Source organism: Myzus persicae, unplaced genomic scaffold (genome assembly GCF_001856785.1).
Source record: "Myzus persicae strain clone G006 unplaced genomic scaffold, MPER_G0061.0, whole genome shotgun sequence".
Classification (NCBI taxonomy): Eukaryota; Metazoa; Arthropoda; class Insecta; order Hemiptera; family Aphididae; genus Myzus; species Myzus persicae.
This window is the reverse complement of record NW_019103877.1, coordinates 258-144436: the sequence shown is the minus strand read 5'-3', so window position 1 is coordinate 144436 and position 144179 is coordinate 258. Positions and strand designations below refer to the sequence as shown.

General features: G+C 27.0%; 8 protein-coding genes across 15 annotated transcripts in view; 2 read left to right on the top strand and 6 right to left on the bottom strand.

The window, feature by feature from the left end:
- Positions 1–8615, top strand: part of LOC111035779 (adenylate cyclase type 3) — a 104698-nt gene extending 96083 nt beyond the window's left edge. Inside the window, exons 12-20 of the mRNA XM_022317548.1 lie at positions 726–842; positions 918–1177; positions 3554–3629; positions 3709–3934; positions 4055–4137; positions 4238–4336; positions 4444–4567; positions 5582–5706; positions 6195–8615. Of these exons, the coding sequence (XP_022173240.1) occupies positions 726–842; positions 918–1177; positions 3554–3629; positions 3709–3934; positions 4055–4137; positions 4238–4336; positions 4444–4567; positions 5582–5706; positions 6195–6452 (1368 nt within the window). The 3' untranslated portion in view covers positions 6453–8615. The remainder of the gene's footprint in view (positions 1–725; positions 843–917; positions 1178–3553; positions 3630–3708; positions 3935–4054; positions 4138–4237; positions 4337–4443; positions 4568–5581; positions 5707–6194) is intronic.
- Positions 8616–10051: 1436 nt separating this feature from the next.
- Positions 10052–16783, bottom strand: LOC111035780 (kynurenine--oxoglutarate transaminase 3-like). Of its 2 annotated transcripts, none has more exons than XM_022317551.1 (8): positions 16696–16783; positions 16357–16518; positions 12114–12264; positions 11805–12041; positions 11479–11725; positions 10676–11029; positions 10445–10608; positions 10052–10379 (listed from the first exon to the last, which is right to left on the bottom strand). In XM_022317551.1, exons 2-8 carry the CDS (start codon positions 16407–16409, stop codon positions 10317–10319), a joined length of 1269 nt encoding a protein of 422 aa, XP_022173243.1. In that variant the 5' UTR covers positions 16410–16518; positions 16696–16783; the 3' UTR covers positions 10052–10316. The 2 variants fall into 2 exon arrangements, with proteins under 2 accessions (XP_022173243.1, XP_022173244.1); XM_022317552.1 differs by having other exon boundaries at positions 16588–16718.
- A 4271-nt stretch (positions 16784–21054) lies between these two features.
- Positions 21055–25007, bottom strand: LOC111035778 (kynurenine--oxoglutarate transaminase 3-like). 2 transcript variants are annotated; one of them, XM_022317546.1, is made up of 8 exons: positions 24881–25007; positions 24049–24210; positions 23081–23231; positions 22773–23009; positions 22448–22694; positions 21526–21879; positions 21265–21428; positions 21055–21198 (listed from the first exon to the last, which is right to left on the bottom strand). In XM_022317546.1, coding segments are annotated over exons 1-8 (1398 nt in total). In that variant the 5' UTR covers positions 24883–25007; the 3' UTR covers positions 21055–21117. The 2 variants fall into 2 exon arrangements, with proteins under 2 accessions (XP_022173238.1, XP_022173239.1); XM_022317547.1 differs by having other exon boundaries at positions 24049–24141; positions 24881–25006.
- Positions 25008–30202: 5195 nt separating this feature from the next.
- Positions 30203–49168, bottom strand: LOC111035777 (hemicentin-1-like). 2 transcript variants are annotated; one of them, XM_022317544.1, is made up of 14 exons: positions 48992–49168; positions 46613–46846; positions 45393–45622; positions 41674–42039; positions 41312–41462; positions 40332–40504; positions 37744–37816; positions 37487–37628; positions 37279–37400; positions 35316–35462; positions 35080–35214; positions 34838–34944; positions 32070–32333; positions 30506–30694 (listed from the first exon to the last, which is right to left on the bottom strand). In XM_022317544.1, exons 2-14 carry the CDS (start codon positions 46842–46844, stop codon positions 30506–30508), a joined length of 2331 nt encoding a protein of 776 aa, XP_022173236.1. In that variant the 5' UTR covers positions 46845–46846; positions 48992–49168. The 2 variants fall into 2 exon arrangements, with proteins under 2 accessions (XP_022173237.1, XP_022173236.1); XM_022317545.1 differs by lacking the exon at positions 48992–49168 and having other exon boundaries at positions 30203–30694; positions 46613–46844.
- Positions 49169–56008: 6840 nt separating this feature from the next.
- LOC111035776 lies at positions 56009–57933 on the bottom strand. Its single transcript, XM_022317543.1, has one exon. It carries the CDS (start codon positions 57254–57256, stop codon positions 56195–56197), a length of 1062 nt encoding a protein of 353 aa, XP_022173235.1. The 5' UTR covers positions 57257–57933; the 3' UTR covers positions 56009–56194.
- Positions 57934–71807: 13874 nt separating this feature from the next.
- LOC111035775 lies at positions 71808–129690 on the bottom strand. 2 transcript variants are annotated; one of them, XM_022317541.1, is made up of 6 exons: positions 129469–129690; positions 125895–126053; positions 124344–124529; positions 92094–92336; positions 91276–91452; positions 71808–75328 (listed from the first exon to the last, which is right to left on the bottom strand). In XM_022317541.1, exons 3-6 carry the CDS (start codon positions 124512–124514, stop codon positions 74879–74881), a joined length of 1041 nt encoding a protein of 346 aa, XP_022173233.1. In that variant the 5' UTR covers positions 124515–124529; positions 125895–126053; positions 129469–129690; the 3' UTR covers positions 71808–74878. The 2 variants fall into 2 exon arrangements, with proteins under 2 accessions (XP_022173233.1, XP_022173234.1); XM_022317542.1 differs by lacking the exons at positions 125895–126053; positions 129469–129690 and adding an exon at positions 117118–117243 and having other exon boundaries at positions 124344–124418.
- Positions 129691–129816: 126 nt separating this feature from the next.
- Positions 129817–136555, top strand: LOC111035774 (dnaJ homolog shv). The gene is made up of 6 exons (XM_022317539.1): positions 129817–130104; positions 133508–133892; positions 133972–134114; positions 134307–134508; positions 134944–135154; positions 136365–136555. The coding sequence occupies exons 1-6, from the start codon at positions 130037–130039 to the stop codon at positions 136427–136429; spliced, it is 1074 nt and encodes a 357-aa protein (XP_022173231.1). The 5' UTR covers positions 129817–130036; the 3' UTR covers positions 136430–136555.
- On the bottom strand, positions 136371–141754 carry LOC111035773 (mannose-1-phosphate guanyltransferase alpha-A). 4 transcript variants are annotated; one of them, XM_022317536.1, is made up of 9 exons: positions 141270–141754; positions 140945–141209; positions 140610–140865; positions 140226–140494; positions 139937–140135; positions 139431–139860; positions 139162–139266; positions 138170–138341; positions 136371–138109 (listed from the first exon to the last, which is right to left on the bottom strand). In XM_022317536.1, the coding sequence occupies exons 2-9, from the start codon at positions 140988–140990 to the stop codon at positions 138009–138011; spliced, it is 1578 nt and encodes a 525-aa protein (XP_022173228.1). In that variant the 5' UTR covers positions 140991–141209; positions 141270–141754; the 3' UTR covers positions 136371–138008. The 4 variants fall into 4 exon arrangements, with proteins under 4 accessions (XP_022173228.1, XP_022173229.1, XP_022173230.1 ...); XM_022317537.1 differs by having other exon boundaries at positions 139431–139863; positions 139949–140135; XM_022317538.1 differs by having other exon boundaries at positions 139949–140135.
- Positions 141755–144179: the final 2425 nt, after the last annotated feature.

Below are 144179 nucleotides of genomic sequence, written 5' to 3'. Positions count from 1 at the left end.
GATTTGAGATACGCATTGGTAATTCGCCGAGCATACTCATCCCTATATATGTTTTCTTTTAACAATGAATTTATTGATTTTTGGAATATTTAAGTACCTATTCTTAAAATGATATTTTCAAAAAGGTACTTAGATTGTTTTTTTCACCATTTAAGGAGTGTTAGAGAGTGGTACTGTGGCGATACTAACTTTTTTCGTTAAAATAAGAATCATCTTTTTTCCCGAAAATCGTCAAGAAGATGACTTGAATAAGAAAATGTTCATGTATACTTTTCCAATTCGAAATCCGAATTAGTGGTCTTTGTCTCTTTGAGTTATTTAACTTTGTGCACTTATTATGGTATAGTATTATTATGGTTTTGTGAAACTACTCGTTCGAATTTTGATTAAGATGCATCAACATTTTCAAAATCATCATCTGCTCTATGATTTATGTTTTACAGTAAAAAAGGGTTGGTTCTTGTTGAATAAAAAATCAACAGCTAACAGGATACTCTTAAATAGTGTAAAAACTCAAATACATTTTTTGAAAATGCAGTTCTTATGTACCTATAGGTAGATAAAAAATTTAAGAATCATAAATTGATTCACTTCATTATTAAAGTCATATATAGGGGTGACCATACATGGTTGATTACCTCTAATAATTGTAATAACATCTAAATTGACTAACCTAGGTTTGTTATTCAAATTAAATTTTACGCTTACAATTTCATTGTTATTAGATTCTACCATCGAAAATTGTATGGTTCAGTGAGACTATAAATGACTCTTTATGGATTCGACGTATACTTGGCATCACGGCTGCGTCATTGCTAGCGTCTACTAATCTCGTGGGACTAGTAAGTTAAACCAGTTAAAGAATCATAATATTATTGATTCGATCAAAAATGATGAGTTTTGAATTATTTTCAAAGGTATCATGTTGGTCAGACAAACAAATACTTACCAACTGCACGCATGGCCAAAGCGACCCATCGACTTATTGTATGTATCCATCATACTTCACTTACTTCATGGTGTTGGCGCTAATAGCCACGTCCATGTTGACTCAATTATCTCATTTCACCAAAGCAACTATACTGTTCGTCATCACTCTGATGCATTGCGTTGTCAACATAGTTACAGTAGGCACCGCCATAGACTGCGAGGACTCAATCATTTACAAACCGTTCAAGTATATATAATATATATATACCTATAATAATAATATATCTAATTATACGTTCCTTGGTGCACTAGATTTATTTTAATACTATGTATGTAGGTACTCCATTTATTAGTCCGTATTTCCAAAATAATATGTTGTTATAATGTTCAGATTAGACACGGGTATTAAGGTATTATAAATAATAATAATATATAACTCATATGCGTACAACTACCAACTAGAACACAAGGTATATTATATATTGTTGCCCGAAAATCAAAATACTAATATCTATAACACCACCTTCAATTTATTCCAAAATATTTATTATTTATTTCTTATAATATTGTAAACTTAATAGAGTATCTGAATACAGAGTATAACAAAACAATGACTATATCACTGGGAGTGGAAATATTGAGCCGTACTGACGTATGTGAAGCCGTGGAGGTGCATTTCCCTGACAACCCCACTTCCGAATTTTGGACTCAAACCAAGAACTTTTTTAAGTGCTGTTTGTTCTGGTTTGTGTTGTAACTCTTCAGGAGTTACAAGGGATAATAACGGGAGGTGCCAACGTAACGACTGCACTGCCACCTTTGAATTTTCAAATTTAAATTATGTCATTCGTTTGCGCTGGTTTGAGCTCGAGTTTCAACGTTTGTGATGCAACCCCTTATATGAACGACGAGGGATAATTATTGAGGGAGGGTAGTATGGAGCCATAACGCAACCCTAACTCAAAATGTTGGAATTCCAAATGAACCATTATTTAGTAGTTTGCTACTGATATTCTGTATCATTTTACGACGTTAGTACTCTACTACTTCCGGAGATATCCTTAAACTTTTATTAGGGGGTAGTAAAGACATGCTGACATCCCCCTCCACCCATAACAAATTGTTGATCCAAATTAGTCCCACTGAATTGTATTTCGTTATAGCTTGTTTGTAATCTTTGTCTCGTCGTTATTGTTTTACTTGTAAACAAGTTATTAGCCTTTCTTAATAATAAATAAATAAAAACAGAGGAAATAGGTAGGAAACAGCTCTTCTGCATTGCAGTTGTGAGTGTCGAGTGTACACCTCGTCATTAAATAATTCACTGCAATGTGTATTGCGTTCAATTTTATTTCGATGAGAAATTATTGCATTCCAAAAACGATTCAGGAATCTTATACTAAATTGTTCAGCTTAACTATAAAAATTGATTATTTTATAAGTTGTTTACAACAAGATAATTGGCAACTTTTGTAAATTTAACGTATTTAATCAAAGTTTAAACTTAAATTCTTATAGATTTTTTCTTGATTTTTTTGTTTTGTCCAGTTGTTTTAAAAAGAACTATGAATTATACTTATTTTCCCTCCCCCAAAGTTTCAACTAGATACAATTTGTAATCAGAAACAAACTTTCAAATTGAAAATCATAGTATTTTTACTGCCCCGAAAGATGATGGCAGACATAAAAAAAAACATTGTGGAAACTACAAATCATAGTAAGAACAATACAATCATAACTCCGCTCAGAATCTAAAATATTAAAGAAGTTATTTATTATATAATATACAGTGAGAATATTTATACAGACACAAAGTAAACAGTAAAACAAATTATAAATACTATGTACCGTTTATTCGGAAAATCATATTGGGGTAAAATGGCGCAGTAATTAATTCATACCCATAGCTGAATAATATTTACTAGTTGAGTTATTTTTAAGTTGATATTTTTCTGTTACTTATATTTAAAGGTTGATACTGATTTAATTTTTTTTTGTTTTACAATAAAAGTTTTTTTTTTAAATGTATATTTTTATTTTTATTTTTATTAGTGATATTTTGTTGTGCGTTTAAAAAGCTGATATTGTTTTAATTTTATTTATTTTACAGTTATTTTATTTAAAAATATACAATTAAATCATAACCGATTTTCAAGTTATATTGTAAGTACAATGTTCTTTTAATAAAATATTTTTTTATGAATTAATTTAGTATGAGCCCCTTTACCCCAATCATGGGGTAAGAAGACGCATTTGCTAAAACTTCTGATTATTTCAATTTTTTGGTATTTTCTTTAATAAAATCAACTTTTGACTATAAATTGAAATCTACGTTATATGTATAATAGGAAAACAACATAAAAATATTTACTACCACATAACAGCTGTTAAATGTTAGGTGTGCTTAATACCCGAGGTTACTCTTTGCAGCTGATTTCGAGTATAGTTCAAAGTACATACCTACTACATATTGCTTAATTTATTGTTATCCCCTAACCCCTAAGAATTCAATGATTATAAGGGTGTCAGGCTCAGGGCACTATCTGAAACGTAAAAACAATTATAATGTAACTAAATATTATTATAAACATAGTTATAATTTAAAAATTATAATCGTTTTCAGAGTTTTGCCATCGAAGTATGCATTGTCGTTTCTACTCATAGCCGTCACAATGGCACTAGTGTTTTTGGCCAGAAATGTAAGCCTCTAAACTTTGTAAAAATAAAATCAAAATAATTTTATCTACTTACTCTACTAAATGTTTGATGTTTAATCAGATGGACAAATCGTCGAGAGTTCTATATCTATGGCGAACGGAAGTCGAAGAACAGAGAGAAAGAGCTTCAGACATCCGAAGGAGAAACGAAGCATTGGTATACAATATTTTACCTCCGCACGTTGCCAAACATTTCTTAGGTAGTTACAAACGTCAGCACGAAGAACTATACAGTCAGAGTTATGCCGAAGTTGGAGTTTTGTTTGCATCAATGCCAAACTTTTCAGGTAATTTCCAAGTCAAATGTTTACTATATATTATATAATATTACCGCAATACCGCATGTATTAACTATTAAGTACTTAGCTGTATAATCATGTGTTTACAAACAAAATTAATTGTTTAAGATTTCTACTCGGAGGAGACGGTTAACAATCAAGGCCTCGAGTGCTTGAGATTTCTCAACGAAGTTATATCTGATTTTGATGCGGTAAGTAAACACATCATATTATACTTACACCAGATTACTGTTATAACTATATAGGTACCTTGCATACAAACTAATTCATAACTTGCTTTATTATTTACAGCTTCTGGAACAACCACGCTACCAGGATATTATTAAGATTAAAACAATCGGTTCAACTTATATGGCTGCAAGTGGACTAAACCCTTCGCGTGTCGTAAAGGTAATATTGATTTATTTTTTTTTAGTTCTTATTTGTAATATGATACCTACTCACAATTTGACACATTTTATTCAATATTTTGTTGGTTTATAAATCCGATATTTTAGCCTGAAGATCCAATTGAAGTTAGATGGGCACATCTCGCTTTGCTGGTGGACTTTGCTTTCGATCTAAAAAAAGCACTTCAGGGGATAAATGAACAAAGCTTTAACCACTTTGTATTGAAAATGGGTACGTCCGACTTAATTTATTTGGTAGCCACATACATAGTTTGGAAACGAATTCTTGCCTTCCACAACTCATCTTATAAATACCTATACTTACCTTCTTACCTAACCTACATATTTATTACGTCTTGTAGCACGATAACCATATTACAATAATGCAGCTTACATGTTACAATAAATACAGTAACTCTATGGCATTTCGTAATAGGTAGGACGAGAATAATTGTATTGTTTGTCAGATTAGGGAAACATTTTGAAGTTTGCCTACTTATTTCGAGATATATTTGTGTGCATGGTTATTATTTTTAGAAAATACCATACTGTTCAATATTGTTCTCGTAGACTCGTAAAATGGTAAGAGAACAATTTTTTATTGATTAATTATTTTATTTTATTCGTATACCATCTTTAATATACATTCATTTTGAAAAGCAGTGTGTAGATATATATGGAATGTTAGACTAATCAAAAAAAAATACAGACAGTAACAAAATTGTTCTATGAAATAAAAATACTTAGATTTTTGATTATTTTGAGAACCACTACCTTTACTAACAGAATACGACAAAATATGTTGTTAAACTTATACAAGCTAGTGTACCTAGTAGATATACTAAAAATGAAAAAGTTGCCAACACTTAAAAAAATATAATGAAACAAAGTCCTAAATGTATCCAATATTTCAATTTTCATTATTTTAGGTGTCTTGACAAAATACACTACTTATGTTCTCTAATCTAAAATATAGATATATAAGTTAACGCTGAATGATAGGGACCATTTTGTACGCTATTTTAAATTTTAACCACCTGTACTATAATAACTGTTAAATCAATATACATATTAGGTTTATTTAATCAACAGTTTTTACTGTATTTTAGTGTCGAGTTAGGCGAAACCAATTTAAAAGCGAAAACATAGGTAAACCCAATTTACCCGATATTTGTGTCTTTTATCTAAACATGTATTTTTGTTTTATGTATGGAAAAACTTAAATTAAAATCTGATTTTGTTTTAGGAATCAACCATGGTCCGATAACCGCCGGAGTTATTGGTGCGAGAAAACCTCATTACGATATTTGGGGAAATTCTGTGAATGTGGCGTCAAGGATGGAGAGTACTGGGAAGGCTGGATGCATACAAGTATGTTCAGTCTTTATGAAAATTAATTTAGTTATTAAATATTAATTATTAATATTCTACGACTATCTATGGGTATTTTGTCGATATAAAATTCATATCGAACATGTTTGCTAGTTTATACTCACACGAGCGATACAACAAGAGTTCATATATTGTATTTGTATTTTTCCTATTTATGTATACCGTAGCTCATTACAATAATACATTCAGCTAGTACATGTCACATATTTTTGACATCTACGTGTTATCACATTATAAGAAAGTTTAGAAACTTAACGCACTACTATAGTTATTACCAACTTCAATCGAAGGATGTTGTGGATTGTCATTATATAATAGGCACCTTGGTAAACGATACAGGACTGGGCGGCAATATTTTGGCAAATAGTTCCCACACCCTTTAATTTTTTCTAAAAAACAAAAATAATTACTTTCATTAATACAATAACACAATACTAATAACATTTGTACCTATACGTTTGTGACAGGTGACAGAAGAAACGTGCAATATTCTGCAACATTTCGGGTTCAAGTTCGAACAGCGTGGCCTAGTGGCGGTCAAGGGCAAGGGGCAGCTGATGACCTATTACTTGGTGGGCAAAGGGCTCCAACCCAGCCAGGTGCCGCCGCCGATCATGGAAACGCTGCCGGAAGTGGAGGAAGAAGACACGGATGAGTGCACGGTGGTCAGACAGGCGCTGTTGCCTCGGACCGATCACAGCGGGTCCGCAACCGCTTCCGGTTGATGAACAACGACAACGACTTTAATTATTTTATTATAACGATGACGAGGACAACATGACATCGATCAATATACAACAATACATATTATTATGATATATTATATTTAAATTACCCATTTCCGTCGCATAGGCCATACGAGACGTCACGCGAAAACTTCAGCTATTTCATATAATATACGTCATGTGCCGAAAAATAATAATTTAAGAATAGCTGATACCTATGTCATATTATTATTATTATTATTATTACCTACTATAACCTTACGAAATAAGTGTAATTTATTGTTATGTTTGCTAACTATGTGTTACGGTCGTGCACTTACTGATCTATGCGCTAAACGAGCTTTTTATAATTTTATTATTATTTATTAGATAGTTTTATTCGATGGTTTCAGTTTACTTACATTTTCTTTCTTTCTTTCTTTTTTTTTTATCGATCATACCACCGTTAATGTTAAACATACCGAGGGATCGTTTGATTGTAAAACCCTCCGCCTTGATTGTATTTGTTCATATTGAACACGAAAACAAATTTACATAAAAACTCAGCAGAAATGTTGTGATTTTGTTCAAACTTTGTTTTTTGTATTAAGATATAAGTAATGCGTGTATTATTACTGTTACTATTACTATTATTTTATTATTATTATTATTATTATTATTATTATTATGATTATTATTGCTATCATCATCATTGAGCTTAGATTTATTCTGAGTCAATTTTTTTTTTTTTACTTAATAATAATTATTATTAACTACCTACTATTTACTACCAATATATAGTTATTGTTACCGCAACTAATATAATGAGTGCGATTCACATACATATAGATTATAGTATTATACCTATAGGACATAATAGCTAATTTATAATCATAATAATAGAGTTGTTATTTTTTTTTCACCGGTAGATATATTTACTATTATTTTATAACAAAGAATGAGAATTGAACTGCTTAATTAAAAAATTAAAACCTGCCCTTCAATTTTGTAATTTGTTGTCAATTTAACTAAATAACACGTTAAACAATAAAGTTTTCAATTTTGTTTGTTTTAAATTACCCAAACAATCTAACATACCGCGTCCAATGTATTATGTAGGGACATAGGCAAAATCCTACAAATTATTACAACTAGGTACCTATTTAATAATTTCACAAATTTAGTTATTGAGTACAACATAATACCAATGCATTTTAAAGTTATAAAAATTAACGTTCATCATAATATCGGTATTATACCTATTTTTGTCATTCACCGATGTTGTTTTTTTCTTTTCAATTATTATTATATTCACTAGTGTTAGGCTCAACAGTTTATACTTAGTATTTATACCTTCATCTGACCTGAATGATTTATCATTCATAAATACTCTTTATGGATAGTTTTGTATGCATTGTGTTATTAAAATTTAAATACAATAGACTTCACTTCACAAATTATTCTATTCAATTTTTAAACACTTAATAATGTACAACTTCAATGATTAATATGGTCAACTGCTGAAATAGGAATACTTACTGTTGTTATTAGAATACCTATTCTAAAGTCAATGGTGGTTTATATATTTTATTATTTCTTTTGAATTTTACTAATACCTACGTTGAAAAATAATTCAAAATAAAAATAATGTTGCACTCATTTAAAAAATTTCATTTTTTTTTTTATCTTGTCTAGCGAATAGTTAAATTTGTCCACAAATTGCCTATTATCGGTATAGTGTAATTTTAATTAAACTTTTAGACAACTAATTACCTAGTCTTATAGTATGTGGCTTTTAAAATCTTAATGACTATTAAGAAACATGTATTTTAATTTTTGATACATGATATTTTGTTTTTATTCTTTTTGTTTTTTGTTTTTAATAGTTGTGTATAATACATCATTATAGCCAATATAACATAATTTATAAGAAAACCAAAATCAAATTTTATATGGTTATTAAGATGGTTTTAATGTTACCTTATAAATATTATTATTATTATTATTATTATTATTATTATTAGTGTATCCTTATTTATGATAAGATAATGCATTTTAGACAATGATTGAGATTCTTGGTGTACAAAATCTATATAGGTTCAATATATTATATTATTATGTACCTACATTGTACACTTACTTTTTTTTTTATCTCAATAAAATAAATATTAATAGTTTGATGAATTTGCATTCGATTTTATTTCATCGCCTATCCTTGTCTCAAAGTATAAATCTCAAGGCTCGGGGCTAAAAAGAACAAAGGTTTCAATTCAGAGTAGGCTAGAGTTCTAACCAAAATGTTTACGATATATGTTTATCTATAAGTAGGATAAAAAAGACCTTAGCTGCTCATCCACTCATCATAGCTCGCCCACTCACCGATAGGATAAAATTAAGAACATGTCACATTCAATTCATTTAACTTGCACCTTCCTCTGTTACCCATCAAGAATAAAAATGTATGTAATAATTATATCTCTAATCTACAGACTATGTATTTTTGATTATTTTTGTAATAATTATTGTATTATATGATTACTGGTTTTCATCCACATATAACTTTCATCCTATTAAATCCATGAAACACCGACAGACATATTCACAACGACGGAACATATAGGCATACAACCAATTTAAATAAGTCGAAAAAAATAGTTAAATTGTGTATTTTGGTATTAATATAATATATCTATAATAGACAAAGAGGCAATGCATTGTTTAACTGTTGGTATTTTATCCACATTTTTAAGTTTTAAAAACCAACAATTAATTTTTCCAGAGAATGTTAATTTTTTATAAAAAAGTGTTAAATTAAGGTCTTATTATTTATTATTAAAAATAAAATTTAATTTAATAAATTTCTTAATTTTTGGAGGCCTTGTAGGGCAATCATGATACTGATTTGGCACCTCTGTCCCATACCTGATGATGCGCAACTCACAGTCTTATTTTTAAATTGCGTATTTATTTATTTTATCAAAATATAATGCTTTGGCACAGCGAAATTGAAACGTATAAAATAGGAAATAAAATAGTAGAAACAATACAATTATTCTAAATATTATTTTTCAAACGTACTGATATTAAATTTTAAGTCTTTTAAAAATTTGGTTTCTCCATTTTTAAGAGTTAGCTACTTACTAAAAATATGTAGTATAAAAACCATATTATGTTGTTTAATTTTAATGTATTTGAATCACACAGGGATATATTGGCTCATGAAAAACAATTAATTTTTTTATTTTATATAGGGTTATTATTGGTTACATAAAATAAAATAGTTATTATAATTGTATATAATTTTAGACCTGTATTTTATATTTTGTCCAAACAGCCCAAATGAATATGTTTAAAATATGTATAGTTTACATTTAATAGAGTTTAAGACAGCAAAAATGCAGTGTCTTTATTTAATTTGTCATGGGCAGCACCATGCAGGATTAGGAGGATACAGTAAATTTTATTATTATTTTTAAGTGATTTTAAATCATTAATTTGTTGTATTTATGAGTCGTGAATCGACAATCATTAATCCGTGTGGCGGTCTCTCTACCTTACACACTTGGAGAAAATAACAGCGGCATTATATTATAATGCCACAGCTGTAAATATTAAATCTATTTACTACTATTTTTCATATCATATATTATAGTTTACCATCAAAACCCTAAAATGAACATATTGCATAATTTTAATTAATTTATGAAAAAACATTTTCATTAATTATGTTTATTATTATATTTAATAAAATGAAATTTAAAAATAAAAATTTTATGAAATTAAAAAATTTCTAGGCTTATTAATTTTATGGAAGAATAATTCCTATACTAAAATTAATTGATTATTGCCATAAACAATTTTAAAGCTTAGTAAGCTATCAGGTGTTCAAGATAATTTGCTTGTCCATGTAGTTAAAATTTTTTCAGCTTCCTTTAAAGTTTCATCTTTCTGTAAATTAAAAAAGTTTAAGCTTAATAGTATACTTAAATGAAGGAATTATTTAAAAACATTACTTTAAAGAAACAAAGTCGCATATAGTCTTCAGCCATTGGTTTACTCTTTTCAGAGAAAAAGATTGAAAATGGTATACTTTGAAGTTTGACATTTTTGGAAAGCCATTTTGTAAACTGCAAGTCTTTGTATTTATCAGTCTCCAGACTTAAATCTATTTTATTTTCTGAATAAACAAATATAAACAATTGTTTATTATAAGATTTTATTATTAAAAATATGTCTTTACAAACCAAACATTGCCCAATTTGAAATTATAAAATATCCGCCATCCGGGATAATAGGTTTGAACCCAGTTTCTTTTAATACATTGGACAGAAAATGCATTTTTGGTTTTAACTCTTTAGATATATTTTGAAAATAACTCTCCGGTGTATTTAGGACACTGATTTCGTGTTCAAATCCTCTTGCAGTAGCTTCCTGAACTGGTGTTGCGCATGTATAAATTGCAGTCTGATGAACAACAACTAAATTTTTTATAAGATTAGCCGGACCATATGCCCATCCAAGTTTCCAGCCAGTCATACTAAATGTTTTTCCAGCAGACCCAATTGTAATTGTTCTTTCCCACATGTCAGGAAGTGTAGCTGAAAACAAAAATTATTTGGATTATTTAAAATCTAAAAAAAATTATTTTACAAAATAAAGCATATAATTGATAAGTCACCAAACCAGACATTTCATGGAATGGTGTGTAGATAATAAAAAAGATTAAAACAATTTTAATTGTAAAAATGCAAGTGGATGTCCCTCTGCTGTACAATAGGTCACAAGTGGGTCATTGTAATGGAAGGTGTTAAATTTTAATTCAAAAACGATTCTGAGTGAAAATGGTGGGTCCGCCTAAAATATTACTTAGTAATTTAGTATATTTGATGATGTTATTGTGATTAAAGTAATTTACTGGTCCTACAGTTGGTTAAATTGATAACAAGAATTAATATTCTAAATTGATATTATAGGTATTTTCATTTATATTCTTAAATATTAATGACTTTATGACTGCTCAAAGAATAATACTAAAAAAATTAATCACCCATTCTTATGTGCTTTGCTGGCTCGTACACCAACCACTCATATACCTCGTCAGAAATAACGAGAACATTATGTTTTTTGGCTAAATCTGCAATCATCATTAACTCGTCATAATCAAATACTTTTCCCAGTGGATTATGTGGTGTGTTTATGATAATTAGTTTGGTTTTAGAGTTGAATAGTGATGCAAGTTCCTCAGGGTCAAGTTTCCAATCACTCGAATGTGATTCCGAACTGTTAGGCTTAGTCTTCAAAAGTAACAACATGTTATTATTGTTTTTGTAACTTATTGTGATGTATAATAAATTGTTATACAAATATTCTTACATTCTTTAATGCTATGAATCTGGGAGTTCCTCCAGCTATACGTATTAATGGTTCGTAGCAATCAAAAAATGGTTCAATAACAATTGCTTCATCGCCTACCTCTATGTTACTCTGTATAGTACAAAAAAGAGCTTCATATGCTCCAACAGTAATCAATATTTCATTCAGTGGATCAATTTTTCGGTTAATTAGGTTTGAATATAGTTTTGACAATGCATTCACCAAGCGTACATGACCCTAGTAATTGAAAAAATATATAAAAATGTTTGCTTTGAAAAATTACTATATTTTTTTTTACTGTTGTATTACCAAACCACGTGTATATTGATGAGAATATAAATTCTTTTCGGAAGCCACTTCTGCTAAGAAATTTGAAAACCTTGATGGCGGTTCATAATCTGGAAATCCTTGACCCAAATTCAAAGGCTTGGTAATCATAGCCAAATTGTTATATTCAATCCTATACAACAAAAATAGATTAAATAAAACTCATTATTTAATCAATATAATCTAATTATAATAATATTAGTGAGTGATACTGGTACTTATGTACTACTGCACTCAGCTTATTTAAACTTTAAATAATTAAATATTTCCAAAAAATGTAATTGTTTTTGAAATAACAAGAATTTGTTAATACTTAGTTAAATTAGATTTTATGGATCACCTGGTTGAGGTGATAATCTTTCAGAAAGAATATCATTAATATGCTAGTATAAATATTTCCTACATTTTTGGATAAAAATCAAAAATCTGAATTAGGTAAAAAAATTTGATGTTTTAAATTAGAATATTAAATTATAATAACATAGTATAGGAGAAGCAAATCAAAAGCATGGACCAAATTATTCATTATGTTACGATATAAGTTTATGGGTGTATATTATATAATATACTTCCTAAATTAATATTTAAATTTAAAAAAAAAAAAACAATTATCAATTTGAACACAATTTGTTACATAAAGAGATCAACAAATATATTATATCTATCAGCTATGTTCCAAATAACTTTTATGGTTGTAGGTTTATGAATAACAACAAGACTGTAAGAGATTACAATAAAGTGAAATGTGAATACTATTATGATGTTTAAATTTGATAGCTTTTTTCATATAGAAATATGAGAATTATGAGTCCTAAACAGATAGTCAGTGTTTCTGATGGCACTCACAACTGGTATATATATTTCAATCAATTTATAAACAAAGTGTTTATACTTCTATACATCCACTTTAAGAGAAAATACTTCATTGTGAACAACTGTATTATTTTTAAGAATGAAAGTCAACATTTATTTGTACACGTTTAAACTATATATTATAAACGTATCCTATTAACTCAACATTTTCTGTAGAATTAAGTAACATGATAAAAAATTTAAGTTTTTAAAATCCCCTATCACAATATAGTTGCTATGTTCAGTTGACCATATACAGTGATGAGTGAAGTCATTTGAGTTTTTGAGAAGAAGGACAAAAGTTTTAACCGGACCATAATAATAAACAATCCATTCGGCAAACTTATTAGCCCCAATTATATTTTTATTTCAATTCCAATTGTCCTTTTACAAAATGTTATATTTACTATCATAAACATAAATAACAAATTTTTTTTTTTTTGGGGGGGGGGGTGGCAATGTTAAAAAATTAACAGTAGAACTCTGATTATCCGGACTAATTAATATTAAGGGTGGTCCAAATAAGGAAAAAACCAGATGATTGACATATGACACATCACAATTTGTATTGTAATTGTATGAACATATTGTATGTATTTATTATTTATTTGTATGAAATATAATTGTTAATTTGTAACAATAAACAGATAATTTCATTATAATATTTAACTGATAACGGAATGGCAAAATACAATTACGATTCATGGCAACGATTAATTATGATTTATGAATTATTAAAAGACCATATTTTTTTTTGCCCAGTTGATTGGCGTTCGGATAATCGGAGTTTTACTAGTGGAAAGATATTTAATATAATATTACCTATTACCCAGATACTCTATGAAAACTTGGTTTGAGAGAATTTCAACCCAAGCTCATATATTTGAGTAAATATGCATGGAAAAAAAATGTATTTACATAAAATAATGCAATAAATATTATTAAAGAAAACAATCAACATATCATATTATATTAAATAAAACAAATATATATATATATATATGTAATATGTGGGCTCGTAAGTTCATGCACCAAAAAAGCGCAAATAAGCATGCATTCATGCACTAAAAATTGGAAAAATATGCAATAAAAAGTTCGAAAATATGCATTTAAATGCCCTTACATTTTTAAATTATGCACTCAAAATATGCATTATGTAAAATATTTATGAGCAAATTTTAAATTAATAAGAATATATCCATTAATTTTAAAAGTATTTTATTCCTTTTAATTTTTATATATTTAACAATCAAAATTAATAAAATGAATACTTGTGAAGTTCATATAATCATATGGATTTGTCATCTTTATTTATTTTTATTAGGTAGTCATTTTTTGTCTAATTTTTGTACACCATTATCCTGCACCTACAATGAAAATATTTGGAATGAAATATTAATTATTTGACATTTTCAAGACTCGTACAGTTAAACAACTCAGCAACTGGCGTGTGCAAGAAAACTATACTGTACCAGTGTACAAAATTGTAAATGCGGATTGGTAAGAAACATTGTAAAGGTCTACATGCTTGTACACTTGTACAGGTATCGTTTTGACGAGGGACTATACACGGCGGAGGATGGTAGTGGTAGCTATAAAATTGTTTCCGCGGTACTTAGTAAAACGCATAAAATCTAAATAGGGAAATACTAGAAAAGTAAGTAGTCACACGAAAATAAAAATAAATCAAAACACTATCATTCAGTAAACGGGAAAGTAAATAAGAAACAAGAAACATTTCAAATATTTTTCTAAACAATTTTTTTATGAAATAATATAATGGGCTATAAACTCTAAAAAAACGATTATATGCCAAATATGCCTTTACACCTAAAACATGCAAAAACATGCATTATTAAACTTCATATTATTATTACTATTGTTATGAAACGGATTTGTATCTCAGTTAGCATATTTTTCTGTGTAGCAAAAAAAACATGCAAATGCATGAACTTACGAGCCCTGGTTATAAGAGTTGCCTAGATCAGCGTTTCCTAAAGTGTGTTCCGCGGAACCTTAGGGTTCTGTGGGACTATGTTAAGGGTTCCGCCAGATGTATGAGATTATTGAGAAAATTATGTTTTTTCAATGTTTGTTATTTAGAATATTTTTGAATGAAAATTTTTTTTTAAACTAAGTTTAATAAAGAAAAGTCATTAACAGCATCATAAAAGTATCATTTAGACTTGAGAGTTTAGAGAATTGATTTTCCTTTTTGTATTTAGAAAATTTGTAGTCTAGTTGGATTAGACATTAGGGTTCCACGAAACACAAACAATTTTTCACACACCATAGAGTATATTACTCAATTTGTCAACCTTTTATTACCTATTTCAGTGGCTAGACCGTGTCACCGTGAATGATGGGTAATTAAAAAACGAACAGGACCTGCCTTTTTATGATAAAAATATTAATTAAAAACACAATATTATACTATGACAACAGCTGTTATCTAAACTTAAGGTATTATAACCATGAAAGATTTTTATGTATCAATTTTAATGTTATTTTACATAATTTATAAAATAATAATAATAATAATATCGAATACAATTATACTAGTATTACATATCTGTTGTACAGTTTATATTATACACTGATACATTATGCAACATGCAACATGTCACTCTAAGTTGGATTAAGATACATTAAAATTATTTACGTATCAGCACAAATCATGGCTAAATTGTAATTTTTAATGGCACATATTATGTTGGAGGAACAAAACTAACCCGACAACATTCCATACTCGGCCACTGATGATAAGGGGGAAGGGGAAAATGTCTAACTATATGCGATTAAGAATTTATACTTAGTATCCTAATTTAAAAGTTCAAAATCAATAACATAACTCAGATTTTTGATATTTGATATCAGAAAGTAGTAAATATTTATACCAAAACATAAATCATGTATCATTCCATATTATTTGTTAATATTAGATAAGCTCCCTAAATTATAACTAAATAACAGTGACTACAATTCTAAGCAACTTTATTTATGTTAAATATGGGTTTGTTTTTTTTTTTTCTGTAGTAGTTAATTTAATTTAAATGTTTTTAGAATTTTGGTTAAAATTAATATTTTAACTTAAAGTAGAAAAATAAGGGTACTAACAATAAAATAGAAAATACCTTTAGTTTTGATTAAAAATAAAAATTCTCACATTAAATAAATGTATTAAATACAAAACCAAACAAATTACAAACATTTTAATATAGTTGGATAATTTTGTGCAAATACTCAGAATTTGAGATGTACCCAACTAACTACATTATATAATTTCAAACATTGAAAACGTATTAATATAATTTAAAAATAATCTCATCTCATCATGATTTAATTTTTAGTGGGTAACAAATAAAACACTTACCAAACATTGAATTGGCCAGATTCATATCTAGATGCCAACTTGAACTTTTCCATTTTCTTTTGATTATTATTGACTGATGAGATGTATAAATTTCTTTTTGAAAAAAAATTTGAACTTATTCGTATAAACTCAGTTCTTCTTATATTATTGTACAATATTATCCTAAACAAAAAACAACAGTATATATTATAAGCTAAAACTAGGTATTTCAAGACTGTAATATGTAACTACCATAAGTATAGGAATACAAATACTTTAGGCAGTAGGTATCTTTGTGTTAACTACAAAAAATTGTTCATTGGTTATAATATAAGTATATAGTAGATGGGTGGTACCTACTCAATAAATAGTTAAGAACTATGCAACTTTTTTTTTTTTTCCTGTTTTAACCCACGACCGCCGCGGAATAAGAACTATGCAACTTTTTTTTTTTTTCCTGTTTTAACCGACGACGCCGCGGAATAAGAACTATGCAACTTAAATAAATTAGTATTAACCACTAGTTATATGTGACTGAACGCCCGTTATTCTTGCATTATGACTGAGATAGTCTGTAGTTAATTAAATCCATAACAATAATTGTAACTGATAATATGAAAACAGCTATAAATATCAAATTTAATATGTTTGGTTTAATAAAATATTGACCTATTTTTTTTCTAATGTAATTTAAACACCATGTTTATTAAGACAACTATATGTTTAATGAACTTACATATTAACACTAGATACTGAAATATTTTTTTTTAATTCAAGTGGCTTGTAATTATAGTAATAGATAATGCACAAATAAATTTAATATTAATTATAGTTGTAATTATCATGAAAAAATATTATGAAGCCGAAGTACGAGACGTTAAGTGTGGATAATAAAATGTTATAATTTCATTAGGAAAAAATAATAATAATGACGGTTGTTTTGTTTCAGATAAAATAAATACGATATAGAAAAAGGACGACAGCGAGATTATTAATAATAATTATTATTTATTACCGGCAAATGTCAATTCGTTATATGAGTTTTAACAATAATGTTATCATATTGTCGTGTTGATAACGCATTCGCAACTAGACTTGGTTCATAGTTAATAGCTGATGCAACGAATTAATATGGTCTTGTGATCCTAACGAACAAATTATTACCCGTTAATGATTATACTTCGAACGGCGTTCAATTAAGTTATAAAATGATGAGGCACTAAATTCGTTTAAACATAATTACACTCAAATATTCTTAAAGAATTTTTTAACTTGTTTACATCGCAAACAAAAATTGTGTAATTACCAAATCACATCTGAGGGTCACGAGCTAAACATGCAACTACTCCGCTGGTAGCTTAAAGCTTTAAATCAAATCAACATAACACATACTACTCGGTTAAAATATATTCATAAATAGATAATATTACATATACACATTTTTTTTTTTTATTAGATACCTAGGTACTGAAAATAAATAATGAAACGGCACATAACATAACGTTCAACAGATAACTACCAACTACTTAGGGTTATCACTATGTTATCAATTGTCGTAATTATTAATAAAAGGTCAAAAAAAAGTGTTTTTCGGGATTTGGATGAATTTTTTCAAAATTTGAACTTAAATGAACATATAAGTAATTGGCCTATATGTCGTTAATACTTTTGAACTGCTTTTAAAGCATATTATGAGCACCCTTGTATTAAATATTTAAGCTTTTTTCGTAAGTGAAAAAGTTTTTATCGACAATAATTTTTAAAAAATTTACTAAATTTCAAAACTGTCTCAATGCTATAAATAGCTCAATAATAATCAAAATATGTATGGAAAATGCTATTATAAACATAAGGGGAAAGTTTCAAGTATTTATGAACATTTGTTTTTGAATTACAACAAGATATAAAAAATTGATTAATTGGAATTCGTTATTTACCGCTGAATATCAAATATCATTAATATTTTTAATCCAAATGCTCATAAAAAATTAATGTTGCTTTACGGTAAACTTTTTTTGGTTCAGGGTAGAAAAAAATATATACAGATCGTTGAAAATAAGATACATTCATCGCTACGCACAAATTCTAAAATATAATTAAAACTATAATGAGAAAAGCTCCATGAATTTTTTTGTGGAAAATCATAGTCAAGTGAAAAACCAAGCCAATTTCAAACATTTGGAAAATTCAGAAAGATTAAAAGCACTATCAACTACAAAATTAGAAATATCATGCAATTAATGCTGTTATATTATATGAGAAGCATCAATTCAAAATTCTATACAGTAGAAGTAGTAATCTGAACAATTAAAAATTAAGCATTGTTATCATTAAATATAATAATTTTAATTGTTATTTTCAATCTCTAACAATGAGAAAAAACTCTTATAATTATAAGTATTGTCGATTTCAAAAGTTGGAAATAAAGTTGTTAAGTAGCATATTAAATATTAAATATTAAGTAGTTAATAGTTTAAATCATAAAGAGTTACTTACTACAATATTTTCTTATTTTAGATAAAGGTAGATAGATACTAATTCAATGACTGTTCAATCTCAGATAAAACATTTTCATCGCACGAGTATTGATATTTTGCTTGAACAATGTAAGATTTAACCATTTTTCAATCTCCGTAGCTTTTTGTTTATATAAAATACAGTTGATAAATATTACAAAAATGGATATTATAATTTTATTTCAAGTTGAACATACAAAATTTAGTTTTTGTTTTTTCAAGCAATTGAAAATGGAAAACAATTGGTTTTTTTCTGTCATGGTTTCACGATAGTTAATTTTTAGTTGTACTTAGAATTTTACATTACTAACATAGGTAGTAGGTAATTTATTTTAATGATTGGTTTGTTAGACGAGAGAGACAGTGAGAGACTAGATATTAACATTGATTGGTAAATTCAAAAGTGTATTTGTAAATAAGCTCTTGATTCGGTTTTAGTATGATGGCCAACCAGCAAACTCCATAGTCCATACCATACACACTGCAGTAGTCTGGATACAAATAATATATCTGTGATTCCACATGTGTAACACACCATATTATATTAATTACCTACATATTAATATATACCATCATAGATACTGTTAAGACATCTATTTTTGGTCCCGGGTGTAAAATTAATTAAGAGGGGCCTGTATATATTTTGTTTTTTGCTTATTATATTTAGTAAAGAGTTAATAACAATAAGAGTTAAATGTAAGAAAGTGATTGACATTGGTACTTGGGGCCCAGGGTGCTGCTAATGGTTTATAGCACTAGGTACATTACAAGTAAAGTATAGTGTAAGTAGTTGGTTGGAGAGGGGATCTCTCCCCCCATGCCTACACAATTAAATATGTACAAACACCATAATATTTTAGATCATTCTTCATATTAATCAAATAAATAAATTTAATATGATAAACCCAATTTCATTTTCATTTTAAATTCAAAAATACAATTCAATGTAACCCATTTTTGCCTATTTATTATACAAACCTTGGATTAACATGAATTGTACAACAAAAATAATTAAAGATAACTAATATTTCTTTATACATTTATGATAACGATTTATGAAATTTTTAAAATAAATAATGTATAATCATGGTTGTTATGAGGTCTGGCTATTAAATAATGAGACTGCTTATGAAAACCGGTTTTATTTTAAAAAATATTTCACGACCGTTTTCTTTATTCATGTAAGGTTAGTAACCTTTACATCGGTAACTATTGACATTTTTATTTTTGTTCTGAAGTAGATCATTTTTAACTTGAACTAAATTTAATTTGAATTTTACATAAATTAGTGATACCATTAGGAAATTATTACTATTATTATTGTTATTATTAACACCTAATAATCTTGTTAGTAAATAATCCATCACAAGTTATTGTGTTTTTTAACTCAAAGTATAACAATAATTGTACCTACTAACCATAAAATAAATTAAAATATATATGTAGATAGTTTTGATTCAAAAATAAAAATACACTCACATTAAATAAATATTAGATTTGATAAACAAAATTATGAAAATATAAATTTTATAATTAGGTACTTCCCAAGTTAGTACCTAACCTACTATTAAATTAGAAAACAAGGGGGCTGAAAAAAAAATATAAATTTTTATTTACAAAACAGTTACCATACTGTATTTTGATAAATCGAATTATTTAAAAGTGGAAAGGTATAGGTAGCCACCCAGAACATTTATGTACTACCTACTCATGTAGGTAGCCAGTAGGTGTCAAATGTACCTTGTCATTGAGTTAGTAACTGTAGTGGCTGTATTAAATTTTAATTTAATGATAAAAGTCAGTCTATGTATATAGAAGTAGATACCTACACGGCTACACGGCTATACCTAACCTAGAGTTCATATAACCCAACAATTTAAAGTTTACAGCTATTTATTTAGACCATTAAATGTTATTATCATTCAGGTTTAGTTAAATGTATTTAATTATACAAACTATAAATAATTGTTATTGCAACTAAAAATATGATTATATGAACAAACATTACTATGACAGTTGCCAAAACTATGTAAATAAGATATCCTTGATTTTTGCTTAGTTATTGTAATTAAATACTATGCTTAAGTTATAAGAATAAAATAATAAAAACCCTAATAAAAATGAATAGGTACTTATTCTACCCATTCATTTTAACAGATGTACTCTGCAAATAGGATAATTTACTAGTGTATGAAATTAAGAATTTTTCTCAAGTATAAAATGTGATAGTTAATCTTTTTTATTATAATAATTTTAACAAAATATTTTAGAGTTTAGACTTTTGTTCTGATAGATCGTGCGTCCATGTTGTTAAAATGCCTTCTGCTTTGTTCAAAGTTTCATCTTTCTGTTGAATAAAATAGATTTGTTTTAAATTTTACAAAAACAAAGAAAAACCAAGCTTAAAAATTACTTTAAAAAAACAAAATCGGAGATAATTTTCAGCCATAGTTTTATGAGGTTCTGAGTAAAATGCTGAAAACGGTATTCCTTGAAGTTTGACATTCTTAGAGAGCCACTTTACAAATCTAAAGTCCTTGTATTTATCAGTTTCCGAACTTAAATCTAATTTATTTTCTAAAAAATAAAAGGTAAATTAGATAAAAATAAATAGTTAACATAATATACATAAGGTAGACCATTATCATAAATTACTATATATCTATATACCAACCAAAGTTTGTCCAGTTTGAAATCATAAAATATCCTCCATCAGGCATAATTGGTTGAAGGCCATTGTCTTGTAACATTTTAAAGAGATATTGCATTTTTGGTTTTAACTCTTTTGACAAACTTTGAAAATAACTCTCTGGTGTATCGAGGGCATTGATTTCGTGTTCAAATCCTCTTGCAGTAGCTTCCTGGACTGTTGTTGCACATGTATATATTGCAGTCTGATGAACAACACATAGATTTTTTATAAAATTAGCCGGGCCATATGCCCATCCAAGTTTCCAACCAGTCATACTGAATGTTTTGCCAGCAGATCCAATTGTAATTGTTCTTTCCCACATGTCAGGTAATGTAGCTGATAACAAAAATTAATTTGCATTATTTTTTAATTTAAAAAAATGGTGTGTTGCAAAATGTTACCTACAATATACGTAATTCATAAGTCACCTAATTAGAAATTTCATGAAATAGTATGTAGATAATGAAGAAAAGATTAAAACAATTTTAATTGTAAAAAAACCAGTTAAGTGGATGTCTCTCTGCTGTACAGTAGGTTAGAGGTGGGTCACTGTAATGGATGGTGTTAAATTTGAATTCAATGATATAAAATCATTGTAGACAAAAAATGAATCTGAGTGAAGATGATGTGTCTGCCTATAATATTACTTAGTACCTATTTAGTAATTTAGTATAGGTATTTAATGATGTTATTGTGATTAAAGTACCTAATTTACTAGTACTACAGTAGATTAAATTCATTTTAACTAAAAACATTACATTTGAAAAGTCTTTGTGTGTATGAAATATAATAATATTCAGCATCTAATATATAGTATATATATTACCTATGTATCATATTATAAGCATAATGAATATTTTTACAATCTTATAAAAAATAGGTTTATTACACAAAATTAAATTACCCATTCTAATGTGTTTAGTTGGTTCATACACCAACCACTCATATACTTCATCAGAAATAACTAGAACATTATGTTTTTTGGCCAAATCTGCAATCATTGTTAACTCGTCGTAATCAAATACTTTTCCCAATGGATTATGTGGTGTATTTATGATGATGAGTTTGGTTTTGGAACTGAATAATGATGCCAGTTCTTCAGGGTCAAGCTTCCAATCACTTGCTTTTGGCAATGATGCATTGGGCCTCGTCTTTAAATATAATACAAAGTGTTCAAATTATTGGTTGTAAATAATCAACTATTTGTAATATGTTTATTATATACTTACATTTCTCAAAGGTATAAATCTAGGAGTGCCTCCAGCAGTACGTACTATGGGCTCATAACAATCGTAAAAAGGTTCTATGATAATTGCTTCATCTCCTTCTTCTATATTACTCTGTATGGCACAATAAAGAGCTTCGTATGCACCAACAGTGACCAATATTTCATTTACGGGATCAATTTTTCGGTTAATCAATTGAGAATATAAGTTAGATAAAGCTCTCACTAAACGTAAATGTCCCTAGAATTTAAAAAAAATGATTCTATTTGTTAAGAATGTATGTTATTTTTTAAAAACGAATATAATATTACAAATCCACGAGTGTATTGATTGAAATATGAATTCTTTTCAGTAGCCACCTCAGCTAAGAAATTTGAAAACCGTGATGGTGGGTCATAATCTGGAAATCCTTGTCCCAAATTTAAACATTTTGTAGTTACAGCTAATTGAGTAAATTCAATCCTTTAAAAAGAAATTTAACTTAATACAATATATTTGATGTATGAAAAATGTAGAGGTTGTATCGGTAATAATCTTTATACATAGTATACCCATCTGCAATTATGATAACGTAACTTAACTGTTATATTATGAATAGAATAAGAAAAAATTAAGTACCTATATAGGTCATTACTTTACTTTAACATAAAACATTAACGTTTTACTATAGATTCTTAAGTATGACATTAAATTTATTGAAATTGATAACTATATAAATAAATGATTCTTTAATTCAATAAAATAATTTATATTAAAAATTATATTTTCAGTATAACTTATTCTCATGTAAAATAAAATTGTTTTTGTTTAGTTAAAATTAGGTACATCTTTAGTGTTTAGTGTGTAACTAAGAATTTATTTATAAAGTTACTAAAATATTACACTGTTTAATTAATTTTCTTTTAAACTCATTATTAGTAGTCACACTGACTTTTGAAAAGTAGGTTTAATTGGTCTGCAAGTTTTTGACAAAACTAACTTGAGTTTGTTATGTTGATGATCAAGTAGTAAATAAAATAGTAAGTAATAAGTAATTAGATAAAATTAAGCAATAAGTAAGAAAATAGTTACTGAATTAAGTTTAAAAGTTTAAAAATAATTTTTTTTTAATTTAGCTTTTACTTTGCAGGCCACTTTTGTTAGTTCTTCATATTATTTATTCCTAATTATATTTAAATGTAGACCAATACACTGTATAATAAGTACAATAAGCAAAAAAAAGCTGATATAAGCACCCAGTGTATTGTTTTCATCACAAACATTGGTCACAAACACTTACCATACATTGTATACACCTGCTTCATGGCGAGACGGTAACTTGAATTTCTCTGTTATTTTTGATGTCATATTAACTGATGTTGATAATTTTTTCCTTAATAAACAATTTGTAATGGTTCGAAAACTATTAGCTCTTATAATAGAACTTGTATACAAAATTACCCTTTGAACAAAACATACACTTAAAACATTTTACACATTAAAATACAAAGATAAGTTCCTCAATTAATAAATTGTAATTCAATTTACAGAAAGATTGATTTAACAGCAAGGAGCCCTTGTTATTTCAATTTTTTTTTTTTTTTGATTCAGGATAAATTAAATTCTAATTTTCATTTTTTTTTTCATTTTCAGCAGAATATTTTTCTAATAATAATATTGAAGTATAGACCTATCAAATATTTAGTTTTTATTTTATGCTTTGTCATTTTTCTTTAACATAATATTCTGCTTCAGGTCGTGAATTAAAAAAATTATGTAACAATTTTAAGACCCAATGTTTGTAGTGTTTTTCACATGATGACACATAAATGATAGGTAATATAAAAGTCCGTACATTTTGAAAAAACCTATTATTTTTAGAAGTATTGAACGCTAACTTTTAAAATAATCACACACAATACTTATTCATAGCCACCTAGAATCTAGATATATTATAGGTATTTAAAATTATAAATCAGGTTACATTATTTTACAAGTTATTATTCATGTAATACCACCTACTTTATAATATTATATTTAATATTTGTATTAATTTATATATTATCCAAGACAACGATATATTGGAAATTATAAACATTTTATTAAGTAATTAAATAATTTAATGAACTTACATATTGTATCACAGAACAAGAAAAACATAGGGACACTGCCTGCTGCTAGTGTGGACGAGTGATTAATATATTTTGTACATAATACATAGGTAGGTCCTCCTAGGCTCCTAGCCTACTATAATAATTTCTATGTAAGTTGATTACATTTCGGTCATTTCATAACAAAGTGATAAGCTATTACGAGTTTATGACCTAAAAAGATAAAGCATACCTAATTATAATATATTATATTATTATCAACGAATAACAAAAAATCAATTATGAGTCAGATTGATTAGGTAGGTACATAAACGCAGTTGTTTAACAATATTTACGATTGTTGAAAATCAGATCACCAATATCAATATGTAATTAATATGGTTAGGTAGGTACCTAAGTCTTTGGACTTGTAAACATAACAATATAACATGATAATTACTAATTAGGTAGGTGTCTACCTAATATCCAAAATGTTGATTAATAAGTATATTAATTTATTTTGATAATGTACAATACATTTATAAATTGTAACTTAACCACTTATCACTAAAGTGCAATAATAGCCGATTGAAAAAATGTAAATAATAAACAGTATTTAATGTGTATACAGAGAACAATTTAGATTTAATATGTAAATCATAAATTAAATAAAGACGTAATATACCAAAATAGGTACCCAATAATTGCTTGTGGATAAAATTCAATTATAGGTGAAGATGTCAAATTTTAGGATGAAATATAAAATTAAATTATACCTAAAGTTATTTGCATAAATAGAACAATTTACTAGAAGTCTAGAACGTTTAATATTTATGAACTTAAATATAGACTATAGACATAATACGTAGGGTATTCTTACAAGTTTGACCGAGATCGAAATTTGGATCAAATCACTAAAATTGGCAAAATGATTTGGTAGTCAGGACTGTTAGGAGGACGTTATACCCGCATGTAATTTATCCGTCTTACAAGAGCCTAAAATATCAAATTTTATGTTCAGCAGATGACGCTTGGCTCTGTTAACTTAAAAATTAGAGTGAATCGACCACTTATTAAAATTAAAGGTAAGATTATTATGGAAGGCGTCTCTTGGGATTTTTATATAAATTTTATTTTAAAGAGAGTTATGAGTATTATAAGTTGTACAAATAATTATACTCTAATACTTCATTAATTTAATAATATAATATAAATTATAAATATTCACTATTCGGGTTTCTTAAAATTTTTGTTGGGGACTTACAGTTTTACCAGGGTTGATCAACATTAATTTAACAATTAACGTTAATATAGTTTAATACTTAATAGTATACTGCTACCTATACTTATTTAATTTTTTAAATATGTTTTTTAATTTGTTTATATATATTTAGACTATTTAGTAGTTATTCAGTATTTACTATTTAGTATTTAATATTATTTACTATTATTGGCTTTTAGTTGTTCATATTTTATTCCCTACTAAATAGTAAATAAAATAAATAATAATAAACCAATATTGAATATAGTAATCTAAAAATCAATTTAATGTAAGAGAGATGTTCACTTGAGATTGGCTACCTACATCGATTTGACTGAATTTTTGTTTTGTTTTGTCCACGTAAGTAGTTGTCAGGGTAAGGTTTGTATTGTAAGCTTAGAATTTAATATCATATTATGAGTTATTAATTATGGCAAGATTGAATCAATTATATTACTGTATGAAAGACAATTTAAAATTTTTAGAAAATTTATTTTTAGTTCAATTTAAAATACTCGAGCAATTCCCAGTACCTACTCGACTCTTTTTTCGAATACCTACTTGGAATTTATTGATTATTCAAATTTTGAACTCGACTAGACTCAAAATTGTAAAAACAATACTCGTCAAACATTATGTAAATGGTATCTAATTTTATATTATTTAAGTAGGTTTATTTTATTTCTTTAATAGGTTATTTTTAATTAAGATAATAAAACCAACTAATTTAATGTCGCACAATAATTTATAATTTCTTGAGTAAATTGTGGTTAAAAATGTCTAAGTAATGGATAATAATAACAACTCTTGTTACATCATTTATATGACTGTTTCAATCGGGTTATTGCCATGTGTAGGCAAACCAATATGTTGGTTAAGATGTCTCCATTTAAACTTTAAATTGAGTCGTACCGAAAGAGAATGGGTATTAACTTGTCGGTATTTAGGTTGGTACCAATAGTCAGTAGATTGTTAAAGGCATGATGTCACATTGATTGAACTTAATTGACAATATAATTATCAAATAAGTACATTTGGAAATCCTTCCAAATTAATTTTCAAATGTCCAAAATGTCACTATAGATAACAGATTCGATGTTACTTACTGTACATTAAATGCTTTTTGTTTAATAAAACCACGACTTTATAAAATAGGCAGTTTGTTACTTAATAGATGATTCTATACCTTGATGTTTATTTTCAGAGGGGTTGGAATTGCCAAATAGAATTGGAACATGGAACATTTTTTTTAAAAAATGTCTAAAAATAACAGCTCTCTGAAGTGTTTTTATAGCAGCATTTTTCTACGTTCTATCGAAAAGCATAAAAACTCAAAACAAAGTTTCATTTAATAACTTTTTAAGGACCTTTCAAGTTCAAATGTTGAAAAAATTGGAGGTTGGCGTTAGACTATTACGAAAATCCTACTTTTCTTTGCGAATATTAGATATTTAAATGTAAAATGACGATTTTAGTGTTTTGTTGTAATTTAAAAAAAATATTTATCATTTTGACTACTCACAATTTTTGACTTTAGATATACTAGTATTTACTGTACATCATGAAATTTCCTAAATATTTAGATTATTTTAAGTTATATAAGTTAATATGTTGTATCATATTATAACATATCAGCAAATATAGCTTATATATAACTTTTGTTATAGCAGCTATGAATACCTAAAATATATTATTTTTTTTATTATTATTGATCTTAAGCCCGGTAACTATGGCTATTAGCTGTTTGTAGGGGGGGTATGGTTGTATGTATAATAAAAGTATTCAACTGTCCCCACTCAGAATTTGCGTATTCAATAATTTCATTCATTCTAATTTAATAGTTACAGTCGGCAGTCGACGTCTATACCTGCAGACTATACGATAGTAGAGTGATTTCTCAGGTTTTTTAAAATATTATACCTATAACCAATCTCAATATATTCTAGTTTACTATTTGAAAAACAATTTTTAAGACTTAATATTATTGCAATTTTTAAAATGTGTTATTTTGTAATATATAAACTATTTTTGTTTCCTATGAATTATGAACATTTTTCTGTATTCAGAAATTATAGCCTATAGATAATATTATGTAACCCAAGTTTTACTTTTACTAATTGTAATCGAGCAGTTACTCACAGCAATCATAAATTCGCGAATTTGTCTCGTTTCATAAAGAGTTTTTGCTTTTAAAGTTTAAGTAGGTAAATTTTAATAAACTCGTATATGATAATAGTATTATGATAACCTTTAAAATTGTCGTCTTCCCAAAAGTGCCATTATTCATTAAATTATAGCTACAGGTAGCATTATATGAAACTAAATATTAATAATTCAAATTTCGGATACTTACGCTCGTTTCATATAAACCTAATTATTTTTTTGAATTTCAACAGCAAATTGTTCAATTATCAAACATTTTGAATAACTTATAAATTAAAATTTTAAACATGTTTACACTTCTATGGTGATTTCATAAATGAAATGTTCCAATGTTCTGCCTTCAATAATATATAAAGTAACAACATCCACCGCAGGTAGACGACTCGTTCCATGTGTATCCAAGTTAGCTATTGTTAAGTTAGATTTCATATCGTTTTAAGGCTAGTGATCAGTTTTTAAATATAAAATTAATTGTATAATGGCTGATGAGCATTTCAATATTAGATATCTAACTATAAACTCATTTTGTAAGTCACATAACATAATATAAGAAATATTTTCATGTTCTATTGATCTATTTGAATAAAAGTACTTTGGAAATTATATAGCTACCCTACTTGATATTGTCACACAACTAAAATAAATATTTTATTCAATGAATCAACAAATAATGATTATTGTTTGTTGGAATAATGAGTCCATAAATTGTTTTTTGCTTTTACTAACTACCAGCTTACTAATTTACTTTTCTTATTGTATCAACCGAACGTTTATTTTCTCAAAGGGTGGAATTTTTCCAGTGCTAAGCCCTCTGAAGAGTGAAAACCCCACCTATAATTGCGCTAATAGGGTGTAGGCCCATGCAATGTATACTCTATATATGAATATATAACTGCGGTAGATATAATGCGATATCGTACACATGGTGGTTTTATATTCTCATTATTATTTTGCGCATGAACGGTAGCTTTTATCGTATAGGTAGACACTACACTGACATAATACACAGTAATATAATAACACATCCATGTTTGTAAAAGGTGTGTATACCTCATGTATAGTTTTACGTAGGTATAGGTATAGTGTTTTTTTATTTATCATAGGTAACTGTCACCGAACGAAAAATGTACTATACATTTCGACATTCGGAGAAAAATAAACACATGAAATTCATATTCATTATGGCCAACCTATTTCAAATGGAACCCTTTATACTTTCTAGAAATGGATCCGGGTGTGTTTATTTTTCGTTTATTTTTTTTATTGAAAATCACACATTCACACACTGATACCATAAGTTTGCTGCAGATGAACAAACAATACGCGCAGTCCACGGATCAATAAGTTTAATAACGATTAATATAATTATAAAAATAAATGCAATAAGAATGACTTATATAGCTTATGCACAGTAGGTACGAACTACAAGGAACTGACCAGTGATTAAACTTTTAAAATTCATTCATTGATTTATTACACTTTGGGTGGCTATAATTATTATTATATAAGTACCTATAGGTTCGTTTATATACCTATGAATATTATCTGAACATTTTTTTTAAAAATTGTAATAATATCAATAAAATTTAAAGAAAATTCGAATGCGTCAAACTTACCTATAATATAGTATATTATGGAATAAAAATTATATTTTAGGTCCTCAGACTTTTTGACTGATTACCCAAGGCATTAGTCCATACAACATTTTTTGGTTCTTTATACTGATGGTTACTAATTAGGTATTACCGTCTACCTCTAATATTATTATTACTTTAACCCAATTTATATAGGTACATAATACATGTGAATACATTAGAAATGCCATCTTAACAACAAGATAATAACTTTTCATTTTAAATTTATAGCTTTAAAATTTCAAAGCCCTTGTGTAAAGGAGTAAAGTAAAATTATATTACTTCTTGATAAAATTGTTACACGGGTTAAGTTAAATCATTTATTTCCCAACAAAACATTTCCAATTTAATATAATTATTGTAAGCGTATTATCTAAATTGTATGGTGTTTAAAGTAATATAGATAAAAGTATTTCGACATATTTAGTTTTAAACATTTTTAAGTTACAACACATTAGTATGAACATTTATTAAATATTTTTTTAATGTTCACTGTCGAATAAAATACGATTTTTTAAAAAGAGGCAATAAGTACCGACTATCCAGCTTAAGTATATATATGAAAATGTAATAAAATACGTTTATACGTATATAGAATGGTAAATTGTATTAGAACACAAATAATTCAAAACGACGTGTTTCGATCCCTAATTTATTTTTAGCCATGCAACTGTAAGTTCCATTATGTATCCAATCGACAGAATGAATTTTAAGTACCTGTTTATTTTCTAAGTATTCTGTATCTTTTAAAGTCCAACGAGTTATAGGTAATGTCGATTCAAGTTTTCTCCAATACATCTAAAACAGAAAATTACAATTTCAAAACTTTATTAGATGTCTTACCTAGGTTTGGTTAGGGTAGCTACTTACTTATTAGTTATTATGTATATATATACAGGGTGATCCAACAAGTATACTCCCCTCCCTTTTCTCTTTAATAATGAAGTTTTTCAAAATCTGATTTTTAGAATCTTTAAATATACTCAAAGACCATATTTTCATATTCTTGAAATTTTTGTGCCACTTAAGGAGTGGTGATACGAACCTTTGTGTTTCAAATGAGAACCCCAATTTTTTTCTTTCAATTATTTAGAGGATAATTTTTTTTGAGAATTTTGATGTATAGAAATCAAAATTCAAACGAGTGATTTCCTAGTTATTGGACAATTTGTACTAAGGACAATAGTCCATGATATGGATATGCTTATACAGTTCTACACATGGAATAAGAAAAATAACTAAATAAATCAAGAAGGATTTTACTTGTTATTTATTTAAGTGTTTGACTAAATAAATATAAAATGACATATTATTTTATATTATGTGTATAAACTATAGATAATAACGTATACTGTATAAGCATATGCTTCTTCCTTATTATAAACTGTATTATCCTTAGCACAAAATGTGTAATAATTAGAAAACTACTCTTTCGAATTTTGATTTCAATATATCGAAATTCTTAATAAAAATATTCGCTAAATAATTTACAGTAAAAAAGTGGGGTTCCCATTTGAAAAACAAAGTTTGTATCTCCACAGGACACTCCTTAAGTGGTACAACAAATCTCAAGAATATGAAAATATGGTCTTTAAGTATATTTAAAGATTCTAAAAATCAGATTTTGAAAAACTTCATTATTAAAGCAAAAAAGTTGATGATCATACTTGTTGGATCATCCTGTATAACTATGTAGATTGTAGGTACCTACATATTATTTTATATTTATTTTCTATTAGCTTAGTTTACATATATATATATATTATATATATATATATATTTTAAAGAAATAACAACACTATTATCACTTATCTTTTTAAACAGCATATTCTTAACTATATCCAAATAACTTAATTGGGACGAACGATTTCCCTATTCACTCAAGAGTGTGACCCACACTTCAATTATAATATATTCATACCCTTTCTTATATTCTAAAACTTGTCTACTATGCACTGTTTGTATGGATTGTAACACTGTTAATAGTAATAAAAATAAAAACTCGAATATATACCTACAATACAAAACACCTACCTACGACCTACCTATAATAATGCATTTACACTATACTCGATAAATGTATATAGGTATGTTTCTAATTAGTATTAATTATGAGTTATTTTCATCCCTGATAATAGTAATAATAATAATATAGACGTATAGTAATGCTTACTTTTGGTGTTGGAAATCCTCCTGCTTTGCAGTCAAACACAACCGTTTCGTTTTTCCCGATCATCATTGTCTCGGGCTGATATCTTATGAAATAAGGAGCGAATGCAATTTGTAAGTGATATGTATAGGCTTCAGTAGAGTTCATACACGTGTATACACCACCATCTAATTCGTCCAGTTCATAGATTTTTAATGCACGGCTTATTTGTTTGAAATGTTGTTCATCTGCTCTTTTGTAAACTAAGTCATTGATATTAACACCGTCCTATAATTTAACAAACAGTCATATAAATAGTAGGTACTATAGAATGTATTTAAACAATAATCACTACTAATTATATGACCTATTTTAGATTCTGAACGGAGAGATGAATGTATTGATTTTACAATGATGTGTGTTTTCATATTTATTTATTTATTTTTGTGTTTGTCATCACGGTTTCTTATAGAAAAAGTGCTTCGATTTTCTTCAACAGTAACTTTTCTGGTAGGAAAGTGAATCTAGTTTGTGCTTTTGGGAGGTCAACATTTAAAATTCCCAATAGTTTTCAAAAACAACAGGAAAAACCAACAAAACATTGAGGAAAAACGGGAATTTATTACACAAAACAAATTTTGGAAAAAATCGAAAATGAATTTTAATGCAACTCTAACAAAAACGACCGTAGATACATGAAAATTTCACTGAATATTTGTGTTAGCATTACATCATACAATTTTCAAAATATTTTGATTTTTTGTTGAACTATTTATAGGCATATGAAATTATCGATTGTTATTTGTTTTTTTAAACTGAAGTTGATAAATGATAAAAGAATGTTCACTCGGTCAAAAAACATGTAAGTGTAACACAAGGTTCCTTGTAAGTTTTTGTTAATGGAAATTTAAAAAAAAGTGGAGAGTAATTGAACAGTAATTTTTGATGAGAGTTTCAATTTAGAATTTTGACAAAATTCTTAAAAATCATGAAAATTAGCAAATTATATTTAGTTAGAAATTGAAATTTTTTTTAATTTTTACATCTAAAATTTAAAAATTTAATATAAAATTCCTGACAGTTCCTTTATCAAAAAAAAAAACTGGAAAGTTTTTACCGGAAAGTCAAATTAAATTTTTATGAGCGTCAAAGTTGAAATTTTTACAACATTCACTCGATTTTCTTATTTTTTGGTAATTCAATGGCGAATTACTGTAGAGACTTGAAATTTACACAAAATATTTATTTAATTAATTCATATACTTGATAAAACTTCCAAAATATTTTGACTCGTTCGAAGTTGTTTATGGACATTTTCAATTTTTTTTTTTTCTATAAATGTTAATACAATTTTATTGGTTAGGTCAAAAAAAAAATGAAAATTTAATATAAGACTTTCGATAAATTGTTACAATATCAGTTGAAAAATATTAAAAATACACTGGAAAGATTTTTTTTTAAGCATTTAAAATTCAAATGTTGACAATATTTATCATATTGAAAATTGAAAATGATTTTGTAGTTAAAAATATATTAAGTTTTCAATTGTTAAAGCTAAGAATTGACAATTTAAAACAAGGTCCCACCTTAGAATTTTTTTTTGCGTAACTAAGAAATCTAAAAAATATACAAACACAGTTATTTTTTACAGACATTTTAAGTTCAAATTGGACAAAATTGCATATAAAACAATACTATAAATAATAATATTAATAATAACATATAAGTATATAACACTAAGAATAACGTTTATCATTCTGTTGTAATTCGGTTTCAAAAAAGCACAATTTTATATTAGTATATTTAATATTTCTTCAGCATCACTGATAATTTAAGAATAATATTAATTCAACTTACAGGCTACCATATATTAATAAGTAATAACAATTTTAAATATCCTACACTGACATACCGTCTCCGCTCAGAATCGTTTTTCGTATACTATGATTTGATATCATTGAATTCAAATTTAAATACCATCCATTACAAGGACCTCCTAGACACCTAATGTACAGCAGAGCGACATCCACTAAATCACTTTTTTTGGATTGTATATACAACTTAAATAGTCAAATGATAGATGATTACTCATGTGGGTAATATTACTCATGACTTTAAATGTTCATACATTTACATTATACTTGTGTCTTGTATGATTTGTGGCAGTCAAACGGGTGTGGGGAGGATGGAAGATTTCAATATTCATAATAACTTATATAGACATAGGAATAAAACGGTATCTATAAATTATATTTGTACGACAAAATAGTATATTATGTTAAAAAATCAGCCACATCCCCGTGGCAAAATCATCTAACCGCTACCACGTATGGTGTACTTGCAGCCTATAGTTTTAATTTAGTTATGTAAAAACTTTAAAGAAAATAATATAATATTTATATTATTATCAAATTTAGTATTATAGGTAGCTCGATGTTAAAAGAAACAATCAAATATTATATAAATGAAATCCATAGTCGTGTATAAAAATTCACGTTTTCACAAAACTGCCTAGAGAAGTTGTTACTTCTAAGAGTCCAAGACTGAATTTTGATGAGATTAACAAACAAATAAAAGTATTTTATTTAAATTAAACAGTTTATATTTTTTAAGCTACAGCTTTTAGGACTATATTATTTGGATTTTATATTGAATTATTATTTTACGTTCTTTCCTTCGTTTATAACTTCTAAGACACATCAAAGAATTCAATATTTAATGTATATTATATTTTATAATGAGTAGAAAATTTCAATTCGCCGAGTTTTTTTTCTTAATTAAATCTGTCTTACCTTTAACCATTTATGGTTCATGTTTGCTAACGGGCAATTCATAAGAACGTCATCGAGTTCATTTATGATCAAAGATTCGTTTGCTATCATCGGAAAAGGCGTTTCAACTATAATTAAATTCAAATACATAGCATATCAGTACTAATAGATTTTCACCAGCATGTACGAAAATATGGTGTAAAAACTTAGTAAAAATAATATCACCTTCATACTAATAGTTAATAAAAAAAAAAATACATCACCTTTAACAACGATATTATAGCTTTTCTCGATTGCTCCTGCTTCATTTGAAGCTCTACAGGTGTACACGTTTGAATCACTCAACGAAGCATCGTAAATAATCAGCCTCAAGATGTCGTTTATTACTACAATATGGTCTAAGACAGAATTATAATTTGTCGTCAGCAACGGTGTTGTGTATCGATTTCAAAAAACTCCATTATATACCACATATTATTAAAATTTGTACTGTACTTGCCATTGTAATGAGAGATAGGAGAACCATCCATGTACCAAATCATTTTGGGGGCGGGTACTCCATGACCCGAACATGTCATCGAATAATCTCCACCTTCTGGTAATACCACAGTTACGTTATCGTTTCCCTCATTAATCGTTGGCTTGGCTAAGAAAAAAAAATAACCCATATTGACATATTTTCAAGGTGAAATTTGGTAATTATAAATTAGGAAAAATGTTAAAAATCATTAATTCGAAATATACAGTTGTCGATTGTCATTTATTAATCGTTTTATTTAATAACATGTGTAAATGGACTTTGTGATTGTTCACTTGAAACAGATAAAAAAACGATTAAGTTATGATTTAAGAAATCTGTGATCTCAAAATGGATGGTCTTTTTTTCTTATATTTCGAACATTTTACCATAAACAATAGCTATATAGGTTAATTAATATATTCCAAAATATTTTAAGTATAATGTTCAAATTTATGTATTAATATTCTTTGCTATCTAAGATATGCTTTCTCGGATAATAATGTTGTTCGATCCATCGAATTTTGTGAGAACATTAACATTTTATCTTAATAAATATATCGAAAGGTTTTTCTTTCAGTTTTTGTTAAAAAAAAATAATCATTAGTCTTCTGAATTTATTATTCAAAAACTTAATAAATAGTTAATGGAGCATAAACAACTTCTATCATTATGTTTATATAATTAATTTACAATTGTCTCACTTCACTCCACTGTCATTTGTCAAAACCGAGCAATTGGAATAAAAACCTAGATTCAAAGAATATTTATTCATAATTTACGCATCTAACAATAATATATAGACTCCGTTATTAAATTATACTGTTATATAAACATAAGTGATACGTAATTTAAAAATAGTATAGGTATTGAGCAAAACAATAATACACTTTATGGATAATTTACTATGAAAAATGTATTATGCATTTGAGTTATGAACGAGTAGGCTCTTAATACTATTTATTAATTTTGAATGCAAACGAACTGTGCAGTTCTGTATTCATACAATTAATGGGTACCTACCGATCGCTCGAGAAAGTTTGGTTATTGTTAAGTTGTAAATTGTATTGTATTGTTCCAAGATGAGTCAACGTTGGTTGTTTAAAGTATGTTAATACTTCATACTTTGTGATTAGGATATTTTTTATAGTATGGTAAACATCGTCGTTACTATGAATGGAAATTTGAAACAAATAAAACAAAAAACATGAATACGTTAACTAGAATAGCATCATAGACATGTTTAGAATAATACAATTTTACAAATCTGGAGATCAGATCTTGAGTAATTTTTCGCTTAGTAGTCCCCCATGACCCCACCAATTACATAAAAACAATTCTAAAAACTAGTTTTAACTTAATTTAAGCTCGAAGGTCCGGCCAGTGTGTGTGTGTGTGTAACATAATATATACCTGTATGCACAGTATAATATTATAATATACATTTCAGTTTTTCTATTAGCCAGTTTAAATTCAATACCTTGTTAGATTATTATTTTTACTGAATTTAACAATTATAGAAAACAATTGGGACAATGCATAATGTATAAAATTAATATACCCAATATAATAAGTGTAAATAATACCTAGTTATGTTATATTTTCAGATTTTTATAAAATTGAACTAAACTAAATATTATATATTCAATTTTATAACACAACATTATATTGATTACGAAATAAAATAATTATAATTATTTAAACTAATAGTGTGCAATGTACAAATTACCAAACTTAGGTCCCTATCTAAATTATTATTATTATGTATTTAATATTTATGTAAAGGTACTCTCATTATTTTACTATCCATAAAGCGTAATTCTACAATCTTGGTTTTGCAAGATACTTCTAATATTAAGTTATTTCTTATTATTGTATCACATATGTAAATAATCACATATAATATATACCTAAATAATATATTAATAACTATGATTCGTTTTACATATTATGGTGACGTTAGTTGTTGATTCGGAATAGCCAGCAATGTTTTGTGCACCACACGTGTAAATGCCAGCATGTTGGAATGTTATGTTGGGTACGACTAATTCAATTTCTGAACTCTGGCTGAAATAAATTAAAACATTAATTTTTTTATTTATACAATTGTTTAATGTCTTACACTATAAATACAATAATATTATATTCAATACCTAAAGTTCCAAGCTTGTTGAGGGTAATTTAGTGACTCCCAGGTAACTGTAAATGGGACCAGTGACTCGACATGACAATTGATACTCAATTCACCACCAACTACTGCGATAGTCTTTTTTGTTGTAGTTATGTAAGGTGCATCTATGTATAATATATATGTTTATATATATGTATGTATACTTTATACGTACGGTTTTAATTTATAATAATTATTAAGATATTCATGCATGCCACATAAAATATAATTCAAATTTACCAGGTTCATTTGGAATAATGCTGGTTTTAGTAATGCGCCTGAAGTAATTACCATTATGGTTCATACCAAATACCTAAATTAAACGACAGAACAATAATAGTTTTAGTGCGCTTAAACTACAAACATTATATTCAAATAATATTTTTTGTAAAACTAAATTAATGACTACCTATATATTATATGATAGTAATTATAACGAGCAAACAATTTTAATTTTAATTATTATTAATATTTTGTCATGTATAGGACATGTAAAACATACACATGCAACATCATTAAAATAAGTTATGAATTGTAAATGTTTCAAAAATGACCATTACAATGGAAATAATAACTGTGTTTTTGATGTATGTAATAGGTTAAACAACAAATCTATTCACCTATTTTTTATTTGATTGTCGACGTCTTTAATGACTTCTAGAAGTTACAGAAGTATAGGCATACATAGATACATTACTGACGTACCTATCTATAACTACCGATAAAAAAATTGTTTTCACTTAACATCTTAAAGTAGTATGAATTTTTCGAATTTTTCAAATCAGATGTACCAGAGTTTATAAAATAATAGTTATAATTTGTAAAATATGAAGAAGTCCTTCTCAAAACAAAATGATAGGAATTCCAACCGGTTTTCCTGAATCCAAGTAGATATTAAGAAGTATCAGTACATCGGAATAAAAAAATCCATTTATCCCGAAAAAGCAACGTTTGAAATCCCTTGAACTATATACTACGGTTAGATTGGCGCATATTAAAAAATTTCCTTTTTTGTTAAACATTCTAAAGTTCCCGATTTTAATTTACGATGTAATTGTATTTGATGTATACATATTAAAACTGAATGGGACACAAGAGTTACAGAAGCTACTGGAAAGTTGGAAAACAATGATGAATCATTTTAATTGAAACAAAAAAAAAAAGGATTCTGAAAGAAGCTTGATTTACTCGAAAAGGACGATAATAGTCTATAAATGGGTATTTACTGAAATTTCTATAGTACTATAATATACTTAACAGTATAATATGTTTTTAACTTTTTTTTTAATGAACTTATTAACTATGTTTAATGTGTAATATTATGTTTTTAATTTTCAATTTAGATATTTTACTGTGTTCTTAAAATAAAATAATTTAAAAAGTTACTTTTTAAGTTATCTTATTTAAAAAACAGTTAAATTTTCATACAGAATATGATATAAGAAATACATTTTTAATATTTATACAAACAAATTGAAACATTCAAAAAATGTTGAATATTATATTAAACAGTTTCTATAGAATTCAGAATATTTTAAAGACACAAATGTATAATATTAAAAAACTGTTATGTAGTAAAAAATATATTGAACAATAGGGTGTATAAAATTAGTGTAAACGAGTGTTAAAATAGTATGATGACCAATTTTCAAGGAATAATATGGATTCGTATATTTAAATGACTTTCATTATCAATAGAAAATATTAAAGAAAAATGAGTAATTAATAATAGTTCTACGTTCATATTAATGTGCAAAGCTCATAGTGCATATTATGTACATCATATTGACAATATTACATCATTATGATAATTTTTTTTTCTTAAAATAATTGTATTTATTATATTTGGAAAAAATTTAATTGCATGTTTTTCATTGAATCCAAGTCATGAATATGATTTAATAAATAAAGTAAGTAATTAAGATTTTCAATAATATGTATATTTAACATCATTATTCGCTTTTCATACAACCAGCTAATAATAATAATAATAATAATAATAATAATTAATAATAATAATTAATAAATATTTAATTTAAAATGATTTTAATAATGACCATAAAATGATTTAAATTATATGTTTCTAAATTTTTTTTTTCATAACTACGTAGGTAGATACTAATTAAAAAAAATATTCCTGGTAGTATAAGCTTTCATTTAGTGATAATAACTTGGTATTTAAATTTATTATAAAAAAATAATGCCAATGAATCTATGTTTCAATTTTTAGTGGAGATACATAATTAATATTTATTGAATACTCGAGGACGTAATAATTCATTGTAGGCAATAGATTTCAAATATGTGAGTTAAAAAGTATATATATTTTTTCGGGGAATAGATAAAACGGCAAGACATCCAGTACACCTACATTAAATTTGATATTTGTTAATTAATAGTATGTTATCCTATCTACTGAAATGTGAATTTAAATATTAATATAATCATGCAAAAAAGTTTATTTAGAACACCGTGAATTACATTCTAGGTATTATACGTTTAAGCTTTAAATAACCATTTTAAGTTAAATAACTACCTAGTTATTAGTCATTTAAACTACTTTTTTTTTATAATATTATTATAGAACATAGAATATATATTATTAAAAATCATGATATACATTTATTATACAATAGATACCTATTGAACACATAATATTTAACGTCTTACCTACATACAGGCCGTCGTACGTGTACGTTTAATCAATAATTACTAGATAAATACCTAAACTACATTTTAAGTTCTCATAATTATTATTTTATCGCCTTGGGTACTAATAGGTACTACAGGCACTATATTCAACATAATAATGAAATATGTATATTTACCTGAACGTAAAAAGGATTGTCATTGGGTATAAATGGACCACATAACAACAAATTTTTTCCAAACTCTGTCATTGGCAGGGCCTCTGTTTTACCGTCACTGCTTAAATCTTGAATTTTACAAGATACAAATTTCTTAACGTCTGGACAGTCAACTAATATATAGTTTTTGGCACCTATAATGTATCATGTCAATTGTTATTTATAATACAAAATGACATCGAGTTATAAATAATTTTGTTAATGTTTCTGTAATATTTTATTTTTATCATATCTATGTAAAATATATAGGTAAGTAATACCTAGTTAATTTAAACATTTTGTAATCAGATTCAATGATACATCGGGATGCATTAAATTGTCGACGATGATTTTTATCATATTATATGATTATGAGAACTCTTAATATTAATTAAAAATGATTGAATTGGAAATTTATCTTATTAAATAATTTCTAATATTTCTTTTAATTTAAAAATTATCTTCCAAATCGTACTGTATATATTATAATGTAAGCAGTATTAATACAAATCCTAAGATAATACTTTTACTACTTTTTCTATTTATATTTTAGAGTTTAATTTTCCATCACAAAATATGTTTTTGTTCTAAGCAACAAAATGGTCATAGTTTAAAATCAAAAGGTGGATTTGCATTGAATAATTTGTGTGTGTACGTATACTGCAGTTTGTCAGGCAGGTACGAGAAGTTTATCGATTATTTAAAAAACGAACATACAAACTAGTTAGTAGGTACGTAATTTCTAAACATCGCACTGAAATTAATACCTACCTACCTACCAAAACAATATTTAAATGAATAAATGTCATAATATTCTGAGTTATAACTTTTACTGATAAAAATGTGTGCCGTACAGGTATGTACTGTGTAAATCAGTTGTAATATTAATTTAATCGTATTTTCGAGCATTATTATTATTTTTGTTCAGTTGATGATTTAGTATGTTTGGATGTACAAAATACCTTTGAGTGGCCTGTGGCTAGTTTGAGTCATATTTTTTGGTTTTGTAATAGCAAATCCAAAATCAAAATTCTTTGTGCTGATTCCGCAAGCACGAATAGTATGTGCAGATTCACTAGTAATGTACAAAGTCCATTCACCGGGTATGGGTTCCTTAGAAATATAAAATACTCATTACTGTTATTTAATATTTCACATTTAATATTATTATACTCCTACGCCATAAATTATTTAAAAAATAATAGGTATAATAATTAACAATCAACATAACCGATAGAAAAATGTATATCTAGTACAACGTTCATTGAAAAGTAAATAAATATATCTAACAAAATAATTATCATTAAACAACTCGAAAACTTACCAGAATGTTGACGATTTTGACATTTTTCAAGTCTAAATCGGTGATCAACCCATGTGCTTCATCCATTATCTTGCCTACGGGATTCACCACACCAATGTTAGAATTGAGTCCCGAGACTGAGACCTGGAGACTCTTTATGCTTTCGTCGATACTCAGCTTTTTTGGAAACGGTATCAATTGTTTTTGTGGGATATTGACAGACATCAAATTTACTCTGTTTATGTCCATTGATGTTTTTACAAATTGTAGTACTTTTGATACATCTTCCTTGTTGACGTCAAACACGTTACCTGATCCCAATGATGCTATATTTTCGTAGCTTTTATCCGTCGATATGCAGTCGTGCACTGTTCTTAAGACGACCACCTAAGCACATTTTTTTTACAATACCATTAAATAATAAGTGTGCTGTGGCTTATTTAATAATATTTTGATTCATTAATTAAAACATATACTTACAAAACCCGTATTATTATTATGGTTGTTTTGTTATAGAAAGCTTTTTAAAGTGTAGGTACATGTATTAAAAATTATTAATTATTTTATTTATTTATTATATATGAAACACGAATAGATTAATTAAAAAAATTGTGAGTTTTTCATCATAAACTAATAGCATATAAAATGTATAACATTTGTTTTGATTTATATACATTCAACGTTGCAAAAAAGAAAAAACAATTCTCACTTCAAACATGTGTAGTTCATAGGGCCATCTAGTGTAGTTAATTTAAGTACCTATATACATTTTGTTAAGTATGGTTTTAATTTCTATCAATATAACATAATATTATATACTATAAGTAATGTTCCTAAAACGAGGGTACATTGATTTTTTTTCTAAGATTCTATAAGTTAGTTTTTAGATAAAACACATTTTTACTTAAATGGTTAGGTATGTGATTCGACAAAAATTCAGAATATGAGCTTGAGAAAATCCTTGTAAATACGAAATAGCACTTGCACGGCTGTACATTCTTCTAGGTATAAAGTGTGTTGTGCTTTTACAAAAAAGGGAATAAATGCAAATTTTCGTTCTTTTCAAGAATTTGGTCAAAATATGTAGGTACCTACTTCAAATGTTTATAAAAAATTGTTAATATGTAGTTTTGATACTTTTGAGTGGATGAGAAATCACTTTATGTATAGTATCTCGTAATAAATTGTCAAGCTTTTTAACTAAGAAAGAAAAATGTTAATAACATACCTAAATCGAAAAAAAATTTTTTAAAAATTTTCAGAGTTAAAATATTACAAAAATTATACATCTTCTATAAAATGTTATAAAAATATTTTGTAAAATATTAAATTCCACCTAGGTATCTAAAGTTATTTATAAGTTTTAAAATTACAAAAATAAAACACATTTAATCGATTTTTTCGATAACTGCAAGTGTTATGTGAATACCTCAGTTTTCAGTAATTTTCTATAGTGTTACCGATTATTTTTTATATGTCTGAAATGTTCTGATTTTTTTAACAACTAGATTTAATTTTCTATCCGGAAAAACTCCCGGAGTTGAAAATTATAGCTTTTTTACTGCTCCCGATTCCGTAAACGGTGATGGAAAAGCTCCACTCAGAATCCAAAATTAATAAAAAAAAAAACCATACACACACATCATTGTAAAACCATTACATTCTGTGCTCTGCTCAGAATTCAAAGACTGGTTGACTTTGAAAACTTAAAAGAATTTTAGTCTCTCTATTTCAGGTAAAAATATTTCGTTTCCACACCGGCAATGAAACAATTTATTATAACGACAGAAACTTGAGCAGTTGAATATAATAAATTTACAAGACATAAATTAAAAATATTTTTTTATGAATATTAAACTATGTATTGTAGACCCTAAAAAATAAAATATTAAAATTCAAACTTAGTTCATATGGTATTATGATGATATCATTTGAGAAATCGAAATATGTTGGTATGGACACGTTTAAAATATGATGGGAGTTAAAACCTCAACAAAAATTAATGAAGGATAAAAATAATGTAGAACTGACCATCTGTGAAATGTGAATATTTTGATAATTATAGTCTTGGTATAAACAAATGACACATTATGAAGTACGCAATTTTAATGTATATCTACATGGACGACGCTATGACAAATCAATTAACCTCAATTTCCATTTAACTAGACAGATATTAATTAAAATTTGAAATACCTACGTCATTGTATTATGAAACATAATATAAAAAGAAATTGGTTTTACTACAATAGTTAATTGATTTCATATTTTTATACTAATTAGACGTAAGTAATTATTATGCAAAAGAATGTTTATCAAATTGAAAAATGTATAATACAATATGATAGCTTTTTATAACACTAAAATTAAAAAAGAAGGGGGTACCGCTCTGCTATATAATAGATGTTGAGTGAGTCACTGTAACTTATGTGATAAATTTGATTTCAATGATATAAAATTTAAAATTATTATAAAGGAAAACGATTCTCATCGAAAACGATATGTTAGCCTCGATCAATTATTAAAAGTAGTACCTAATTCAGTAAGTTGTAAGTACCTACCTAAGTTGAATTAATTTTTCCCGAATTTTCAATTTTGACCTTTCAAAAGTAAGAACTATATCCAATTTTCCACCAGAAACCACCCTTAGTTAAAACTCGAAGCATTTTTCCGACAACTTTTTGTGTATACGGACACATAAAATAGCACACACATCACAGTAAAATCAATACATTCATTACTCTGTTCAGAATCTGTTAAAATAAATAACAATTTTTAGCAGTGAAAGTGATTAGTTGAAGGCTGAAGGTGAAACTTTTTAAGCGGTCTTACTAACCCAACAAGTAATTTTCTTTTAACATGTTTAACCCCATACAGCAAACTAAATCTAATTTGGTACCAAAAACCACACTCAATATTAAAGACGGAAACATTTTTCTAATTTAAAAAGTATTTGCTGATACAAAAAATAATTTCCCATATCATTGTAAAACTCTATATCTCTATATTCATTGATCGGCTAGGGATTTAAAAATGCAGATGTTAACGAAAACTTAAAAAAACCTAGGAATTGTTTTCTAAATAAAATATAAACATAAATTCTATACATTTTTAAGTATATCGTTTTTTTTCTTTTAATGACCCTATATGAACACTGAACAGTTGTACACACCACGACTACAGAAAAATAATTGTACCGTTTAAAATAGGTAGATCAAAGTAGGTACTTACCTACTAAACTAATAAATGATGACATTTTTTTAATAAAAAGTTAAACAACTCTATAAATTATTTTCAAGTAATCTTATATATATTTTAGAATGGGAGGATAAAAATCAATAAATGATTACATAATAAAATCATGATAATGTAATACTGATTACCACGATTCGGAAAATATTACTATAATGCAAGACTCAGATTGTAAGTAATATTGTATACAATGAAACCAATCATCGAGATCATTAAAACGGTACAGTTAGAGCAAAGTGAACTATTAACTTGAATTATACAATGTCGAAAAGGTCATTCGCAACCTATACAAATACTAAACTAGCGCTTGTTAAAAAAATTATCCAAATATTATTTTATGTTGAAAAATAAATAATATGTGCTTAGATATATACTACAAAAAAAAAACGGTGCCGTTGCAAGACATGAAATTATTTTTTAGTTTGTATTTGCGATACAACATATTCTGAAGATTAGGTACTAACGATAGTATAGTTTTAATTAATTACTTGAGATTGTTTTCTTTGGATTAACTCGAGTGCGTCGTAAACTAAATGCGAATCTTTAGGTGGCGCATCAGTAAATACGTATATATACGAATTGGGCTTCACAACTTTTAATGCTTGTATCACTGCCGTTATACCCATTTCCGGACAATCTCCGCCTCCACGTATCAGTACTTGATTCAGTTTGTACATAATTACCTTTGGATCAAATGATTCTGTCACAGGTCCCACATCTGTTCAAACAAAATCATAACAATTCATCTGAGACGTACAATTTTATTGTATCCATAAATTAGCCGTCAATTTGACATTATTTAGTTTTATGAAAAAATAAGAATAAAAATTATTATGTACAGATAGTTATATATTGGTATAATACATCAGAAGAACAAGAATAGTTATTTTAAATTCTGTTATATCACTATATTCCGGTATCATTACTTTAAATGCTCGTAAAAGAAAAGAAACTTTTATAATATTTTCTTTACACGCGGAAGCAATATGGTGTAAATGCATAGGAGATGTAATAACATTTTTAATTTAGAAAACAACAAACAATTTGGTGAATTACATTTCTTGTCGAAAAATTATTACTGAAATGACAAATTTTCTTTTGTATAGAGTTATTTAAATTCCGAGAAACAGTTTTTATAAAAAAAAAAAATATAAAATATGTATTTATAAACCGTAATATTCGTTATTAAAATAAAAATAACACAATATATACTTTAAAACCCGTATTTTTAAGATATTTCCAGGTTAATAATAGAACAATCATCCTTTAATATGCATACAGGGTGTTTCTGAAATGAATGAGGTCACTATAGTGTATGCTTATTCACTGCGATGGCCCAATAAAGATTTTTTTTACATTTTTTCTGTCTTCACAATCTGGGTTTTTCAAATTATTTTTAGAATATTATCTTTTTTTTTTATAAGCAATATACAATCTGTATCGTTTGACGAATAATATTATCTTCGATGTGAAAATAAACACTCTATAGTTTATTTTTTGCAAAATTCTCTCACGAATCGAGGCGTCACATCGGTTTTGCGTTTTTCGCTCTACATATATATTTACGTTGTGATACACGCATAGTAATATTATTCACCTATATCATATATAGTAACGTTTAATCGTCTCTTTTTCAACTACGGGAAATTTTAAAATGTATATTATACTAATATACTACATTGGTAATGATATAGTATTTCGACTATACCTGGGTCGTTAAATGGTACGAAAACGAAATGCTTGATATCAGTGTTGTTCCTTGCCAGCACGTAATTCATGATGCTCTCCGCGTGAGCTTTCAGCTGCATGTAGTCATTTTCCATGGAACCCGTCGTATCGAAAACGAAAGCCAAACTGCTGTACACATCTTCCGGATACTGCACAACAGTGCGGCACTGCACTGCCCAGCAGACGATGGTCAGCGAGACTAACCAACTCATTGCTTGAATAAACGTCATTATTAATAATATAAAGTGTATAAATGCTTTGCAATTTACTGATCATTTTTGTTTTTATTTTTCAATATCAATATAATAATATGTTCATAACTTAGCACGCTTCGATCTTACAAAATATGTATTATATAGGTATTTATATTATAATAATATATTGTACTGTTGAAAAAATGTCTGCTGTTAAAGAATATTAATAATAAAAATGTTTAATTTAAAAACGCGTGTAAAAAAGTATGTCTGCGTAATTAATCGAGCAGTAAAATCGAATTTAATAGAGTAGTAGCATTTTACGTTGTAGTGTTGTACTTGTAAGTTTTTTTATACATGGCCATAAAATTATCTCTAAACAACCATAGTAATGGTAATAATTATTATTAATTAAAGTGAAAATAAATGTATGCTTTTTAATTTAAATATGAATAAAAATTCTGGTTTTTCCTGAAACAAAGTCATAAACTGTATAAAAAATAGATTTTATTTTATTATGTCCAAATAATAAAAACACAAATAATTAAAAATATATTTATCTTAGACTTTAGCACCTATTTCAGTTTAAACATTTTTAAATATTACATTACTTAATTTACTTTCCGAGTACTTTTTGTACTTTTCGAGTACCTACCCAAGTTATATAAATAAATTAAAAATACCTACTAACTATAACTTTTAACGTAAATTTGACTATTACATCTGATGAATACACACCACATCAAAATTTGGATAGTATTATAGTTATTACATAACTCAAGTTTATTTTTAAGGGTTCTTTTTAGAATATCTATAGGTGCATCATACTGTTCCAGTTTAAATGTAATAACTATTTGAGTATAGTAATTAAAATAATACATTTTAATAGTATTTTAGAAAAATATAGAAAATGTATAACAAATGTCAAATATACGAAGTATAACATTTTACATTTGGTAAATTTAATTTTAGTTATTAAGTTATTTTCTAATATTTATCTTCTAATTATTACTCCACTTGTACTCTGTATTTAAAAAAAAGTATTAATTTATTAAAAAAAGTAACTGTTAAACAATATTAATTTATTAGTAGCTTATAATTTATCAGTTTTTGACTTATCATAATAAGTTAATACACACAAATGTCAATATATCTATATCGTCTGAATCAACACTGCACTATTTTAACAGTTTGTTTAACCTATTTTTTCCATCGTATTTGACATTTGTCTTAATTTAAAATCGATCCTTAGTAGGTTGAGAAATATACATTCAACAGTTCAAATGTTTAATCAATTTATTAATAATATAGTAGGTATTATTAATTCAGAAAACTACTCATATTTAATCAACCTGTGTCCATCAGAAATTTTATTTTTTAAATTTAGTTGAAATAGTATAATATTATTATAATATACTTTTGTTGAAAACTTGGAAATTATAAAGTATTCAAAAACAAAATGTTAAATTTAACTACATTTATTTGTAATTTTTTTAATAAAGTAAAGTTTGTCAACATTAAACTTAAAATAATTTATTACATCAATAAATTACTGGGTGAAAAATGTCCAAGTAAAAATTCACTCATTGTGAACTCAGGGTACCTATCTAATATCTTTATTATTTACTGGATGACAACAAAAGCATTTCGCATAAAATCTACAAATTAAATATGAACCTACCTAACGATGTTGTAATTATACAACTATATTATATTTTACTATAGATTATAACGAATTATAATTCTTTTTTTAATGTTCAATTACACGTAATTCGGGTAAGTGCACAAAACTAAAATTACATTTTGTTATAAATTATAAAAATACCTACTTATACAAATTATTTTATTTAGTTGAAAACTACTAGTTTATGATTACCTATTGCAATATAATTAATGACAAATTTCATGATTTATTTGAAAATAAATTTTTTTTTTAGTATTACCAACCTAATATTATGAATTTTTTAAAGTACATAATATTAATTTTTAAATTAAAAACTTAAGAAATTATAACATAATCTACCATCGATTATAGCAATAATTTGTTACTATATTTATAAAACAATAATAATCCCATACATATGATATAAAAGTAAGAACAAGTATATATATAGTTTATATTAGATTTAAAAAATATTTGTTTTACTTGACTCTGGTTAACTTACCTGTTTCTATATAAATAATATTTTGAATGACTCAAACACGACGAGTGATGAAGAAAAACATGAACAAGAGTTGAAGAATTATTGGATCTCAGGTAGGTATATCGTTCTTCTTCTGGTGCTCTTAATCAAATGTTATACATAGTTAGTCGATAACAATAAGTTGCAGAATGACAGTGTAAAATTGTATCATTAATTAAGGTCAGTAAGTCCGCACGATATGTATATAAATATTATTTTTTTTTTTTTTGGTTTCAGATCAAAGGTCGTGTTTTGTTATAGAATAGTAGGTAGTGGGCAATATAAATTATCTTCATATACATACACATGTACATATACATATTACATAATATACTTACTCAGCATAAACGTTTAGAACGTTTAGATTTCTATGGTGAGAGTTATACGACAATGCGTATTAAAGTATTATATAATGACACCTCTCTGACTCAAGTTTTCTTCTGTTTGGCGACGCGTTTTCGTGATGCGTAACACACGAGCACGAATCAAAAAGTACTGTAACGACATAATATTTAGCGTTGACACAGTATTCAGCGGTAGAAACAGCGTAAATCGTTATTATGATCAACCTTACATATTGTTTTAAGTAAACAAATTGTCTTAATGTATGAAACCTATGCATTATGTAGGCGCCTATGCTGTATATTTACGTATTATAAACTATGCACAATAATCATAATATTTAATGAGCCTATATAACATGGTACCTTATTTCAATATAACCAGTAACCACTGTGGCCCTACTTTTTAATTATATGAGGTTGATAATATAATACGTTTTAAGTTAAGTAATTAAGCTCACTAATTTTATTCCACACGTCGTAGACGAAAAGAAAATTGAAAAATAAAAAATTATGTATGTAGGTATATTTTAAACTAATACTTAAGACTTGGGTAGTATTAATAATTTATATCTAATAGAAAAAAGTAAACAAGAAATATGGGAAAGTTCATATTTAAATAGCCCGAAGCTTTAGTACTCAAAGTAATTTTAATAAAAATCGAGCTCCTATTTTTATTCTTAAACAAAATATGTATCATAATAGCAAAAAGTAATATAACTAAAAAAAAAAAAAATAATTAAATTTGTAAATAAATTATAAAACAATATTTTACCTTAATTTTAATGTAATTCAAGCTCGAGTAAACATTTATGTAATGTTAACGTAAGTTAAATTTTATTTTTTTATTTTCGTAAGAAACATACAATCTATGCTCGAGGGCATAATAAGAATATGTACTACAAGAAATTAATACATGAAAAAGGACGAGGGAAGAAACCATCCAGTGATCGCACTTCCCTTTGATGATTCATATATAATATATATACATATATTTTTGTATTAATTTTTTTTCCTGTTGCTATCATTGCAGGTTATTGTCGTTAATCCTCAAGAAGGTTTCGGCACCGATTTATTCTTGGACGCCATGGAGTGTTTTCAGGAATTGTGTGAGTGGCTAGACTGAATATAAGAGGGTTGGGATGAAAAGGAAGTTTTTTGAAAAAACTTCCATAATATGTTTTAGCTTCTTCATGAATAGTTTTTATTTTTAAGTCAGAGTAGAGAGTAAAATTAGAAATAAAGGAAGGGCGTTGGTGATGGAGACTAGGATTTTGTTTTAAAGAGCTTGAATTTTGTTGAGATTGGATTTTTTGGAATTGCTTCAGAGTTGGATATTCCATGTGTCCAAATTGGTTTAATTAAGGATTTTTGAATGAGCAGTTTAATATTTAATTTGGTATGTTTATTAGATAATAATATTTTTAGCAACTGAAGACGCGCATTTAAGGTGAGTTTTTTTCTCTTACTTGTAATACCTGCACAGGTCAATAAAAAAAAATTAATTGTTAAGCTATTACCAAGATATTGCGTCCATTGAACTGTTGCGTTATACTGATTGTTCGTGTTTCAACATTGCATCCTACTTTAAGCTTTTAAAATAGTTAAGAAGAATATAAATTTGCATATTTTGTGGATAGTTTGATCTATGCGTCTTACACAGCAAAGCTTAAGTCTATTACGGCAAATGGCGTGTGCAATTCTGTGTTCATGTAGGCTACACATTTTAAACGTACAATAATAACAGACATTTTTTTATATTTTCTTAGTTTTAAACTTGTCTTCACATTTGAGTACCATGTCAAACAATAGGTTCTGAGAACAATATTTTCATAATAAATTATTGTTTAAACTTTAAAATCACATTTTAAAACCCCACTAATATGCACTTCCTGCGGGGTCCATATCAACAGTAAACATATTTTCATGAAATTCTGCACAAATAATAGCCTATTCAGCAAAAAGAAAAACTTCCGAAATCACTGGCCACCGTAAAATTTATCGTTGCCGTCAATCTTACTCAACTGAATTTAATATACTAATATACTCTTCTCTTAAACGTAATAGTTGTTTACTTACCAACTGTTGTATATTTTGCTAACCGATCATCCATTTGTATGTCATCTATATAGTTTGTACAAAAACATAATATAATAATATGTGAATATGTGAATCTACTACAATGAGCACTGTTTCCATGTGTAACGTTAAAAAAAATCACGTTAAGTTTTTAATGAGTATAATGACATTAATATACATTGTACACTCCATTAAACAGAATATATTTAATTCATGTATTTAAAACTATTACTCATGCAATCATAATATTATAAGGCATTATTCTACACTCTGTATATATAACTCTTACTTTTTCGTTACATTTTAACAGATCAAATGTATGTTTTATAATTATATTCTTGCTACTAGATGATATTAATAGAATATAATATGGGTAGCAGGTAGTTTAATGTGTTTAAAATCTCTACATAATACCATTAAGTTTAACTTGAAATATCATGTAGGTATATTATTATATTATTTATGCATACGCTTGAGGTATAAGTAATGTGATAGAAAATATCATATGTCACATGAAATACTAGTATTTTAACAATCGTTATTTGAAGTACCTATAATTAATATACGTACACTGTGGGGATTCACAATTTAATTTTGAATAATTATTGTCTTATTAAAATGAACATCTAACATTCACTATAAAAAAAACGTTTAAAAATTACATTCATCTTTCCGCTCAGAATTTAAAATTATGTACATATTTACCTATATATACCGTATATAGGTACCTACACAATTTTAACCTATGGTATATAATATTACTACATACATATATTATACTATATTTTAGGTAATGGTATATATAATATACATAATATATATATATACATAATGTGCGTAGGTAACCTAAAGTTAAATAGTTACACATAATGTATACTGGGTCACTGTAATAATCGTATTTCTATTGCTTATGACTATATAATTATTAACATTTAAATTTATGTGATTATTAAAATGAAAAAAAAATTTCGATGGTAAAATTTAAAGATTAAAAATACATAATTTTAGTGACACAAAGACAGGAAACGCATATCACATGATAATAAGACGTGTGCAGAGCAACCAACAATATGGTAGTTGTAGACACATCGACGGCCATTATTGCGGTGAGGTATTATAGGTTTTAATAAAATCGACCACATAAATTTAACGTCAGATACACTCTGATACTCTGCCCGTGTATGGGTCATTAAATTATTTCAAAATCAAACGATCTCAACAAATCTAACTCTGGATTGAGAATGTTCAAAATATTTACATATAATATAATACTATAATCTCTTTACGGTGTCATGCATATTTCATCAGTTCATTTGTTTATATAAAATAAATATATTTAGTTATGCAAAAGTCATTGAAAAAACTTGCACGTGATCGCCGTATATTTTTTTCATTATATTAAGCTAACATGGAAATAAAATGAAATAATTCGTTTTGAAGTTATTTCATACCAATATTTTTTTTCAACACGAATTGCCAATAACCAAAAGTATAATACCGTTGAGCTTCGAGACAAAAGTGTCTTTTTAAAAACTTAAATTTTTCAAACAACTCAGCTTCATGTGGCTACAATAAAAAATACATAACTGCAATGTGATATTTTCGTAGATTGATGAAAATCGTTGAATGAAAATTCAAGTAAACATTTTTTTTGGTATTTTAATTCTTCGAGTGTATTAACATTGTTTTTTTTTATTAAAGAAAAACGTCTCGATGACGTGACCATTGGCTTGTTTTACATAATATGGTATTTAAATAATTTAAATGAAATTGTTCAATCCTATCGTAGGTAAAAATATATTTTTGATGGATTCTTCGTCGGGGCCTAGTGTGTACTGAAAAATATATTTAATCGATGTGCGTGACGCCGATTCTGGATTCTTGGTAATTGGGAAAAGCTTAAACATTTTTTTTTTTTATAGGTTTCTTTATCTGTAGCTTCAAAATAACCGTTTAAAAACAATTTTTATCAAAATCAAATATTATATTAATTTTTCATCCAGTAGAAGAACTTATACATACTTATTTAGTATTATATTTATTATTTTTTATATTAAGTTTCACATTTCAATTTTAAACCCATATCTTTGTTCTTCTAATAAAAAAAAATACGTACACATACTTTTATTTCCAAATTGCAATTCACTTTACAATTTACATTTGTATTATTCTCATTTCATTGAGCGATATTTGTTTAATAAGCTATTATATCAGGAAAAATATTCCTTTGTAGGTTTATATTATTTTAGTAACTTCATACAAAACAAATTGCTAATTAAAAGCGAAAGTATTGTATTTCAAAATGACTCAAATAAGTTTTATTGTAATTTTTATAAGTACCTAAGTACTTAAGTTTTTCAAAAATGTATTAATTTTAATTAGACTTACAAAAGTTGTTGCAAGCTTCTCTATATAATCTAAGTTAATAAAAAGCAATGTTTGCGCTCGAGTGTGTATGTGTGTGTGTGTAAATATTAAATTTAGTAGGTGCATAGAAGGTGATCTATAGACTATCGATCCTAGCTGAGCAACTACCCCAGGATGTGCACATCGGAGCCAAATTTTTCAATTTTGCATTTTAAAGAGACGCTCAAATAAGGATTTTTAGCAATGAATAATTTTTTGTTCTTATAGAGTTTATATTACAGAAAATAAAATAGTTATTAGTTTAGACCTGTATTTTATATTTGGTTAAAATCACCCCCAAATGACAGCGTTAAAAATATGTGTTTAGTTTACTGCTTAAATTTTACATTTAAAGGAGTTTAAAACAGGGTAAATTTACTGACATTATTGCATTTGTCTCGGGCAACACCATGCAGGATCAAGTGTACTAAATCAATAAATATATCTACTAATAATATCAAAGGACTGAAATGGATGAACCGTATGCAAATCAAGTTTTGACCGATTTTTCTACAATTGTCGTCAATAAATTATGCAAGAGAATTGTTATTATATAATTGGATATAATTTTAGATTTGTAATTTTTATGTGGTTAAACAACCCAAGTAACCATGTTAAAAATAATCTGTGCTCTTTACATTTAACAGAGTTCAACAAGGGTTAAAACCATGGGCATTTAATTTGTCAAGAACATTTCTGTGCAGGATCAGTTAGTATTATTTAAAATAATAAACAAGTACCTAGGTAACAACATAATATCAACATATAAAAACGTTACGTAATTAAATGTACGTATCTAATCTATGTATATACATTTTTATTGAAAAAAATTATTAATTATATACCTAAAGGCCCTATATATATATTTTTTTTTCTTTATTGGTTAAGCATCAACTATGCAGGTTATTAGCTTTACAAGTGTTACATTTTAACATTGAAGGTTATATGCTATTTTACAATTTGATTTTTTTTAAGTATAAAATTATGTTTTGAAAGTTTGAAAATGGACCAATTGCTTTGTATAGGTTGTCTGGGATGTTAAAATCTTTTCTAGCTTCATTGAAGTTAGGGCAGTGGATGATGATATGTTTGATGGAGTAGTTTGTATTACATGTGGGCATAGGATGTGTCTTTGCCATAAGATGTCCGTGTGTGAGTTTCGTGTGACCAATTCTGAGTCAATTAAAAATTACCTAATTTTTTTGGTCTTTTGGCTTAATTTCTCTTAATTTATTTTCCGTGGTCTTGTGCCAATGTGAGTTCCACAGATCTATACAGTATTTGTTTATATTTCTTTTTATATCTACTAGTGAGGAAAAAGGAATTATTTCACTGTGTGGACTGTTGATTGCATTTCTAGCAGCTTCATCTGCCTTCTCATGCATAATATTATTACGTATCATGTTTAAACACATTACAACGATCTACAGATTTAACTGTCTAGTCATTTATATCGTCCTCGGCGAATTTACTTAGGTGTTAGGTTAACAAAACACAGGCACGTTGAGTACGAGCACATATTATACTATATATTATTGACATAGCCACCAGTCGAGTTTGAATCGTGAATTAGCGACTATCAGACATACAGGCGTCTCTACATTTTTGAGTAACATTAATAATTCGATTTACTTAACTACTTAAGTTATAATCAAGGTGGATTGATATCAATCCAGCTTGGGTTTAATAATAACCTACCGTATAGATTAATAATAATAATTCAATTTGTTTCAAATCGCACTCCGCTTCTCCTGTGATATTCAATATGCTACATTTAAGGACAGGGTTACTCGTATGATAGTGTACTGTATAATACTATTACTATTTCAATCATTCTATAAACCTTGTTTATGTTGCTATATCGTGTTCGATTGTGTTAGTACATGAACGCAGGTCATAACGATCTGTACGATATGACTTAGAAAACTTGATTTGTATTGATTCAACAATCGGTCAGTTCTTGAGGCCGGTTCGTGTATTGGGAATAGCTAAAAAACTTCTTCTTAACTGGGTAGGATTAGGTAAGTATAAATATCGGCAGCCTCATTTGAAAGAAATATTCAAATTTAATTAGATAGGTAATAAAAATTATGTTATAAATAAAAATTTGAGGTATTATTATTTGTTATATACCTATAATGTAGTATGGAATTTACATTGATCTACATAATTTTATGGGTGCGACTCGTTTGCGCACATTTACCTTTTTTACAACACGTTTGCGCACAAAATCACAACTCGTTTGCGCACACATATTTTAGGTTTAAATAATGATTTTAATATTACAAAAATTAAAATATATTAAAAAACATGCATTGTAGGTTTAATAAGTAATAATAGTAGTCTATTAGTTATAAAATTATACTAATTTAGAATGGTGACATTTAAGTCCGATTTTCTTCATATAAGTTAAACGATTAATAATATTATTTTTATATTCATTCCAAATGTTTTCCAATTGTATCTCCTTATTAATTGTCTCTTTTCTTTTGAAATTTATGATTTTATTGTTTATCGAATTAATTTTTAAATCAGTGTCACTTTGAATTCCAATAATGACGTCGATTACTTGATGTATGTGCGGATGAGCAGTGTAAAACTGACTATTATATTGTTTGTGATAACTCTCGGCACCATTAGTAGTCTTAGGATTATTAGTAGGTTCACAAGCCCATAATGTTGGAGGGAAATTGCTGTCCGATGTTATGTAATTTTCTAAAATATAATCGGAAAATATAGAAATATTAGACGTAGTACTTGGTGCTATTGACATAAGATCACAAAATCCATCGGAAACTTCGTCAGGGGGTAAATAACTTAATCCAAAAAAACATTTCATCCATTTTCCAACTTCTGAGTCGTTGTTTAAGTACTCGCTCGATAATAATTTATGTTGTTGAATATGCCTAAACCAATTTTGCCCTAAATGAAAGTTACAACACATGATTTTGCATTTAGGGAAAATTTGCAATACTGCATTATGCGCAGATTTTTCAAAGTCGACATGAAAATTGCTTAAATTTATTATATTACCAGTAATTTGAATACATATATTTTGTAATGTTTTCCACATACTGATGTAAGTATCAGTATGTTTGTTACTTAAAAAACAAAATGCCACAGGAACATAAAAATTGTTTGTAAATACGTGAATAGTATAAAGTTGAACAAAATATTTCGGAGCGAATGAAAATGTCCCATCCCCAAAAACGTGTTCTGCACTTTGTAGCAATTCCAAATTTTGTTTACATGTAAATATAAATATATTTTCATCATCACTAACGAAACAAAATTTATTACCTTTGTAAGTAATATTATGCTGATCATCAACTAATTGTTTTTTAGCATCTTCTAAAGATCTCGGTATGTTTGGAAAGGATTTTTTTCGTTTTTCATACATGGATCTTCGAATTAATTTCATATCGCTATATTGAAGATGTTCAGATTTTTCGTTGTTTTTCAATTCCCGGCGTATTAGTTTATTTGGTTTAATATGTAAATCCTCTTCGGCTCTACGTTTCAAATTGCTTCTTACTACTTCTCGATGAATTGTTCGGTNTCGTCGTACTCGTCATGGGTATGCGTGTTTGTAATTTTTAAAATTTTATATGATTCATTAACTAACCTAACTACAGCACTTACGGAACAATTTTTATTTGTACACCTAAAATTTTTATCACCAGATTTTAAAGTTCGGAATTCTCTAAATTTATAATTTTCTATGTTTAAACATTTTTTTCCTCGACGCGTTTCAAAAACATCACAAATTTCGATATCCATAGTCAACATAGTCAGTTGTTATAGTACAGCTTTCTGGCGAACGACTGTTTAAAAGTATTATGCTTTCCTAATACACGACGATTATTTTAAATCGATATATATTGATTATTGATATGCTGGTAATTTGTAGGTACTGATAATTTTTACCGATAATTCAATTACTTTAGGTAAGTTCAAATTTAAAAATATAAAATATATGTTACTCAGTGTTTATGTTGTGCGCAAACGAGTCGTCCGTTACAGGTAAACGACTGATTTCGTTGTGCGCAAACGAGTCATCGATATCTAGGTAAAAAATGTAGATTGTGCGCAAACGAGTTGCACCGTAATTTTATACTTTCTATAAGATTCTATTACCTTTTTTATCATAGTTATGAGTGCGATTTCTATATAATATTATCATTCCATAAAATATTATAAGAACATGTTTAAGAAAATAAAAATCATTTATTGGTGACATTATTATTTACTGATTGTTAGTACACAAAATAATTCTTATTCAAATACGTTTTTAAATATCTTTTAAGTATTTATTTTTAATATAAATTACACTTATTTACATTATTAAATATTATGTTGTATTTATTATTATTATTATTATTATTATTATTATTATTATTATTATTGAACTTCGTCAGTTATTGATTATTTTATTGATAACAAAAAGCTCTAATGCAGTAATATCATTTTTTTATAAGTGGCTTTTTAAACTTTTTTATGAATCACGTCTTATTAGTTATTATCATTGTTGTTTTACCTCAATATTAAAAAAAGTTTATTTTGTGCATAATATTATAATACCAATACAGTTTTATGGTAGTTATGTAAAACTGAATGTATGCATAAAAATAATTTGAAATAAATATGTTAAGCTTTTAGTCCAAAAAAAAAACCTTTTTATTGTGATTACATATTTATTTTTACTATAGGTATTTTAGTTGGAACTTTTAGATAAGTTCTGAATACAATTTATATTACGATCTGAATAATGATCAAACTCATACAGTGAAAAATAACTTAATAATATCGTTTTTTTATACAGGTACATATTATTATAAGGATTTAAAAAATGTTATTAAGAATGAAAATTATCTACATTAAAAAGAAAAGATAAAAACAGTTAAGAGATTCAAGTATTTAACAAGACTTCATTGATATTGATTATTACTATATAGTACCTAATTAAAAATTATTAATTTACCTCTAAGTTATAACATAATATGACAGCCTGAGCATATTGTACTTTCGACATTTTTACAGATCATTATAATATTGCTATATTTTTAATTTTGTGAAAATCTCCATTATATGCAAAACACGATTTAGTCCATTTATACTTTAAAGATACAGTGAGTTTAGAGTTTCTAGAAAGTTAAAAACCTCTAGGTATTTATGAAACATTTTTTTAACTTTCAAATGTTATAACTTATAATGGTATGTTATTGATTTCATGCCTCTTATTAATTTACAAATCAAGCCTTTAAGAGGTTTTACAAAACGATATGCAAGCTCATAAAAGGGTTAAAGTACATTTAATGTCTTGAATATTTTAGACGGATTTTTTTTTATAGACCTAACAGGCGGGTTTTTTATATGATCGTATTTACAAGTATAATTTACACACTGTTTATAAACACGCTTCACTAATATTTTTAAATAAATACCTAGAAAAATGAGGTATGTATCGGTAGGTTAGTCTTTTTCTACGAACCCTGCTTTACCTTGCAGGTACAAAAAAACTTTTAGGACCAACCATTTTCTCACTGTATTCTTCTAACTTTTGAATATGAAGCAAAACTACCAACAGGCAACAACCGATACCATTGAACATTTTCGGGAAAATTATATTACTGATAGTATGGCAAGGTGCAGATTTGAAGAAATATCTGAGCCCAGGGGATGCGGTTTTAACTTTCAACCAACATGTATACATCTATTTAGGATAGTGTATTGAATTCAATTATTTTCTATTGCGCTTTCAAAATATGTACCTAATATTTTGCGAGGTTATTATAGTGATATGCTTGAAAAGTTAATAAAGTAACATTAAAGTGTTAATTGGGTTAAACCACAATCAAAATTAGAACATGACAGCAGTTATCCGTCGACGTTTACTATAAGCTCATAATACTGGTACAATACTAAACGTTTTTGACATCCATCCCCCTAGTGTAGCACAGCTTTAATCTTTATGATCAAAATCTATATGTTTAAATGTTTAGAGCTTGTAACATATCCAATTAAGCTCGTAATTAGGATTGAAAGATCTTAGCCTGACAGTGTTTTATTATATTTTAGATATTTAAATTTGTGTTTAAGTGAATGATCAATTTGCCATACTCGGAGTCCAGAGATATAAGTGGATGAGATATTTTACTAAATTCTTGAATTTTTCATTATTTCAAATGTGTTGTTGTTTTTCTGCAGATGTTTGACTAGATGATAATAAAGTAAAAAATAAAGAATTTTCATAGATTTTTTTCAATAACTTAATTTTTGTAACAACATTAGAGCAATAATTTAAAACTATATCATGTTAATTTCGTTTCAAATACCTATTATGGACGTATAAAATTCACTTCTGCATAATAAACAGTAGTTAATGGTGGATATAACGAATAATATTTTAAAACAAATAAAAAGTATTACATATTTACATAGGTACTGTTTCAATGAGTAGTGTGTTCATTGTTACCCATTGGATTAGCATTAGTTTTTGAAGTGTAGAAAACTGAAAAACATACGATTTTCCAATATTACCTATGTTGTATTTAAGAAAATATTATAAACTACTTTTGTTCATTCAAAATTTAACTGATTTCAAAATTGTTTTTTTTCTTCATAAATAACTCTATAAAATGGCAATTTTTGAATTTTTGTTATTGACTATGGTAAAAGGGTGGCTGTAAGTCATATTATATAACATTAAAAAAAACGGTTTTACAATATTTGCATACAATTTCGAATTAGGGGTACTGCCTTCCAATTAATTAACATAGGTACTTATATAAACTATAAAGTAATATTAATGACTACATTTAATTAAATAATAATTTTTAAATCCGCTTTATGCTGTATTTAATACCTTTTGGTTGTTTATGTACAATTTCGTTTACTTTTATCAGTTTCAAAAATAATAAACTAGAATACCTACTGTTAAAGATTTTTAGTATTGTTGACAACGGTTTCATACTTCCCATACTCTCAATGTTTATAACAATCAATAATTCAAGTGTGCTGAAGTAGGTGTGAAATACAACGAAGTACCTAGCTTAGATGCGATTTAGCATGGCCCGACATATAATATTTAAATTTAAATTTACTAATGTGTCACAAGTCACAAGACACAATCATAAATCACTAACCTCACTAACGTTTTTTCATGATATTAAACTATGTAATCGTATTTTTGAAAAAAAAAATGGCTTTAGACTACAATAAAATAATCGTACTTATTATTTTTCAAGTTGATGAAAAAAATTAATTTTGGTATCGATTTATATATATTATATCTATATTAAATTCAGCCACTTTATCGACTAACATAAACACGAAAAAATGTGTCCATACATAGTCAAATAACTACCTGTTATATCATGTATTAAAAAGTTAACATGTATTTATTATATATTATATTAAAACAATTTATTACTCACCAGTACTTTTAATAACGACAGCAGACTATTAAAGCCAATAGGTTGTACAGATGAAGTAAAAAACTCTCGATAAAACACTAAATTAATTTCAAACCTATAGCACCATCGAAAAATTAAAAAATATATTCAAATATATTCCTAGCCAATAATGTAACAAAACATGTAAACAGTTATATTATGAAACAGTTGAAGAACTCTCTACTAATAATAATGACATACCCACAACCGACTTGTCAAAAATCTAAAATGGCACTGGACTAACAACTATACTACATACCTAGTTCTCGTTAAACACAACAAGTTAATGATAACTGCAGGCTGTAGCATTTATAGGTACACCACCCAAATGTTATACTCCGCAATAATATTATGTATAGAATGAAAATTAATCAACAACCTTAAAATTAAGTCATTTATTAAGCGTTGTAAAAAGTTAAATTAATAATGAAAACAAAAGCAGTATAAAAACAAAAACAAAAACAATGAAAATCAATGAAAATTATATCACTAGGTTCCTATTGCGCCTGTTGGACGAAGGGAACGAGAATGCGGATAAACTGGCAAAAGAAACGGCAAATAATGAACAAAGGGAGATAAGCTTAAAACACTGCACTTATGGAGACATTCTAAGGTTTATTAATATTACGATTGAAACAAATGGTCACAATAATGGAGGAGAAAAGAAACCAAACTAAAAGAAACAAGAAACAGACCACCGAAAGTTGGAAAAAAAAACAAAAACTTTAAACGGAAAATAAGAGGTAATCTTAACACGTTTAATAATAGGACATACATATACCTACACACGGTGCGCACCTTATGAGCAAAAAAGATTAAACCAATCTCACAACTTCCGGAGTCTAACAATAACAGTTAAACACATTGTCGTCGAATGCAGACTAACGAAAGCGGCAGCCGGCCAGTGTCAAATTCAATATTCCTGAGACCTCAGTGCCTCCACCAAACCCCAGCACAAAACGAGACAAATAGCAAATGAGTACTAAAATGTATAAAATAAATTAATATAGTTAATCTATTGTAACAAAAAATATAACAGCCATTAATCCAGGAAGAATCCTTTATTACTAGAAAGAGAAATATTGTCAGCCAACGGCAAAGTCAAATAGGATTATCTGTGTACTTACTCGTTATAAAAATGAATGTTCCTTTGTTTGACCTCTCTAGACCCATAAACTACTGAACCGTTTTCAACAAAAATTATAACAAAAATAAATAGATTACTTAAAACTCGAAGATGTTTACAACTTATTTTTTTTAACCCCTACAGGTTGCAATAAGGTGGTATACACGTCAGATTTTTACTCACACAAAAATCAAATATTTTAATATTGTTTATTTAAACGGTTGCCGTCGGTTATAGTTTATAATATAACTATTAAAATTATTAGAAAATACGTGGGAATTATAAAAATGTTGATAAATATATTTAAAAAGTAGTATCTTAAAATAAAATACTTGTGAACACAATTGCAATGATTACTTGTTTAAGTCCCGATCATGATTTTCTTTCTTAGTTCTGCAAATTCCAAACCTATTTTTGATGTAAATTATAAATACATAAAGACAAATACCAATTAAATTATATTTGTATAATTACGTAATTTCATACTATTATGTTGCACACGTGTTCGCTAATAATTGCGTTTATAGCTGTTGTTGTTAATTATTATATGCAATTATTTTCCTTAAATTACATTAAATATTTTGTCCCCAACTACAATAGAAGCTCAATAAAAATTGTTAGTTATGGTTTTCTCTGTCTGTATTTGCGTGTGTGAATTTTAGTATTTTTTAGGTTTAGTCTTAGCAGCTGGCCAGTCTGCGAGCAGATATTATTTGTGAGTAATTGTACCTACCATTTTTTTTTTTTTTTAATATCTTCTCATACAACGTTGGTCTAGAAGAACAGTAGATTGTTTTTACTTAATATTTTTGTTTGGCTGTGAACTCTATATCACATTTTGTATACTTTTTAGCAATAATACAGCAACGATTAACCATTTATATATACATATATATTTATTGTTACCATTTTTTATGGTTTTAAGTACACACGCACACACACATAATATATATATATATATATACATTTACACACCTCCTCTCACAGAACAGGCAAAGTCTTCCACTTACTTTGAGTATAACCAAAAGCCATACACATATATAGATGTAAATTACATTGGTCGGTAGCCGAGTAGTAGTGCGAAGCGAAGTATTTCGGTGACTGGGCTAACGGCCTATTATTATATTGTTCGTCCCTGCCAGTAAAACTGATATTATATAATAGTATAATATACTGCGGTGTTCGAAATAAGTGAGCTGAAAAAATTCTCGGAAACATCAAACAACATTTTCCTGTTTATACACATTCTATAATATTAAATACTTTGTTAAACATGCGAACTTTCCACGTGCGGTTATTTTTTTTTTTGGAAATACACAACAACTAATTTTGCGATATTATACACGAGATGAACAATTACAGAAGACTTTTCTTTTGACCTGTCTCCTCCGTGGATATTATCACAAATTTTTCCACTTAAAGCACATCTGTTGTATTATTATTAAATAATGAAACACACAGTATAGCAAATAGCAGGCAAACGATATTGTCAAAATTATTCTACTTTGAGAGGAAATAAGTGTTGTATTTTTTATTATCTTCCTTAATATCTTTTTTTTTTTTTGAATTTTCGTGTCTTCAACAAATTGTATTTATTTTACGTATATGGTAATATTATAAAACATCTACATTGGTTATTACATTTTTTCGACAGCAGTATCCCTATAGTGGCATTGTAGTCTTGATTGTTTCAAAACTTTTTAATCACTATCAGTAGGTATTTAATTTATAAAAATCATTAAAAGACTTATGAGAGATAAGCATCAGATCATAATTCATATGCTTTCTAACAAGCTACAAAAATGACAGAACGTCAATAATATTATTACCGCGTCGTTCCTGCGCAGAGCGCAGTGATGGGAATAGAACCAAACAAAATATCAATTGTTAAATTATATCTTATTATGTATATATGATACGTCGATACAGTTACATACTTAATTTATTTTACAAGATATTAATTAGATAATACCTATAAATAAACCTTTAAATTGTTTTTATTTTTCTAGAACTCAATATTGTGGTATATCCTATTGGCAACTAAGTCAATATTCGTACATTTGTAAAACTCTACCTATAGGTGTATAAAAAATTCAAAACCTTGTTGTCTGGTAGACATAAAAGCATCATTCGTCAATTATATCTACACAGCTCATCGTGGATTCACTGAAGTGAAATACTTTATTAATTTCAAGTAAAGTTAATGATACTTAAATTTTTAAAAATTAGTTCAATTATAAAAAATTATATGTATGTTTCAACGTACCTATTGTAGAACAGAGTGATTAAGTTCGTGGTATAAAAAGCTTAAAATTAATCTAAATATTATGTCATCATGCATATATATATAATAAAACCCAATAATCCCATACTTGAAAATGTCAAGTCCTCTCAAATAATATTTTTCAACACTAACAAAATAAATAAAATCGTCAATCTACATTTTCATCAACATTTTAACTTCAAACGTCTACAAATAAATGTGTGCTAACCTATAGAAATAACTATTTCAAGAATTTGAATTTCAGTAAAAAATACTGACTGTGAACAGTATATTAACTTGTCAATAAAAATTTGAACATTTCATACATTTTTAACTACTGTACAACTTTCTTCGCAAATTTTCTTGAATTTATGGAATTGTGTCATCAACGTTTGAACTTTAAATCGTGTGTATCTTTAATATTTTTTAATATCTTAAAGAACATTGCATTACATTTTACAAATTTTTGACCCAGTATAAAAACTTTTATCAAGTTAAAAACTTTAAGTAAAAAAATTTAAAAACTTAAAATACTTGATAAATAGGTTAAATTTGACTAAATCTTTTGACAGCTTCATTGAGTATATTAAAACAGAATATAAATATCTATAAAATGTTTGAATTTTCAAGGTTTTTAAAACATTTTTGAAACATAACAAAAAACTAATATCATCTGACGATAAATCGTTATTTTACAAGTGGATAGTATTAACAGAGCGGTACCCACTTGCCACCCTTTTTATTTTAATACATAGAAATAAATTTTAAATATCTTCAAACAGCACTAATAGTACCAAAATATTAAAAAAATTATACCGTGTATAAAAAATGCTAACATTTCAAGTATAAAATTATTTGTTACTACTACAAAAAATAAGAAAAATCGATTTTATTTAAAAATGGCTCCAATTATTAAAAAAAGTACTGGGAACTTTTTAATTTTGACCACCCTATGAGTACCAACTAGATCCAAATTTCTACCATAAACCAACCTAAAGGAAGAAAATCATAGCGTTTTTACTGCTCCAAATGCAAAAGGTGCAGAAAAAACCCACATAGGTAATGTACATATCAATCAAATACATCGTCTGCCTAAAATCTAAAAGGAAAACGTTAGTTTGACCTTTGACGCTGTGATGTCAAAAACAAGTTTTTGATAAAATTGATTTTGTTTCTTTGTTATAATTGAAAAATAAATAACTCGGAAACCAAAAATATTTCTACTACTATTTACTAGGATAAGTTTTATTTAAAAAATATTTTGGTTCTATTTGTTACATTTATGCTTTGATATTTGAAATGTTCGACTGTTTTTCTATTAATGTATGGTCACATGATTGTTGGCGAGTAAAAAAGTTTTAAATTCTCTGTATAAAATTCTTTTTTCCAACATAAGTTCTAACCAGATACCAAATTTAAAAAATATCGAAAATACATGTATTTTATATTTTATAAGTGTTTAAGAGGACATAGTACCCCGGGTACTCGCATGTTCTGTCTCCGTCTTACTAACGCATAATTGCATCCCTTTAGCAGTTCTAAATGTATGCTTAAATGTTAAATATTAAAGTGAATTGACCAATTATCAAGCTTAAATATAAGAACATTATCTGTGTTGAGTATTTAAAATAGCAATGGTATTTGAAAATGCTCATAATTCACTTAAATTATTTATATCATAAAAACACAGATAAATGGTTATGTTCTTATCATTCATTTCACTTTGATGATATAGTTGATGATGGTCAATTCATTCCAACAAATAATTGAAAGTGCAGGACGTTTTTGTGTATTGTGCGTTAGTAAATAGTAGTATAAGAGTGGTATCCCGTCAATTTATCGAAAACAATTGATCGCATGACAATTGCTCAAAAAATTTTGTTTGAAATACAATTACTCGTAAACAGCAATATTGATCGAAGTGAAATAATTGCTCGCAAAACTTAAATTCATATTATGATTATATTAGTGGTATCTTCTTATTTAAACAAAAAGGTCGAATAAAATTGCTAAATTAATATTTTATATTATTAATTAAATACATAAAAAAAAAATGTCGAACAAAGTTGCTAATAAAATTACATTTAAAAAATGAAGTCAATTAAAATTTCTAAAAAAAACGTAAAATTAAAAATTAAAGTTCCAGTTGAAATTATTGGTTATTCCAAGTAGATAATCTAGAATGATTAGATCATTATAATCAGTGCAAATTTTTTGAATTCTCTTAACCTTATCTTGGTTAGGTTATTTTTTCTTGTTTATGTAAAAACCCTCAGTGTTCTAACAATCATTTATTTTTTTCACTGTTTACATATACCAAACTCATGATGGCAAAACTTAAAACGTGTCAAAAGTATTTGAAGTAGGTACACTATAATACTGAAACGATAATAATTTTCGGATTTGCCATGCACCACGTCGACGTACGATATAAAATTACTATTGCGGTCGAATCTAATAATATCTTCATATCTAAGTACAAAGTGCACCACGTAAGATATACAATTTTTATCGATGTGACTCAGTGGAAACATGAAGTGGGCTGTTCTATTATTAAAAAGTCTATGATTATATTACTTATTCAGATTATAGCGTTATTGAACAACTAATTTGGTTTTTGGGAACAATTGTTCTTCGATCAAAAGTTTTCGATCAATTTTCGTGCGATTAATTGTTTTCGATCAATTGACAAGTATCCTATACGAGTAGACAGGATAGCAGATGCGGGTCAACGTCCTCCTCAATATCAAATTTTTATGAAATACTTAAAATGAAAATCAATTAATTTTTCAATTTTAACCCTAACCTTGGCCATTTAATACAAGGTCCCTTATAAGTTGTTACTTGTAAAAATCTAATAATTACATATGCATGCTTTTATTTTGTAGACATTTCAAGTTCAAATTTCATAAGTTATTTAGTATTTTCGGAACGGAGTATGTACTATGTAGTATGTATGTAGTATGGGCGTGGAGTGTGGACGTCGTGGAAAACAAAGGTGTAGAAGTAACACTAAAGAAACATTTCTGGAACATTACAGAAACGTTACAAAAACATTACAAAAACGTTACAAACCGCGAACGACCAGAATATATGTAACAGGGATATATGCCACGATCGCGAAGTTCAACCGTGAAACGAGTAAAATGCTACCGCCCCCACCACGAATAGCACCGTCAACCGAAGATGGAAACACCGCGATCGCGTATTAAACGTTTATTACGCGAGCGATCTGACAATTAGTAACAGGAATGTATGCAGCGATGGTACTATATAGTTAGTAGTTGAACGAGTAAACTATAGCAGCTGTAGCCGCCGCCGCCGCTTGCACCGGCACGGCCGACAAAGCCAAAACTGAAGAACGAGCGGCTACTAGACCGTGCGACCCTGGTATCACCGAGTCAGTTTCGATGAAAATTGTTGCATCATTGTTGTCATTATTGTTTATTTTTTTATTATTTATCGCATCCTTTTAAATAATCGAGCTCAACGGTTATTTCCATAAAAAAAAATAATTATTTAAGAATTTAAGAATGATTAATGAAGATTGACCAAGTGTCTACAATAAATGTACAAACATAGAATGAAATAATTGTAAATATTTTCGATGAATATTGTAGTCATAAAAACAATGATATTATAATACTGAGATATAAAACGTACAGTTTGCTGTTCACACCGTTAGCTACTCGCTCACGAAACTAATTGACTTCGGAATGTTTCAATATATTGTATAGATTGTGTTTACCTAACGATTAAGTATCTCTTCATTTTTAGATACGTCTAACAAATCGAGATATAATACTATATAAGTTTAAAGGAAATATAATTGTGAGACACACGTTTCAATTTAAAAACGTTCTGAAGGAAATTCTCACATGAAAGTAATTGCCGGTTGTAAACAAACGAATTTTTAATAAATTATTCAAAAAATATTCTCAGTATTTTAAACATTTCACCACTATATAATGAAGTTTTCAAAATATAGATTAATATTTAACTTATTCGTACGATTTACCTTATACTTATTCATACAATCCAATTAATATCTTCAACTGTGGTCTTTACTTTTTGGCCCGTTCTGTACTGGCGTTATACTGGACCAATAAGAATAATTTTAATATTATGTTGTAATATATTTTTTATCTAGACATCTATATATAATATATATATATCGTACAATGTTATACTCAAATACTATTATGCAAATTACTATTTAGATATAATATTATGTGATTTATTTTAGTGAAAACGAGTTCACAACTTCAACCTACCGTATTGGACTATTATAGCTACAGAATATAACTAATATAAAATTAAATTACCAAAATAAATATATGAATACCTAAATATGAAGTGACTATCTACACGTTTTGTACGAAATGATTATTTTTGATTTCTAAAGCGAAAATAAAAAAGTACAAACTTGAAATTTTTATTAAATATTAATATTATATATTGGGGTATTATATAGCATTGACAAATACGTTCAAAATATTTTGTGTTTTTCAAGATATTAATAAACAATTTTTACTTTTTCAATTATTGCTGTTGAAATTTGTTTTTCTCTGTCAAAAAACTTGGAAATTTAAAACAAGGTTTCTCAAAAATCGATTTTACAAGTTTCGATATTATATGTTGATTATATTGATATTTAATTTCTTTCATATTATGTCTGTGCACAAATTGAATAATGGATAAAATTCTTCGAACTTTAACTTCAAGGATGGTTTCTGGTAACAATCTGAATCTAGTCGGCACTTTTAAAAGGTCAAAAATTAAAAATCAAAATAAACATTTCAAAATTTTTTTTGGAAAATGTAAATTTTAAGACAATTTTGAATTTTTAAGCAAAACCAATTATCATTACTTGTGTTAAATAATTTATTATGATTTAAAAATGTAATATTATCATAGACTTGACATTTTTAAAATTAAATAATTTTCAAAATATTTTGGTTCATTTTGTGCTATTATTATAGATTTATAATTTTTGATCGTTTTTTTAGTAAAAAAATCTGAAAATGTAATATAATAATTTTCCTGTTAAGTTTTTCATACCACATTTTAAAAATATCAATGATATATATCACAATTTCTTTTATGAGTGTTTTAAGTTCAAATTCTTAAGATATTTATCAACAATTTTGCAAATCATTTTGTAGTTTAAAATTCATAAAAAATGTATCATTCATACCAGAGCTTTGAAAATTAAATTCAAGGTTGATCAAAGTTTTGTTTAAATATAATTAAAAAAAGTTTGACGTAAAGCCACAGACATTTTTATGAGTGATAGAATTTCAAATTTTGAAGACAGATTCACTTGTAAAATAACAAATTTAGTTTTTGAAGTTCAAATGTTTTAATTTAAAAAGTTTTAATTAAAGAAACTTTAAATCCGCCACTGTTTCTAAAATTATCTTTGTGTATATACACTATACTCAGTGAAATTTAAAAAATATTTAGACGAATTTTAATTTATTTTATTCAATAGACCATTGAAATTTTCGAATTTATTAGTTTTTTTTAGTTAAGCTTCATCAAAAAGATTGAAAATGTAGTACTAAATCACACCTATAATAGATTCTACTTTGTTGTTATAGATATTCAAAAATAATAAAAATTATTTAGGCACCTTTTTTTAATATTATCATTTGAAGTTAAGACTGTCAAAATTCATCAAAATCACCAACATTTTAAAATTATTTTGTTGTCAAATATTTATAAATGTTAAACTTTTATTGTTAAGACTTAAAGTTCCTCATAAGTTGATCTTACTGAAACCCATAAACCTTAATAATATGAAAGCACAATTTTTTTTCCAAGAAACTTGAAACTATATTTTTATATTTGTATTTGATCGTTTAAAATTGAAGAAAACCAAATACGAATTTCAATCCTAATTCTGAAATTTTTTATGGAAAGATAGCCGGTCAGTTTGGTCAATCTTCATTTTTTCAAAACTTCCATTCTCCAGCAGCTCTCGTATAATAGGGTGGACTAATTAGAGAATATAGTAACTACAGGAACTAGGAAGTATTGTTAAGGTTCACTTAAGTCACACACATTTTACTTTGGATCCCATTATAATTTTTAATTGAAAGATAATATTATTGATAATTCATTCATATCACACACATATAGGTATACATATATATTATATCATATTACATACATTTATATTAATAATAACTTATTTATTTATTATCTATCATAGTAATATATTATACACATAAACACTCACCATGTATGGCAATGCAAAATTATTTGCTTGGGAAGAAAACATGTATTTTTATAATATGAGCACTTATTTCTAACATTTTAAAACTTAATGTCTATCTCCTACATCGAGTGGACCAAACAATAATTTAAGTGTTATGGTTGCTACATAATAATACTTATTATTCAATGTATATAAAGGAACCTGAAAAGTCTTAATATTCTTCTAGATGATAGACATGGATAGGTACATAAATATTCAACGATGAACTTAAAATTATTGTTTCGTTATACTAATTAATTTGTCTAACACTTAATAATATGTTATTCTCGTATATAATACCTAATGTAAAGTTTAAAAAAAATAAGTAGATAGTTAATTTAATAAATAATTAGTTATTACACAAATTCAGTTTTATCTCACTAAGTATCCCACATACTTATTCTAATTCTAATTTCTGTTAATAATATTATACTAGAAATGTGCTTGCTGTTAACAGGTTAAAATAATAAAAGTTCAGCCAAGAATTCCCAAGATAAACAGTAAACGATAGATATTTAGTTATTCAACTAATCGATAGTTAATACTTAGGTTTAAAACATACGCATAATATGCAATATATTTAAAACTTAAATTTGTTTCCTAAAAATAAGTAAATGTATAAATGAATAATTCCTTCTATTTTAAGCTACTTAAACTTCTCTTTACAACGAAATTCAATAACTTAATAACATTTTAAAATAACATTTCTTGGCCAGTCAAACTTTAAAAGTTAAAAAAAAAGGAAATTATTTCTTGCTAAGATTATAGTAAACATTCAACAAATATTAATAATTATGCCTAACACACTTAATTAATTTAGAGTAATTTAATTTCCATTATCGTATATTTAAAGACAAACAAGTGTTCTATAATTATCTAATATGTCTAAGAAGACGACTTTAGCATTAAAAACTATCATACACACAATGTTAATTTTTGTAACTTAGCCTCCACTCGTTCACTTACACAGGTAGACAAATAGTATGCAACATAATATTTAATACTAAATAGTATTTACTAACTGCAGTATAGTATAGTAAGTTTGGGTTATATAATTGTATGCAATGATAGGTAAACCCAATGGCGTAGCTATCATATAGCGAACCGGTGCAGTGCCCCAGAGTTCTAGGAACCCCCGGGGCTCTAGGACAATTCTGAAACGTCTTCTTTAAAATAATTTAAGGTATTGATATAGTTTTCAATAAATATTCTCAATTATAAGTGTTTAATTCGATCACAATCAATATTAAATTTAATAATAATACACATTATAGATATACAACACACATTCGGGTTCATACACCCAAAAAACATAAATTTTCAAAATCCGTTCAAAGTTTTGACGTCATATTTCTTCTATTTAATAGTGTTTGGGCACATATATTTTTTTGCATATTATACTAATTCCAAGCCTATTAGCGTTATGTCTTCGGGGCCATTTCTCATCTAACTACACCACTGGATATACCTATAGCTGTATGAGTATTTTATTTTATTTATACATCAAAAACTATAAACTAATATTCTAATAGTATAATATATTATGTAATATTATGGGGTAAGTGATAATATTATATACATAATAATATATAATTTAATATTTATTATTATTGTTATCTAATATCGTATAATATGACGTCAACAAGTGTGGCATAACATGATTTAAGGGATAAAAGGTAGTTATCGATACATATATTCGTCTGAGCCCTGAAAGTAGATATTATTATCTACACAAGTAAATGTGTCATTTGAAGCAGTTAAAAATGCCATATAAATAAGTATCAATAGAACTACTTTTTAGTTATACGTTTTCAATTCCAAGAATAATTATATTGGATAATATACAACAATAAAATATATTATATAATAAAGAGTGTGTTGCGCACTGCGGTAGTCGTCAAAAAATATTTTATATAAATTATAACAGTATGTTAAATGTAATACATTTATTTGAATTTCGAAACGACTTAAAAGACGGTTTAACCATTTTTTTCCACGTAGTATTTCTAGGGCCTCATCTGGTACTATACAGTATTCCTTCTTACCAATTAGGTGCCCGTTTAATGTTACATTTTACACTATATAATGGCAAGGCAATGATAATAACTGACACTCCCGAGAAGCATTAACTATTTTGAACTTTGCGTGAATAACTCCTTTGTCACAAACTTATTCAAACAATTTAGTTAACTTGAAATATTTTTGAATTGCAAATAAATGAGTTTCTGATTTATGTATTTTTATTCCAGAAACTTATATTTTGGTCAAATACAGTTTCTACATAACGACTGACGTAGGTGGGTATACTATTATTATCTGGTTTTACTGCAAGACATTGAGCGGAAAGAATTGGCATTGCGGTTATCGGTTATTTTTATTCGTTTCACAACGATGTTTTTGTATTTGTACGTGATTTCTTTGGAAGCAGTTAAAAAAACTCGTCAATTTTATCCGACATACCTCTATAGATTGGAAAGTGAACATATATTGACCTTTGAACGGGTATTATATTCAAAATATGTTAGTGCCTATATAGGTATATAGGTACTCTATCCTATATAGTCAGTATATAGTGTATAAAGTCAGAAATCGGTAAAAAGCGTCGTCAAGGACCTGAGATCTTATGACACACAATAAACATTTTTGGCCAAAAATAAAGCTTCTCTCAGAATTGAATTTGAGTGTATTTTATTGTTTAAAAAAAAAACTCAATTACCTATACATCGACTTGTGTAGTTGCTAATTTATTATTGTGTATAACAATATTATGGCTAAATTATTATCTTATAAATATTGAATATTAACGTTATATAATAATAATTTGAATTATTAGGCGAATTCAGAGGGTGGATTATTGTAAACCATGTTATACCATCTACTGCATAAAACACCAAATCTACCTCTAATTAATTAACACATATACACACACACACACACACACACACACACACACACACACACACACACACAGACACACACCCGCACACACACCAATGTTAGTATATTTACGTAACTCCGATTCGACTAATTTTACGATTCGATATATAAGCCATTAATTGAATTTTCCGCCAAGTATTCATACTACAGTACCTATTTATTAATATTTTGTTTCGTTCTGCACATAATATAATAAAGTCAAACACGTAGATAAGTAGCAGATGCTCATTAACTCATATTATATAGTTATATATAGTACACAATATATTGCACATTTGCATTTTCATACAACTGCACTAATTTAATATCGCATTGCGTTGAGTTCCGGAGGGAATAGGGGGCTAGAACTAGAAATAGAAATGCGGTCACACCGTGTCGTTACTACGAAGATAATATTATAAGCGAACGGAGCTTTTAAATATGTTTGCTTTTATAGTTTTATCGAATTTCAGTCGTCCAAGGCTGTAACTAATTCGTGTGTGTGTGCATCGCGTGTGGCGGTGCGATAACGAGCGCGCGTGCGCGTCAATAATTTGGCGCACACGTTTATACTGCCGGACGGTCTACCTGTTATCGTCCGGACTGCCGCCTTTGTCGCTTTCTCCGTGGTCGTTGTCCGGACTGCCGCCCTCGTCGCTTCCTCCGCGGTCGGCGTCAGGATCGCCACGCTTTACGCCTCCGTGGTCGCCGTTGTTGGCCTTGGTGGTGATGACGTCCATTGCTATAATATAACTCCACAGTGAGCGGCCGGTCCGCCGTCCACTGCCCTCGCCACCGTTTTTGGCGCCGACCGCCGGCCCCGGAACTGGCCCCGGAACCTGCCCCGGAACCTGCCACGGAACTGGCCCCGAATCCGGCCCAGACCCCGGCCCGCTCGCGTGGGGCCGTGTCGCCGAAGAGATGGCGGATACAGCTGCGGCCTCGGTGGCATTCATTTCTGCCGCGGTCTGATTTCCGAAGACCGCCATAAGCCCCGGGTCGTTGCCACGGGGCGACCACCCTTATACTTTTCCGTACTTATTCACCACGCAGTACACCATCAGGCTGAGCAGGAACCCGCCGGCCACGGCGACAAACTTAGAACACGCCTCGAAGTCGTCCTGGCTGTTGTCGTTGATGGCGGCCCGTAGCTGTTCCTGTCGTCGCCTGCTGGCCAGCTTGCGCGCCAGTTCCGGGAACGCCAGACTCTGAGTGAACGTCAGCTTATGCAGTGAGTCCGACAGGCTGTGCATGCCCACGCTGCCTCTGGTGGTCATTCGCTGCAAGTCCGTAAATTCTGGATCCATGGCGTCCGAGTACCGGCCAGTCCAGGTGGAACTGCGGCGCCGGCCCCATGGAATGCTGTGACGGTGGCCGCCTGGTCCCCCCGATCCGGGAACACTCAGCGATGATGCGTCCGACGACGCAGCCGAAAGGTTGCCGCCACCGTCCACGATCCCAAAGTCGCCGACCTGTTGGCGATGCACGGAAACATTATAATGAAACAATTTAACAACAACGCAATAACAACAATATTAATAATAATAATATGTGTGTCCCATCCCTTTTTCGGAATAAGTTTGAGTATAATAATGTATATGTACCAATAAAAAGCGACATAAAAATCTAATAAGATGTAAAAATTGTTAAAACCTGCAAGTCAAAGGCCGGGTGGTGTGGTATAGGTAGCTTTTTTCCACTCGAGTTTGTTTGCCGTAAATAACCCATAAATTACCAAAAAATAAAGAAAGCCTAGAATTTTCAAGCTAAGCTAGTTTTTGACAACATTTTATTTGTTTTTTTGGAGTATTTTACCAATTGTTTATACTACCGTTTTCAATAATATTTAGTATAATTATCAAAATTGTTTGAGGTATTTTTATTTATTCACTATAGATATTTCACATTTTTTTCTGTAAATACCGAATTTCTACTTGGTTAAAATCCTTGACAATGGATTACAAGGTTCCTCCTAAGTTGATCATATCTACTTAAGTCAATAAATCCTAAAATATATATAGACAAAATTTTTTTTATTGAAATTTTAAGTTAACATTTTTATGAAATTATGTATTTAGACAAAGAATAACGATTTTAGTTATTTTGTTATTTTAAAAATATTTTTTGTGGATACTTGTAACTTTTAATGCATATTATTTGAAACACACAATGGCATTTTTAAATGAAAATATGTTTTATAGACAAGAATCATTTAAAATTGTCAACCTACCTAATAGTAAAATAAAACACTTTTATACCTATCAATGATGATATAAAATATACCAAGTAATAATTATAGACTGGCAGTTTATCTTCGCTCAAAATTATTTTTCATATGATGCAATGATTTATCACTGGATTAAAATTTAACACATGCATCATAGTAACTTATTCAATGACTAGGGTACACTCCACGCCGATTTATACAACCAAGCGCTTACCTCCCTTTCCCCTTTTTATGCATTGTGTTTCATATAATGTTTTTCATTTGAATATCACATGTTCACAGCTGTATTTTTCAGATTCTTTGTAAATTGATCCATCAATGATTATGAAATATTATGTTTGTCTGTTTGTCAGTCGTATCTCGATATCGTTTGACAATTTGACATAATATTAATAATTAATAATTACATATAATATTGTTGAGATAAATTGTTTTTCGTGTACCTCTTATCTCTATTCTCTACTTATCTATATTTTAAATACTTATGAATAATAATTACTTATATATCTAATAATGTTGATTCGATAATTTTATTATATTATTATTATATTCAATTAAAGTCTTCATAAACACAAATTATTTTAATAACTAATATCGTAAAAAATGTATGTATTACATTTCAATAATTTTGATTTTACTTTACATATATATTTTTATATTTATATTTCATTTATTTTTTTTATTTTTTTTATGTAGTTTCAAATTATTAACACTAACTTTTACAATATTATCTATTGTACATCTTTAATTACACTTATGACTCAATAAGCTAAAAAATTAGTTATTTACTTAAATAAGTTATAAATTAATGGATTTTGACTTAACATATTTCATTTCCAAGCCAATATCTTAAAATGACAAATTTAATCAAAAATATTAGTATTAACGTTAAATGTTAATGGGTGCAGTTTTGTCTTATAGGTATTTAGGGTAATATAATATTATGGTAATATATTTATGTCACATACTCACGTCCACATAACGTAATCATTCTTTTCGTAAAATGGACATTCAGTTCATAAAAAACGATCATACCGTGCACTGGGTTTTTGAATGCATAAAATGAATAATTTGCGTCCGTCATGTTAGAGGGTTAAGTCTTTTTTAGACATCTCGAAATGACTAAAAAAACATACCATATTTGGACAACTTTTCATGAAATGTATATACCAAATGATCGCATTGCGTAATAATTGATTTCATTATACTATTTGGGCATCCATTTGATTATTTATTACTAATCAAAAAATCTAATTAATTACCAGTACACCTTTTTTAGGTCATTCATGATTGTGTTTGTACTGAGTAGCTAACATCATTATATAATTCATATTGTTACTGTCCAGATTTTTCAGCTGACGAAAAAGCAGACATATAGAGAACATTTGTTTATATTAGAGCTTGAAAAAGGGAAGATAATAAATTAAGATACAATGTGGATACAAGACTGAAAAAACTAGATACTACAGTAAAATATAGATCCATATTTAGTTTATAAAAAAGTCAGTTTGATTCAACATCTATATAGCATGAGTGCAGTTTAAAATGCTATTAAAATCGATAAAATACCATCAAATAGAGACAAATAATTAAACCCACGTGAACAAATCGTTGAAATAGTTGAAGGACAAGGTTATTATAATTATTAAAATATTGGTAATACAAATAAAAAGAAATTAACATCCAGATAATGATATTAACTGCTCAATATTATTCTTTAGTACTTATAGTTATGTAGATGTACAAAAGTTTGTCAAAATAGTAAATATATTTTTTAATGATTATTAGAGCTAGAATTTTGACGACTTTGCATTTTTTTTCTTCAAGAACTATACAGTTCTAACCAAAAACTAAATTTGTTTCGTGATGTAACAACTGAGAATGTGTAATTTCTATTTTGGAGTTTTTGCATATCTTGTGGCATTTTATTGCATTTTTATTTTTAAGCTCATTTTTACAAATATTACGTTCATTTTGTGTATTTAATTTTTGATCCTAATTTTTGTTTATTTAAAATTTTTTTAATATGTGTTGTATAGGTAATCTCAAATAGAGCCTATTATGGTACCCTTATAAAAATAGATCCTTTGAAATGATACTGACAAAATACCATAATAATATCGCCGTTATACCTGTTTTCGATAAAAATTATTGTCACCTGTCGGCGAATTGAAACTATATTAATAAAATAATATTAAAAATATTTTAAAACTAATACATTTGTCGGCGAAAGTGGGTATAAATCGAAAAATTAATGTAATTAATTGTCAATTTATCCCCATAAAATGAAAATTAAACGAACCCAAAACTATAAAGGTATAAAATAGAAGATTTAATAGTCAATATGATACACTCGCAAGTCAACTCAAATTTGAATACTCACCGATTATATTATTTCTCATACAAAATTATCACTTTTACTTCATATGGACAATAAATAAATTCAGCATAAGCGTCAAAAAGAAAAATCCCGCTTCACACTAAAGTATGGTTAAAAAAACTGTATTTAATGGCAAACCAGTCTACAGTCGATATTTATGTACCTATTTGTTTTTCTATACAACTTTAAACCATTTTATACAAATAACAAACCACCAGCAAACTTTTTTGTTAAAATTAGAAATTTAAGAGCTAAATTTAAGCTCATTGTAAATAAATAATTTTCAATTTTCAATTTATATATTAAGCCATAATCATAAATAGAGTTCATAGCAAATAACAATATGACCAAGCTAAATGAATATTTTTACAAAAATGAGTTCCAATTAATTTACAGTCGAGGGAAAACTCGGAGAGACTCACTGTTGTTAACTTTAAAACAGTATCCAATGATTTGAGTAATTCTAAGTGAATACTATGATACGAATATACGATACATTACAAGGAAATTGTATCTGCCATTGAAGTTCAAGATTATTATAATATTCTGAAAATATAGCTATAAATTAAATAAAATGGTTAACACCTTACAACAGTATAACACTACTTGAATAAAAAAAAAATGTAATGTGATACTCTGGAACAATGAAACGTATATTATGCTGTTAAAAATAAGTGACATAATATACTTTATATTTTGAAGCTTTTTAGCAGATTATAATATTATAGGACTACGTCATTGGCTCTTACTTTTTGTTACATTTCATTGCATTATACAATTTATATCTATTACCTACTCATTGCGAATTATAATTAATCAATTTTTATCATTTTATTTCAAAATATTTGTGTTAAATTGTTGTCAACTTATTTTTATTATTATTATTTATTAATGCATACTAAACAAATGTTAAAGAAAGTTATTTATCACTGCTCTCTACATAACTATAATAAGCATATCATACAACTGACAATACCCAATTCAAAAAAATGTGTTAATACACATTTTTTTCTATTATTTTTAAATAACTGGTACTTATCTATAATCGAAAACATCTGTTGTTGTTTTAAAATTATTCCTGAATATTAAAATAAGTTTTATTACGTTATAATTTCTATAAAAAAAAAGACACAAGTATGCGTATTTTTAAATGGAATACCGTAGTTGAAAAGGCAAAGTTTAAGCACCTCTCAAAACTTTTTTTTAATAAATATTAGGTAAACAACGTTAGGTATACTTATGTTAAATTTAAATGATATTTAATTCAGGTATTTGAGTATTTCATAGTAAACAACATTACGCACTTTATATAATAACAACTAGTAAGCTTGAAGCAAATGGAAAATATGCATTAAAACTGTAACGAAATAAAATGCTATCTTTAGTCGTTATTCAGACCATATTTTATATTTTCATTATAGATACCACACATTTAATAAAAAAAAACAGTCTTGAATATAATTTCTAATAAACTCCTGATACAATACTATAATTCCCGGATTTTATGGTTGGCTGTAACTACTTTACCTACTTAACTATAATGAAAATATTTAATATCAGATGTTATAATAATGTTAAGATTTAAGTTAGATGGTAAGTATAATAAAATGTAGGTTCTATATATTATAATACATACATAATATTTCAAAATATTTCAGACTGTTTCAGGGAAAAAAATTTAATTTTATATGTATTTTATTATATTATTATGATGAAAATTATCATGTCACATACTCACATAATATAATAGGTACCTACAATCCATTTGTTGAATTTATCATTTAATGAAAAGTTTTCTATTGCATGTAATGTATACCATTTTGTTTTTTAAACTGAGAAATACGAAACAATGTCAATGAGTGGATACAAAAATTTAATTTACCAACTTTCAAATCAAATATACAAAATACCAATACACTATACTATACAGTATAATTACCTACTGTTTATTCTACTATGTAAAATTCCAGTGTTTATTTCACGAAGAAGTATCCACTTCATTCCTTTATTTTGTATTTTATTAAGCAATGAAAAATGGTTTCAATTTCATGAAATGAATCAGATTTTATAAAACGTACCAAGTCATTTAAAAAAAAAAGAATAAACGTACCTATTATTACTTAATCTAAATAATCATTTTCGTGTTTACACAATTTGATATTGATACAAATATACTATATAGATATTTATCGAATTATTTATCTAAGAATAAACACTATTCGAAAAAGCTAAATCTGTAAGTATAAAGTAATTAAGTTTGAATTTTGTCACATACCTATCAACCTAATTTCATACTTCTTACATATATTAAAATATACATTAAATTAGTTTTTTTTTAAAAATGCCATACAGTAAAATGATTTTTTTCGCACTGTAAATACCTTAAAATATAATATTGTGCAAACTTTGACATTGTCTGTTAACACAATTTTTACAAAATGAACGTTTAATTGTTTGTTAATAGTACCTAGTTATAGGTGCTTACTTTTTATTACCTAAGAATAACACTTTCTCATTTAAAAAACAGGATTGCATAATATTTTATTTTATCACCTACACCAGGGATGGCGAACCTTTTTGTACCAGCGTGTCAAATAAAAATTTTGGTTGAATTTTGTTTTCCCTGCATGTCAACTAGTTCGATAACCCTTCAATTTTTTTTTCAAAAACTTTAATATTATCAAACTTTTACACATTCGTGTGTGTCATTAAAATAGTATGTGCGTGTCACGCTGTGACACGCGTGTCATAGGTTCGCCATCTCTGACCTACACAATACACATGTTAAGAAATAAGAATCACTATAAATAAAGGTAAGTTACTTTAGCAGAGCCGAATCTATTTGAGTTATCGAATTTAAATTTTGAGGATGGATTAATATTATAATTTAAAATTCCACTAAGAAAGGATTTTTCAATTTAAAGAGTTTAAATTGGCAAAAATATATTGTTTACGTACAAATTGTATATCTAAATACGTATTTTACAGCACGGCGACCTGTGGGTTTCCATAGTGACATGCAACCATAAGTTTTTGACCATCTAACTATATGTGTTTGATCGGTGTGTAGATACGAATTGTTCTGAGAAGTAAAATTCTTCAATCTATCTATATCTATCTTTGTATATATAAATAAATCCGTATTTTCCTTAGTTAAGGCATCACGCTTATCGCTTATAATTTAAAACAGATCCATCTATATTTTATCTATGATATAAAAGAGTTAATATATAATTTCTTAGTGCTCGTTTCACAGTGGAATCAATTGCAAGATTAATGAACAATTTTATAGTGAGTTTTTTGATAAGTGTTTGTTCATCATGGTTAGTTTAAGCAATCACGCTTAAAAATTTAAACAAACTTAAGTCACTCGCGGGCGGCCGTGCCGTACAATATGTGTATAGGTATATACAATTTGCATGTTTATTTTAATTAATCACTAATTTTCCGAGCAACTTTCTTAATTTTTTAGTAGAACTTTGTATTTTTTAAATGTTTTGGTAGCCATTGGTTAATCGGGTAGATCAGGTTTAAAAATACATAGACGCACAAAATCAAAATATTTAATAAAATCAAATTTAAACGTATTATTCATATAGCGGAGTTCGCAATCCACCACAGGTAGATGGTCTACCTGATAATTTAATGCTGAAACTATCACAAGCGAGTCTCATATAGAGTTAGAATTTTAAAAGGGAAACGAAGTGCTAGAGATCAGCTAGAAAATATATTATAATGATATAATAGATCTTTGTTTCGACACGACACTACGACAGTTAATTATTTGTCTATACTGTCGATCGTACGTAGCAACGCCTGCTACCGCTATATTCATGACCTAGGAATAGTTGCCCAAATTATAAACTACAAACTAACATAACATTTTTATCAGGTTAAGAGTTGTATGGAAAGTGGAAAACACCGAATAGCTCAATTATACAAATTGCGTTATCGACAAATAATATACTTTTCTTATCGATATGCGATAAACGTGTTTAACTATACAAATCATAATTATAACTATAGAATCATTTTTTAATTAAAAGTAAATATAATTATTATTATTATTGATTTTTGTTTTTTGAAACGATTTTTCAAAATTAGATTTCTAAGGGGGTAAAAGGGGTTTTTTATATAGCTATATAATACACGGGCAATGTGACGGGACAGCTAGTATATCATGAAAAAAAGTCAAAGTCAATTAAAATTAAAACTTTACATAGTTATAAATTAGTTCACTATTTAAAATATTTTATAAATATTATGTTCCTTTCAAAAACAGTATAGAAAATTTCGTAGAAATTGTAATTCTAATTTGGATATCAAGTTAAGATTAAGATTGATGGCAGCTTACAAATTATGACAATTCTAGATGATGCGTATACCTATGTATTGAAATCCCCTGCTTGGAAAATCTAATCGATTTATATTTGATATATATTTGGGGGGAGGAAGGAATTTCTCACTGACCTATAAGTATAAAACATGTTAATATGCCCTTGTAAATTTGATTACGTAAAACATGTTATGAACATGTATTAAATATTAATAACCTCAACAATTTCGTAGTAAGTAACTGTACGTAAAATACTAAACCACATAATCAATGAGAAATGTGATGGGCACTCATGGGAAATACAAATATTTAAGTAGAATAGATAAATTATAGGTCCCTGCTACCTGCTAACAATAAACTGATACGATATAAAATAAAACTAGGAAAACTATACCAACACAGAAAAGCAATTTTAGTTTATTAACACCATATAGGAGGTCTTGTAATTGTTTACGTCGGCTAAACTTTATATTAGCTATAGAATTCTTAAGTTTTTGATGGTTAATATCTGGATTGAGGACACACCGAAAATGGGTTATTGAATCCCAGGGGTTTGGCGTTCGTCATAAAATGTGAAATAATATTTTCGATCACACAGTATTTGTACGGTCGTGCAGTATAAAGGCATGACTAAATTAGTCGACTCTATCTATTGGCAATAAGATACAGAGTGATTCTTTTAACAATGAAAACTCATTATTCTGAAAGTAATAACTTTTTTTTTTTAAATTTAAATTTAAGATTTATATTATTTTATTAATGAGCAATTATATTATTTTGAGACATTATGAATATTAAATACTGAACAAATAGATTTGTACTCATAAACAAAACAAGTTTTTAACAGTGGAGTAACTTCTTCACTCATTTTATCAGTTTTATATAAATTGTTATTGCTTTAAAAAAGTAGCATGCTACGAAACAGTTTTTTTCCTGCAAGAAAAATTGAGAGATCACGGATATGATTTGGGGTATAATGTAGTGAAAAAACATCTAGTATGTAGTATGCTACATTTTGTTCAAAATTTAATGAATTAAAAATTAAAGATTGATTTTTAATACCAATACATAGCAATTTTTAATTTTAGATTCTAATCGGAGCATAGAATATATCGATTGATGTGTGTGTTTTTCTTTAATTTTAATTTTTTTGAGTCTGTGATCTTCTTTTGGGACAGTACAAATACTTTGATTCTCTTCAACAGCATTTTTTCTGGTAGGATAGTAAAATCTTATTGGTACTTTGTGGGTCAAACGTAAAAAATTCCTTATAGTTTATGAAAGCAATAGGAAAAATAAACAAACAATTAAGGAAAAGCTCAGATTTTGTGTAAACAAAACCAGTTTTTGAAAAATTTGTTTTTCAGTGTTACTGTAAAAAAAAATAACTGTTTATAGAAGAAACTTTCACTTAATATTTATATGAGCATGTATAATTGTTGACCTATATTAGTTGTCACGTAAATCTATAATATAAAAAAAAAAATTTATATGAACAATTTATATGTACCATAACATTTTCAAATTAATGAGCTCTTTTTGAATTATTTATAGGCATAAAAAAATGTTGAAGAAAGTTTTATTTGCTATCTTTTTTTGTCGATAAATTGTATTCGTTGGATCAAAAAGCTTAAAAACGTATTACAAGCCTCCGATATATTTCTACAATAGTAGCTGAAAAATATTAAAAATACAGAGGCATGATATTTTTTATAGACATTAAAATTCTAATTTTCACAAACTTTAAAAATGATTTTATAGTTATAAATATATCAAATTTTCAACTTTTATAGTTAATTATTAAAAAATTAAAACAAGATTCTACATAAGTAATTAATTTTGTAAAAATAAGTTTTATCTATCCTCAAAACATAACTTCTTGAAAAAAAATTGATTAGATAATATTTGATACCTTTTTAGTAGTTAATAAGCATACAATTACCTATCGAGAGTTTTATAAAAGTATCCTGTGTTACATTATGAAATCAAAAATCAAAATGTATACCCTATCTGTTTTACCAACAAATTTATAGAAATGAAAAATTAGGTAAATATGTAAGGGTTGCTTATAAGTGTCTAATGTTTTGAAATAAAAGAAAAAATATTTCAGAAAAACTGAACACAATTAAAAAGAAAGAAGTGGATTCTTTGTAAAAATAATCACTCTGTAGAGACAAACAACCAAAAATTACATGTAGATTTAACCATAAAAACACGAATATATTATGAAACATTACATTAATATCTGACATATCCGATATTTGATGTCAACCACGAAAACTTCATAATATAACATTAAACATAATGCATAACAGCACGCTATAAGATTACATTCAACAGCTTGTTAAATGTTAATGAAAGGAAATGATAAATAAATTTACATAAATATTGAAGCATAATATATCAATAGAACATAAGAACATAGTTAGCAAAACACAGAAGCGGTTGTGTTACAATTATCTGTAATTTTATTTTCTACTAGAAGCTGGTGCCTAAGTTTTTAGGTAGAATTGCTTCAAAAACACCATAAGAACCACTCTCATCCGCTGTTTGATTTTTTCCTAGGGGGAGGGGGAAGGGGGTGGGGATTATCATTTTTTAGATTCTGAGTGCAGCGATAAATGTAATGATTTTTCAATGATGTGTGTTTTTATATTTATTTATTTATTTTTTTTTTTTAATTAAATTTTTTTTTGTGTCTGCCATCACAGTTTCTTGCAATTAAAATTAAAATTGCTTCGACTTTCATCAACAGCAACTTTTCTGGTAGGATATTGAATCTAGTTGATGCATTCAGGAGGTCAAAATTTAAAATTCCCAATAGTTTTCAAAAGGATCAAGAAAAACAAGAATTTTTACGCAAAACTATTTTTCGAAAAAATCGATTTTGGTTTTTAGTATAACATTAACAAAAATGACCGTAGGTATATGACATTTATACTGAATATTTGTGTAAGCATTTTTCATACACCATACAATTTTCAAAATATTTTGATTTGTGTTGAACTATTTATAGGCATATGGAATTGTCGATAGTAATTTGTTTTTTTTAAACTTAAGTCGATAAAAAACTTTTCGCTTGGTCAAAAAACTTGCAAATGCAAATATAGTACAAGGTTCCTTGTATGTTGTTGTTAGTGAAAATTTAAAAAAAAATTGAGCGTAAATCCAAAATTATTTCTTATGAGCGTATAAATTTAGAATTTTGACAAAATTCTTAAAAATCATGAAAATTAGCAAATTATATTTAGTTAGAAATTCATAACATTTTTTTTTGTATCTGAGATTTAAAAATTTAATACAAAATTCCTTTCAATTCCTTTATCAAAAAAAAAAAACAGAAAGTTTTTACCGGAAAGTCAAATTAAATTTTTATGAGCGTTTAAAGTTGAAATTTTTACAACATTGGATGTTCACTCGATTTCTCAAGTTGCGATTTTTTTATTTGTTAGCAATTCAAAACGAATTACTGTAGACACTTGAAATTTACACCAAATGTTTATTTCATCAATTCATATACTTGATAAAACTGCCAAAATATTTTGACTCGTTTTAAGTTGTTGATGGACATTTTAAATTAAAATTTTTTTTTTCTATAAATGTCAATAAAATTTTATTGGTTTGGTCAAAAAGCATAAAAGTTTAATACAAAACTCTTAATAATTTGTTACAATAGCAGTTGAAAAATATTAAGAATACATAGGCACGATTTTTTTTTTATAGGTATTCAAAGTTCACATTTTGACAATATTTATGAAATTGAAAATTGAAAATGATTTTGTAACTAAAAATGTAAACAATTTTCAATTTTTACAGCTAAGGATTAAAAATTTAAAACAAGCTTCCACTTAAATAGTTTTTTCCATAACTAAGAAATCTAAAAAATATATGAAGACAGTATTTTTTTTTACAGATATTTTAAATTCAAATTTGGACGAAATTGCATATTAACACAAAGAATAACGTTCATCATTTTTTTGTAATTCGGTTTCAAAACAACCCAGTTTATATTAGTATATTTAAAATATTTCTTCGGCATCACTGATAATTTAAGAATAATATTAATTCAACTTACGGGCTACCATATTAATAATAAGTAATAACAATATAAAATATTCTACACTGACCCTACCGTCTCCGCTCAGAATCGTTTTTCGTATGCAATGGTTTGATATCATTGAGTTCAAATTTAATACCCTCCATTACAGTGACCTCTTAGACGTCTTATGTTCAGAAGAGCGACATACTTAACCCCCCTTTTTTTTTTATACCTAATGATATTCTAGACTATTATTAGTCTACAAATTGATCAATAATTAATCAATTACGATCATAATACATTATTTTAAAAATAAAAACTATTAATGAAATAAAAGATGGATTCGAGGTTTAAACCAACTTAAAAGTTAAATTTGAACTTTACTAGGCATAGATAGTGCGTAGATAAAACCAGGCATTCATATACATTTTCGAGATTTATATTTTAGTTGTTATAGCATTTTATTATTACTTACTCTTATTACTTTTTATATTTAAATTTTAATATTATTATTAATTGTTATTAGGTAGGTATCTGTGAAAGGCATTCAATTTTCAATTCAAAGCGGTTGGTCGATTATTTTGCCTAACAAGTTAAATTCCTAAAGTTACATAATAATTGTGTTTGAAAAGTATTAAAGTGTTTAAATGAACTTGACATTTGTACTTAATCTTTAGACTCATTATATTATTTATATAATTGTACATATTGTATTTGTAAAAAGAAAATAGTTTATTGTCTGCTTAAATGTACAGCTACGACACGATAATTGCAATAAATGCTACATAAATTTCAAATTAGAAAGTATTAAGAATCACGACATCCAATTACCTATCAAGAAATGTTTACAATTAGTTTACAGGGCAGCTTATATACGATATTACAGGGTTGAATAAATCAAAAACAATTTAAACAATTAATTTGAAAAGTTAAAATTGATGCACGCTAAAGAAATACATTTTCAATGGTCAATGTCCCAGTTTTATCAGTCATTTTCTGATTATATCTATTTTGATTGTACATTTGATACTTTGATTATTCTAGTCATTTTTCGGTAGTCATTATTTATCTTAGATATACTAACTAGTGTTTCAAATAAATAATGAAATCGCTATGTAAAATGTCAAAAATATATAAGGAATAAATACCAAGCGTAATACAATTTTTAAAACTTTCATAAAAACAATTTCTAATCATTTCTTTACGTTTGTGTGCCATATTTAATTAATTTTAATTTCTCTCGATTCTCACTATAAAATATCTACAAAATAAATTGTTGAAAATGAAATATATTATAGTGAACTACTGAACTAGTTGCAGATTTATACTAGGTTTCGGATCTATATTATGTAAACAAATGTATAATTAACCAACTTTGACAAATTTTTAACAAAATGTGATTCCTCTATTTTTAAATTTATTTATTAGATTTCAAGTCGACTAAATCATTAATTAAGTTCTTTTGATTACATTGGTTTAGTTATATGATGCGTTTGTATTGTAAAATGTAGTTAAATATATAATATGTTTATAAATAACAAGATTGGTTTCATTTAAAATATTTCCGTGTACGTATTTCGTAATAAACACATAATTTTAAAAAAAAACTATAGTATAAGTTACATATTTAGCAAATAATTGCCCTGTGGGGAAGTGGTAAAGCGCAAGTAATAAAATATTATAATACAATTTTCAAAAGATAAAATAGATTGTGTTAACGCAGCATTTTCTAGCTATTTCAGCAGTTTCTATTAAAAAATCAACCAAGCTAAAGCAAGATGGTATAAAATAATTAATTTAAATAATATGTATAATATTATATTTAAAAAACTATCAATTTTGGATTTTCAGGTTAAGCAATATAACTACTAAAAACACGAGAATGAACTTAGTTAAATGTTTAGGTCTCATATAAGCTGTACAAATATGAAACATTGCAATCAAAATTAAGAACAAGTTAGCTATTTGTAATTTATTTATTTTTGATGTCATGTGTTTTGAATAAGTACGAGGTACATAACGTATTAATATACACCTAAATATTAATTGTACTTACCATACTCAATGTTTATGTTTATATATTATTATATTTATAAGTAAGTATGTAAATTTGATAAATATGAAAGTGTTGGGCTGAGTATAAGTGTCTATACAATATGTTATAAATGTATGAGCGTTATGTTTTGAACTGTGCAGATAATATTTCAACTTGCTAAGAAATTTGAGTCATGTGATCGTCGTCCTGGTACTTAACATATACACGTATAAATGGTTCATTAAACATAAGAAGATATTACATTATTAATTATAATGAATAAGTGTAACGAAACAATTGTCTCTCGTCAGTCAGTCAACGTTATTGACGTCATATTTGTTACAAACATAACCTACATAGAGATCTACAAAATATGTTTGTTAATGTCCTTGCCAAACTTTATTACAGAAGCTTTCATCTCAAATTAATTTCTGACACCAACCCTTTAATAAAAAATATGGCCTCATTTTATATTTCTTATAATCCTCCTCTAAAAACGTAACTGGAATTTCGATTTATGAAATTAATAAATAAATAATTTATTGATGCAATTTATAATGTACCACCATAGTTACTTATCGTATAGATTGCATAATATTAAAAAAAGAAATTTTCACAGTAAAAAAAAAATACTTTGTTGTTTATTTGTTTTTAGAAGTGATATGATAAATTTATTATGATAGCAAATGTTACTGGAATTTAGTCTAAATAAAAGTGTAATTAAAATCGAATTTGTTTTCGAACATTCAATGTTTAATGACTATAATATAATCATTGATATTTTGTTTTCTTATTTTAATAATAACATAATTGTTTTTTTAATTGTATTATAATTTTTAATTGTTCTATTTAAATAAGTAGAGGTATGTATATTGAATGGATCTTAGCATGACTAAATATTTTTAATCATGTCGTTTGTTGATGACCCATATTTCTAGAAAATACCACTGTTGTTTAGATTAAAAGATATATAAAAACACATGATTAGAATAATAATTGATGCTGTTGATCAAACATGCTAAAATAACATGAGTTTTTGAAGTAGAATATACGTAAATATCCCAATATTGATCTAAAATACTAAAATATGTCGAGTTATTCAATATTCTTTAGACTCATAACATCTATAAATAATTAAATTTGTAGCTAACATTGGCATTATACATTATGAATAAATTCTAATTTCCATTTTCCATTTTCCTAAATAAATTGTTCAATTTGTTTGTGATAACAGATTGAAAATTTTTTATAAATAATAAATAAGTGATAATTTCATTTAATTAACCATACAGCTGATTCAGGAATATTGAGAGACTAATAGAGAGAGACAGATATTGATATCTGTGTTTTTTTTACAACATATTGTACAAATGCAACAATGAAATATTCAAACTATCAGAAAGTTATATTTTTCTATTGTATGATCCCATAACCGAATTTTATCAAAACTTATGAGCTATTAGGTACTACTTGCATTATTCTGCATAGACCCATAAACAAAATCAGAAGTCTGCAGTTGTAACTCAGATTTAAAAGATGAATTGTTAATGTACATTACTATTTTATCTACTATATTTTAATGCGAAATTCTTTATAACTAGATATATATAATAGTTAGGTACCATAGGTAAGAATAGGCACGCAAATTTGAAATCTATAATTCAGTTTAAAAAACTTTGTGATGGTACAAATTTACTTTAACCTTAATTCTAATGAGAAAACATGTTTCACTTTGCTTTGTTTTTTCAAAGAAAAAATACTGAAATATAATAGTTCATTATTCTTGATTACCTATTTAAAAAAAATGACAGTGTCGAATAATATATTGAACTATGATTTATAAAGTACATTATTTTCAAAAATTTACACATTGTAATATTGTATTAACTATGTCTGATCAAACAAATTACACAAATTTTAAAGTTTTATAAATTTAAAAATGTCACATGAATAAAAAGAAATATTTTAATCAATATTATTTGTGTGTGTAGTTAGGTACCAAAGAATACACAATTATTTTAGAAGTATCGTATTATTTTAGATTAAAATTTTTTTTCAGTGTTTTCTGTTGTATGCAAGTGAAATGTGTGTATTGAGGTTAAATTGTTTGATTAAACATGATATAGATACTTACGTACTAATGACATACTGTTGGGATTTTTTTGTGAGATTCATATTTCTTCCTGTTACCCAAATACTGATATTTTTTTAAATATTAAAACTCAAATAACTTAAATATTTATCAATTTCCAGTTTCTACAGACAACCATCGCTATTTTGAAATACTCGTATGTAGGTATGGTAAAATTTAGACGATTAAAACTTATTTATAAAGTGCTGAAAGAATTCTACTGCGATCTTTTATATTAACTAAATAGTTCTTTAAGCTAAAAATGTACTACCTCGATTGCATTGTGATCTCGAGAACAAGAAGCAATTGGACTGGGATAATTGAAACGTGCACGATCGGGATGCAGATAAACGGAACTAAATCGTCTTGATGTCGATGGACCCGGAACGTCGTACATATCAATTGTGGATGAACTGCAAGGTTTATTCGCCTTTTGGGCTGGACTTGCCTAAATAAACACATAGTAAAATACTACATTATAACATAACATTTTTTTGTTTCTTATAGTTTACATCCATTAGGTTTGTTTGACAACAGCCTTTACTCGTTTTCAACAGTTAAAACTATATGATTCAAAAGATAAGTTAAACTTTGCAGTAGTTTCTGTACAAGAACGATGATATAGTCTCTTTTCTCTCTAAATAGTCACCTGGAAGGAGACAAACGTGCGTAAATAGAGAGAAAGGGATAGAGAGAGAAAGACAATAAGACTGTAAGTGGGAAGGTTTGTACACTGCCACTGTAGGTACATCCTTATAATAGATACGCATATGTGTATTTACGTGTCGACCACTATATCAATTGCTAGACCTACAAATTTAAATTGAATCAAACTAATTTCCAGATATTCTTATGCAAGGGGAGACTGATTCAATACAAGCAACTTTCCAAAAAATTACTCTTGACTAGATTTGTGAGGTTGTTAATACACCTCTGAAAATGCGGGCTCATAACATACAATTATTTTAAGTACTATTTTAGATTATTTTACGTAGTTTACACTACGATTGACTGCACTTTTTAATTAAATTTATTCTAGTTTTGTTAAAATATTTTCAACATATGGTATCAAGTATTTGAGGTGATTACCTGTACAGATTCGATCCCAGAATCTCCGCTTTGCATAATGAGACTTTGTTCCTTAACTCCGAAATTTGGAGTATCAATGTTCTGTTTAGTAGACCACAATGGAATCATTTGTATGGACGTTTCATCTTTCGTTATTTTTTCATCATTGCCGTTATAATGTGTATTACTCATTTCAATTTCAATATCAGGGAACTTCTTTTTCTTCGATCTATCCCATTTCATTTTATTCTCCATCAATGGAATCTGAAAACCAAATAAAATAAAAAGTATACTATATATAAATCAATGGCGATGATAACAGAAAAAAAAATATAAAAATAAAAACGATAATTATAATAATAATTTTTTGAAACAAGAGTCACGACGATGAACATCCGAAAAAAAAATTTACAATAAATATTAATATAAGCCAACTGAACTCAACAAAAAATATTCCACATTTTCTTAGAATCAAAATTATTAATACTAAAAAAAAATGGTTGGTACATTGCAGTGTTTGTTATCACTTGTAGATAATATTTACACATAGTGATATGGAATTTTTCAACAGTGCTTTCGATGACGTATAAGATGCATATTACAAATATTTCATATCATAAACATACAATAATTAGAAAATTTTACACTACTAGTATTCTCCTAAAAATCGAATAACTTTTTTTTTTCACCAAGATTTTTGAATTTCATACAGTTCTCATGGACGTGAAATTCTTACCGATATTAGCGTTACATTTAGTCAGTTTAGCTCACTACTATTAGATTCGTTATATTGTCAAAACTTAATATTATGATATGAGGTCGACTATTAAGCTCTTCTATATCAAATAGCGGATTATATAAACCCTATTTTTTTGTAAAAAATTGATTCTATCAACATAAATCGTAGACAAATTCAATGAGTATTATAAGCAAAATTCGAAAACAGTCAAAGTATTTTTGAAATAATATCATGTCTATAAAATGTTGATATAGGTAATAATTAATATTTTATGAATATTTTAAGTACCTATCTTCGGTTATTCGTTTTTCAATTACAGAAAATTACGGAATCGAGAATTTAATTTAAATTATTGTAAAATCATAGCTCATAGCTCCATTGAAAAAACTAAAAAGTCTGATAACTGAAGATAAGCTGGAATACTAAGGAAGGTGTTATATACTAAAAATATTTTTTAAATCACCATTGTCAATGTATTATAGTCATATTTTTTAACCAAATAAGGTTAGGTATTGTTTAAATTTTCCTTAATTTTTCCAAACTATCTATAAGGGTCGGGAACCTGCGGCTCCGGAGCTACACGTGGCTCTTTGGAAAATGCCCACTAATATTAAGTAGGTACGTTTTTTTTGTGTGTTATTGTATTTAATTAAATAATATTATATTTGTATAAACAATAGTAATAATAATAATAAATAAATGAAACAAAGTTTTTCTATATTTTCTGAATGTAAGACGTATCATTATGTTTTCAATGCCTACCAATTTTTCAATGTAATAGCAATACTGTCTTTATTCTAATATTCTATAATATATTGTCTATACTAACAACTACAACTAAAATAGTAAAATAAAGTTTGTTCAAACCTGTGCTGCTCCCTGGACATCATGGTTTTGTAATTTTTCGAAAAAATGGCTCTTTCTTACGAAAAGGTTCAAGACCCCTGATCTATAGTGATATATATTAGGAAGTTAAACTATTTTAATGCAAAATCTTCTTGGCTGTTTTAAATTTTAAAAATTCATATAATACAATAAAACAAAATAGTAACAAAGAAAAAATATAACTAAACAATGGAAATGGACAATAGTAATGTTAAACCACAATTCTCTGCAAACATAATATAGTTGCCATCACAGTGACAGTGGAAAAATCTTATCGTAAATTCGGAACTCCGAAATGATAATTGAAGTATAGATATCAAACATATTACGTCAAATATAAGTGGAAAGATCAAAAGAAAATTGAACTTACAGCCAAGTGCGAGAATAAAATGTAACTAGAGAGTTTAAAGTTTGAACATTAGAGTTCACTTAAACATCATTTTCCGTTATCAAAGCTTTAAAATGATCTTTAAAAATGTATATTTTGAAGTATAGTCATAAAGGTAAATGTAATTATTTTGAGAACATTTTTCTGTAAAAGAATTGAAGTACTTACTAAGTTCTAAGAAAAAAACAATTTCAATAGGCATTTTACTGAGGATGGATTTTCAATACGATTCTCAGTCTTTGTGTAGAGTTGGTGATTTCTAAATGCATATTGCTTTATAGGTACTTAAATATTACTTTAATATGAAATACGTATTATAATATATGTCATTCTCAAAATGATGCCAATAACTGAAAATATTTTTTTTGTTGTTAGATTTGAATTCAATTGGTTCTTTTTAGTTTTTATGCATATCTTAATTATTAATTTAACCATTATTTCCATCACTTATTTAAATTTAAATTAATATTTTGATATTTATGAAATATTAAATAATTCAGTCTTAAATATAATGTTCAAATTTTAACTAGTCGAAAATGTGAAAACAGAAATCGATATAAATATATCACTGTATATTCGATGCCTAGAAACAATGGTTAAAAACTAAAATATTATAGGAAAATAATTTAAATAGCTAGCACAAGGGGTAATAATATTGTATTAACTACTATTTTTTTTTTCTTCACTTTATGAAATATTTATTTTATTTATTATTTTTTAATTTTTTTTCAATATCGAAATGCACTAAAATAGTTAAAAGTTTGTTTTTAAATTTGAATTTGTAAACGTTATTAAGAAAATTATGTTATTAGATTTTAATTTAATTTGTTTGTATTTTATTTTTATTTGTGATTTCTTAGTTATTTTTAATTATCAGTGAATAATATGACGTAATAATATTAAGTTAATGAAACAAAACTTTGATATTACAACAAACTATATGAATCTTAATAATATTAATTTATATTGATGTAATAATACAATAATATTTTTTTTTTATTGATCTTAAGCTTCGGCAACTGAGGCCCTTAGCTGTAGTAGGATTTGTATTGTAGGTTTTGGGACGGTAGGGGTAAACACGTGTGTGTTTGTTTTTGGCAGAATTTCGAATGGGGCACCCGTAGGTTTCTGCCATGCCCCGGGGGTGGGGGATGGCAGCACTTGTTCTCCGGTCACCGCGACTTGTCCGGAGAAAAATGCCGCCCGGTTGCCGAGGATCGAACCGCGACCGGCTGCGTCGCAGCGGACGCATCAGACCACTCTGTCACCTCATCCCCCACAATAATATTATATGACGTGACCTTGCTTAATATTTTTGGGTTGGTAAAATGTCTACACCATTAAAAAGGATCATCGAAAAAAAAGAATTTTTTCAATATCGGAAATTTAAAAAGTATTAATACCTGAATATTAATATAAATACATTCTGTAGCAATTAATAAATTAGCGATAAAATGCAGCTTCTATCATTGTTAAAATGAATTGGTCATGATGCTAACCTAGCAAAATTGCAATTCAAAATAAAATCATGTCAACATTTTCAAAGTAATTAAGGTAAATCAAACTTGTTCTACAACATTAAAGTACTACAATTAACTAGTCTTTAAAATCCACGAATTCATTAAAGGATTAAATTTAGATTTATTGGTTTTCCATTGATAATTTTTTCTTTTATTTGTTTTGTCCGAGATTATCCGAAACAGATAGATAATATCTACCCTCTCTAGGTTTCTAATTTATTTAATCAATCATGGGATGAAATGATGTTTGAAAGGGGACACATTATAAGGATCATTTTTAGTACTTTCGAAAAGGAATATATACAACTCCATAGTAATTTTTTATAAATGTCAAAATCGTCACAAACATATTAAAGTGTAAGTCAACATTCTTACATTTTTAATGATTACTAAATGCAGTATACCATGGAAACAAAATATACTTAAATTAAACATTTCCAGCATTCGGGCAACATATATTTTGTTTAAACATTTCAAGTTAGTTATTTTTTTTTAAATTTATAATTGACAATATAAACTTCTATGACCTATATTATTGAATATAATATAATTAACCACATTAATGTTATGTTGTTCTAAATAGAATTAAAAATCAATCACAATGTAACGTAAGAACACTAAAAAAAAAAAATGTCATCACCTGAAAAGTGTTTCCAAATAGAGTACAGATATTAGTTAATACGTAAATATAATTAACATGTTTTTTTTGTGATTATTGTAAGTACCATTTTTACATTAAAATAGTTAATAATAACCATAACTATTATAATAACGAAAGTTTAATTCTTTTTTGTATACTTTGTAATTTTATTCTTGTCACAAATCACTCAGATATTTAAATTACAACTGTGATGGTACTGAACTTTCAAATAAAAACATGGTCTTCTTCACGTAATATAATGCTTCAGCGTATAGTCAGGAAATTAATTTTCATTATTCTCTACTATTAAGATATTTTATTATTATTTTAGGTATAATAAGAAATTATTTAGGTAAAAAAAAAAGGTTTTTCATTATTAATAATATATATTTATAACTGTAATATGCACACACGTATGACATAAAAGTAATGTTGATTTTATATTGAATTACTAAAATATGATGAACACATGTGTAATTGATTTTAACTAAAGCCAACACGTATGGCGTATCATTACACAGGGTGATACAACAAGTATGCTCACCCCTTTTTTTCTTTAATAATGAAGTTTTTCAAAATCCGATATTTGGAATCTTTAAATATATTCAAAGATCATATTTTCATAGTCTTGAGATTTTTTGTACCACTTAAGGAGTGTCCTGTACTCCTGTGGCGATACAAACTTTTGTTTTTCAAATGGAAACCCCACTGTTTCACTGTAAATTATTTAGTGGACAATTTTGTTGAGAATTTTGTTATACTGAAATCAAAATTCGAACGAGTAGTTTTCTAGTTATTACACATTTTGTGCTAAGGATAATATAGTTTATAATAGGGAAGAAGCATATGATTATACTGCAGTATACGTTGTTATCTATAGTATATATACATAATATAAAATAATACGTCATTTTATATTTATTTAGTCTAACACTTAGGTAAATAGCAAGTAAAATTCTTCTTGATTTATTTGGTTATTTTTCTTATTCCATGTGTAAAACTGTATAAGCATATCCCTATTATTGACTATTATCCTTAGTACAAATTGTCCAATAACTAGGAAACCACAAGTTCAAATTTTGATTTCGTTACATTAAAATTCTTAAAAAAATTAGCCACTAAATAATTTAAAGAAAAAAAGTGGGCCTAACCTAGAACATTAAAGATTCCAAAAATCAGATTTTGAAAAACTTCATTATTAAAGAAAAAAGGGGGTGAGCATACCTGTTGGATCACCCTGTATAAAATAAAAACCAAATTTTTTCAATCAATGAAACTTCATCAAATAGTTCGAATAGAATCTGTAAAATTAATTTTTGTCTCCACAAGAAATAGAAGTATACTTATAGTAATTCAAAATTATTTAAAAATATGTTTCTTATTAAAAATGATTTAAAAGACTGTCTAGCTTCAGCATATCTGATAAGTGAATATTTTCTTATTTCATAAACTTTCATAATATGCACAACGGCCTATCTGCATGAATACAGTAACGTTTGTCTGTAATTTCCCTCGGGTCGACCAAAGCTATGTTTTGATTCATAAAAAATGTAATCTAATTGCATATTTGTGTTAAAAACACGTATAACTATATTAACCTATATTATACATGTTAAAATATAAATTACACTATAGACAACCTCAATTTGATGAACAAACTATAATAAAAGTTAATTTGACAATATTTACTATATCACGTAGTGTTGCCTTTAGAATAATAATAACTGGACTACGTAAAACTCAAGTCCTCATAATTGTGCGAAATGATGTTCATTTTATAGTGAAATAAGTAAAAGTAGATTTTATACATTAAAAAACTTCAAAGAAACGTTATTTATTCACCAATTACAGGTGCAACAATTATCGACATACGCCAAATATTGTTAATTGATTATTACTACAACAACATATTAATTCATTGATTAATTTACTAACTGTAGGACTGGGATGCCATTTTTTTTGTTTATATGTGTATTATGAATAAACGAAATTTTTCTAAAGAAGAATGGTATAGTGAGTATTAAGTATATGGCCTGTATTAGGTAATAGATGAGTATATTTTTGTACACATTCATATTGCTATAATTGCACTAATTTATTTCATTTTATATTTTTATTTATATATTTAATTTACTAAATACGATAGGTGTTATACGTTAAATTGACTTAAAATGAATCTATATATTTTTTAAATGTCATTGTATATAATAAAACATAACAATATGCCTAAAAGCTAAACGTTTCAAGTAATCACAAATATTTTTGAATTACAACAAAATATTCATTATTCTTTGTTTAAATATTTAATTTTGTCAACATTTGAACTCTAAATATCCATAAAAAAACTACACTAATTTTTTTTGGGGGGATTTTTTTCGGGATTTAGTAAGAACTGTACTTATGAGGAAACTATTATTATATTTTTAAGGGTTATTGACCAATCCTAAAAAATTGTTATCAACACTTTAAAACAAATATTAATATCAAAACTTCAAAACTTTAATACCTATCGATAACTTAAAATTAGTCTTATCTTATTTTGAAAAGTAAAATATAGAAAATTATAACTTAAGTAATAATAATGGAATGCTTCATATTTCTACCATTGATTAACTTCTTACTCCACAAAAATCGTTGACGGGAAATCTTCCAAATGAACTTCACACTCATAAAATGAAATTACACTCAATTTTATTTTTATAAATCGTTTTAGACTTGTATAATCATTTTTTTTTCATATATATATATATATATTTATTTAATTTAAAATGTTTCAGCAAATAAATAATGTTTTTACAAGTTTAATAACATTTAATATAATATAGGGCATGCCATTTATATAATTAATTGAAATAATACTAATGTTTACAATGCAATATCAAAAATACAATATTTCAGGGAGAGTAAATGTTAATAATGATAGTTGTAATGAGGTTTGTGGATAAGAAATTTGATTTTTAAATTAATCACTATTATGGGAAATTTGTTGTGAGTTTGTTTTAAAGAACGACAAGTAGAGATTATGAGTTTAATAAGGTTTTGAATTTGTTCAAAATTCTTGATATTGAATCGGAAGTATTGGATGTTGGCTGAGCGGCTTCTATGCTGGCTATGATGAACCGGACGAGGTTATATTGGATAAGTCGATAAGTGACGACTTATGGAGTTTGAAGTTTTAATTTTGGATTCTGTCAATTTTCGTATAATATATAGCTTTTGTATGATGCTAATGATGTAAGTTCACCAGGACATATAGCACATCTAGCCGGGAGGCTACGATCCTTGATGTACTTATCAGCTAAATGACCTTTGCTCCATTTAAACCACCTAGGCTGTTGGGTATGGTCATATTGGCGGACTATTTCATTTGACTCAAATGATTTGAGTGTGCTTTTTCGATCTCCATGGCAGAGCGGAACAGTATATTAATCCTAAAGATTTCTCGCTTATTTTTATTAATAGCCAGTTCAGCGTGAAACAATGGTAAAGGGTGATGATTCTTTTTGATATTATAATTACGTGCGTGTCCGAATGTCCTAATTTAGCCAGGACATCTGAAATATCGGTTAGGGTTGTAGAGCGATCGAGATTTTTAATTACCATGTATTGGGGGTCGAAAGGAGTGAAAGTCTGCATTGATGTCGTTTAAGTAATCCATTACTATGTTGTAGGTTATTTGGTTTTTAGGCCGGACTATTAAGAATGAGATGATGTGGACTTAAATGGAAAATTGTTATTAAAAATTTGTGGCGTTCTTTACATAGATCGTTGGTGTTATAGGTAGGGCTTAGGACGCTTAGGTGCTACTTCTGTTCGAGGTAGTTGCTCATACCCAACTATTTTATTAATACCTATCAATAACTTGGTTTCAGTCTCGATGTCTGCCTTGGATAGTGTCAAGTAGCGATTTCGTGAACTAAATGATTTGATTTGTTTTTCGATCTTGTCGAGAAGTGCGAGGAACAAATGCCGTTTTGATTCAGTTGTATGTGGTGGTCGAGGCAGCGTCATTTTTGGCGGTCTCGTTAAGCGTTGTAAGTAAGTTACGTTATAATGTAAAATGGTTCGTGTGCGATTACTTCGCCATTGGTAATAATCGATCGCGATTAGCACGCTTGTGCCCGCGGTGGTAGTTAGTACGAATCTTTAATTAACTACTACACAATTTGAACACTTTCGTGATTCTTAAGAATTTTGTATAATTCTTACTTAAAAGCTCATCAAAAATTATTGTAGATGTACTCTCAAATTCAAGTGTTAAAAACTTATGAGAAACTTACTATTACATTTTTAATGTTTGATAGACTTTTCAAATTTAAAATCAATTGATTAATATTTGTTGTTAAACTTTTTTTTATATACTTTAAATGTATTATTAAAGCAGTTCCTTACAAAAATTTTCTTACAACAAACATAACTAATTATAAGATAAACCTTAGTCTAAAGACCAAAGTACCTTCATAACATTAGACATTTAGAGCTCATTGCTAAAAGGTCTTTGTACGTTTTATATAATTTATAGAAATAAACAAACTAGGAATAGAAAAAATTTAGAAGTCCATTATTTTCAGTTGAATTTAAACATGGTTCGATATTCTACTTTTAAAATGATATCTTATGACATATAGATATTAAGATATTATATTACCTACTGTAATTAGAGAGTGTCAACAACGAGCCATACCTATGCCCTATATATTTTAGTTTGAAAAGTGATAACAATGTCACGTATTGGTATGTTTAATATAGTATTTTGACCTAAAATAATAAAAAAAAAATCAATAAAGAACCATAATTTATAACGAGAATATTTTCCAATTTGTAAGTTATAACTAATAATAACTTTTTAGGTATCAAAATCTCATCCATAATCGTATTATAACTTTGAAAGTATTATGGTACAGTGATTAAAATATTTTAAGCACCATAGATCTATGCTAAATAATTAATTTAAATCTTTAACAATTATTTCTATAATATAGTACGCTTATAGTTATCATGAAAGTTGCGTGTCTAGCTACAATTCGCACAAGTTTAACTGAACTAGTAATATTAGTCAATTGTGGTCAACATTTGTATAGAATATAAATAATATGATACGTGTAGTCTAATATAAATATAATATGTACGATGTACCTATAAAGGTATAATAATATAAATATCATATAAACAAGTTCCTTGGAGACTTTAAAACATTGATCAACCCATTAATTCTATTGTTAACCTCTGTATTAAATCGTCTACAACCGGTTTCGTTATCCACTCTCTAACTCAAATCGATAATGTATTCTTATTTATGTCATAAAAACAAACTTCTTTCTTTCTTTCTTCTGTTAATATTATCATAATATTGTTAAAGTCTTGCTACCTTTTTGCTCTATATTTTAAATATTATAATTATTATTTTTCATTATATAACTATTAACTATATATAATCAACCACAGTTAATTTACTAGATTTTATATACACCACCTGTATTAAGTGTAATTGTCGAACTATAATAGTTGTACAGAGTTCTAAATAAAAAAATTAATATATAAGTATAAATATCCATTATTATACAGCCAGTTAATCGACAAATATTCTGTAGGTAAATATTTGTAATTTGTTGTTATTTTTGAACAACTTATATTATATTTTTTTATTTAACACGAATCGTAATATTTTTATTTTTATTCCATCTCCTCGTCATTTATTATAACTTCAAATGACTTAATGGCAGCTAAACATTTTTATTTATTTTAAATAATCATATATTGGATTAACAGTTGATTAAATAAAATTATTTAACATTTATAGGAGTAAGCTCATATAATAGAAAACAAACCGAGGAAGTTGCTCTGCTATATAGAAGTTGTTAATTGTTCCACTCCATTCATTAAGTAACTGTAAACTGTAATGGATGTGTTAAATTTGAATTCAATGATAAATCATTATACCCCTACGGTGAAAAACGATACTGAGCAGAGACGGTCTAGTAGCTCAATAATTTATAAATACATATATTATAATATAGCTTATCAATTTTTTTTCCTATTTGCCATACGGCAGGCTAAGCTAACTTTTGCTAAAAAAATCACATATATTATGTAATAATAATTATTTTAATATTATTTAAAATAATATTAGTAGTTGTTATGGGCCTATAAAAATACCGTTATTAAATATTAAGAGTAACGTACCTTATAGAATGGTCTTATGAAGTAAAATGGGTTCCTGGTAAAAATAGCATATATAAATTATAATTAATCTAAATATTTCGAAAATTCCGTTTTGTATGGTAAACTAAATTAACTAAAATCATTACTGTTCGTTTGAATATCCAACTTAATATCCAAACGTAAAAATTTTAAATTTTAAATTCTGTAAAAAAAAATTGGAAATATATCGATTTTAAGATTTTTTAGGTCTCTTGAAGAAAAATATAGGAGGAATCTTGGAATCTTATACGATATTAAATGTTAAAGTTTTAGTTCATCAAATTGAAAATTGTATAAACTTTTAACTATGAAAAACTTTTTGATCGACCGGTGGCCGAGCACACAATATTTATCAACATAAATAGAAAGAATCTTAAATAATATACTTAGAAAATTACAAATTCCTGTATAAATGGCTTCATATCCTATTGGCTATTAATAATACCTTTTATTAATATTTATTATATTTCTTATCTTGTTTTAAGTTGTAATTAACTGTGATCAATGAATTAATGCATTTTTCTAACTACAAAATGCATTGACAGTTTAAGTACTGTAATTAAGTAGTGTATTAAGGTCACATATATTACAAGTTAATACATTTACAAATTACGGGTTCGTATATTTATGCTGTAAAATATAATTGTGTACAACAAGTTATTTTATTGTGAAGCAGTGTTGTAACAATTTTTTTTATACATTTCAACCATAACATTTTAGAGTTCAGTCACTTTAAAGCACGATAAAACACCACTTGATGTTATTACCTATTTTATATGAACACTTAAGTTTCAATTTTATCTGGTATACAAAATCTACGTGTTTGCATTACTTAGCTATAATATAATATAATATCTAGCCTATATAAGTTCAGTGAACAATAGTAAGTACTCAATTATTTTGTTTCTTAACTATTCCTTTAACTATGTGGTACAGGTATTATATTTATATTTTAAATTCAATAAAAACTATAGTTTTTAACTTTTAAACATTCCTACCTTTATAACAACGATGAAAGTTTATATTCAATAATGTTTCTATACTAAATTGGCAGATTTCCCTCATCAGTTAAAGTCGATAAAAATTTGAAATTATTTAATTTAAAAAAAAAATCCATTTCTAAATAAGTACTGCCGTCCAAATTTATCAAGAATTACTGTAATGTATTTTCAACTGTTTATCCTGAAAAAAATTGACAGGCATCAAGTAGTGATTTTTAATTCATTCTCTACCAATAGTTTGTATTTGCTATATACCTACTCGCAGATTAAAATCATCGACATATATAATAATTAAAAACAAACAAATTGTAGTTATTTATTTATATATTAGAGGTATTAAAACATACTCAAGTAGACAGTATATATTTATATGTTCACAGTGGATCTACAATTTTTCTCTCGGTAATCACGCTATAACCGAAAAGGAATACCCCCCTCAAAACTTAATTGTACAGTTTACACAATACACATTATAGAGATATAACACAATCTTTGACCGTCAATTTGTTGCTCACACAAAATATTTAACGTTTGTAAGCTTTTGATTTCTCCAAATCTTTTTATAAAAAATGAAATAATATTTTCAAGTAACAAAAGAACACAATTTATTTGAATAAAATGTTTCATTGACATGTAATATCTTTTTAAACTCATTAATAGTATACAATATACATGTATCACAATATAAATATCATAAATTAAGTCCAACAAAGTAAATTCTATACTATTAAATTTTATTCTTATTTTACCTACTTGTAAACACATCGTGTATGAATATTTTTACTTTATAAAAAGATTATTAGAAGAGTTATGTACAGATTTATGGTTTTTGATAATGCTATTTTGATTTGAAGTTTCCCAGACAAAGTCATCCCTGAATTTACTGTTGTTTCTATGTAACAATTTTTTTAACGTTAATAACGAAAGATGTAAACTCAGACAACATTACTACAATAACATGCAGTGACTAACAGATATTATATATTATATTATAATAATAAACTAACATCATAAAAAAATATAATTCCAAACATACCAAATAAATCTCATTAATACAAAATGTGTAATGCATTGGTAAAACTATTAAATACATTTAATAAATTATAAGGTCAGCAAAAAATAAATATCTAATGATAGCCTAACCAATCAAATAGAAAAATTACAAACCTAATTAAATTAAGAATTAGATTTACTAAGTATTTTGAACAAAAAATTACACTCATGATTATCTATGATGTATCCAATATTCTTATATCAGAACATAATTTAATCATTGACTGCCCAAAGTACAGAAACTATTGTTATGTACAGCCTACAATTTCCAGATAGTCTCAGGGATATTAAATTCATAATAAATCATTTCAATTTTTAGTTATTGAAAACATAAAATTATAATTTACTTTTAACAATTATTAGTTGTACATTTGGTTTTGACAACAACTGCAATATAACATACAAAATACATATAGATATCTAATTATAATTATATAAGCTTATTTTTCCATTAAATTTATATATATATATTTTTATGAAAAGTATGTATTTAATGACATTTTAATTTTTGTTTTATATTATGTATAAGACACCTGTTTTATAGTTATTATATTGGTTATTTCCTAATAATTAATTGTTCTGCTTATTACTACGTATGTGTTTTAAACGTGGGAGAAAATATAGAGACAATAACTTCTATACCCATTTTCACCAAAACCAAAGGGAATTATTTTTATATTAAAAAATAATCGATTAAAATATCAAAAGTTCTCCAAATGAATCAACATGTCTCGTAAATTACAATATATTGATCTTCTAGTGATATTGATCATTCATTGTAATATCATTTTTTCATTGAAATGTATTAGCCTTCGTTAAAACGAATAAATTATCTAGACGAGGATTAAAATGTCATTGAATATCAATGAGTTCTAGCATAACAATTCATTCAATTTCAAAATATTTTGATGCATTATATTTATATATATTTTATATGTGACAAATTATCTACGGAACATCAGTTTGTAGTATTTATTATTTATAGAATGGGTTCTATAATCCAATTAAGTCACATGTATGTAAGAATTAATGTTAACGTGAAATTGTATATACTTTATTGTATAAAATAATAGGCTCTATATTTGTATCTATAAAATAAATTCAGTGTTTGGCAAGTTCTTTATAAAAGTGAATTCGTTTCGTTAATCGTTCTTTAAAAAAAAAGAGTTCTTTCTTTTGTCGTTCCTTTTTTAGTTCCAAGTAAAAAAAAATTCTTATTCAATCATCAATGTTTTTTTTTTTCATATTTATACTTAGGTACTTAACTTTTTGATTATACTTATAGGTACATACCCACAAGTACATTTATAATTTACTATTTAATTTTTAGAATATAAAATTGAATATAGTTTTCTTTGTTTTCTTTGTTTGTTTTATTATTTTTTAAACGGTATAAATTAATATTATATCATGCGATTAACTTCGATACTTGATAACGATCACTAGTTGCCTATATGCACACTAAGAAAAAAAACTTAAATTAAAATTATTTACATATCTGTGTATATTTTAACTCGAAAAGAATGAAAAATGTTATTATTTTCTTTGAAAAAAAAGAACTCGTTAATTTTCTCGTTCTTTTTTCATAAAATGGAATTCGTTCCTTTTGGAACTCGTTCCTTCCAAATACTGGAAATAATACATACAACATCTACTATATATAGGTATTGTTTATATGTTACAGCAGCAATGGACTGTCCATTTCTCGCCTAAGGGGAAAAGTCAATTAAGGAGACCCATACATTTTTTTGAAACCAAGACCAAGTCATGAATACTCAAACATTACGTCTTAAGTCGACGACACAAATACAATAAAAGATTCCATATTCGGAAAAATCGTGCTATATAAAAATGCATGTTATTGGTTTTATATGAATAAATAATTATAAATAACATATAGAAAAAACTACAATGAAAACTAAAATATAAATAAACCACAATTGTACCTATATTGTTTATAAACGGAGCCGCTGTGAGATATTATAATATCAACATTCAATAACTATATTTTTAATTTAATGTAGCTATTATATATTTATATCTATATTTTTGTTTTATATAGATTAATATATTATATTATAAATTAATAATTATGATTTCGACTATAATAACTTATCTAGCTGTTTTGTAATATGACTAATGCAATAAGACTTGAGCTAAGTCACAAAAGGACCCGAGTCCTTACAGGGGTAATTTTAGCCCAGAAAATACATGCGAATAGTGGCCCGGAGGTGTTTTTGACGTTTAACACCCTGTCCCTGTGTTACAGGATACGTGAATTGAAAACAGTAAACGTATTGAGTTTTTAATTAAATTATGAAGAAAAATTCTATTATTATATTTTATAAATAATAAAAATGATAAAAATTGAAATACAATATCATTTAAACCTAATTACCTATTATGTGCGATTTAATCAAGTTTTTAATACAAATATTTAAAAATAAATACTATAAAAGTACTTATTATATTATCCATGCTCACTCTCAAATGGTTTTTCGTGTATTTTAATATTGATATAATTTATTACATTATGCAATTATGCATGTAAACACGCTGTTGTAGATGTAAACGTTTAGTATAAAAGTAATTTACTAAAATTTTGATTTCGAAGATAAAATTTACGTATGCTAATTTAGTAACACCTATATTATATTATATAGTGTATAATAATTTATAAGACATTGGCTTTTGGTAATTATTATCGTTTATACATTAGGGACTGCACAATTACTGCATGTTTATTTTTTTAAACAAAGGGACTCTTTCAAGGTTCCGATAATAATTCTTTTTTCAAACACATTTACCTTTTGAGTTTTTAGATACGCTCATCACCACTTAAGTTTATGCTTTACACTTAAATCACACATTTATTGATTTCTATGTTATGCAATATGCATGATATATGTAAAAATTGACGGACCGCGAATAAGACAATTTACTATTTTATCAAGATTTACATTGGATCTGACAATTTTATTTAAAAGATATAACTATTAAATTTAATTATTTTATATACTTTTTATTGTGATAATGTATGAATTCAGTTAGTTTTAGATAACATGAATATCATAGATGACGTATGATATGAACCTTAAGCCCGGTCCACTCGGAGACAACAAAATTTAAAAAAAACTGTATTTGTGCTTTTAAAATCAATTGAGGCAGTCACATATGTGATAGAAATGTTGAGTGAGTTTTTTTGTTTAGTTTTTAATTTACGTACTGTTTTAGTATATTTGGACTCGCAAATACCTTGACGCTCCACCCTCAACTCAGTTGTCTAGTAATTCTCTGGAAGCTGGCAACTCAACCAACCAACAAACCTACCAACCAGAATAACATCACAGTTATACTCTAGTCAATATAGAGTGTGTTATAATGTGGACCTCTACAGTCGCCGACTTTATACAGCAGTCGAGACATATTGCGGTTTTCGCGATGTTCCCAAACAGGTAACCACGATATTTTCCATCGCTGACCATCGGTCAGTCTAAACAATAGACTATTAGACTCTCAAGAATCTCAGAAACTATAAATATATTATTCAAACGGTATGGGTTACTTGTTACCGTTATTTTGTTACTCACGAAATGAATACTATATGGAACATAACACAACGGTTTGAGATGTGAACATACATTTAAAGGAAAACCGCGGTGACCACCGACTGTTACTCAGCGTCCGTCGTGCAGTCCGATTCTCAACGGCTCTCCACCAAACTGTATTCGCATCGCAGTTTTGCAATTGTGTGAAGTGTTATGGTACTGCGACGAAATTCCGTGCAAAATGAGTCTTGATAGTTGATACAACTATTTTTGACGGTTTAACACGTCAACCGTTGGCCAAACATAACCAGATAAGGGCGTACTTATTCAGACCTAGGTAGATATTCACAGGTTTCCCATTTAGTATGGATATTAATCAACAAAAGTAATTTAAAACTAATTATAGTTAATAACAACAGGTTTATAAAATTAAAATAAAACATAAATTAAATTACAGTTTGATCGCTATGTCCTTAAATTCCAAAAAAAAATATTTAAAAAATAGATTTTAAGTAAACTTACAAATTCCAAAAACTAGAATGTGAATAAATACATCTGTCTTGGAAAATCATACTGTTTAAATTTTCTATATTTAAATAGGTAATAATAGTATAATCGTTAATTCTTTTATTCACGGTTCACATTGACCATTACGGCCGTAATATAGTAGTAACACATGCCATATATATAATTTAAAAATGTAAGTGATTTATAAAATCAACCGAAAATAAAATAACGAGAACGTATTTTAAAAATAAAAAAAAACCTTGCACCATTTAATCTTAATTTTACAATAAATTAATGTCTTCGATAAATCTCTAAAATCTGATGCTAAGTTATATTAGTGATTTTACTATAAAACCGTCGCTTCAACTCACACTGTTTAAAATCTGCGATTATGACATAATCACCACAAAATATTCCCATATTAAAATTATTTAATAATAACGGAGCGAGTTATTGTTCAAAAGCCACCTACACGTAGCTATACCAAAATTGCCTATACAACACGCCGGCAAACCTATGTAAAAAATATTATCATGAAAAAATATCGTTAACTTATTATTTTCTTAACATTACCCCATAATTCAGTTCTATGTGCACATTTAATAATCATTAAATACGTCTCTTTAAAAATGTATTATCCAAAAACACGAAAATTGGGCAAATAGACGAATAAAATTGATATTATATATTTAAATCTCAAAATAGGTATAACAAATGAATTCGTGCTGTTAAATTATGACAAAATATATAATTTAATTATGAATGAAGATATTACATTTTGCTCGACTGCCAACCATCATTTAAAAAAGAAAAGATGTCTACATATTTATGTATACATAAAAGGACTTATCATAACGCTCTGTTAATGGTATATCTATAGATACTTCAATAGTTCAATCTTAGTATTCAATAAAAAACACATTTTATAAGAAAGGGGATCATTCAAAAAATGAAAGAAGAATGGCGTTCCTAATTATCTGTATAACAGGCAAGTGTTCGACTGTTAGAAATATTAGAATAGTTTTTCACTTCATAAATAATTTGTGTACTGTCGTACGTAATAATGTTGAGTACTAGTGGTGTGTTATGCGAAATATAATAAAAAATTTAAAAATAATATGGAGGGATTCGAAATTTGAGGTATACCTATCATTGGTTTTTTAACGGTCAAAACTACCTTCTCATTTTTAAATAGTATAAATACTCAAGCTTGGAATATATAAGATAAACTTATTTACATATATATAAATTCAATGTTTCATTACATAGGTAGGTAGGTAGATAAGTTAACTAAATAATTGATGATATATTGGTCAAACGAATTCATGAAAATTCGAATAATACTTTCACGTGTTTAATTAATATACTTATTTGATATTTTATGTGGATATAATACTAATACTAGCTGAATAACCCGACTTCACTTGCGAGAAAAAAAATTGAAATTGTGCAATTGTTCAAATTAATAACTAAAACATGTTGTATACATTAAAATACAATCTCTGCCCTCCCCAACATTCCCCTGAAATATTGGGAAAATGATAATGCTATGAAATCCGGGATCTGTTTGGAACTATTTTGTTAAAAAAAATAGTAGAATTATTCAACTGAAAAAATCGGAACATTCAAATACAATAATGTTATCAAACACCACATTTCAAAAATGAAAAAAAGAGAACGAGTGACACTGAAAGGGAGTGAAGGATTCATGAAATTATTCAACATAAGGTTCGTCAGAAAAGTAGAAAAATTAAATACGATGTGGCCTTCCCTAGACAAATATGAGAAAAAAGATGCAACTATGACATCAGGAAGAGGAGGGGGTATTTGCAACAACGAAAAAGATGAATGGAATTATTCAGATGCCTCACCGAAAAAATGGAACATTGACATACGGCTACGACACGTTTGCGCACATTTAATTTTTCACGACTCGTTTGTTAAAAAAACAGAACTCGATTGCTCATATAAATACATTTTGTAGCTATCAGTGACGAAAAACACTAAAAATTATACTCGACACACCTGGGTTTTAGCAATATTTACGACTAACGATACAACATACTAAACAATCACCAACGTGTTGATCAATAACATGTTGTTTACTCATTCACTGTGAAACTATGTATACCTACTAAAAGTACATAAAATCCAAAATGATATAATTTACATAAACAATTGTTATTATTTTACGATAAACTTATATTGGTATAGAAAATATTCGATAATTTGTACTGATATTTGACTTAAGAAATTTAACTTAGGTAAATTGTTACATAGGTTTTCATCGTGCGCAAATTAATTAACCTTAATTTTAAAGTAAAAAATGTTTAATGTGTACAAGCGAGTGGCGCTGTGAAATACAGTGTGTATCATAGGCCCTCCCCTACCCTCTCTTCAATAGACCAAAAAATGGTAAATGGGTATTAGCAACAACTCAGTGAAAAAAGTCGTGGAATTATTCAAATGTCTCTCCAAAAAACTGGAACATAAAACACGCCTATTATTTTACATATAGTATATAGATACCTAAGGATAATATATACGTAGATTTTTGTTATTCAAAAATGATTTGATAATTTCAGTGTACTGAAAAATAAGCACAATCTGGCCGCTAAAAATGTAATTCATAGCATTAAATTAGTATTTTTCTTACTCGATAGAAAAAAATATCTATAACATTTTAACATTTAAGGAAATAAGAATATTGTACATCCTAATTTTATTCGTTAGAAGTACCTATTCATTTGTAGGGTTTGAAGTAATTAAGTCTAAAATCTGTCATTGATCTTTTTTAAGCTAATAAAACTCATCTTGTCGAGTTTGAACAAAACTATTATATTTTTCATCAAGCACATTTAAAATTATAAAGTTGTCAAACGTCTCATATTTAATTACATTTTTATTTATTTATTTATTTATTTATTTATGTATAAACTAAGCACTTTATCATATTTTATTGTTTATACTAGGTAATTTCTCTAAGAACAATTTATGATTCAGTAACTCTGCTGAACCCCCCATGATTAATTCCTAAATACGTCACTGTTATGATTTGATACCATGTTTACATTTTGAGGGTGGATATGAATACATTCGAATATCCATATAACTTATAACTCAGTTATAAACATAATCCATATTCATTTTTCCTATTGAGTAGTAGCTATTAATATTATTTTATTATTTTTTAGTTCATCATATTTTATATCCTGTATTTTTATCGTTTTGGGCATGTAAGACCAAATATTAACTGACGTAGTAGGTATTGACAAGGTACCTAACATTTGAATAAACTTAGGTTTATTCTTCTATGTATGTCTAAGATCCCCAAATATAGTATCTAGAGACATTGATACTAACATTCAAAGAAGCAACAATAATTCATAATAAATGAGATCATATTAATTATTAATAACCATCAAATATCATTAAATAATGATAAAAGATTATGTAAATATTTAATTTTCATTATTTTTTATATTTGGTTGTAATAGTAAAAACTATAATTTGTCAATTCAAACGAATGTGAAATACAAGCTTATTTTATTACAGCTTATATTTCAACTGTAACTCATTTAATTCTGATTATTAAATAGGGAATCTACTGGTATTTTATCATTAAACTTAGTACTCAATACGTTTCAACACGTTATTATAGATCGTATAGCGCATAAATTGACAAAAAATTAATATCATCAGATCATATTATTATGGTTTTAATATCAAATTATATTATTTCAATGTAACGTTCATCCACTAACATTGACTTTAATTTAAGACTGGAAAAGCTTTTAGGTTTTTAAACAATATGAAATATAAGATTTAATCTTCTACATTATTTTAAATTATTCAATCAGATTTATAATTCTTAACGAAAATTAAATGTAATATGTTTCAAAATAACACAATTTTATTTAGGTCCATCATCATTATTCCAACCGATTTCAATTTTATTTAAATAATACACCGTGTTTTTTGTAACTTCATTACAATTCTAAAAGAACTGATCACGAAGACTACAAACATGCTCTCATTGTTCGTTTTAATATTTCACACTCGTCATTTTTTGTACAGGGATTGTTTTAAAACTTGACTTATCCTGGAAAGCATATATTACAGTACATAGTGAACATCAAATCAAATTTTTAGATCTTAGAAATGCCTTAGATATTTTTTTTTTTCTAAAAATGTTGCTGAAAAATGTTTTCACTTGGTTAAACAAATCTGTAAAATATTGTAGGTGCAAAGATCCTCGTAATTCGATAAATTTAATCGATAAATGTATTGATATTACAAAGATGTGTGTGTGTGTGTGTGTGTTTTATATATTTTTCAAATTATTTTGAGTTAGAAAATCATAAATAATTATCTATTTTAATCATTAAAAATGTATTACAAAATGTACCTTAAGTTTTCAAACATTTAGCAAAAAAGAAAAATTTACCAGAAAGTCAAATAATTTTTTTACGAAAGTTTGAAGTTAGACATTGGATTTTAACCCGTACATTTACAAATTCTCTTACTCATTCTTATTAAGTTGTTTTTCAAAAACTATAAACATAATTATTTATAATTTTCATCAAATATATATCACATGATAAAAATGTTTTTTTTTTAATTTAAATTTTGAAAAATTTATTGTAGATTCCTCATCAGTTTATCAAAAAAAAATTAATACTGGAAAATCAAATTCAATTTTTATTAGCGTTTGAAGTTGAAGAGAGAAGTTCATTGAAAGATTTTCCTATTTTAATGTAGTTCAAAAACAAATAACTGTAGATACTTAAAACTTACACCAAATTTTATCATTATTTATTTCCTATACTTGATAAAATTACCAAAATATTTTTACTTGTTTGAGCTGCAGTTTACTGAATTTTAACTTTCAACTTTTTTAGATTTTTTTTATAAATGTCGATAAAAATTTTTTTTTTGGTCAAAATGGTAAACATTGAATAGAAGTATAACTCTGATATATAACTCCTGAGATATTTATATAATAGCAGTTGAAAAATATTTAAAAAACAAAGGCACAATTTATAATTATTCAAAGTTAAAATTTTGATATAATTTATCAAATTTTAAATTTTAAATTTTAAAATGATTTTGTAGTTAAAAATGTATAAAATGTTCAACTTATATAGTTAAGGATTGAAAATTTACAGCAAGGTTCTGCGAGAGTATTTATGTAATTCTGTAACCAAAAAATGTAAAATTATACATGAACACCATTTTTGAACGAAATTACATATTGCAACAAAGAATAACGATTTTTTGTCATTTCATTGTAATTTTAAAATATTTTTCGTAGGTATATGAAAATTTTAGACTGTACTATTATATTTTATACACATAATGAGACTTTCAAATGTAATTTTTTTAACAAATAAAGTTAATATGTGACCAACAAGACTATAATCTGTATGACTGTATTATGCATGAATAATGTAGTTCATACTGTAATCAAATAATCTGAAAATATACAAGCACAGTTATTCTTATAGACATTAAAGTTTAAATTTGAACAAAATTAGATATCTATTTTGACGAAAAATTATGATTTTAGTTATTATTTTGTAATTTAAAAATATTATTCACTCTACTTATAACATTTTTTTGTCATTATTTTTTTTTTTTTATACGCCTCAACTACCAGGGTTATTGGCATTTCTGAAGAAACACTTCTTAAAACATTTAATGGATATAATATTATATTTTATACGCATAATGACATTTTCAAATACAACGTTGTGGACAAAAATAGATTCAACCAACCGTGTTAATAATAGTAAAATAAATTACTTGAATAGCAATATAAATATTAAATATCTTATACAATACATAGTAATATATAGACTGACAGACTGTTTTCGCTCTGAATCATTTTTCATACCCATTATACAATGATATAATATAATTGAACTCAAATTTAATATATTCATTTCAATGGCACCTAATGTAAAGCAGAGTTGTATACTAATTTGCCCATCTTTTTGCTTTTATAAAAATACGATAATTTACACTAAATTAGGTACTAGATGCAATTTTAAAAAGGGTCGCACAATATTGGATTTCGTGCACTTAATTGTTTGTCAATATATTATATAACTTAATATCATTATGTTTAGCTATAAAATGTATGAAATAAACTAAATATATTAATCAAACTTATTCAATACCTAATGATTAAGAAATTATTTAATTTCAAATAAATTATACAATATCTATGAGTTAGTATAAGTTTAGAAGGTATCTGTGTTTTATAATGTATTTATAATTTAGGTGGACTAAAAATACAATAAATATTATTAATTTAATTTAAACAAAAATTCCTATATACCTAATTGAATAAATTTTTAATTATCTAATATCAAAATATGAAAAAAGAAATTATGAATCAAATTCACACATTAAAAAACCAATTGCATGTAAATGTGATTAACACGCATAACTGAAATAAAAAATATTGCAATGTAAACAAACATTGTTATATTACAATTAAATACTAAATTAAATAAAACCACTAATATACGGTAACAATATACAAATGTATTCTATCAACAATATTGAAATACATATAGGGATAAGAAATATAATTGTTATTTGAGATTTCAAGAATTTGTGGGTATAAATACCTAATATAATTTATATTGAAATATTTTTTTGTACTTACTGGTATGTACCTAATATCAAAGCTTTAATAATTTCATTCAATAAAAAGTCAGTAGGTAGGTACATAAATATATGAATAGATTTTAAAACTAGCTGACTAACGAATTTCTTAACAATAATTTTTCAGCATACGATATTATACTATACATTATTTTTAATACAAGGATCATTTACCACTAATATACATTTACTTTAAGTCAGTCAATAAAACAAAATTACAAATAATTTGCATGCCATAGCTACAACCTAAAATACTAGGTACAATTTAACAAATGCGTTACTAAATATATAAATCAAATAAATATTTGATTACCTACTGATGTCATACAGTTTACTTAGTACATACATATTTATTTCAAATAATAGAGTAATGAGCGCTGAAAATTTGACTGCATTAGCACCTTATCAAATGATTCATAGCACACCTGTACATTAGTTTAATCAAATAATTTTTTTTGTACATTTTATCAGTCCTAATCAAAATTTAAAATACATTGATGTATTATTCTAAAAGAATAATAATTAAAATATTTTAAACATCATATTTTTCAATACCAAAATATGATTTTATGCCCATAACAACTATAATATCATGATAGAAATAAAATATTTATTTATTGTTTTTTAGTTTTATAATAAATACAGTAAAATTTTTTATTTTAGTATCTATAATAACTGATTTATTATAATGACCAAAGTATTACATTTTTTTGTAAAAATTATCATGTTGATAACAATGTTAACTTTAGCACAATATTTCTCAACATGCCATCAATTGATAACAAATGTAAAATTGTATATGATTAATATTTCAAGTTCTGAAGTAATGAGAACTTATCTCCTAATACATGTATATATTTTTGAAACAAATTTTATAAATATACAATATTTTTAAAGATACCTACCAACCAAAATATATTATCAACGTGATTTTTAAAATAAATCTATATAAACGAAAAAAAATATAGTTAAATAATATCTCTGAACTATGTATTTTAAAATAATATTTGATATTTTTTCTCATACTTAGCTATTATTGTTATACTACTATTTTTTTTATATTTTATGTAAAAAATTAGTTTATTTATTAATTTTATTATTATTATTAAGAATAAATGCTTTAAAAAATGAACATTTTAATAAAAAAACATTATTTACATTTAATACAAAACTTTTATAACATGGGCAGTTTATTGTAGTATTATATAGTATCTTGTTTTTAATTATATTAAAGACACGTCATCATTACAAACTTTATACAAGTGTTTTAAAAAACAAGGAAACGTAATAAAATTAAAAATCAAAACTATTTAGGTTTATAGGTCAATGTTGATACAGTAATATTGCTTCGTTATTTTAATCAGAATGTACCTACATAATAATATTATACATAGAAGTAAATATTTATTTGAGATCCCTCTTTTTCTTAAGATTATGCATACCTATTGAATATTAATGTTTCTAGTAATCAAGTAGGTAGTACCTATAGTACTCATTAAATTACTACACATGTTTTAATCAAGCACGTGGAAACAACATAATAAAAGCATTAATAAATAGTAACATTCGTATAACGTTACCTAAATTATGTAAGATAAATCAATAATTAATGTTTAAAAGTGTGGATGTTTCAGATATCTAAATTTAATTTAATTAAAATCTAGCTACAGATCAGATAAAATGTTTAGTATATTTTTTTATTTAGGAACTATGACATTATGGTTATCTCAAAAAAAAAATATAAAACAACAGGAGTTTATTTAGGTAGGTACAATAGATACGATCTAGATTCTAGAAGGCTAACTAATACAATTCTAAAGAATAATTTGTAAACAATATTAAACAAAAATATCTATTAGTTTTTAATAATAAAACTGCAGTTATTTACCCATTATACAAATTTTAATTTCTGATGAGTTTTAACGTTATAATATCGTCTAGATACAAAACCAACGCGAAGGTGGTGGCAGGCGAACCATTGTACCAGGCTCCACGCTTACGCCTTCAGGTATCCCTTAAAAAAAATAGTCTTAGAACGTCTCTAAGAAATATATACATATTAGGTACACATTTATACACACTTTATAGTTAAAATACTTATATCAGAGCCCCCAAACTTACACCTGTACTAATTGTAGACAATATCATAAAGATTCAAAAATACAATGTCATAAGTATGGCTAGGAAGTTGTTGCATTTGCATGTTTTTTTTTGGACTGTTAGATTCATTACTTAGTGAGCTAGAAATTCATTCTAAGACACTACGAAAAACATATCAAAAGTTTATAGTGCATATTTTTGCATATTTAATGATTTTTAGAGTTTAGAGCATAATTCTTAATTTTACATTTTTTTAGAGTATATTTCGTAAATTATAATATATGAAGATTCCTAAATAATAAAATAAATAAATTCATATTGAAAGAATTTATTAGATATTCTTGTATCGTATTTTTTAAATTTCCATTTGGCATTAAAAACAATGTTTTTCCTCTATTGATTAATATAATGTATAAATATTTATAAATTATTACTACAGCTTGCTGTATCTAAAATAAAATATTATATAAATATTAAATAAATATAAAATAGAAACAGCTACAATTGAAATACGATGATTTTCTATAAATACTTTCCTAGGGAAATAATTCAATGATTATTGTTGATGGGCTGATGGCATTAATATATATTAACCTACTGCCGAGATATTATTGTCAGTTCCGACTTATACGTATTTATTTTATTCAAGGAACATTTTGGAGGCATTGTTATATAATTTTTTTGATGTTTAAATTATGATCAAAAATTAAAAATCAAAATTATTATTATTAGTTTGCTTTTTCCAAATTTATAATTTTATAAAATATTTCTGCAAATGAAAATTTTGTGTAAAAAAATATAATATAAGTGCATATTTTTAGAGCATATTTGTACTTTTTAAGAGCATTAAGTTCCGAGCCCTAGTCATAAGGTATGATTCTGTTGACTATAGAAACGACTTAGATTACAAATAATAATTTAACTGTATAGAATATAGATAAAATAATATTGAGCTGACCAAATGCAATATTTTTTCATAAATTAAAGAATTTGTTCGATTTAATTTAATGAACTAATATTATATTTGTATGAATTATATTTTTTTGTTTTGTTTTTTACGTGACAAATTGACAAATCGTGCAAAAAGTTTTGCGATAAAAACAAATAAATGCATTTTCATGCTGCGTGTGAATACCAACAATCGCGTGTTGTACGCGTTAACCTCAATTTTATTACATCGTTTTTTCAAAGTTATTCAAAAAGGTTTATTACATGCATTGTTTTTTTAAATGTATTATATTATATAGGTATATATAATATAAATGTATATTGTATGTACAACCCCGTCTAGATTATTAATTTATACTTATTATTTTTGTCCTTCCTTTGGCCTTAGGTAGTTAGTACCTACCAGAGTATCTAACTACCTACCTATTTCTTATCGATCAAATGCGACATTACACATCATCATCATTGCCAAAATGTTTGATAAAAATAATGTTTTTGTGAAACAAATACCTACACAGGAACAGCTCTCATTACTTCTCATATTTGGCACAACATTTACACAGCTGCGAACCATTTAATAAGGTAAAGTTTTAAAATAAACAAGATGATTATGATTGAAATTTTAGATTTTACTCAATATCAAGAGTTAAGACTAATATTATTTCCTCGATACACAACTTAGTTGACAAGTCTGTATCTGACACTAAACCAGTGCCGTAGCGATAATTAGATGGGCCTGGTGGAAATGTGATTTGTGGGCCCATTATTTTCCATTAATATTTCATTTAAACAATTATAAAAAAAACAATATAAATCAGACATCGGCATGTAATTTTTTTATTGATTTCAACACAACATTTTTTGTTTGTGCATTAGCAAAATGTTCAATTGTTTTTTCTATATCTAGTTCATTAGTTCTCCTTTCTTCTATATTACAATATTACGAAGTCTATTTTGAGCCGTGGAGTTTCTTAAATAATTTTTAATGAGTTTCAGTTTTGAAAATGACCTCTCAGCTGAGGACACAGTTACCGGAATTGTAAGAAATATTAAACAATCAGTTAAAACGTCAGGAAAACAAAGCCAAGTCATTTTGAATAATGAAATTTACTAAGTGTCTTATATCAAATTGATTTGGACAGTTAATGTTGTAATTGATAAAACTTGTCTGGTAAAGTCAAAATTAATGTCAGATCTATATTTTAATACATGCAAAATCATACGAGGACTTGATTGTGCTTGATTCTGCAGACATTTTAAATTTTGATGGATTAAGAAATTCAAACGTACTTATCACTTCATTCAGTCCAGTAAATCTATTGTGTAATTGTGCTAAAGCTGTAAATTGTAATATTAAAATAATCCTACGTCACTCTCAATGATCTGTCTCCATCTACTTTTATAAGTTGTTCAATAAAACAACATTATCCGTGTCCAATATACTATGACCAGTATCGAGCTGATAATAATTTACAAAATCATTTTCCCAATAATACTATTTTTAGTTCAAACGAGAAATGTTATCAAATGTTATCAAATTTAAACTCACCTTATATATTGTTAGTCGAAAATAACAACTAAGTACAAACAAAATTATCATTATTTTCCTAATATTATATTAAAATATGATCATATTAAAAAATATTTTGCTATTAGTATAGGTTCTTACATTTATTTTATTTAAGTATTAGCTCCATGTAAGAACTTGAAACGTGGGGCAATGAACCGCACTCACCGCCGTTTCTACGGCACTGCATGAGACTACTCGAGACGTAATGAGACTCCAATTTGTCTCAAAAATAGCAGTAAAAACTATTAGGTATAATATTATTTTTTAGTATTACGAAAAATAAAATAACAGTTAATATCACACTCATAAATAGAACACCTAAATGGTTATGTTTTCCAAAATGTACTATCAAAATAAATTATACAAGTACCTGCACTAATTGACAATAGATGTGACTTAATGTAACATGTGAAACCGCTTAATTTATTAAGTTTATGATATAATAATAATAATTGGCATAATACTATAATACCTTCCTCTATAGTTTAAAGAAATATGAATGATGAAAAAAGTGTTATTGAACTTTTTAAACTTGAATTCCATTATTTGTAATAAAAATGATTTGAATTTCCAGCAGCAATACGTTTAATAAAAATTTAATGTTGCACTATCAAATCTTCTATATTAGTACAACAAAGCCCATACCATTTTTTATACAATGCTTTACATGAAATATTGTTGTTTTACTAATACACATTTATTATAGGATTCTACTATGGCAGCCAGTGGAATGCAAATAAATAGGAACCAATAACAAATGAAAAAATGTTTTGATTACTTTAGATAACAGAAAATAATTAAAACAATTTTTACTGTTTAATTATAGTTTTAGATTGAGATTAGAATGTGTTGGTTTTACAATAATTTGTGATTTTATATTTATTTAGGTATATATTTTTCGGGGGTCTATCCTAACCTTTTGGAGCATTTAAAATGATTAAATATTTAAAATTGAGGTTTATTTTTGTTAGCGAATTGGATCTAGTTTGTTTTTTGATGGGTTCTAATTGAAAAAATTCCTAGTACGTACTTTTCGATAAATCATGAAAAAAAATTAAGAAAAATGGGAATATTTACTCAAAACCTGATTTCGCTAAAATTTAAAATAAATAACTTTTGAGACTTAAAATGTACACCAAATAATTGTATTATCATTTACTAGACATGATATGATTTTCAAAATAGTTTGACTTTTTTCTGTTATCGGAGAAAAATGTTTTTTTTCAATGTATTATGTAAGATATAATAATTATTCTTCTTGAGTAAAAAAGCTTTAAAAGTATACAAGGTTTTATTTAATTTACTAATACCCAAGTTAAAAAACCTTAGTAATACATTTTTATTCGAAGCATTTTAAGTTTATATTTCTTCAAAATTTATCAAATTCACTAAAAATTTAAAATTATTTTGTAATTAAGAAATATAACATTTGAAATTTAAACATCTTATTCAGACATTCAAATTGAATACAAAAATCGATAAGACATTGAATAGTTATTTTAGTACAAATAGATTTTTAATAAATTATGCAATTTTAAATGTTGTTGACATTGAATATTTTTTACGTAATACAACGATTTTTTAACATAACCTTTTCTTGTAATTCAAAAAATAATAATCGTCGAAACTTGAAAAATTTCTCTATAACTTACACTGTAATTTTCAATATTATACAGTACAATTTTCAAAATGATTTGGCTTATATTAAGCTTCATGTAGGAATTTAAAATTTAAGAATTATTTTAGTATTTTTTTTAAAGCGTTTATAAAAGGTTTTAAAAATTTGAAAATTAATTATAAGATCCTTAGATTCTTCAGATTTTTCCCATGGTCTTTTAAAAATAAACAAAATACATTGGCATAATTTCAAGTCCGAATGGAGGGATGCGAATGTATTGACTTTACAATGATGATTAACTGACTTATTATGCTTCTTTTGTGTGTGAGTACACTGTACTCACACAAAAAATACTTCTATCTTCAGCTTTGAGGGTGGTTCCTAGTAGAAAATTTAATTAAGTTGGTACTTTTATCGGGTTAAAATTGAAAATTCTCAGTATTTTTCAAACCAATCGGCGAAAACAAACAAAAAAATAAGGAAAATCGGGAATTCGTACCACGCAAAACCAGTTTTCGACAAATTTCTTTTTTGTTGTAATTTAAAAACGAATAATTGTTATAATTAATAAGTACTTGAAATTTTCACCAAATGTTTATTTTAGCATTTTCTAAGCGTGATATTCAAAATATTTTAAAGATTATGTACATTATCATACTATATTTTTGTACACATATAAAAATATAAACATTTTACATGTTTAGTATTATTCCTACTAATGTCGAAAAAAATATATTTACTAGGTTAAAAACAACGAACATTTAACACAAGGTTTTTCATAAATCATAAGAAGTTCATAGTGAAATCAAAAAATCTAAAATATTTATAAGCACTTTTTTATAGTCATTTAATGATCCAAGTTGGCCAAAATGAGATATTTAAGCAAATAATTACAATTTAATTATTCTGTTGTAATATAAAAATGTCACTCGTGATATATTGAAACTTTTGATGTACCTACCTATATTGTTATATTGTATACCTATGTACATACCTAATATACATACAATAACATTTCCAAATGCAATTTTTTAGGCAAAAATGAATTCAACATACCGTATTATCAATATTAAAATAAATTACCCAATAGTAATATAAAATATATATCATAAAATATGTTTAGTAATATAGGGTGAAGGTCTGTCAAAAGCAGAGCGGTTAGTCACTATCTACGAAGTAGATAACCGCTAACCCCAAATCAAATAAGAAACAACTGTAATATTTTACAAGTCGCATTAAATTCCGTTTTCCAATATTTTAATCGCAGACTGTATAATAGTGATATAAATGTTTTTAAAAATAAGACAATTTTTAGATTTTTTAACAAATTATTTTTTTTCTATTATTTGAAATAAAATAAAAAATCAGAGTACAATGCAATCTGTAGGAAGCCTTTTCTCAGTCAAATAAAAAAATAGAAATCAAAATCCGACAATTCAATGAAGCCTAAGAAGTAATTAATTGTTTTATATAAATATGTATACCATATCAACCCCCCTTCCCTAAATAGATATCGGAGTATTAGGAAATAGATAACTTCAAGGAATTAAAACATAGAATACAATTTTAAAATTTTATAGAAATGTGTAAGGTTGGAAAATTAGGCACCGGGCCCCTCAAACAAATATTTATGCTAACGCGTATTAAGATTGTTCTACTCAAAATAGTTTTTTTTTTTTTAAAGTGTTTAAGCATCAATTACAAGGTTATTAGCTTACGATTATTAAATAGATGGACTTACGTTATTTAGACATTATATGAGTCGATTAATTAATTTTATTATAAGTCCAAACGAAAAATCGTTTTAAAATAAATAATAATTCATAAATACGAATATACGTCATAGCAAGCAAATACACATTCCTTAGTCACCCTAAATATTTAGTTAGAGAACTTTGAATTCCCAGAAGATCTTCCCTCAAAATACAAATTACTGTACTTCGACAGTTCCGTAAGATTCCATGAAACAAATCAACACAATATTTTTGAACGGACATTTAAAAAATGAGTTTTCAATTTTTTCTATTTTATTATAGATTATTTTAAGTGAATCATGCACCATGAACGTTATAAAATAAATTAATAAATGTATGATTTTTGCCACAACAATTTTTAAATCAACTTAATATTGTAAAATAAAAATGACTCTAAAAGGTAATATAATATAACAAATATAGTTAATTAAGAATTAATCAATAATTAAAAACCAAAATAAAAAATAATGCTTTTAAAAATAAGTTTTTACTTTGTATATTTTATTGGATAATGATGAATTTTTTTATTTTTTATGTAACTCAAAATTATAAAATTAAAAATTACCACTAAATAAAAATAATTAATAGCTATTAAAAATCAAACAATTTAAATGTATAATTCAAAATGAATGGAGTAAGACATGTAACAGTTCAAACCTAACTAAAAAATTATATTATGTGTGAACCTACATTTTATTTGATATTGATGCTAAAAACATAAAGATGATTTAGTTTTAAAAAATACTTAAGGAGGTACAGTTTAAAAAAATGTAACATTTTGGTGTTTAATTAATTTAAGTTGCTTTTCAATATTTCGTGATTAGTTAATTTTTATTTTGAATTTGTTTCAATGGTATTACCTATTATGATCATATTATTATTGAGTGTACATCATATATATATTGTATACTTGTATAATAATATAATAAATATAATATAACTAATAATTAATAAATATTAAAATTAACATTTTAATTTTAATTTTAAATTTTAATACTAATTACCTAATCAATTATCAATAAATGCACTGTAATATTATGTTCAAATAAATGCCCTATTTAGTACTTAATAATATATATATATAATGTATAATATTTTTTTGCGTAACGTATATTATAAATTACCATGATGTAAGATTGATATTTTCCTCGATAATGCTTCAACAGACGATGGACTTGTGCACGTCCAACACGTTGACTGAAAGCGGCGACAGCAGCGGCTGTATAGCGCCTTGACAACGAATTTCGTATACACCCTACCGTGGTTCGTTGGGGTATAGGTGCGCTATCGGCCATCGTTGTTTTCGTGTTCTAGAATAGGCACATAATAATAACAATTTAACTGTACGTGCAAATTGTTAGAGTGTATATATGTTTACGTAATTCTTAAATAAAAAACCTCCCCTTTCCTCTCGTCATAATTATAATACACAAGGCGTGAGTATTTATGATATAATATTATAATGTATACAATATATTTTAACATCATGATACACCAATAACATGCACAGGCACGGTACTGAATCACAACATCTGTTTAGCTGACTATTTAAGGTAGTAATGTGCGCCGTCTTGGTACATATATATACCTATCAAAGATAAATATTGCATTTATCATTTATAGAAAACTATAAATTATAAAATTTTGAACGTTGATAGGTACTGTTGTTTATAAAAATATGTATGAAACATTACTATTAAAACCATCATGAAGAACTTAGTGAATCATTAGGCAAAAATTAATTTATCAATTTTATAACAGTAAATTGTTATAAATGATTTCAACAAAATTTTAAATATTGTATTTATACCTACTAATGATATATGGCGACGGAATAATAAAAAAAGGCAACGAGACGCGTTTGAGCACAAAACCAGAATACGTTTAGAGATTATTGTTTTCTACAATTAATACAACCGACAATATCGAAAATCAAACCATTATTTCCAAATATTATTTTATTGGTAATTATGTACACATTATTCGTGTGTTGGAATAAATATCATAAATATTATTAGTACCTACAATAGTACATATAAATATATAATATGCTATATATTGCTTGTATATATTCGTACAGGTGTACTTCTTAAAAAAGTACATATGTAATACTTTCATAGTTTAATACGGATAACCGATCAGATAAAAATGTCTCTAAATCGTGCTGCATCGTAAAAAATAGTACCCATTATGATGCATCATAAGTCAGTCACAAGGATCACATAAAACGTGGCTGACTTTCAGTCTTCAGAATTGCTTTTAAATTTTAATTGAGTACACTTTATATTTACTTTCTAGTTTAACAAATAAATACCCGTGGGGTGAAAACAATATGATTCCAAAACATCAACTTTAATTTTAAAACAAATTTTTCCTAGACCCTAGGTATCTGCATGTATCGTAATGTACTTAATGATTCAAATAATTAATAATAGAATGTAAAATTACTTAACTTTTTTTACATAATGAATAAAATAGGGTAGAGATCTTTGACTTAATACTATAATAACGTAAATTCCAAGTATTCCTAATATTTATTAGCATTATAAAAGGTAAGATTTTCATGATAAAGATGGATCACGGATATTCGTTTGTAAATTATAAACGTAATTTTTTCCTGACCTCTGAAGGTTTTTTTCAAGTATCTGAAAAATGGTAAGTTTAAGTTTAAATACCTATACTTGAGGCAGTGGTGTTTCTCTACTATCTAAGCAACTTCTCGGTGTTACTGCTGCAATGATTACAGCCCACGAGGGTGCCATTTGGGGTTCCACAGGCCACAGGGTTATTTTTCCCATAACTTATTTACCTTCCTTCATGTTATCCTGGTACCACTAAAGCAAAAAAAGTAATTCATATTAATATATATATTAATAAATAGATAGTTAACATTTTAGTACTAAGTCCATAGTATTAAATACATTTTAAATTAAATGCACATTTCTCTGAAGGCATAAGCAACATGAATACAAAAAAGTTGTTTGAGAAAAGCAATATACTAAATTATATTAGGCTTTTGGTAAATTTATTTTGTATTGGATGTAAAAATCAAAATGACGCCCAAACATTTTACAGTCACTTCTGTGCCCTGGCTGTGGACATTTTTCGCTCGCCTAAACATTTAGCAGCCCTATTTTAAAACTGAAATTAACTCTTTTGTATAATTTATATTATATCTTATATAAATCTACTTTCAGCATAAAAAATAGTTTTCTAATTCTGGATTACATTTTTATTCGTTAAAAACTTAATGAACCAATAGTGAGCAAATGGTTCCTTAATCATGATTTAGTGGCCAGTGATTATAGTACCTACCTAAATTGGTTAAACTGGAAATTAATCAGTTTTGTACGCGATTTGTAACCAAATTTACTAAGAATGTTTAAAAAAAATAACTGTCAACTTTTGAACACTATTTAGCTGTTTAAACTTTGTTCATAATTATTTTTGAGGGAAAGTTGCTACTACTTTTGAGGCTCTTATTACCTGTATAAACCTACGTCAGTAATATAAATATATATTTTAAACATTCATAAATTTTAATATAATATGATGTACCTAGTTATATACAATGAGTTAATTCTTTCTATTGTTTTATAAATAAAATGTCTATTTAAAAGGTAATTTAAATTTAATTTGGAAATGTAATATCGATTGTAGGTATATTAAATATTTATATGGTGGTTACGGTCTAACTGGAACATCATGTAAGTGCGAAGGTAAGTATACAACTCTGAATCATGCATAACTGCATAAGTACCTGGTTGTAAATATGTATACAAATATATTGTATTATAATGTATACTTATACACAGTGTTTGCAGTAATATGCAACGTTGAAAATTGAACAGTCGTTTAGGCATTCGGGAAATTCCCACTTGGTACCCTCATGTAGGTACAATTGGTACATGTTTATTTTACTTATTGAAGTTTTCATTTTAATAAAATAATACTACCTAGGTACCAGTTTTGTCTTTTGTACTTTAAAAAAATACACCAAATTCACATAAAGTTGACTGTCGAGACATACATTAAAAATTATGTAAGTAGGTACCTACGATCGACAAACTCTGATAGTATTCCAATAACTATTATACCAATTGACAATGACCTAATTAGTTTTTTAAGTAATTACTCGTTGGACGTTAATTGTTTCTCATTACATTAAAATACATAATAAACGATATATCATGATTCATGAGCTTAAAAAATAGATAATCGAATGAAAGAGAGGGATGCAGGCAATCAATTGAATTCTAACAGAAGAGACTAATGACTATGATATTCAGTTTCATTACTTTAATATATAGATGTGTACCATTACGGTTTTAGACCATTGAGCATAAACTATGAATTAATTAATATTAGATTCTGTAAATGGTACAATTATTATATGTATATTATATTATTATCATGTGTTGGTTTTTTTTGTACCTACCGGCTACCACCATATTTTTGAACACTTTAAATGCATCTTCAACTTTGAAAATGGTTTCTAGTAGAAAACTAGGTCCAATTGGTAATTTGGGAAGACAAAAATAGAAAATGATCAGCATTTTTTAATTATGATTCAAAAAACTAACAAAAAACACACGAAAAACGGAAATATTTACTCAACACCCACAGTTATAGAAAAGTCGATTTCGCTATTTTGTTGTTATTCAAAAATGGGTATCTACGACCTACCTAAACTTAGATTTTTCCTTAAATATTTAAATTTACATTTTCTACAAATGATATAATTTTCAAAATGTTTCGGCTTATTTTGAATAATGCATTGACATTTAAAATTGTTTTCTATTATTTGTTCTTTTTCAATGTGTGTTTGAAAATGTATTATAAGATTCCTCATAAATTAGTTTAAGTCTTCGTAAGTCTTACAAAAATTAAAAAATATACTAAAATCATACATTTTTTATCAGTATCAAATGTTAAAATTTTGTTAAAATTAAAAAAAAACCACGAACATTTTAATATTATTTTGTAATTAAAAATGCATACTGTTAAAATCAGAAACTTGAAATTTAGTTTCTTGTTTTCTCATAAGTTTATTACTAGAATTAAAATTTAAAAGTACTGAGAATACATTAAAAGCATAATTTCTTGTTATCGTTATTACCTAAGTGAAGTAAAAATTGGATACTTATTTAAATCAAAAAATAACAATTTTTCTTCAAACGACTTATTTTGTCATGACTTATTTAATCGTGTTTCGTTAATACATTTTTTCCATAGACGGTTTATTACTGTAGGTAAGTATTCATTTTTATAATTTTGAGATACCTAGGTAGATATTTAGACTGATTTTATGCTATTTATGTACAGCGAACCTAGGTATATTCACACCAAACTACGGTTCGTGGTACTAACTTATAAATAAATTCAACTACCTATATCAATAATTTATTCATACCTGCCCATATGATAAAATATTAATGAAGATTATAATATTAATATTTTTAATATTATTTTATATATGAGATGTTGTAGACAGAAATTAATTTAACACACCGTATACTTATTAAATATTTAATAGGTAATATTATATGTGCATAAATTATAGAATATCCTTAGAAGTAGGGATTTAATAAAAACCATTAAACTCATCAATCATTATAATGTCCTACCAGTACTCCATGACGAGGTAGGTGCATACTACAATGGTACACTCAAAACCCTGAATCAGTAGAATGATTTCTAGGTTTTTTACATTTAAATGGCTTTAAACGACAATAATATCAGTTTTAATAATTCTTAGTCATACACTTATTAAATCGTGTTTCTGTACATTTCCTACATTTAGTTTACTTCACTCAATACCTACCTATTTTGTATTATCTAGGTTCTAGGTGTATTATAGTAGATATTTAATTAGATAGGTAATTAAACTTAAATAGGTAAACATTACATAGGCGATATTGCGATAAGCGTATCTACGGGTCGTGCCTATCATAAACATACACGACCTACGAAATTTGAAAAACGTGTGTAAATGTGATAAGTACCAATAATATTGCGGTTTCTTTTAAATATTAATATTTTTATAATCATTTTTATGTCTTTTATAAATCATTATTTTCTGTAGGTAGGTACTCACATTCACAGGAAGGAAATAATAATTTTTTTTTTTTTAATTATGCGGGTCAAACTAGTTATTGTAATGCTACCTACCTTCCACCGGGTGTCATATGTATATTTTGCACAATCTGTGAAAAAATTATCGACGAACATATGCAATTCTATACTTACATGTAGTTAGGGCCTAGGTATGTGAATTACTGTAAGTTACATATTATATTAAGCCAAATCGGGACGCCGCTGGGGAGATTTGTTTGCTATTAACAACACTGTCCGCAGCGTTCAGCCATTCACTTCCTGTTGGTCACTACTCCGTTGGAGGTAGTTCCGATCATTTTTCTTCCACGCTCAACGATAGCGTTTAGGCGCAGATAATGCGTTTCGATGGTGAGTCGTACAACCGTGTGATACAGATCGACTGGGGGGGAAAGTACCAGCCGGCCAATCAAAATCGCCCACATTACTTTTGATTACAATATCAACCGGAGGTTGACACAACGCGTATATTATTTGAAAACGAATCATAAGACTAGTAGAATTAATATATTTTATGCTCCGCGGAAAGTGTTCGTCTGTGAAATGTGAAGTTCTTAAAATGAATTTATGTTCGATCAAATTTAAATTACTGATTTGTTAGGGAAAAAGTAAAATACCTGTTCGGCGATTTTTAATTTCTAGTCACTGGTAAATCTAACTCGTTGTCTTATTGGTTTTTTTTGTTACTCGAAAATTCAATAAAATGTTTTTAAATAACGTTGTATTCGTCGTTTACAATTTGTTGACGTTTTCCATTTTGGCATATTGCAAGTAAGTATATTTACCTACTTTGTTTAGTTGGTATAACGATAATGACATAACGCCCATGACGAGTATGAAGTGATTCTTTGTATATTGTGCATAAATATACGGAAGAAGATATAAATAAGAAATTTTTATATAATATTGAGTGGTTTTAAAAACAAATTATGGTTTTTAATAGCAAATAATTACCTGCAGTACTTGATACTTTACTACATACCTTAGTTGTCATTTATGATATAAATTATAAGCACGAATATAATATATTGAATAAAACTATACTAATTTATACCACACATTCCTTGCGTTCTTTTACAAATAGTAATGTGATATATATTGTTTGTACTTTTCTTTTTGATTTTATAGTAAATATTGTGGTATTACGTAGGAACTTATATTTGTCTATTTAAACTAACAATCATTTTATTTATTAGTGTTATTATAAATTTGTCGTGTAGACGTACACCAACAGTGTTAATAATATATAGAACCCATCTTAAATACTAAAATTATGGCCAGAAGTGCTGCTATTTAAAAATCTATCCTGTATAAAATGTGTATAGTAAGCTGTTGTGTATCTGTGTTCATGTATGTGTAATATGTACGTATAAGATATCTTGGAGATATCATTACAGTTCCACCACTCGGTTTTAGAGAAGCTCTTAAATGTCAAATTTCACCCCAGAATTGTAGATTGACAATGCCCCAATATAGAAATTCACTTTTCCGTGGTTGCTGTGCAGCCTCATTCTGTGGATAATCAATAGTTAACTGTAATATGAAAGTACATATTAATCTTGTAAAATACTAGATAATATCAATTAGGTACATGCTTTAAAAAAGAAAAAATATTTGTTTTATCCCAGTGTTCTAGTTAATTTGGCTTACATATATCATTCACAGTTTAACATCAGTAACATAAAATAAAATAGGTACAAATAATAAAATTTATAAATAAATAAAAGATAGCTAAATAATAACAGATTACATAAGTAATATGTTTATTGGTTATGAGTGTGTGATTTGCATAGGTCTTTTACTAAATTTGTTTGTCCAGGGAATTCAGCCGTTGCACTGTATCTGTTGTGGCTCTGTGTAGTTCTTTCATTCCTTCCTGTAATCGTTGAATATTACATTCATCAATGATGTGTGTAGAAGTTTGCTCTTTTTGTGTCCGCAACCACATCCTGGGGAGGGTTTCAATCTCTATTTGTAGGACATGTATCCCATCCTTCGGTAGCCCGTTCGAAATCTATTAATTAGTTTGAGTTTGTCACGATTACTGCTTTTCCATTCCGTGTTTACATTGAATTTTTCTAATAATAATTTTTGGGCAAGCCTCCAGGTAGGTTTAATAGATTTTAGTCTTACGTTAAGACCAGTGTTTGTATCATTATGTATTGGGAGCAGTGTATTTAAAAAGCATTTAGTCCACTCTCATATTAGTAAGTTGTATCGATGTAGATGAGGTGGACTTAAGTTACTAAGTACAGGCAGCTGAGCTATGGGGGTAGATTTAAGTGCTCCAGTGATAATTCTCATAGCAGAGTTAGTGTAGTATCTACTTTACTTGTGTAGTCACTCTGTAGCCATACTGGTGAGCAATAGTCAGCTTCCAATCGTGTAAGTGCTACTGTTGATATTCTGAGTTTGCTAGTTTTTGAATGATATTGTTCCTTGTTTTCAGTTTTGCAGCAGTTTTTGTCAGGTGTTTTTTGTAGGTAAGGGTTCCATCCAAGGTTACCCCGAGATATTTGGGGTATCAGCTATTGGTAATCACCTGTCCATCAAAAAATATGTCAATTTTGTGATTAGCCATTTTATTGTAAAGATGAAACAGGGTTACCTCTGTCGCCTTTACAATATCAACATTTTTTTCTAATGGACAGGTGATTAAAAATTGGATATAATATAAAACAATATACATAAATTTGTACTTCATACAAAAATATTACTAAGTGGTTATCTGAATTATTATTGGTACATTAAAAAAAAAAAATTATTTAAAGACCATACCTCATTTATTCATTTAAACCATAGACCTTATACTACTAGATATGAACTGTGTATAACAACAGCCAGTGGGCTGCCTAACAACATCTCTCTGTGATGTAGGCTGTCTTTACAAAACAAAATACAATAATCTATATACCTATATAACTTACCCTACAACCCCGCACTATAGTGCTTACAAATAATTGAGTAATCAAAAAGCACCCTATATGTTGTTACGTTTTCCATACACTCATTGCTTGTCTAGTAGTACAAGATTTAAGCACAAGTATCATAAATTCATAAATATATTAACATTTAAAATTATCAACAAAAATAAAGAATTAAAAAAAAATTGTGTTGAATAAGTTAGGTTTGTTTAAAATCAGGTTTGGATTGATTAGATTTAAAAGATAGAAAAATAGAACTTACATGGTTGTTAATGTATTTCATTTAGTTTTTATTAAACTGCCACAAACTTCATTTTGCGTTTCCCTCTATTATTGCATTTGTATTGCTATTCTCTTTCTTTTTTTAATATTTCATGTTCACTTATCATTTTATTAAAATAATTTTGTAAGTTTTCATGGTACAAAATGTTAAGAGCTTGCAAAGACAATAATGTTTAAACTAATATATTAGAAAAAAAGGTACGGTACCCCAGCACATATATTATTGTTATACCAATAACTCTGATGGACAATTAAAGGTAATTTTTAAAGACTATTAATGTACAAGAATATTTGAGTCTGAAGCCGAACTATCGACGTTTTTTTCTAAATAATTGAAAATATTTTTTTACATTTTGCACTAGTGGAAACACAGTAAAAATAATAAGAACTTTTATTTGTTTTTTTTATTAGTTAGGTAACTTGCTTCAAAATCCAAACCCTGTTTATAAATATTTTTCCCAATTTCTTTAATGTTAAATAATAATGTAATATATTTTTTTTTTTTTTATAACTTGGTTTTAGATAATATATAACATATGATTAAGATAATTAATTACCATTATGAAAAACTGTACATTTTAAAAATAAATTTTATAAACTTAATTACTTAAAACTAAATTGATTGGGCATCTTTAAATTTCAAAAAATAAGCTTTATTTAAAAATGGTTAATAATTTAACATTTTATTCCAACAAAATAAAAAAAAAATAATTTATGACAGTATTGATATATTTGTTTCGACCTTTTAAACTTGTTAAGTATTGTTTATACAATTAGTAAGATGACTGATAATAAAAATTTGGTTTTAAACATTGTTTAGTATTTTTTATTTAATAAATCAAAAAATAAATATAATCCCTAATCACAAACTGAACCAAGTCAATTTAAAAATGTTGATATATGTCTTAAAGAAAAAAGTTTAGAGTATGGAAATGCATTCACTATACCATAATATATTATGTTTACAGTTCAAATGACTACTATGATATATTGAATGTACCACGTTCAGCCAAGCAGAATCATATAAAATCTGCATTTAGGAAAATGGCTAAGCAACTTCATCCAGATAAAAATCAAGATGATCCAGAAGCTACAGAAAAATTTTCAAAGTTAAGAAATGCATATGAAGTATTATCTGATGAAAGAATGCGTAAAGACTATGATAGGTGTGGTGAACAGTGCGTTAAAAAGGACAGCATGGCTGCTGGTCATGATCCATTTGCCAGTTTCTTTGGAGACTTTGGTTTTCATTTTGATGAATCACCTGGACAAAAAGAAATTCCTAAGGGTGGAACCATAGTTCTTGACTTACATGTTTCCTTAGAAGAATTATACAATGGTAACTTTGTGCAGGTATAAATTCATAATAATTTTCTTAATTTATAAAATATAATTTATGTTGATTTATTAAAAATATTAATGGATTGTCTAGGTAACAAGAAACAAACCGGTTATAAAACCAGCTCATGGTACAAGACAATGTAATTGTCGCCAAGAGATGATCACTAAACAATTGGGCCCAGGTCGGTTTCAAATGATGCAACAAAATGTTTGTGATGAATGTCCCAATGTAAAGTAAGTTATTGTTTTTTTCTTTTTTAAGCTTTTATAAGTTGCCTAAATTTGACTTTTATATTATTACAACCTAAAAGTGATTTATCGACAATTTGAAAAATTGTAATATAATTGAACATAATTTATTGTACATTTAAAATATAAACGTGAATTTAAATTTAATTTAGGACGTTCGTTTAATATATTTTTTAGAATGGTTACTGAAGAAAGCATGTTAGAAATAGAAATAGAACCTGGTATGAAAGATGGCCAAGAAACCAAGTTTACAGCAGAAGGAGAGCCACATATTGACGGAGAACCAGGCGATCTTGTTTTTAAAATAAAAACATCACCTCATTCTGTTTTTGAAAGGCGAGGCGATGATTTATACACTAATCTAACTATTTCATTACAGGTAATTAATTCATATTTATTAAACTAATTATTGGAAATTCTTCAAGGAAGTGTATTTAATAATTATTTTTTGGTATTTTTTTTTCGAGGTATTTAAGTGTTTATATCTACTTTGTTAGGTTCTTGTGTATTAAAAATTATCATGTAATTTAAAAGAAATACAATTAAATTAAATTTGAAGGTAATCATATAAACATTTTTTTTTTAAATAATAATTTTCTATTTAAGTGTTCCACAATATCATCTAAAATATATTTAAATTTAGTCAAAATAAATGTAATGAGCATTTTACTCATATTTTAACTAACCGAAATACATTAATTTGGCTCATAGTAAACTTGTTATTTTGTACTATGTAATAAATAATATTTGTAGGTGTTGGGTTTTGAATTATATATTAAAACAGATTTAATTATAATAAACAATTTATTTGTAGGACGCATTAATTGGATTCCAAACAGAGATAACCCAATTAGATGGTCGAAAAATTCTTATAGAACGAAATACTGTAACCTGGCCTGGAGCAAAAATTCGTAAAAAAGGTGAAGGTATGCCCAACTATGAAAACAATAACTTACATGGTTACCTCATCATCACTATTGACATCCAGTTTCCTAAAAATGACTTCACTGAACAAGACAAAGAAGGTAACTTATATTTTTAATGACTAATACTATTTCATAGCAATATCTGATTCTAAATTCAGACTTGAAATTACAGCTTAAAACTTATATTAACTCATACATTTTATATTTAATGTAACTGAGTATAGAAAAAGCTACTGCATTATCAAAACCGCCATCTGTAATGTTATTGATATTATTAGAGCCCGGATTTTAACGCTCTTAAAATCTTTAAAATAAGATGTTTTTATGCTTTATAGTTTCATCTAAATAATATTTTATACGCATAAATATGTTTTTGGGGAAACGTATGTTTTCTACACTTTATTTTAAGGTTCAGGTTTGTCATGTCAAAGTATAAAAGGAGGAATGTGTTAGATAAATATTTTTTTCACTCTGTGTGCAGCTTATTATGTCCACTATGTAGTGTCAACATTTTATAAAAAACCAGGAGCCATTCTGTCAGCTGTGTTAGCAAACCGTCATCTGTAGAGTAATAATGTATAATAGTAAATAGATGCTATCGGCTTAATACTCTGAACTGACTTAATACTCTATCTATTGTTTAATGGAAAATCACAGAAACTCACTTCCTTAGTTATACATCAAGCTAATGCAGAGGTTCCCAAACTGTGGGTTGTGTTATATTTTTGAATAATACATTTTTTAGACACGTGTTTTTATTACTTTTCGTTGCTGTTTAAATTTAGTTTTATCATAAATCGTTATCTGCATTTGTGACAATTACAGTTACAATTTACTGTGACTGTGTTAGCACTAAGCAATCACATTAATAGTTATTGAAAAGATAGCAATTTATTGCTATAATAAATTCCAGCAAAAAAAAAAAAAATGTTATTGATATTATTGTGGGCCTCAAAAATTTTAATAATTTCCAAAATGGGTCGTACCATAACAAGTTTGGGAACCTCTAGTCTTTGTATTTACAGTTGATTTGTAAAAACTAACCCAAGGTTCATAGTTAAATTTATAAAAACATCCTTATGTACTTATGTATTATTTATGGTAACATTAGTATTAATTTTATCATGCTTAAAATCAATTTAAAAACAAAAATTAATGAAGATTATAGAAAATTACAATTATGACATTATTATAATGAATTTCATTTTAGTGGTCAGTGTTTTTAAATATTATTTAAACTTACTAATTACAAACAAGATAATGGTAGTATAATTGATTACAGTTAATATTTCAAATGTTTGTTTTTTAGATCTCAAAAGAATATTAGGCGAAAACTCAATCAATAAATTATACAACGGTCTGGATGGATACTGAGGAGAAGAATATCTTTCAAGTCATGAGTGCCACAAAAGATATTTTTCTTTTCATAATTCTGTGATGTAAATGATGTAGATTTATATTCAAATTATTTACTAAAATAAATGTGTGCTTATGAAATTATTTATTAAGTTAATTGTGCAATGTGCATACTAAGATGACCCATGGTTTGTATTAATTAACTGAAAAATTATTAAGGGTCGTGTATTTTTTTTATTCACAATAAGCACTCTATAATTACTGCCCTTGAAATGTATATATATGTAAGCTGTTTTATGTAGAATTAATATTTACAAAATACAATTATTATCTATCATATGACATTGTGTTATATTGCCAGGTATGTTTAAAATAAGTCTATTGATTGGTAGAGGCTAAAATTATTTTTTTTTTTTAATCAAATCTGATATATAAAAAAAATAATCAAACCATTAATTTTTAAAAGCTCCAATAATCATTTATTTTGAAGTATATTATATAAATTATTTTAAAGAAGCTTTGGCACTTCCACTCATGTTTGTTATAAGCGCAGAATATGAAACTACAGATAGAGTACGGATATGAGTCTACAGATTTTTAGGGTTTTATCCAGCCCTACAATAATTAACATCCCATTTTTCAAGAAGACTTAATATTTATTATTATTCGCATTTCAGAGTTTGGGGTATTCAAATTTCATATGTTACTAAGCCGACCCAAAGAGTCTAACTTGGGAACTCCCCGGCTTCAGTTGTTTTAATTTATATGATACAATTCAGAAATCTTTTTTTACTTAAGTTAATTGTTGTATACGTTTTTTAATTGATTGCTACTCATAGTAGTAGAATATATATTTTTAATTATTACAAACTATTGAAAATTAATTATTTTTATATTTTGTTTCATAAATTATTAATTTTCATCATTTTTTGTTTCGAATATAAAGAATGCATTAAATTATCAATATTCATAAAGAGGATTGATATTTAACATGACAATATCGTAACTTTAACATTAGACTTTGAGAGAGTAATAAAATAACAATATTATTGTCAATAAACTTATTTCAATTGTGTTCTGAGAATTCCAGACGAATTACCGACACCATAGGTACAAATGGATTTATGTACAATAACACATAAGACAATAAATGTTATACAATGTGTAACTTATGAAATCTTCAAAGATTTTTGGGTGGTGTTTTAGCTATTTCCAGTTGGAAACCTGCCCAAAACATTAAAAAATCATCTAATAAAATACTTCAACTGGCCTCCATAATTTAAAAAATAATAAGATATAAGTAAAAAAAAACCATTATTTAGTATTATAAAAATGTATATTTAAATAAATTATAATAATAAAATTTGTATTTAATGGTAAAACGCAAAAATACACTTGTGTAACAGTTAACAATAATAATGTGCATAAATAATCATTAAGAATATGAAATATAAGTATACCAACATAAATACTTGTATTTATAATAATAATAAATGTACATCACAATTTATTTATCAACAGCGGGCTTCCTAATTGTCATACGATATACAAAAATATTATTAATTTACATTGCAAAAGTCTCTAAACTAATCAATGATCACAATATTATTTCATTTTTATAACTTCTGGTTAAAGTCTTGTAAGGCAACACAATGCTGTTCAATAATACTACCTCAGATTCGACGTTGACTCCACAACCTATATTATATGACAGTAAATCTTTAGTAATGTAATGACTATCATACAAATAAAACCAACCGAGTATAGTTATGGATGGATTGAGGCGACCATCTAAGGCGTTAAATAAGGGCAGCTGAGGTGTCATTTTTGCATATGCCACATTAGGATTAGGGTCGGAGCACGCCGCACTCCCTTCTACACGGCACCAAGCACCAACTTTAGCACGTCTACCAATAATACTGTGCATCACCTAAGTACATTAATTTGTAAAATATTATAAAAGTGATGTCCTACCCAGACATTTCTAACTAAAATACATTTTTATAATTATATACAAATCAATTCAACAATTAATATTTTCATATGATAATGTTACAACAGCACATGTCCACAGATTCTTGTATTCTTACGGGTAAATAAAACTACTATAATAATCAAACTATCTATATGAAGCGAGTTTCTATAGATTTCAAACCATTTTAAGAACATCATAGAAGCATACTAAATGTTTTTTTAACATTGACAACTAACCCAACCACCAATTTAAACTGAAGGATATTTTATTTACCTTTAGTACATTGATTTTATTATATTTCTACACAAAAAAGATTTAATGAAAATACTTAAAATTACATTTTACAAATGTTTATAGATAGATATATAAGGAGAAACAATTATTTTCTATAATACTATAATATTATATTATATAATTATACACTTCATATTATTAAATGCAATACACGAAAACATAACAAAATTAGGTACAAAGAAAAAATGTATTCTATACTCTGTCTCAATAGAAAAGAAAATCAGTAGGCCCACAGATTTTCCTCTACGCATCTCCCACCAACCATCTAGTGTTAGCAGAATCACATGATTCTAGAAGTGGCAATCGAATCAATCTCGATGCGCTTTAGGTGATTGTTCTTTTTTGTGATAGAGTATAAGTATTAACTAGATCCTATACACACTGTACAATTAATAGCAACATTATGATTTTAAACAACCTTCCTATTTAAATATTTTTTTTTTAAATTTAAAATAACAGTAAATTAATAGTGTTAAATTACCAGACTATGTTGACCAATGACAGCATCTTGTAACACAATAGACTCCTTAATACGTACACCTTGATCAATACAAGCTCCTTCTCCTACACTTACATTTGGACCCAGCTATAATAAAAACATTAAAATTATAATATAGGTTCAATAATTTAAAAACTATTAACAAATACCAAAATTACCAATATTTTGTAAGATATTGTAAAAAGAATAAATATTTTTTTTAATATTTCAATCAAAAATGAATAATAAATATGAAATAAAGTGTAACTAACTAATGCGGTAGGATGCACTAGAGCTGATGGATGCACATACACATTTCCAATTGTTGAATATCCACCTTTAGGATCTGCAGTTGCCAATCGACATTTAACGGGTGAAGGCAATGGTAAATCAATTAACTCTCGTTGTAGTAACCGTTGCCGTTGTTGGCGCAACGCTAAGTAGTGACGATTTGCATAGATTGCTGCACCAGCAGTCTTTAATTGGGACCACCAGTTACGTGTGGTTGCTGCCAATGCCACTCCACCACAACCAGCATCTTTCTTTATTCTGCTACCACCATCACCCCCACTACTGCAACTACTTCCAGATTCCCCTGCCAGTCTACGTAGCACATCTTGTTCCATCCACATGACCATGGCAGCAGCAACTCGTTCTTCAGTTGGCTTTTGTTGCTGCTGTTGGTTAATATTATTTTTATTACTGCTATAAACAGAGTTAAATGTATTTGTAAATTAAGGAACTTTTATTTTAAATTCTTACTCTGTTCACCTATTACCTAGTAGTATACCTGGTGATGTGTTGTTGATTACCATTTCCGTTACTGTTAGACATTTCTAAATGAATATCTGCTATAGTATCAAATAACCGTGGGGAACACAAATAAACACCGCAGTTCACTGTGTTTGAAACAAATGTAGATGGCTTTTCAACATAATGCTGTATGATATTTGTTTCTTTATCTACAACCATGCAACCTACACATAATGAATTCATTAACAATGACAAAACATTTTGGTCATTAAATTAACCTATCAAGTATTAACAAGATATATTATATAGCATACCATAGTGAACAGATTGTTGACGAGTAGTTTCAGTAGCCATAACAGTAATTAGCACTGGTTGTTTTTGTTGATGCTGTGACTGGAGACTATTATTATTGAAATGCATATCAAGCATCTCATCTAATGGAAAGTCAGCACAAACATCACCATTCATTACAAAAAATGCCTGCACTTGCTCATCTTCACTAGTGCCTAACGGAGCAAGAATCGTATCGCGAAAATGATATAGGCCACCAGCTGTACCTAAAGCATCAGGCTCGCGTAGGTACCTACACACATCACAATCGTATGATTAATACACAATGAAAACAATTATAGAATATACAATGAAATAATGTGTTTATTAAAATATATCAAAGTAGGTATTAGTTAACAAAACCATACCTAATTCGCAGAGATGGATAACTCTGAGTGGCTGTAAGTAAAAAGTCTGCCAGTTCATCATCTCCATAATATCCCAATAAAAGCACTTCAGCAACACAATATTTGCTGACATTCCTCTTATTATCTACCTCAGAAATTGAGTTGTGTTGTTGACCCAGACGGTAACAGGCATCTATATGGTGCTGAACAACAGGGAGACCAGCCACGGGGAAAAGCGGTTTAGGTACATCCAACGAAAGGGGTCGGAATCGAGTTCCTGTAAAAATTCAAAGATCTAATAACAAGAATGGAACACAACAAACGTGTGTAGTTGAGCAAAAAATGTAATACCTTACCTTTAGATGGCCCACCGATCAGAATTACTGCTTTCAGCATGATCATTTGAACCTACAAGACGACAATAAGTTTATGTTTGACGACGACAACCAACAGCGCAAAACAAAGTTGATGGTGACTTATTTTTTGGGTTGCTGAGTGCAGTTGGTTCTACGCGCACATGGGACGTGGTGCCATGCCAAGAATACAATCCTGAGAGATACCACTGCCGGAACTATTGATGTTACTATAAAATCATCAGAGATATCACCGATGCGGAAACAGCTAGAAAATAAAATCGATTGTACATTTATTGCAGAACACTGAATTAAATTAATAACTTACCGCACGTTATCGTAAGTGGTGCATGTAACAAATGGCACTTGGTAATTCAATACTTCAATAGGAATATTACAGTACTCAACAGTCAGCAACGAGAAATAATAATAATAATATTCTCACGTCAGGGGCCAACGGTTGATTTGATCAGCTATCGCGAGAGGATGGATTATCAGCGAATATTGTAAACAGTAAACAGCGACAACCATCACAAATGTTATCAGGTGCGGGAGTTGTTATCAACGGGTCGCCACGAACCCGCGATAAATATGAAGAACAAAATTAGAAATAATTAATAGAATATAGAAGTTAGAAGTTTAGAAATTGATCCGGATTCCGAGCGGCGAGCACTAGCACGTTTAGGCTAAGCCTTGGTAGGTAGGTAACTATTATTTCATTCGTAGACGACAGCCGTTCCTCTGTTGAGAGATGACGACTTCGGACGATGAATTTCGAAGTATTATGTAGGTAAGCTAGGTACGTAATATTAATTATCTATATAAAATATATACCTTCAATGAAACTTCCATTTAACAAAATATATTTGAATACCATACCAAATATTTTATTATTCAGAATTAATCAATAATGTTATAAGTACCTATCGATTGTTAAATGGTTTTTTTTATCTGTCATATTACAACAATAATGTACACACAGACGACACACATATCAGAGGCGTGCTAATTGGGAAGGGGAGTAGGGTGTGATATCGCTCGCTTATTTTTGTTGTATAAATTATATAATCAATTTAAAACAATGAATATATATTTGCCACTATATAATGTGGTCTGAGAATATGGTTAAAAATTCATATCGTCCATTCCTCCGACATTTAAAGAAATCCGAGCACAACACTGATGAAGATACATAGGTACTTAATACCTATACTTGAAAATCAATTTGTACTTATATACTTTTAGCCACTCCACCCCTTATTTTGTGTTATTTCTACAACTGAACATTACATTCTAAACGTTGACGTCAAAGTTTTCAACTATTACAATTTAGAAATAAGAGCTCACAACATTATTGTACATAGATATGTAATCATTTATTTATATTGCACTATTTTTATTACATTTTTATATGTGATTATCAACAAATAAATGTATGAAAATATAAATTTTAACGTAAACATAATGCATTTTATTGATAAAAAACAAGTAATTAATATTTCACTGTAATATTGTGTATTATTTAGCACTTGACATATTTTGCGTGTGAGTGCGAGTGCACAATGGTATAAGGGGTATCATCATACTCAAATGACACGCACATACACTTTTTTTATGTTATTGCCTATATTAAACTCCTTTAAAACCGACTGTTTGAAAAAAAGCTCATTTGAAATCTAATATTTAAAAACTGAGATTTTAATAAATCGTTTAATATGATTAAAAATAACTAACCAGTTGCTTTTATAGATTTTTTCAATATTAGAATCATTAGAATAATAAAAAGCGGGTAATTTGGATGTCGCTCTGCTGTACAGTAGGTTACAAGTGGGTCTCTGTAATGTATGGTGTTAAATTTGAATTCAATGATATAAAATCATTGTATACCAAAACCATTCTGAGCGAGACGGTCTGTCAGTCAATAATATTACTTAGTAATTTAGTATATTTGATGATATTATTGTGATTCGAGTAATTTGTTTTACTAGTAAGCATTAGTATTACACAGTAGATCAAATTCATTTTTGCCAAAAAAAATACACTTGAAAAGTCATTGATTACAAAGTTTAATAATATACTTTAAAAGTTTCAAGTACCCACGAATAATATTTTAATTTACTAAAAAATCAAATCATTATTCTTGATTATTTAATATGTAATTTCGTTCACATTTGAACATAAAATTTTTTTTTTTTAAAACTGTGATATATTTTTAGATTTTTTGATTACAGAATAACCTACTTGCATGAAACTTTGTTTTAAATTTTATACACTTAGCTATGGTTGAAAATTTTAAAAATTGTATAGGTTCTGAAAGAAGTGATGAATGTATTGATTTTACAATGATGTGTGTTTTTTTTTTTTTGTGTCTCTCCTCACGGTTTGGGACAGTAAAAGTGCTTCGATTTTCTTCAACAGTAACTTTTCTGGTAGAAGAATGAATCTAGTTGATGCAATCAGGAGGTTAAAATTTAAAATTCCCAAAATTTTCCAAACACGACAAGAAAAACAAACAAAAAATTAAGGAAAACCGAACATTTTTACTCAAAATCAGTTTTCGAAAAAATCGATTTTGATTTTTAGTGTAACTCTACAAAAATGACTATAGATATATATATATAATTTTCACTGAATTATGTTTGTTCAAGCATTTTCTATTCACCATTCGATTTTCAAAATATTTAGACTCATGCTGTTGAACTATTTGTATTTAATTTTAAAAACTAAGATATAAAAACAATTTTTATGAATTTGCAACTCAAAATCATTTGCACATTTTCGTGATTTTCACAAATATTTTCAAAATTCTAAATTCAAACACTCATAAACAATTATTGTGGATTTACATTTACATTTTTTATTTACACTAACAATAACTTACGAGAAACATTGTATTAATTTTTTAAGTTTTTTGACGAAGCGAAAAAATTGTTATCGACATTAGTTTAAAAAAAAAAAAATAATCAAAAATTTCATATGCCTATCAATAGTTCAACATGAGTCAAAATATTTTTTAAATTGTATGGTGTATAGAAAATAGTAACAAACATTTAGTGAAATAATTCTAGATGTTTTTGAAATACTATTGGGAATTTTTACTTTTTACTTTCAGTCTCCTACCAGAAAAGTTGTTACTGAAGAAAATCAAACCCTCGAAAATAAAATAAAAATAAAAAAAACACACATCATTGTAAAATCAATACATTCACTCCGCTCAGAATCTAAAATAAAAGGAATA

Bases quoted from the DNA above. Each gene is read 5' to 3' on its own strand.
- LOC111035776 (XM_022317543.1), bottom strand. From the start codon at position 57,256: ATGAAATTAATTCGAAGATCCATGTATGAAAAACGAAAAAAATCCTTT.
- LOC111035778 (XM_022317546.1), bottom strand. The intron at 21,429-21,525 runs GTTGGTATATAG...TTTATTTTTTAG, and splicing joins TTCAAACTGGACAAACTTTG to AAAATAAATTAGATTTAAGT. The intron at 21,199-21,264 runs GTAATTTTTAAG...TTTATTCAACAG, and splicing joins TCCGATTTTGTTTTTTTAAA to AAAGATGAAACTTTGAACAA.
- LOC111035777 (XM_022317544.1), bottom strand. From the start codon at position 46,844: ATGAGTTGGTTAGTCTCGCTGACCATCGTCTGCTGGGCAGTGCAGTGC. The intron at 35,463-37,278 runs GTAAAACGAATC...TTTTTTTCTTAG, and splicing joins AACTAACGTCACCATAATAT to CCAAGCCAACGATTAATGAG. The intron at 32,334-34,837 runs GTAAGACAGATT...GTTAAATTATAG, and splicing joins TGAACCATAAATGGTTAAAG to GACGGTGTTAATATCAATGA.
- LOC111035780 (XM_022317551.1), bottom strand. From the start codon at position 16,409: ATGGAAAAGTTCAAGTTGGCATCTAGATATGAATCTGGCCAATTCAAT. The intron at 12,042-12,113 runs GTAATACAACAG...TTCAATTACTAG, and splicing joins ATCAATATACACGTGGTTTG to GGTCATGTACGCTTGGTGAA. The intron at 11,030-11,478 runs GTGATTAATTTT...TTTTGTTTTCAG, and splicing joins AGCAAAGCACATAAGAATGG to CTACACTTCCTGACATGTGG.
- LOC111035773 (XM_022317535.1), bottom strand. From the start codon at position 140,990: ATGATCATGCTGAAAGCAGTAATTCTGATCGGTGGGCCATCTAAAG. The intron at 140,136-140,225 runs GTATGCTATATA...CATTATGTGTAG, and splicing joins TCAACAATCTGTTCACTATG to GTTGCATGGTTGTAGATAAA. The intron at 138,110-138,169 runs GTTGGTTTTATT...CATATAATATAG, and splicing joins TCCATCCATAACTATACTCG to GTTGTGGAGTCAACGTCGAA.
- LOC111035775 (XM_022317541.1), bottom strand. From the start codon at position 124,514: ATGGCCGATAGCGCACCTATACCCCAACGAACCACGGTAGGGTGTATA. The intron at 92,337-124,343 runs GTAATTTATAAT...TTTGGTTTTCAG, and splicing joins AATATCAATCTTACATCATG to ATTCCATTGATGGAGAATAA. The intron at 75,329-91,275 runs GTAGTACATTTT...CATCGCCAACAG, and splicing joins GAGATCACAATGCAATCGAG to GTCGGCGACTTTGGGATCGT.
- LOC111035774 (XM_022317539.1), top strand. From the start codon at position 130,037: ATGTTTTTAAATAACGTTGTATTCGTCGTTTACAATTTGTTGACGTTT. The intron at 133,893-133,971 runs GTATAAATTCAT...TGGATTGTCTAG, and splicing joins ACAATGGTAACTTTGTGCAG to GTAACAAGAAACAAACCGGT. The intron at 134,509-134,943 runs GTAATTAATTCA...ATTTATTTGTAG, and splicing joins ATCTAACTATTTCATTACAG to GACGCATTAATTGGATTCCA.